Consider the following 121,896-nt stretch of genomic DNA (forward strand, 5'->3'; position numbering starts at 1 on the left):
GATAAATCTGGACAATAACTCTCCTCTGACCCAATGCCTTCCCTTAGCTTTGAGATGAGACTTTGTCTTTCGTGGTGGTTTGAAGGACATCCAAGATACAGACAAGATTTTTAGCCATGCCTTACTCTTCCAGGTAAAACTATCCTTTTCCATAAGCATAAGTATATATTCTAATAAGTATTTTGTTAGAGACTTAAGTATATATTTAGTGCAGATATATTAAAACTTCCCTTTCAATCCTGTTTCTAACAGCAATCATTTCTCACCTACATCCAATCTCCCTTGGATTTTAAAAAGTTGGCTCATGGCATAACATTTGAAAATAATCCTCATCAATGGTAGCTCTCAGTCACCAGTTTGCAGTGAGTAACTTTAGCAGTACGTTAGAGGTGACATCTCTTGCTTATGCAGGGCAAATCCATGCTCACCTCAGTATCTCCATACAGTGGGTGTCTCTGGAAAGCATTTCTCTGGAAATCAGGAGGAAAACAATGGGACACTAAAGCCAGCAGCACTGTGGTTAAACTAAGTAGCATTATCTTCACAGACTCTTAAAAAAAAAGACTGTGGTCTGAAAAGAACTGAGTAGAACAGTTGCTTTTGCCGACATTTCTTTGTTTCTATGGCTATTAGGGACGAAATTGAAGAAGGAGGTAGAATCAGCATCTAAATCAGCTTTGCATGGTCGTTCAAGAGCCACCAACTCTGCTGAGAAATTGGCGATGATTTTTTGTTTTTTTTTTCTTTCCCTTTTGTCTACATCTAATGTGTTTCTATTTAATTGCTCTGACAAAATTTGCCTAGTGGAGATCAGATATAGGATTTAGAAGAGAGAATAATTGTTAATGCCTGAAACAATTAGATTATGTAAATGAGAAGAGTGCTTAAATACTTAGGTAGCAGACTTGGCAGAAAACACACCACCACAAACCTTTGCAAGCTCAGTGCTACACTTTAAGTTAATCCTACATGGTATAATAGCCATGAATCTGTGTTGCTTTTTCATGTGGAAGGGAACCAAGAACAGCTTCTGTAAAATGATACCCAAAGTATCTCAGTACACAAGTTTTATCAGCCCTGCAAAATCACAGAAATATGCTATACACTTGTGTGCCCTCTGTACTGAAGTTTTAGTTATCACTTACATGGACAGATGAATGTCTAATTTAACAGAGAGAGAGAAGCAACAAAGAAACCAGATGGATGCTGTTGTACTTGGAGGGTTACAAAAAAGGTAACCCTAAGGAAGGTGCATACTCTGCTTTGTTTAGTGCTTGGATTGTTTTCTGAAAAGAATAGTTTCTCTTCACCTGCAGTTCATAGAAAAAGCCAATGGAGTTTTTTTGTTTGTTTGTTTGTTTTGGTTTTGTTTTCTGATATAGTAGATGTTTGCCCAAAAGCTCACCTCTTCCTTTCCTGAATTTCAAAAGTTTAAATGATGCTGAACTTGGTATTTTGGAATGGGGCAGAGCTTTACTCACAGTACTAAAGGATATGGTTGTATGTGCTCCCACCTCCCTACTTTGCCATAGAGAAAGGGGGGGGAGGTGACAGTTACAACTTGACATGTCTTCAGCTTGCTGGTAGAGCCTGAAAGAGAGATCATGGACCTGATTTGGAACTCTAGACTTCATGGTGACAGGCACTTCCAGCAGGCAAATGAAAACTGGCATCTAGTTCTCCTTGCATGTAGTCCAATGCAACCCATCCTTGTTCCCTCCAGCAATACAGGATCCTTCTCTCCCTGTTGTTTCTCCTTTTCCTTCCCAGCCTTTGGACGATTACAGTTTTAGCTCTGTCTGGAGTTGGCTGTGGCTGTACACACATTACAGATGGTGGTAGAGTTCACATTCATTTCATGATAGATATATTGAATGAGGTCCCAAGCTCCAACATCCTCTCCATCTACTTAAGATACCTGCAGAAACAACTCATCCTTCTCCTCCACCATCCCCTGCAGCTCCAGGCAAAGTTTCTTTGCTATTTGTTTTCCTATTGCACACAGAATGGACTACAGTTTATTTCTGTTTTGACTGAGGCTCCCTTCAGAATCCGAGTCCCATGGCATGAGGTTCAAGAGAAGAAAGATAAAAGTTGAGTAGCATGGAGGACACCACAGCTGCAGAACAGCAGTGCCTCAAGTGTCAGTATGGAGAGTGAGAGCATCACAATCCCTTCTCTCTTTCCTGTCCCTCCCACCTTGACCTGGTGGGGCTGGAGACCCCATCTCTGGGGGTCCAGGAGGAAAGAAAGTCCAGAAACTCCTACCAGGATCCTGGTTCACCTAGGAGACCAGGGAAAGAGATTTATGCACACTCCAAGGAGCAGAGGATCTACCATATCCTAGATAGCCTGAGGGTTCATGTTTTGTTTAATAGCATGTTCATTATAATTTCCCTCAGAACATGCCATAAATGGGGGAGAGAGTCAATAATTGAGAAGCTTTGAGGGTCTAATCATACTCTATTTGAATCTCCATGTATAGTAATAAAGAAACAGACTGTGCGGGCTATCAGCGTTAATGCTGTCACTTCACTTACATTTTTTCCAAGATGCATTTACTAGGGAAAGAAGAGAGGAAGAGGCAAACATTTTATGACAAAATACAGCCAAACAGAGGTGGATATCAAAATTAGATGAACTAGATTTCCTCTTTGGAGGTGTCTCTATAAAGTCAGCAGGGAGCTTGAGGAAGACTAAACCATGCCTCCCCACTTCTGAAAGCAGGAACCCATGATGTAGTTGCATGTCTGCCCAAACAGATCTAAGAAGTGTTGGACATACACTGCTCTTTTCAGAAACTTACTCTCATTCTCCTTCCCACCTCTTTGATTTAGTGTTATATTTCTTGGGACATTGTACATCTTTTGCTGTCTTACCAGATTTATGTTGCTGCATCTCTCTAGGCCTTGTTATAAAACAAATTCTAAATACCTTTTTCAAAATGAAGATTGACCACTTAGCAACTTCACATCATTTTAGTGCTTTGGCTCTTTTTGTAGCTTTTCTCTAGGATGTCATGATCGTTTCAGGCGATACAAGAAAATATACAAATTTTCTGTAACGAGTAAGTGGGACAAATGTCAAGAAGCCAGAAATCCTCAAAAATTGGCATGTTATCATGTGCTTTGGCATAAATAAGCTACTAAAAGGCAGAAGTGTCTGTCACATCCACTTCATGATTTCCTGTCATAATTCCATTTCTTCCTGCCTTCCCACACAAAACCACTCTACACATCCCCAGCCCTCTCCAGCTAAGCAAAAGTTTACTCCAGGGCTGTTTAACTGTGTCAGGCTGGCTTACACTGTTAAAAGTAACACCTTCATGTGCTAGGGGTGTTACAGTCACACAAATTCTGGACCATTAACAAGGAGCTAGCTGGCTTATAAAGCATCCTCTTGCATTGCTTGTGCGTAACTTCTGCAAGAGCACATAAGCTTACCCCAAGGAACTGGCAGGCAAGGCTCTCTGCCTTTTCACGTGACAGGCAGCAATGCTACTGTCCATCCAGCTGGTGGAAATGCATCTCTTCAAAGAACACAGAGCTTTGGTGCCACATTTCTCCAGCAGGCCTGGGTAGGTGAGAAGAACACCACACATGAACCAAGGAAACGGCCAATGGTCCCACCCTTTGTGAGGAATGCAAGCAGCAGCGGAAAGGCTGCACACGTGGGAGCCAGCTGGCCTGAAAGGAAAACAAGTTACACAGCAGGATCTCATCTTCCTGCAGAGGCAGCAAAATAAGAGAGCATTTAAGAACAAATGATCAGGAGAGCAGGAGTTGGCTGGGAGGCAAGATATTTGGAAAAAAGGAAAAGCAACATGGATAGAGGCAGTGACATTTGGAAACAAACCTCTGAGTAAAAAGGAGGTGGGGGGGATGATGTTCAAGAAGGCAAAAAGAAAAAAGTATAGAAGGAGAAAAATATGAAAAAAAAGAAGTGGGAAAATAGAGGAAAAGACATGCACACTTGCCCAATTTTAATATTAGTTTGAACTTTTTGTTCTGAGGAAAGTCAACGAGGACCTGCAGTCATGATCATGCTGTAGAATAGGTTGGTCCAAAGCAAGAGTGCTGGGCTATCATTTATTGCACCATCATGTTTCATAGAATCACAGCATGGCTGAGGTTGGCAGGGACCTCTGGAGCCCATCTGGTCCAATCCCTGCTCAAGCAGGGTCACCCAGAGCAGGGTGCCCAGGACCATGTCCCATGTGTCTTTTGAAGATCCCCAAGGAGGAGACTCCACAACCTCTCTGGGCAGCCTGTGCCAGTGCTCGGTCACCCATACAGCACAGAAGTGCTTCTGCTGTTTAGAGGGACCCTCCTGTGCTCCAGTGTGTGTGCCATTACCTCTGGTCCTGGCACAGGGCACCACCGAAAAGAGCCTGTCTCCAGCCTCTTTGCATCCTCCCTTCAGGTTTTGGTATACTTTTATGAGATCCCCCAGCTCTCTCAGCCTCTCCTCATGTGAGAGCTGCTCCAGTTCCTTCATCATCTTGGTGACCCTTGGCTGGACTCTCTCCAGTACGTCCATGTTTCTCTTGTCTTGAGGAGCCCAGAACCCAGCACTTCAGGTGCAGCCTCACCAGGGCTGAGCTGAGGGGAAGGACTACCTCTCTCAACCTGCTGGCGATACTTTGCCTAATGCTGCCCAGAATACCACTAGCCTTCTTAGCAGCAAGGGCACGCTGCTGGACCACGTTCAACTTAGTGTCTACCAGAACCCCAGGTCCTTGGCTGCAGAACTGCTTTGCAGCTGAGCAGTCTACAGTGTGTCCTGGTGCCTGGGGTTGCATGTCCCCTGATGCAGGACTTCGTAATTCTCCCTGTTGAACCTCATGAGGTTTCTGTCAGTCCCTGTCTCCAGCCTGTTGAGGTCCCTCTAGATGGCAGCACGACCCTCTGGCATATCAACCCCTCCTCCCAGCTTTCTGCCATCAGCAGAGTTGCTGAGAGTACACGCTCTGCCCCATACCACCACCACCCTTCGAGATCATTAATGAAGATGTTTGTACAGGATTGCAACCAGCATTGAACGCTAGGCTACACTGCTAGTTACTGGCTTTCAGGTTTAGCTGCTCTATCAGTTTCCCCCACCCACTGACATAAGCAAACAACCCAACCCTTCACCACAAAGTTAAGTTCAGTGTGCCACCATGTCAAGTTTATTCTTGCACAGAAAAGAGGAACCAAAATATTTGTGGAGGGGATCAGCTCAAAGACAGGAGAAAGGAGGGAAGAGAGAACAGCACAAGATGGGCTGTTCTTCTGCCACTGCCCTACCTCACCTCTTGTAAACGCAAAAATGTTTTTTCTCCCTCCCCACCGCCCAAAGATATTAGCTGTTTTTTTACATTTATGTTTAAGGTTTTGTACAAAGGGCCTCGTAGGTGTTTAAGCCATCTTACCTAGCTTAGTTTCTTAGCCAAAAAGAGATAAAGAGGGAGAGATTTATTATTATTCTTTCAAGTCAAGAGCTTTACTTATGCATCTCCATTAGAAAACTGTTAGAAGTACCCCCTAATTGACTTATTACACATAAGCACACATTATTATAAAAGCAGTTAAGCCCTTGTGAGCAATTCAGTGGTTTGGCACACCTCTCTTCCCTTTACTGGTCCATTTGGAGTAGGAATGATCATGCAGCTTTAAACTGTTTTAGCTAGAAAGTGATAAACTGAGGGATGTTCTTCCAAGAAAAAAAGAAAAAAGAAAAAACTGTTACCTTTGTTTCTTCTACACTGTGCAATAGCAGGAGCCAGCAATTAATACCCATTTCAGCTCATCAAAGGCCTCCCAAGTTTTCAGTATTACCACAATGGCAGTAGAGAGGAACACCACAAATCTTGGTCAGAGCACTGACTTGGCAATGCATCCAGCCCCAACAGCCCCACAACTGCTCAGCAGCCAAAGGACAGTGGGGAATCACTGCCATGGGGAACGCAGGAGATGCTGGAAGGAGATATGTCCAGCTATCAAGCTTTTAAGGCCTCTCCCACTCTCTAGAGCCTTAAGGGCTGCTGAATACAACATTGTTCCCAATTTTTTCTTAAATAAATATGTAACATCAAAAAATTACTCTGTAGATTCTCCCTCATCTATATTTACCCAGGCATAATACCAGCCGCCTACACAATTTTTGTCTTGCTAATGCATGGTAATAATCATAGATCCACCCACAGCCCATCTATTTTGGTAGAGTGCAGAAATAGACATTAAACCTATAAATGTCAGATCATGCCTTCATTTTAGATGTTAGTATTATTTAAATTAGCTCTTGAACGATGTTTCCACAACGTGATAGCTTTTCAAATGATGGTATATTGCACATGAAGTGCACCGGCCCTGCTTTAAGCACCTCCAACCCATTAGGCCCATCTATAATTTGGTGCTTTTAGGAAGGTAAACATATTGTAGAAAAGATGTGGTCTCTTTGTTTATGCCCAGAGGTCCCCAGGGAGACGCTGATGCCATAATTACCTGAGTACGGCTTGAATATTAGGCTTTGGTCAGTAGGTAAACATGACTGGCACGTGTTGTCCAGGCTTACTGGAGAATAGCTGTGGTTGGAAAGTGCATTACCCTGACCGTGTCCTCTGCATTTTGGAGGTGTTGGAGGGAAAAAAAAAAAAAAAAAACCTGTAAAATGGAGTTAGCAAGTAATGTTTTCTCTGAACCTGAGAAAAAAAATAAAAAAAAAAAAAAGAAAGAAAGAAAGAAAAAGAAAACACAGGAGGAAATGCTTCATTTTTATTCCAATCACTGAAAGTCCTGGTCCCCAGTCCTGGTCCCCAGTCCTGGTATGTTTTGGCATCCCAATCAAGCTGCTCCAATTCTTTTCCAGGGACAGAGGTGAGACTGACTGACCTGTAGTTTCCCAGATCCTTCTTCCTGCCCTTCTTGAAGATCCGAATGGCACTGGCTTTCCTCCTGTCTTCAGGCACCTCACCCGTTCTCCAGGACCTTTCCAAGATTATAGAGAAAGGTTCAGCAACCGCATCTGACAGCTCCCTTAGCACACGTGGATCTAGTAGATTCGTAGTAGAACCCCACCACCGTGTCTCCCATACCAGCCCACCCCTTAATTCTTACTCAGCTCTCCACCTGTCCATCACCCTCCCCCAGCTGGAGCTGGCTACACTCTAATTGCTCCCTCACATAAAGGGCAACCCCACCCCCTTGCTTCCCCAGCCTGTCTCTTCTAAAGAGGATATAGCCCTCCATGACTGCGTTCCACTCATGTGAGCTGTCCCACCACATCTCAGTGATCGCAACAAGATCGTGGCCCCATGACTGAACAGAGATCTTGAGCTCATCCTGTTTATTTCCCATGCTCCGTGCACTGGTGTAAAGGCACTTTAGGGAAGCAGCAGGTACGGTTACCCCGGGGGCATGCAAGAAGGTGGTACTGGACGGGGGATTGGGAACGCTACCTTCTCTGAGGAGCCCTCAGACAATCCTGTGGGAGAGCTCTGAAGTTTTTCCTTGTCTTCAACAGTGGCAGCCTTGCTGAAGTCAAGGTAGACCACATCCACAGCCTTTCCCTCATCCACCTTTCATAAACCCATGCAGACTGGGCCTGATCGCCTGCTTGCCCTGTAAGTGCCACGTGATGACTCTCAAGACAATCTGCTCCATGAGCTTCCCTGTCACTGAGGTCAAACTGACAGGCCTATAGTTCCCCGGGTCTGCCCTCCGGCCCTTCTTGTAGATGGGTGTCATGTTTGCTAGCCGCCAGTCAACTGGGACCTCCCCTGATAGCCAGGACTGCTGATAAATGATGGAAAGCGGCTTGGCCAGCTCCTCTGCCAGTTCACTCAGTACCCTTGGGTGGATCCCATCTGGTCCCATCGACTTGCGCACATCCAAGTGCCGTAGCAGGTCGCCGACCATTTCTTCGTGGATAGTGAGGGCCACATCCTGCTCCTCATCCCCTTCCACCAGCTCAGGGTACTGGGTATCCAGAGAACAACCGGTATTGCCGCTAAAGACTGAGGCAAAGAAGGCATTAAGCACCTCCGCCTTTTCCTCATCTCTTGTAACTAAGTTTCCCCCCGCACCCAGTAAAGGCAGGAGATTCTCCTTAGTCCTCCGTTTTGTGTTGAATTATTTGTAAAAAGATTTTTTGTTGTCTTTAACGGCAGTAGCCAGATTGAGCTCCAGATGAGCTTTGGCCTTTCTAATTTTGTCCCTGCACAGCCTCATAACATCCTTATAGTCCTCCTCAGTGGCCCACCCTTTTTTTCAAAGATTATAAACCCTCTTTTTTCTCCTAAGCTCAAGCTGCAACCCTCTGTTGAGCCAGGCCAGTCTTCTTCCACGCCAGCTCATCTTTGGGCATGTGGGGACAGACTGCTCCTGCACCATTAAGATTTCCTTCTTGAAGAGCGCCCAGCCTTCCTGGACTCCTCTGCCCTTCAGAACCGCCTCCCAAGGGACTCTACCAACCAGTGTCCTCAGCAGCTCAAAGTCAGCCTTCTGGAAGTCCAATACAGCAGTTTTATTGGTCCCCTTCCTGGCCTCTCCAAGAATAAAGAACTCCACCATTTCGTGGTGACTCTGCCCAAGACAGCTTCCGACCACCACATCTCCCACCAGTCCTTCTCTGTTTGTGAAGAGAAGGTCTAGCGGGGCGCCACCCCTGGTAGGCTCACTAACCAGTTGCGTCAGGAAGCTATTTTCCACACTCTCCAGAAACCTCCTAGACTGCTTTCTCTGAGCTGTGTTGTACTTCCAGGATATGTCAGGGAAGTTGAAGTCCCCCACGAGAACAAGCACCGACGATTTTGCAACTTCTGTCAGCTGCCTGTAGAATTCCTCATCCGTCTCCTCATCCTGGTTTGGGGGTCTATAACAGACCCCAACCAGGACGCTAGCCTTGTTGGCCTTCCCGCCGATCCTAACCCAAAGGGACTCAACCTTGTCATTCCCAGCCTCAAGTTCCACAACATCGAAAGATTCTCTAATATAGAGAGCCACACCACCACCCCTTCTGTGCTGCCTGTCCCTTCTGAAGAGCTTATAGCCAGTCACTGCAGCACTCCAGTCATGAGAGTGGTCCCACCACATCTCCGTGATGGCAACCAAGTCGTAGCCTGCCTGCTGCACGATGGCTTCCAGCTTCTCCTGTTTGTTACCCATGCTGCATGCATTGGTGTAGATGCACTCCAGCTGGGCCATTGCCTTATCCCCCGGCCTTGCCATTGTTTCCCTGGCACAGCTCCAACAAGCCTTGAGCGAACGAACGGCTGTGCGAACGGCTGTGTGGTGCTCAGCTGCTGGCTGGGGGAAACCACGAGGACAGCAATGTAGTCATGTAACCAAATTAAAACCAAAACTTTCAGCCCAGTCCTTGACCTGAATAGGGAGTGAGGATCCGGATCCTGGCATTTATACGTGATAGTTTATATGCAGCCAAAGTAAATACTGCAGTCGGAGGTCATGGCACTAGATTTTGACAAGTCCGGCATAAAGAAGTGATCTCAGAAAAGCAAATTTAAGCAACATTAATGTCAAGTAAAGTCTTTCTGATTGCTATATTCTTTATCTGTTGTGACTAGACAGATGAAAATTCCAGGACGGCAATTTTGCCTTTTAGGTCATTTTCTTTTTTTCTTTTATTTATTTCTTCTCTTTATGTTGATTTATCTTATTTTAACAGGCTCTGTACTAATTTGCCTTTTGTAGTTAATTAATTAGGTCAACTCTAACCACTGAGCCCCTTGTCAGGTTCTTTCTGTTAGCAATAAGGAGCAATTGAACCTTAAACATTGAAACGAGCTTGTTGAGCCTATTCCACAAGGTCTCATGACTCCACACATGTGAAGTGAAATCTGCCAGGTGGGGATCATTTGACCTTTGCTATATAGGAAGCATGAGGAGCTAAGGGAAGACTTGCCACTCCAGAGGAGTTTGAGGTTCAGGTTACTTAGGGTGCTTTTCTACTGTCCTGGTGAAATGGACTCAGTGTTCCAAGATAGATGGCTTTTTCTTCGTGTTTTCTGCCATCTCTGAGAAATAGTTTTGGAGAATCTATGAGCTAGTAACATCGGCGGTGACTACTCAGAACAGGAAAACCCTGGTGGTGCTACTTCCCTGTGAAGTTGTTTGCCAGTGAGTCAAATTCAGAAGCTGGCAGGTAAGTGCTTTGGGGTTAAAAATTAGAATTGGGTTGGGTTGGGGAGCTGGAGGACTTCTTTCACCCAGTCCTGGTCCCCACGTGTTTTATTACAATAAGTGTGCAAATCGAGCAATATGCTTCATCAGGCAGGAGAATCATTTAATTATCACAATCATTTAATTCTCCTCTTTAATAAGAGCCACATGCGTGCACGCTGTGTATTGCACAGGAGCAGTGCAACCAGCCAACTGTACACACCCGTAAGAGCTGCACATACAAAAGCAACAGTGACATCTTGTGGATAATGCACTGGTACAAATTTAGCAACAGACTTCTTCTGAAGCATTAACTATGGTAGACTGACCACTGAAAAGATCATGGAAAATGTTTTATCACGTTGGAAAACCACCCTTTGCTGAGTGCTGAGACTAGTTTTGGAAACATAACATGAGGTCATCAATGCGTAGGCACCTACAGCGGGGTTTTAGTTAGCATCTGGAACTCTCTGATGGAAACCTCCCACTCAACCCCACTCAGCATCATAGTGCAGTCTAAGCACTTAAAATTGAACTGGAAGGTATCTTTCAAGAGCACACAGATCACAAAGAACAAGCAGGTGACCAGTTCACAGGAGTGGGCTTGCCCTTGTCTGAAGCATGGAGCGCCAAAATGCAGCACAGTGGTGATGTGCAGCCCTCCCAGAGCCCCAGCTCCCTTCCTGGATGTTCAGTAAGCCAGTCTTCATGTGATGTTGGAGCAGCTGCTGGCTCTGGCCAGTCCAAACCTACTCTTCACTTCACGTTGTGCCCCTGATTACCTGCATTCTTCAGGACTTCCATTATTTCAGGTAGCCCACTTGCCCATCCAAGGGAAAAGCACCTACAGGCTCAAACCAACTCTTTCTTCACTGTGCATTAATTCTGTTCTGAAACAAGACTTTCAGCGAGATGGTTATCCTGGGAATTAAGGGAATGCTTATACTATACAGAATGCTTCATTCATGCTCAAAATTGGGTGGTACAAGCAGCTCAAACATTTTAGACAAAGAATGGCTATATGCATCTTAAATATCCGCATCTCCAAATGCTAAGGGTATGCAGGAGATTGAACCAATCATTCAGGCAGGTAACGGCACTGAGTACGCACAGTCAGTGCAACTAGGTCTCTGTTTAAGTTAGACGTAGACCTAATTTCCTGCACTAAGAAGTGGCCTTGCATTGTACAGCATTTTACAAGCACAAGCTCACTTAATACGTCTCCAAGTGAATGTTCCAACAGAACACGATGCAACACATTTCTGTCTTCCCTTAGCATGCACTCCCTGCACTGAGTATGCACTCCACACACTCTAACCAGAAATAAAACATTAGAACCAATGTATTTAAAACATCTAGTTTTCTTTTAACAGAGCGGAGACTTGAATCAAGTCATAATTTGAATACAGAAGTAGTTTGGCTATGCTCAAAGGAAAGCTTTTCTGATCATGAGACTAGGAGCACCAACAAGTCCCAGTGCTCTTATTAAAAAGCAGTTGCTGAGCAAGAGTGCTGAAGAGAACAATAAGGAGCGGAAAACACCCAAAACCCCCCTCCAACACAACGTTTTGGTAATAGAGCATTATCAGCTCCTTCCTTTGGTCCAGGATTAAGGTTAATATTGAAATTAAAAACACCAAGTACCAATCCATCCAGATTCTCCTTCATTGCAAGCCAGTCAGCTCACAAACCATAAATTGCTCAAGGCACATGGTAATCTCTGCTTTAATCCCTAAATTTTCAATGAGCTGATGTATTAAACTTTAGGCATATAGACTCTATCCCTTGCACGCAAGATGTCTGGAGGAAGGATATAGCTAAACATTAAGTATTCCCTTTTTTTTTTGAACATAAAGTTAAATTTTGTTCTAGTCACTACAAAGACTGATGAAGGCAAAGCATATATTGAAGGCATTTAATAGCTAACACTGACCATAGAAGCTGAAATATGGAAATACAGAATCAATTATAATCCTTCAAAGTCCCTGGCAAAAAGCTTAAAATGTTACAGACTGAACTGCCTGTCAATAACTATCTATAACAACTATGTAGATTGAGTGGATATTCACTATTAACAGTGCCCTGGGTTAGTCATCTCAAAGCACAAAAGGCTATTTACACTAATACCTATGTAGTTTTAGGTTTTGATTAAGTGTCCAAATGTAGACCCTCTGGACCATACTAATGATAGCAAATTCTTAGAACAAACTGCTCTAATTGCAAATTGCTTTGCTTTCTTGCAGTAATGATATTAAGCAAAGCAGGGTCGTACTGAACAGGAAATAATCATCCCACTTAAGATTAGCTAGACATATCAGACTGTTCTTTCAAGTCAGACCCTCAGCTGGAATACGCCATTTATTAGAATATTTTTTTCAGTAAGATCTAATAGCTTTTTACAGAACAGTGGGAAAAAAAAAAGGCAACTTAAAAACTTAAAGGTACCTTACCTTACCTTGCAGAGAAGGACTTGGGGATTCTGGTGGACAAAATGCTCAACACAAGCAAGCAGTGTGCTTGTAGCCCTGAAGGCCAACAGCATTCTGGGCTGCATCGATAGAGGAGTGGCCAGCAGTTTGAGGGAGGTGATCGTCACCCTTTGCTCTGCACTTTTGAGGCCTCACTTGGAGTGCTGTGTCCAGGTCTGGGGCCCCCAGCACAAGAAAGATGTGGAGGTGTTAGAGTGAGGTCTAGAAGAGAGCCACAAAGACGATCAAGGGGCTGGAGCATCACTGCTCTGAAGAAAGGCTGAGAGAACTGAGTCTGTTCAGCCTAGAGAAGAGAAAGCTCTGGGGTGACCTCATTGCAGCATTTCAATACTTAAAGGGGGATTATAAAAAGATGGAGAGTGACTTTTTGCTTGGGCAAGTGATGATAGGATGAGAGGGAATACTTTTTAAGCAAAACGGTAGAGTTGGATTAGATGTAAAGAAGAAATTCTTCACTCAGAAGGTGGTGAGGCACCGGAACACGTTGCCCAGAGAAGCTGTGGATGCCCCATCCCTGGAGGTGTCAAAAGCCAGGTTGGATGGGGCCCTGGGCAATGGAATCTAGTGGGTGGCTCATGGCAGGGGGAGTTGGAACTAGATGAGCTTTAAGGTTCCTTCCAACCTGAGCTGTTTTATTTTATTCTATTCTATTTTATTCTATTCCATTCTACATAAATATTCCTCTCTTGGGGTTAGGTGGGGGATAGCTTTCCAGCCAAGATTTCCATCCATAAAAGAAGTGAATACCAGAGTTCCCTATGTTAGTCCTTCTTACCAGACTGACCTATTTCAACTGTACTCCTGGCAGTGTAGTGCTCTTCATTTACAAGCTAGTTTGCTAGCTACAAAGATGGATCTCTTCCCAGACCTTTCAAGAAAGCCCTCTGCCAGCAGAAACCAATTTAAATTAGCTGCTCCTGAAAACAGTGGATACTTTTTCCTCCTAAGTTAGTTCTCAGCACATTGACTGTCAAAATCAAGAGTGCAATTGTGTTTAGCTGAGGCAGAACAATAGCTTTATTGTGAAAACATTTTTCCCCCTAACAGAAAAACAAGATACAAGGAAAAAAAAAAAAAAAAAAAGACCAAACCCAGGAACAATCCTTTTTCCCAAGCACACACTTCTGTTGCTCTGTCTCTGGCATACTGCACCTTACACTTCCCTCTCCACCTTAACACACCTGCAACTAAACCCCACAAAATAGCCTCTAAAATAGAGGGAAAAATGAAAGGATGGAGACAAACACACATCCTATGCACAGTCTTCCAGATCATTTTGTTATTTGTTAGCTATTTATCTTAAGAAGGTCAGCAGCGTATGTGCATGATTGTAGGTTTCAAGCTAAACACCCTAGAGATAACCAGTTACAAGCCACACTTGTGTCCAGAACACAAATGCTACCAAAAATATCCTAATGTCATGAGACACTTACCTCAGAGTATTTTCACTTCTGTAGTTTATTCCTACTTGTTGATATGGTCCCTCCTCCTTCCCAGCTAGACGTACAGTGTACAGTACAGTTCAAAGTACCATTCTCAACATACTTACACACTAAACACACTTCTATAGAAGAAAAATACCTTGTAATTCATTAAGAACAATGAAAAATATTTTTTTGCTAAGAATTTCTATATTCCTTGTGGCCTTCTACAAATCCCATTTTATCACAAATAGAAAATAAGCAAATCCTTTTCATCTTTCACATAAACAGTACTACTACCAATGAGATTGGTATCTGAAGTCTGAAAAAACAGAAGTAGCCTGAGGCCATGGGAAATGCAGCAATGACATTTATTGGAATTTCTCCAGGCATTACATGAAAAATTTGATAAGTCAAACAGAAGATAAAGCACATTCAGTGCATCTTAAAAAAAGATGCATCTGAATAACCTTGATTCTTTGTAATACACACTACTGCAGTTCCTGGGATTGGTTTTGTATATACACATCAGCTAAAACTTACTTTGAACAAAACAGCAAAGAACTGCCTTTTCACTTGGTATTTTCCCACTTGGTACAATACAATACTCTTGAAATATCTAGACAAATTCCATATAATTTTATACACAGTGTTAAGACCTTGCACCCCAACTGTAAAAAGAAAGACCATTAAGTAAATCAATATTTTTAATCAAGTAAAACACCATGGAAGTAAAAAACAACAACAACAACAGAAGAACCCAAGAGACCCCAAACCCCTAAGTTCTGCAGCAGTGTGCAGCAAATCAGCATTGTTGTTCCTCACTTTTATTTATGTTAAAATAAAACGTAATACTCTTTCAGTACTTGCTTTCTAAATTGGACAATCTTATGCATAAAGACACAGCTGGATTTGGCACTTTGCTTAATTGCTTTTCTTTAAAAAATAAAAAGTGTTTCCTGAAATACAGTATAAACGGTAAGAGATAACATGAGCCACAGTAACACTCGATTAACAGTTCAGACATGGACTCCAAAATGCGTGTCTATTACAAATTTGTCTAAGACTTCTCCAAAATTCCACTTCAAAACATTTTCAAATCCAAATGCATCTTTTTATGCTGTTATAAAGATATTTTCTCCCACAAAATGACCAGAGCTTACCTCACCTTCTGCTCAGAACACACAAATTCATGACTTTTTTTTAAAAAAAAAAAAAAAAAAATGACCACAAAGCAGGATTAAAACAGGAATAACCTTAAATATTAAACTGCACCTGTACTTCAGAATCCCCTTTGAAATTTATATACACTGAAAGGTGTACATAATATTTGCAACTTGCTTGGTCCTCTCTCAGTGCACTTGCGCTCTTCTTTCTGCAACCTACCTCAATTTTCTCTTCAAACAAAATTTCATATTAGCTTTCTGGCTCCCATTATGATAAGACAAGGCTTCTTGCAATATTTCTTTGGTTAAATGAGAACCTTTTATATGCCTAAATCTTATGACAGCAACTATCCTGCGGAAAATTAACATCAGAATAAATACCGCTCCACAGCTTTACTTCCTTCCACCCATCATCACTGACCAATGCCAGTACAGGTAGAAACAAGCAAGCCAGGAAGAAGGTATCACTCTTAGCTCTTACTTTTAAAATTTCTGTGTGTGTGTATAGATACCTATTTCTTAAGTCAAAGTTACGGAGGCTTGGTGATGATGTGACACTTTTTTTCAGATCCAACATGCATGTGGAATTACATTGCTGACTGGTACAGCCCAGGCAGTGTATGGCACTAGAGTTCTTCCTGTATGAACCAGGTCATGATACTTATTCTGCGTTACTGGTCTATGCACACATCAGTAGAATTAAAAGAGAGGCACGCATGAGTTCACACAGATTTTCCACAGAAGATGTGAAACATGCTGCTCTTTGGAGGGTAATTACATTCGTTTTTTCTTCTTCAAGTATTATTCAACATATATATATATTTATGTATATATATATGTATTTATATATAAAGACACACTATCTTCATTTCACTACAAGACAAGCACATCCAGAGTGAAATTGTAGTTTACCATTACCTTGGCTCCAACTACTAAAATTTATCTTTTCCTTTAGGTCAACTCTAAATATACATCTACTCATCATAATTACATGTGAGAATCCTTTATTTCCCCCTTGTGATTTATTTACATAATCATTAAAAAATAATAATAGCCTGAATTTGCATACTGAGATTTGAAGGCCCATCTGTAGCTATGAGTGTCCCAGCACTAGTTTTGGATAATAATTGCCTATTGCTAAGTCCTTTGAAAGCAGCGAACTCATTTTTCTTTCCCTTAATATTTGACAAAACGCTGCCTAGAAAACCCTGGTCTATGGCTTATTCCTCATTTTGTTTTATTATTTGGATTGTAGTTTACTTCCTTCAGGAGTAGTTCACATTCAGACAATGCTTCTGTTGGCAAATATTTCATTATCTGTTCAAGAGTCTTTTGATATGTTATCTTCTCTTGTTCCAGGGACTGAATTACAGTCTTCATTTTGCTCTCTCGAGTCAAAATAGTCTCCAGGCTGGATTCCAGACTCTGAATTTTAGCATGAGCAACCTATAAACAATAACATTATCTTTTTAATAAATCAAGACACTCTGAACAACTTTTTTTTTGTGTGTGTGTGTGTGTATGTGTCTTACGGCATATTATTTAGTAACAACACAGCATAGCTACATATATGTCTCTAAAAAACATCTGTGTAGGCAGATGACACGAGGAACACCTACTGTGCATCATACACAGGATCTCCTTAGAGGTGCTAGATTAATATGAAGGATTTCTGAAAGCTTTACAGAGGGAAGGAGTCATGCTGCAGCAAGCAAGCAACATTTGGGAGCAACAATGAACTGAAGTTGCAGGGGAAGAAAGGAAATTAGCAGCTGGAGTAGCACTGGAAAAAAAATGTCTGACAGCAAGTGAGCAATTGTAAACCCATGGAATGCAATTATCAGGATGAAGAGATGAGAGGGGAAGAGAACCTAAAAGTTCGGTTGCTTAGCAGACAGTGTTCCCTACCCTCCAACAAAAGACCTACAGCTTCCTCTGGGAAAAGAATGCTGACTAGATATCAGAAACCTTGGACCTCGTGAGTGGTGAATGCATCTCTGCAAGAAGTGGGGAGAATGCTGATCATTCCTAGATAAAGGCCAAAGCAAAGAACAGCAATGAAGAAGCCATACAAACAAAAAGACAAAGAGCTTAAGGAACAGATGAAGATGCATTATAACACAGTAGTCTAGAAAAAAAAAGGAAAAAAAGGAAAAAAAAAAACAAAAACAGAACAAACAGAAAAAGAGGAATGAAGACTTTTAACATTATTCACTCATAATTATTCTATGCCTTTGGTGTGTCTATATCCATTTTCAGAACAGAGATAAACGCTCATGTAGCGATGAAAAATAGTAATAACAATCTAATTACCAATGGTAATTAAAAAGTGATCTCTGTTTTCAATAATACTAAAAGAACAGTGCACAGCACCCTCAGCCCATAAATAGAAAAATAACAATGACTTAAAATCATAGAATCACAGAAAATGATTGGAAGGGATCCTGAGTTGGAAGGGATCCACAAGAATCATCTGGTCCAACTCCTGGCTCCACACAGGACCACCTAAAAATCAGACCATAAGTCTGAAAGCATTGTCCAAATGCTTCTTGAACCTTCTCAGTGCATAACCTTTCCCTAACCCCCATCCTGACCCTCCCCTGTCCCAGCTCCATGCCATTCCCTCGGGTCCTGTCGCTGTCCCCAGAGAGCAGAGCTCAGCGCCTGCCCCTCTGCTCCCCTCATGAGGGGGCTGCAGGCTGCCATGAGGCCTCCCCTCAGCCTGCTCTGCTCTGGGCTGAGCAAACCTCAGCCACTCCTCACACATCTTGCCCTCTAGACCCTTCACCAGCTTTGTAGCCCTCCTTTGGACTCTCTGATAGTTTTATGCCCTTCTCATATTGTGGTGCCCCGAACTGGGCACAGTGCTCAAGATGAGGCTGCACCAGCACAGAGCAGAGCAGGACACTCACTTCCCTCAACCAGCTAGCAGTGCTGTGCTTGATGCACCCCAGGATACAGTTGGCCTTTTTGGCTGCCAGGGCACACCGTCGGCTCATGTTCAACTTGCTGTTTACCAACCCTCCCCAGATCCCTTTCTGCTGGGCTTCTCTCCAGCCTCTCATTCCCCAGTCTGTACGTATAGTCAGTGTTGCACCTTCCCAGGTGCAGAATTCAGCACTTGCTCTCATTAAACTTCTTATTGTTAGCGATTGCCAACTTGATCTTTACTTTTTTTTTTTTTCCCCTGCTTCTATTTTCAGGTTTCTGAAGCCAAAGGTATTCTCCGAGAACTTCACAATGCTTTTTCAAATAACAATTATATCAGGAATGGCCTGGTGATGCAAGAAGAATAATACATCTTCCAGGAAAATGCAAGACAATACATTTAGGGAAACCTGAAACAAATCTTGGCCAGGCTATTGGAGAAAGGGTAAAGAATGAAGGAGAAAGAGACAGCTTTTTAAAGCATGACTGAATCAAGCAAGATCTCATGAACACTCAGCTGTCTTCAGTGCTTGGAGAGACCACCTTTCAAAACAGAAGTATGACTAGGAGCTTCAGCAGATAGAACAATACTGCCTACAAGGGTCTGGAGAGAGCAACGCTACTGAACTATGGATTATTTCATGGAAATTTTCAGCACGGAAGCAAGGTGATGAAGGGACAGACAACTGATTTTTGAGCAAGATACATACAAATTAGCCAACAGTTTTCAAGGGAAATAAGCATAGAAATGTTTTGAGAAAAAAAAAAATACATCTGAAACAAGGAGGAAGAGTAGAAGGAAGAGTAGAAGGAATGACAAAGCAGTTAAAAATATGCCTAACAGAAGCAAATCACTTTATTTGCGAGAACTGCTTAGCTGTGTAAGGTTTTATAACTAAGAGACTTATCTACCTACGACTTGTGTACTGTTTAGAAAAAAATAATTCCCTATTGGCTGAATCACAGGAATGACCTATCCACAAGTTTGAGGTCTTAAGTCCTACAGGTAAGTGCTATCTTACCTGTAGCTTCTCCAGCAAATCCATGTTTTGCCTTTTCAAATGGCTGTTTGCCCTCTCCAGCTTCTCCAGAGGTTCACCTTCATCACAGGGATTCACATTTTCCTGGAGTTCATCCTGCAGAACATGGTACTCTACTTCATAGGCATGGAGCTGTTTTGAAATATCCATCTCAAACACCTGTCATGAGAGAAAAAAGAATTTTTGACTACAGAGAGAGAACACACTTATTCCATTTGAAAGTTTGCTAAGAGGCAAATCTGTGATTAACTTTTTTTTTTTTATATATGAAAGGAACAGGAAAAATAAATATTTTAAAGCAAGAGTGTTCTGGCATATAGAGTTCTCATTGTAGCTACAATGCATCGTAGACTTTAGAATAAATTATATCACCACTTGAATGGCTGCCAAATACTACCTCTTGCTATCAGATGTATCAGCAACATTGTATTTAATCCAAGAACTTTATAACAGAACCAAGTCTTATCATCTCTTGCATAGAAATATTAAGAAGTTGAAGAAGAAGTTTTTAATTTTTAAACTACCAGCTGTCTGTGATGGGAGCAGGATCTCAAAATGAGCTAAAATAATCCAGAAATCACCAGATCACCTCTCTCAAAATTGTGTCTCTTTACTCCAAGTGCCCATGTAGACTTTTATAAAATACTCTTCATAGTGATGGGTTCTCTGGGCTGTACTTTTTTATTGGGATATAAACACCTAAGCATTGTGAATAAAGACTATGGGACTTAGCATCTCACACTGATGGGGCCATATGATCCTTCATCATTTATATATTCAGTCACAGCCTCTCAGCTTCTGAAAGTTACCAAATAGTTTAGGCTAAGAAGAATGTTTGCAGCAACATCAATTCTATTTCTTATTTTAGAAGTCACAAACTATTCACTATCAAAAGACAAACACAGATCCCCCAACAAAACAGGTTCTGCCTTCTGTTCATCATTCTTCAGGTTATTCAAATGAGATAGAACTTTAAAGTACATATGGTGTTCAAGCTAGTTTTCTCTGAAGTACCAACCCAGCCAACTCTTTATCTGAATATTACATTTTTCTTTCATTATTAGCCAGCACAGAGGTACTGGGAACGACAACACTGAGAAAGACAAACAAATTCCACCTGCAGCCCGTCCAGGTAGGAGCAATAGGATGTAAGCAGTGGGCATGTGAACACAAATCCAGAAGGCATGGCACCAGACAACAGGTAAGCAGGCGACCTTCATCTCAGAGCTATGCTGACCCATGTATAAAACACCCACCTCTGCTCAGGCACTGTAAACAGTTCATTACTCAATCAGATATGGCTCTGCACAAAGCCACTTGCACCATCCTCGTCACAGCATGGATGCTCTGCAACCCACACTGAATGTGGGACAGATATTTAATTTCCAACAGTATCAAAAATATTGAACTACCATCAGAATTACTGAATTGTAAAGATAGACACAGTAGTGCCTGACACGGGTTTAGCATTGTGATCACAGTCAATGCAACGAGGAACTGAAGATTTACGTTATGTCTACAAATGAATTAACTGACAGCACGGGAAATATTCAAGTGTTAACAAAGCCATAGGCATGTGTAAGTATTAACTCAACTCTTGCATATGCAGATGGTTTTCTCGAACTCTTATCTCTGATTTGCCACCTGAATGAGGAAGGCTGCACATGGGTTCACAGTTAAGGTACTAGACTGATATTCATGTTCAATTTGCAGCTTCATTGCAGAGGAAGAGGAGGTGAAGAGATGAAAATCCCAATCACTGACTGTACTTCACAAGGAACTTCAACAGGTGCTTTCCTTACATCATCAACAACAATTTTTTATCTTCTATTCTCACCCTTTGCCATGAAGTTGCAATGACACAGTTGAAATACTCCAGTCCTCCTTTCTCTTACCCAAGAAAGGCAGGGGTCACTCCCGAGGAGCTTTTACTTCTATCACCAAGCACCTGACAGGTGTGACACCTACAAGAATAGAGTTAGGTTGAGAAGGGGAAGTTGTACCAAGGCACTCTGAAAGCAATCCCCTGGAGGACAGAAGCTGCCTGTGCAACAGAACAGTAAAAGTTTGCTTCACCTTGATTACAGACTGCAAAAGCAGGGCTTCACAAACCTCCTAATCCATGGTATTTTAAGTTGAAGGTGTTAGATGAGTCTCTACAGTGGGATCTAGTCCTGTGCAGCCAGGAGATCAAAGAATCAGGAGGAGACATTAGTGTAACGCTGCCTCTTTCTACCATGGCAAATTCTGCTTCCCATCATAAATTATTGGACTGCTCACCCAGTCGCAGGGAGTGACAGCTGGGTTTAGGTTTGGAAGATAGGCTGCTTTTACCACTCTGATGATGATGTGAAATGTATAAGCAAGGTCATGTTTTCCTAATAGCTGGGGCATGCACACACACATGAAGACACTCTAGGTATCCTTTATACATATGCTGAGGTAGCAACTAAAGTCTTGGTAAAACTGTAGTTCAAACACCATTGAAAATAGATCATCACACAGTCACAGAACGGGTTAGATTGGAAGGGACCTCTGGGGGTCATCTGGTCTAAGCCCCTGCACTCAAGCAGAGCCACCCAGAGCAGGTTGTCCAGGACCGGATCCAGGCAGCTTTTGAAGACCTGCAAACAGTGAGACTCCACAGACTCTCTGGGCAACCTGTGCCAGTTCTCCATCACCTGCACAGTTGTGTTTCCTGTTGTTGTTTTTCTACACCAGTTGCTCGAAGACTATTTCTTTGCATTTCATACCAAGAGGAACATACTTCGAAGACTTCTACATATACCTTAGGCATGATCTTTTAAAAGTAAACTAAATGAAAAAAAACAGAGAATAAAAACCAACTGTACCTGGGTAATAATTTTTTCCATTTGAGGCTGAGTCATGTCTGGAATAGTGGTCTTAAGAAAATCAACAATATTCTCAAAACTCTCACATCCCATTATAGATGTCTCTTGACTGCTAAGTAGGCTTAGTGCTACTTTAAAGATGACTTCTGTTCCTTGAAGAAAAATAATGTCTAAAAAAGAAAATAATTAAAATACCTTGAAAATGAGAGCTAAAGCAATTGCATGGATATATATTTGCTGAGATGTGTTTTTTTTTTCTTTTTAAGCATATGTTTGCAAATTTATTCAGTTCAGGAGAAGTACAATCTGTCTTATTTCAGCATGAGACTGAAACATATAAAAGCATCTCCTGTCATCTTACAGATTTAAGAGTGCATTAAAGAATGTACTGCATGCTTTTTGTCTACAGTAGTTGTCTGCAATAAACATTTCATAACTGTCTACTGTAGGCTATGGACTGTTAACTAACTACTAACTGTTTAAACACACCTATGTCTGAAAAACAATTGGGAAGTGGATCGCATCACTACGTACTGATATTTTACTGTTTTCTACATACAGAAGCTCGTCCTTAAAAATGATCATAAAGCTTCCAATATCAACCACAGTTTTTTTTCAAAATCCATCATAGTGATCACAATGGCTATAATTTAAGCCTCAAATCTTTACTTTGAGGTAATTATATTATAATTACATGGATGTAAGAGGAAAGTTCAGGCCCTACAGAAGTCAGTAGAGACAGACAGCTAGACAGAAACTGACAGACAGAAACTAGAAACTTGATCACTGTAACTAAAAACATGGTCTTGGCAGCAGCAGTGGGCTTGTAACAACAGATGAAGCCAGCACATGAGCAGTTCAAATAAGCCTGTGCTGTTAGGCTCTGTCACACCACCAAAAGCAGGGCTATGCTTCTTGACATCCTCAGCTTCTGACACAGCAAGGTCACCCCTGGTCCTAATCTGGTATCACTTGGTAGCACCAGGACTCTAGCGAGGCAATCATCTTTCTCATACATAGTTCCCTAACCTCTCCCTTCTCTATGATGCACATTCAAGCAGCATAAGTACATTCTATAAGCATGTAATTTGTGATTGGTAGACATTAAGCACTGGTTATTGGTATTTGACAATTGTTCGTAAGACACTGAAAATGCAGGAAACTGAAGCGTTGGGAAGAAAACAACACACTGAATTTTCGGTTTTAAAATGAAACATGTCTTGCTCAGCTCATTTACAGTGGAATAAACACTGTCTCTCCACACCCCTAAAAAATAAGTTTTCCAAATTAGAAGCCCACTGAAGTTGAAAAAATAAAAAAAAATATATAAATAAAAGATCAACAAAAAAAAAATGCATGTTTGCCTTTTGATAAAATCAAAAAGAAAACACAAAAACACAAACACACAATACCAAAGTCTTGAGTATCCAGGAATTCAACAATCGTACTAACAAAGACATGCATTGATCACATGAATGTCAGTGAAAAACAGACACAGCAATTGATTGTTCACTCAAAAAGTAGTCAAAAAATGTTTGCTGTAAAAACACCTCTGGAATGGAGAAATTATTAGGTCAAAACCAAATAAACAAACAAGAAAACCTTCACCAAACAACTAAAGAAGTGGAAAAAACACACCTTTCAGTAAAAAAACATGAGACAAAAGATGTGTATTTCTTAAGAAAATACAAAAGATCTTTTTATGAAAAAAAATATATGGAAAAAAGGTCTATTTAAAGAGGAAGCATATAATATGCATCAAGGAACAACAGACATATATTTGAATATAGAAGGTAATACATAATAAAAATAATAAATAAAATAAAATGTTGCATTACTAGTGAGATGATTAAGCTGGCAGTTTTTATTGATGATAAAAGAATACAAAACCGAATACTTGTTTTGCTGATACTGTAAATAGCACAAGGCACAGTCAGTAATTAAGCTTCTATACTAGACATCTGAAGAGTATCATGGAACAGAATGCACACTAAGACACATTTCAACATACACGAATACTTATAACAACCCTTAGGTCTAAATTTACTTGATTTTTTACTAGAAAGCACTTTAAATCAGTTTTTCACAAATGTTTTCTTTAAAACCACATTCTCTCCCACACACACTGTGCTAAATTTCAGTTTCCAAGTTCAACAAGAGAAACTTTTTTTTAGATCAGACTGAACACTTGATGCATAAAATACATTTACAACAAATTTTCAGCCATTCTCACTTCACAAGTCAAATCTTGGCTAATAACAGCAGACAAAATTAATTGTTCAAGTCTGATGTTTCAAAGAATACATTTGGTATTCCTCTTTGAAAAGGAGCTGACATCCCAGCATGAAGAGCATTGCTACTTGCCACCCACAACAGTAATCCCAAACATCATTATTATGTAGAAAACTATTCCCTTTGAGTTCAAAAACATTACGGCTCATGTTGTTTTATTTATTATTGCAATAGAATAATCTTTCTTACCAAATACTCTGGCTACAAATCCTAATGGAAACTGGGATGCAAATAGTGTAAGAAACCATGGTGCAGCATAAAGACTGGGGCTGATTTCATTTTCTTCAAGATGATTATAGAGGTCTCTGTGATAATCATGAAGAAGCCTTGACAGCTGATACATCTGAATCTATAATGCATAGGGAAAAGGAGGAAAGGAAGCGGAGAAAGAAAATTTCAGCTTTAGTCAGTTTTCCAATCAATTCACGCTTCACTCAAGAGAAATTAACTTCAGTACAGATGGCACTGTAAAATGAAGCTTAATTGCTGCCTAGAGCCTCAGGTGATATCTGCCCCCAAATAAACAACCCAGCCCTAATGAATTAAAACCACCACAGTACTCAATAACAACGAACAGTTTGAACTTGATTATTAATTAATGAAGTCTCATTTCAGTTCAGATTCACAAGTTTCTGGCAAGAAGAGCACATGTTGATCTAACTTGATCAACAAAGCAGAGCTTCCAGTCTTGTAGCAAAGAAATTTAAGGCACATTTTCCAAGTAATGTAAAATCATTGACATGTCAAAACTCTTAGCTACAGAGTTTAAACTATTTCTGGATAAATTTACGTATTTCAGCTTTCATCCTTTGAATCTTGGCCATATTTTTGCTGCATTTAAGACTCTTATGCTACAGTCATCACTGTTACAGCTTCTGTACACACTACATTGGATATGATGGGTCAATAGAGATGTACCACATACATATTTCCCAGCACACTTCCTGCACACCAGCAGTCTTGGGAAATTTAAGACTGTTACTAGAAGTGCTGCTATACAATCTCTCAAAGGCTGCAAAGCACAATGGTTAAAAGTTGCTATTCATTGCTAAAAATTACCATTCTGTAGCAAATTATTTCCTTGCAATTTTGATTTTATATTGATTTTATATTCCACAGTAAGTTGCTCATAAAAAGCAGAAAGTGAGAAGCAGGAATATATCGATTACCTGTCAGGCACAATTTTGCTGTCAACAGTGCCTTATCCTTAATATGAATCTATTGCTCAATAAGGAAATTACTTACTGGATCTGGTTGCTTTCCTACTTTTAGTGGCCATGATTTTTCCCTACCACAGACTGACTGCACTTGAAACTACCTGTCAGTCAGCAGTGTCCTCAGACAGATCACTTCTCATTCAAGCCAGATAGCTAAATTTGTGATTGCATTTGAGTCCTTGCTTTAATTATCAAAGATGCTAATTAAGCAGAGTTTGAATAGCGTTGAATACAAAACACATTTATATGGGAAAATAGAAGAATATCAGAGGCAGTAAACCAATTATTGGATGGGGTCATTATGAAATAAGAATCTATTTAACTACTTTTTCCTGACAATTAAAAGGGCAAGTCAAGTAACAAGTTTTAATTATCCTAATGAAATATCCGACATTTTTCTTCTACAGAACAGAATCTAATTCTTCATGAAGATTTCTTGTGTTTTAGTACAGCAAATGCAAAAATAATTTGCAAGTACTCTAATCCTGTTAAAAAAAAAAAAAGGCTTCAGTGAGATCCTCTAAGTCATCTTCAATAGTCTAGTTTGTCTTCAACAGACAAAACTTCTACTTTTGTTTAGAACAGGAGCAAATCTGGGGGGAATAGAGCTCATGTCAATTTAAGGCAAACAGAGCTACGTGTGGTAAACCTCAAACTTAGAAACAAATTCTTCTTAATTGCATCTGATGAAGAAAGTTTCAGACTCATTTAAATCAGAAGGTGAATTCCTAAACATCTGAACACTCTCAAAAGCATCATTTTATTTAAAGTCTATAACTGCAACAGAACATATGAGCTTTAACAGGGTATCTCACATGGGGAAAAAAGGGGAAAGAAAAAAAAAGGTTATGCTGAAAGAGTTCTTGTCACCTTAAGCAGCCTTAAGTATCTGTAGATAGCTATTAAAGACTAATATTGAATAACAAGCCTCATTTCATAACTAAACTAAATGATTAATAATTCACCTGTTTTTCCTCTGTGCTGGGGTTGGCAGTGGGAGAAGACAAGAATGTGAGAAAAGAGGGGCAAAAGATGAGAGATCTTATAAGAGAGGCCTGCAGAGTATGTGGACAGGCCACTGGGTGTCACTATTGGTTTGACTTTGAGTCACAAGGAGAAAAATCTAAGTACGAAGAGAAGAAAAGCAAATTTTTATTTTTAAACTCTGTATGTACTGATGCAAGCAGATAGGTTTTTCCAAATAAGGAAGAGAGAGCAGTGAGGAAGAGAAAAAGAAGAGCAAAACAGCAGAGAAAGCAAAGTTTGCAAACAGGAGATCATGGGGATGTGTGACAGGAAAAGTCTGCAAGTTCTAAACTTCTTTGTTTGCAAATTCAGAGTCAGAAAAGGGTTTAACAGTTACATTTTTTGTGCCTTACAATCTCCAAAACAGTATAAGAAATTTTATAAGCCCCTGGAGATCTTCAGCAACCTCTAATTGCTCACAACTCATTCAAAACTCTGGTTTGCTCTAACAGAGGGACTGACTTACCTGTAGTGACATCATGTCTGGCCTGTATTGTTTACGGAAGCCAAGGTCATACATGAGGAACTTCAGCATTTCAAAGGCCTGCTCCTCACTCATGTGTAGAAGCAGCACTCCAGCTACAAAGCTTATACCTTGACAATAACCCACTTCCTTGTCCAGCAAAGAGTATGCTTTCAGGAGATTAAAGAGCGATAGCTGTCCTGCTCCCAGCTGGGTAGAAAAGTAAGGATGTGTAGGGAATGTTCGTCCTGATGTAAAGAGAGGAATAGTTGATATTCAGTTCCTCTAAAAAGAAACAGATCCATCAGATAAACAGCCCATCTCTCTTCCCGTAGGCTTTTCCCTTTGCTTTCATATGCAGGTTGATTTTAGATCAATCCATATTTTACCACCGACTTCAGATTGTAACCATTGATCTTATTTCATATTCTCTTCTCCTATGACACAAAGTGGCATAGGTAGAATGTGTCCTCCCAATACAGAAAATGGTGTTTCTACAGCAGCATCCATCTCCAGCAACACGTTCCATTAAGTCTGGTGTGTTTCCACTCACACACATGGAACACCTCAGAAAAATCTCCCAGCTACAAATGGACATACCTAGATCCACAAGGATGGCGTGCTGCTGTGCCGTCAGTTGTTTCAGAAGTTCTTTGTAGGAGACATCAGGAGGCTGCTGCTTGTTTGGCAATCTGTGTCTAACTCGATGTTGCACAGCCAAAAATTGCCAAATTTCTCCCCGACGACTTTTTGGTACGCCTGCAGTTCAGTCACAATACAAGAGGCCTGAGCAGGGGTATATTTTTAGTGCTGTAACATGCAAGAATTTTCTTTGTGAAGTCTTGGCTTAACCAGGCTGGAGCATCCCTTACAACAGACAGCTTCAGAAGCTGTCCACTATGTATTCACTCAGCTCAGTCCCACTAACTAAACATTAACTACAATTTCGTAGTAATTAAAACAAGCAATTACATTAGGCAACCAAGATACAGACATCACCTGCTTTGCCACCTCTGAGCCATTAGCCTCCAGCAGGAAGAAATGCACAATTACATGCAGAATAGGATAAGATGCTACTTTTAGGAATATGACTATAAATGTTTCTACATTGCTGACACTGCAAGTTACAGACACAACAGCAGGTATTTTCAGTTTGGCAGTAGGAGGTGAAGGTATGTGCAAAAAGAAGGCAATTTTTTAATGATTTTCTGCTACTGGAAAGATGGTACTAGTGGTGGATTTCCTTTGGTATAAGAAGGCAAGGGGAAAAACAACAAAAAAGAAACTTCATAGTTAAAAGTCACCCTATGTAAATACCTTCTTTCAAAGTGCCGTGAATATCTTCCATGTCACATCGAATTTTGGCTCTGCAGTTAAGTAACTTCTTATCCCAAACATTTATGACGTCTTTCTGGCATGTACCAACTTCATCATAGTCCAATTTGACTTTTCTTGATTGGAGCTCATCTCTGCTTGCTACAGCACAAAACATAAAGGAAGAGAACACAAGAAAACTATAACATCAGGAAACTACACAAAACATCAAATATGCAAAAAGCATTTGAGTTAGATAAACGTATCTGACAATCTGACTAGGGATATAAAAAAAAAAAATCTACAATTCATCAGTTAATAGTTGAGATGGGCCCAGTCCTCTGTCCTAAGATGCTGCAGGTAGCAATTTGACTTCTATTACTGGGCCATGAACATTAGTAATTCATGAAGTACATCAAAACATTTTTAAGGCTTAGGGCAAGAACAAAAACCCACTCAACACATTGAACTTCACCACATCTGCTGCTGCTTTTTAACTGCAAAAACACCATTGATGATTGTTCTCATTTATACTTAACATCAGAATGGTTTTAGTATAGAAAATCTCAAATGTATTAATGTTTATATTAGAGATTTAAGCAAAGAAGCTAGGCAAATGTTCTAAAGTGAAGTCTGTCACACTGGGCCCAATTTTAACATGTCCCTTAAGAGAGTTGTAAGAGCTGCTGGCACTGCTATCTGGCACCATCAGGCTAATTAGAAGTAACTAAAATGAGGTATCCAATGTGAACCATATTCAAAAAGGAACATCTGTGCCTCAGCACAGAACATATATTACTATACACTTAACAGATTTGCTGCATGACTACCTGTGGCAAGACATTTTCTCCAGAGGACTATTTCTGACATAAAATCATGAGATTACTCTGAAATTTCATGGAGGAGTAGCTTCCATTTCCATTACTAAGAAATTAACTGTAGTTATTTTATTATACATGACATGCATGCAATAAAACACACCATTTCTACACACCAATGGTATCAAGAACTGAAGTCTATTTCTGAATCTCTCTTAATTTACAAAGTTATGTTTATTTATAATTGGACTGAACTGTGCATTTCAAAATATAGTCTCTGAAACCTGCAATTTAATTTATCCCCCCAAATTTGCCTTGATTTGTGTGCAGTACTCACTCCTTGCAGAAGACTCCTTCCCCTACAGATGAACCACTGTCCCCAACCATCATTTCTAGGTTAAAGCAAACTCTCACATCATTATACAACCTGCAAAGCAACACAGTCAGTTCCTTCACCTAATCACCTTTGGGTACAGCCAATATTGATGAATCTGTAAACTCATTGCCTAGCCCATTAAAAAGTGGTAGGTGATAAAATGTTTTCAAAAGCCGTATGTTACACAAGTGAGACCCTATCTACTGAAGACTATAGGGGATCTTGAGGAGGCAACTATTCTGCAAGGTGCAATACTCTTCTGTAAAAACAGGAATGCAGTCTCACCAAAAGAGCTTGTAGTCCAGTTATTTTAAATGTTACCTTATTGCTCTATTATTCCATTTGAGAAGTCTCATTCTTACAAGCAGTATGGAAGTCTGTGGCAGGTTCAAGACAGAAGTAATATATCTCTGGGCAACAAGGAATTCCAGAATTAAGTGCACTAGCTATCATTCACTGTACTTTGGCTCTGCAGTTTTAACCCTACAGAAAATTGACAAGGTTGCCTGTTGAATGTAATTGTCCACATTACCAACTGTGTCAACCTCGGTTACTTACAACCAACCTTGTTAATGCACTTCCTAGACCTTGCTAGGTGGCCTGCTGCTTCTTGCAGCACTTACATTTCTAGGTGATCGTCTAGGAAAAGAAACTTTCAGCTGCTCGGAGAAGAAAACAACAATAAACAACAAGTTTGTGCAATTCACAGAACTTACCTTCTGCAAAGCAAAGAGCTAATAGTATTCAAGTCTCCTCGACAGCAAAAGGAACAGGGAAAAAAGGTTCTATTAACATGTTGTAAATAAAAACAACAAAAATTTAACAGAAAACCACTGAAAACCATTCCACAGCAATTCCAGTCTTAAACCAATCATATACAGTGAATAAATTCACAGCTAGGAATCTGGTGGCAAGTAGAAAAACGGCTGTGTTTTGTTACTACATTTTTCATCCCCAAGATGTACATTTAATTGTAGGTTAATTTTTTTTACTATGAGCAATCAGGCAGGCAGAACTGGACTGACTTAATTGTTTTCAGTACCTCCAGCCATGCAGGGATGATATGGAAAAGCAGTTTGTCCCTCTGTAGCTCATACTACCACAGGGAATAACGTGAGATCAGTCACTACAGCAGACATCCAGCTTTCCCACCCCACAGCGTTCAAATGCCCATTTGACAAAATAACAAACAAAGATTTTGGTTTATGTTGAAACAGACACCTCTCTACATGACCCTTGTGAATCTAGGAGCTTCCAGAGAAGTGTGTGCCAACAGGGAAAAAAGCCATAGAGAAAGCACACAGAATAATACGCTACACATGTAAGAAATATATACAAGTAGGTATGCTTGTAGGGACATGGAAAGATTTCTGCCCCGCTGTTTTTCTTTCCCTTCCTTGTCTTCTCAGTAAGGAACACTAGAGAATAAAAAAGAATTAACTGACCTTTATAAGACCATGATGTTTTGTTTGAAGAATCCAACTACCATATAATGAGATTAAGCATCATACAGGAGAAGATGAGGGCAGCAATTGCAGAGAGGACATTTTAAAATTTTAACTCACATTGAAAGCTATTCAGTCTATTACACTCAAGAACTTTTATACTCTAGGATAGATACTACATCCCACTGTTTATTTGTGCAAGTCTTGACCAGTCATAATAAAATATTTTAGCCAGGAGCACTGACCATTGACACATCAGTATGGCCAACTTCAGATCCTACTGTAAGTAGGCTTAATTTTCAGCGTACGGTGCTCGTCTGAAAAAAGAACTTTCTGACAAACCTCACTCAGTTGCTCAAAAATCTTATTTGGGTTCAAATGTTTATGTTACCATCATGATATGGTTAATGAGAGACAGAAAGCCTGATCAGAAAACTACAAAGGACTGAAGTGAGATATAGATGGCAAGGTTTAGCATCCATTCTCCTGATGCCACTTCACATTAGAATTCCTGTACTTAAGTCAGCTAGAACACAGACTGTAGCAATTTTTGTCTACCATGCACTAGAAAGCATGTTGGGGGGGAGGGAGAGGAAAGGGATAATTTTCTTTAACTGAAGACTTAGTGAGTTGGCATTAAATTGACACAGGACTGGACAAACACATTTCATGCTAGTACTGTTAACCCAGAAGATAAAGAAACACAGCAATATTTGAGGCACACAATTCTGGTACAATTTTCAGTGTGAGATAGCAGAATCTGTAGCAATTTTAAAGGCATTTTCTAAATAGCTAACCTTCCAGCTTCTGGTTTTCTTTCTCCATTCGAAGCAACAGAATTTGCTGATGGATGGCTTTTCTCCACAGACTTTGTAGCTCTTCTGAGTTTTTCTTCTCTCCAATTTTATCTGTACCATCCTCATTTTGCAATGCTAAAATAAGAGGGTCCTCCTCCAAGGGTGGAGCAAGAGGAGATAATGGTAACAATTCACTTCCATCATGACCATCTGCAAAGAATCAGAAGGCTATTACAGGAAAATCAGATTGTTTGACATACCATGAAAATTTATGTCAGGGCAGAATGAAAATAGTTGTCTTTCATTTTCACCAGTAAGACACTGATCCCAAAGACAGAAAAAAGGCATTTCAACAGTAGATTTTTTTTTTCTTTTTTTCAAATGCAGTGTTAAGGTTAGCCAGTATTTCAACACCTTCCCCTGCCAGTTACTTTTAAAGTTACAAAGAGACCTTTATCCATAAAGTCTCCTTTACTGTTGAACTTTTTTTTTTTACTGCTGTGATTTACCACAGGCACTGTAATAGAAGCAATTTACTCTATCTGCTAAGCTGCAGTATAGGCTTAGTATCCTGTACGGTCAATAAATACAAAGAGTCTGTCATTAATCCACAACTGTAACTTCTGCCAACAGGACTACATCGCAAATTTCAGGTTTATACATTAAATGACCTAAAACTACGAGAATTATTAGCACACTCAACAGGTGCTATGTGCAGTACAAGGTCAAAGCAGAAAAATCACCACTTTCTGCCAACGCTGCTATTATGTAAGCAGGCTAGAGCAAAAATTTGCTAGCCGTTAAAGAGGATATCTTTGTCAGCAAGAGGCAGTTCTTAGTTCCTTACTACCAGGGCAGACAGGGCAGGCTGCAATCTGTTTCATTTCTGATTACAGAATCCTCTGTTCAAAGCAACAAAGATTAAAATTCAACCAAGTGCAACTTCTTCCTACTCTACCAAAAGCAATGCATCAAACTGACCCCCTTTTTCCTTTCATGTCTTCACATATTGCAGTACAAGCTATTCAGTATCAACTGTTTGTTTATTTAAAAGTCCACACAAACCTGGACGCTGCATTTTTGAAGGAGATTTGTTCATAGGTGAAGCTACCCGCAAGAATATTCTCTGCCGCCAGGATATGCGGCGAGGTGTGAGAGTGGCCCCCACAGCATTTAGAGATTCACTGCTGCAGACGGTTGATGTTCTTTTCTTTCCCTCGCCATCGCTGAAGGAAAAAGGAAGCAGATTGGGTGATCAAAGTAAGTCATCTTTGGAAAAAAAAAAAAAAAGAAAGAAAAAAAAAGTCTTTATTAAAACTGTCTAATGTACAACAAAATCTGCAGAAGCATTTTCTGGAAAGTTTTAGAAGGTAGAGCGCTGTGTGGCAGCTTCACCTTGAATACGGAAGTATCCAACTGTTTTCTTGTAGCACAACTTCCTTGCTGGGTTTACATATTACACACAACCACAGACTTTTTGGGAAGACACCATCAAATATTGGGAGATTTGTCTGCAGCTTCATCTTCATCACTGGTGTAACTGCTGTATCAACAGCAGCTGAAGTCAAACCTTCAGCCTGTGAAGAATTTCCATGTTACAGAACAATGTCCCTACAAACAGTTAGATGAAAGGAAGCCCGGTAAGTTGGGTATTTCTTATGCTTTTAGTGGTATGTCAGTAGCAGATGACCACAGTTTTCCAGCTGCAACCAGTCTCTCCACATTGGGCTTGCACAAAAGGAGAGACCTGCAATGGAGGCAAGTCCATATCTTCTTGAAATTTCAGCTACAACATCCCAAGCAGTACATTTCACATTGAAGACTTTGTGCTGAATGATAAGCTATGTAGATAAGACAGGCCTTTCTAGTGATCAGTGCTATCCCTATGCTAGTGATCTACAACAGCTCCTGGATGTCCATAAGCCTCAGCGAGCAAACTGAGCTCTAAGGTAATAAATATACGCCACTTCCAGATCTTAGAAAAGAAATAATTGTGTCCTCAAGCCCATGTCCCCAGACTTAAGCAAGTGACCCTGCTTTCCCTTTAAAACATCTAGGACTGACAGCTCGTACAGCCAACATAACCATAACCAATAGTCCAAATTATTTGCTACTGCTGATAAAGTTTCTGCAGTACTTCAGTTCTCTACCCTTGATACTATTAGTGGCTGGTCTCAGTTGAGCCCCATGTTGCACCAACCAAAAGAGCAACAGAAAACCTAGTGGCAATCTTCCTGAGCTAAGTTTACAGAGTCTGGGAGGGTGAAGGCAGGAGGAAGGAACCCCAGTTTTTGCTGTCTGAGTAGTGACCACAAAAGCAAGTTTGAATCTAAAGCTGCTGTTTTCAAACGGTATTTCAGTCCAACACTTCCTGGAAATATATTTGTTTGGATATATTAACCAAAACAACTCATGTTATTTATAAATAACTAATGAAACTACTACTCACTATTTCAAGTCCTACAGATTATATGTTAGAACACAAAAACTAAGTCATTCCAGGGCTTAAAAACAGAAGTTATGCAACAAGGGAATGAAAACTTGATTTCTGCTACCATGTACAAAAATCTACACACGGCTAGTGTGCCCCCTAAACACACAGTCTTGGGAATAGCATTTAACTTACAGTAGTAAAATTTACAGGAAACTCTGAATAAGAGGTTGGCTATTTTAGGTTACGGAACTAAGCTCTTTAAGTCATCCAAGTCCCAGAATTTACAGTGGGATGGATTAGTCATTATGTGCTACCTCATGAAGTGTGCAAATCATACCATTCTTAGGCCTTACATTTCTATTGTTACACCATCCCTACCAAAATTCCCCTGGCATTTTGAGCAAGTACCATTAAATCATCTCCTCTTTCAAAGAGCTGTCTGATGAGTGATTACAGGAAATTTTTTGAAAGTCTCATGCACACCCCTTGCCATATCCAACAAAGGGCAAGGAGCACCTGTGAAAACACCAAGATTTAAGAAACAGAAGATAAAAAGAGAGCAAAGTCTCCGTAGTGATATTTTGAAAGTAAGAAAGAAAAAGAAAAGTCATAGCTTAATATAAGCTCTGACAGTATGTAACAGTACAGAATAAAATCAGGATGAAGTCAGAATAAAATGGTAATATCACCTATCCTGTGATGAAGTGGTTCAGAAAGGTGGTGAAAAAACCTTGTGAGTTAACTTGGTTACACATTTCCCATCTTGAAAACAGAAATTGCATAATACTTATCCCTAGATTTTCCTATCTCCCATACTTAAATGTAATTGGCTGGCTTCACTCTTGATCAAATTTGCAAGAAATTAGGTTACTTCAGGTTTTAAGGTAGCTGTGGATTTTAAAACACAGGCAGGTGGGTGCTCTGCTCAGACAGGCCAGCAACAGCTCTGTGAGTACTTTAAATGGGGGTGAAAGGGTGTATTTATCTGCGCATTCGTTACCAGCTCCCTGCAAAATGTAGAGGTTTATTAATGCAAGCAGAAAGACTAAAAGCAAGGGCAGCTCCAGAACAATGACATCAACAACAAAATCTTTAATGGAGATCAGTCATTGCTACCGGAAAGCAGAGCAGAGTTTTCACTGCCTCCCAGCATAGGGAAAGAGAGAGACTTTTACAACCTTCCTGCCAGGGCAGTAATACTGAATCTCAAACATTCACAGGGAAAACTCTTAAGAAAAGGCCATAAAGTCCCTGTTCTGACAACGTACAGGGTTAAACATCTACACAGGACTCATTTCACAGGGCTATCTAGCAGAAATAATCCAATCATTAATTCCAGTTTTTAACGACATTTTCCTCAATCTCAGACTCAAGGAATTGAATAACTGCCGTGTAAACTATGGATCGTAGAACCTAGACACCAGGACGAGGCAGAGGATGGACATTTCTTTGGTTATGTACTGACATACACACCAACAAGAAGGAGGAAAAAAAAAAAAAAACACCATTCAACTACATTCTACAGTTACTATCCTACTGCAACCTACCCACAACTGAGCAAGTTTAAATGCATCACAGTTGAAGTACTACAGTGCCACAAATGAAGAGATGACAGTATATAAAATTTTAATGAACTACAGAAAAGATATTTAAGAACTGAACTGCAAACTAGGACATGATTTGCAAGGGTGGATTTTTTATTTATTTTGAAGTAAATGACAACTAAATTATGGTACAACTTCTACATAGGATATTTCAGCTTGATAAGACAGATATATGAAAGGCCAAGCCAAATAATTCAAGAAAATTCCCAGGAAAAAAAAAAAAAAGTTTTTACTTAAGTAACTTTACTTACATACTGTTACTGTTTAAATCACTTGACGTACCTCTGACATGGAGTTTTGGAAAATGACAACACAGTAGTACTCTATGTTTAAGACAAACGAATCACAGTTCAGTCTGAAAAACAGTAGTTCCCCTTCCATGAGGTTACTTAGCCTCTCTACTGACTGAACACAGAAACCAAAATGCTTAAGTCACCTTGTAAGTTATAAAAAGTAAAAAGCTACAGATTCAACGTAATGCCTCAAACATTTTAGTTTTTACTTTTTATCCTTAAGCAGTCACAGATGATAACCCAAATACTCAGGATTAAGAGTATAGATCATCTATGAGTTGCAGTTATCTGAGATAAAAATGCAGTTTCACCAATGTGTCATCCCATTCACTGTTCTATCAGATAATGCATTGTATAAAGATGAGACAGCTAGGTTGGAAGAAAAAAAAAAAAAAAAAAAGATGAAAACCAAAAATTATTCTTATTGCAAACATGCTTACTGCTTGGTTTCAGTTACCCAAATCTCTTCTCAAAACTGTTCTTTGAAGTGCTCCCACAGACTGGTAAACTCCAGAAAAAATAATTTAAGAAAAAAAGACTCCAATACACACAAACTTGTTATGCAAAACTTACCTGAATTATTTTGCATTTTAGTCCATGCAAGCCAACTATCTCAAGAATAAAATACTGTTGCTACTCTTGCCTAAGTTTTCCCTATTTGCTTTCATTTTAAGTTCTGATTGATTGCCCTAGGAAGCAACTGATTCAACTCAACTTAATTTGTAATTTGGGGGCTAAGATGGTACAAAATCCCCCAGATCAATTACAAAAAGACAAGTAATATTTCAGTTCCCAGACTTCAGATGACAAAAGCCTGTATGACATAAGCCAAAAACACAGAGTATTCCTCCGAGAAGGAAAAAAAACTAGTTCCAATCAATTTACGCCTCTCTATTGATTCTCACTCCGATCATTTATCTTAACTCTGAATAATTACTTTCTGCTATTTTGCTTAAAGAATATTTTGAAGTATTTTACTTTCTGCATGAGAAAAGAAGCTATTTTAAAACGGCAATCTGTTCAAATTTAAGTGTCAATAAGTCAACTTAAATTACCATTGTATAACAAATCAAAGAACAGAGAAAGTGAGTGCAAGTCAAACCTATGCTGGAAGGTTGTCCCATTCTTAAAAAATGGTGCTTTTATTTTTCTATTTAAAAAACAAGCAAACAAAAATATTCTTCCAGTGGCCTGTCTTTCAAGTAACAAAAGCCAGAAGGACGACAAAAGCCACAAATTACAGAAATTGAAGTTTAAAAGCAGCTCACAAATTCATATTTGTTTACCTCCATGTTGGCAAGTTTTTTTGTTTTTTTTTTTTTTTTAAAGATACTTGAGCTTATGTTCAATATTAAATATTGTGCATTTGTCAAAATTCAAAAAAAAAAATTTGTGCACCATTTCCATTCTAGATTTCTCTCTAGACAAATGAATTGACACTGCAGAAAAGACATTCTGAAGGCACCTATTAATATTGTGTTAGTGCCCGACTTTACTATACTGTTCATTCCTTACAGCAGAAAACATCTCTCTTGTACATAAAGCATTATAGCAGTGATTATTAGAATTAAAAACAAAAATCTCACCATGCTCACAAACACTATGAAAAAGACATGTCTTTTCCCACAGTGAAATTCTCCAAAGAATAGCATTTTTTCTCCTGTCTTTGGGTGTCTCTCATTAGAGCCATTTAAACAATAACCATTTAAATCTTAGCCAACTGGGGCTTGTTCTTTAATGAAGGTCAAGAGACATTTGGGTTGTGATTCATCCTTTCTAAATGAAGAAGTTCCCAGTGACTGGCACAAGTGACTATATTAGTGCTCAAAAATAAAGGTAGATATAAAGGCAGGGTAATTATTCTGTAAATGTCAGAATAATACAAGACAATCATGTTAGGATGAGAGCAATTGTGCCATAGAAATGTTTATTTCTCTCAATTGATTAGCTAAGATGGAGATCTCTACAGTCAGGTGAGAGCCACTGTTCCCTGTATCTCTAATACCCTACTACCAGTTTCCGAATTTGTAACCATATGCTTAATGCGATGCTAATGTGCATCTTTGTGCTCTAATGTGAGCAGCCAATACATAGAGACAAAAATATAATAAGCAGAGATGCTTTTTAACACCCTACTCCCCAGCTTACCCTGACTGATGCTATTTGTATAAACCCATCTGACTGCTACAAATCAAACATCTTTTTAAAATGAAGTCTGACTGAAACCGGCTCTGCTCCTGCACATTGAAGTTCACCAGAACACCAAGAAAAGCTGCCTGCTGTAGTATGTGTTACCTCAAAGCTATGCAATACGGGAAATCAGATTGTCAAGAATTTTTCTCCAGTGCAACATGGATAGGATACACTTCATGAACATATAGTCACTGTGATTATTCTTTCAGAGGAAAATGCACAGAAGTTTTAATTAGGACTCCTAACACCTTACCGTCCTTCATGTTTTAGGGCTGCCACACTTCACTCTATTACAACTTACAGTCACACAAGAACAGTAGGAACACCTCATGTTGAGCCTGATAGTCTGTCAGGATAGCAGGCGGCCCTCTCAGCAAAACAGAGCCAAAGGAGAAAAATAACACCATGAAAGACTTGAACTTCCTCTCATGCACAGACCTGCTGGAATGACAAGGTACTTTCATCAACACATTTGCAAGCTAAATCGGGGAAAATTTAAAGAGATGAACAAACATGAGTTGGAAAGTATGTTGTTTTCCATCAGCCAATTAAAATGGCAATTGGATTACCTGATTCACACCATATGGGGATTATTTGTTCAGCATGGTTTTTTGGATATATTTTTCACATACACTTCACTAAAACGAACCCAACTAGTTGCCAGGGCTTTGCCCTTGGCTACTGCAATTTCCTTATCACAACAGTTTAGAGGCCCAGTTGCTCCCAGCAAGATCCATAACAAACGAGATGTCATTTTCAGTTTTTACACAAATTCAAGATTAAATGATATCAAAACCTGTATACTACAAAACTTAAGCAGAATTTCCTAAGGAAATTACTAATTTGAAGATCTCCCCATCTTGCAGTTCAAAATACTGTTATTATAAAATCTAATACCTTCATTTGCATGCATAGCCAAAACCAAGAGTAGTACCTCAGACACTTAATCTTGGAACTACCTGGCATTAAGTAGTCTTAGTCAGTACCTACATTCCCCAAATTCAGAGCACTATGTTTAATGGACCAGATGTCCACGAGTTGGTTCAGCTTGAACCAAGACTGCTAACTAAAGGGATCTCAGAAACAAAGCTGGACTATAACACAAAAAAAGAGGTTAAGGTAGTCTGTAAGAGGTTATTTTTCCACCCTTACCTCTGCACATCCCAGTGTGCAACCATCAGTTTCTTTTATTTCTAATATAATAACTTTTATTTCTAATATAATAACTCACTTGCTGCTTAGTCTAGTATTACTTCAGTCTAGTAAGGTATGGAAAATCTAGGCATCTGATTCACTTACATAGTGACTATTACTGGACACAAGGTTTAGAACAAGTGATATTAAAGGCCTACATTTAATGGATGAGACTACAATTTCTCCTCTCAAATTTCAAAAACATACACTGCTTACTGCTTATTCATTAGTGCTTGGGTAGGGTCACTTAGAAAGTTATTGCATCTTCAAAGCTGTGAAACATTTCTAAGATTGGTCTTGAAATTCCTCTCAAAAATACAAAATGATTGATTTATATTACCCCTATATTAGAAAGGGAATCTTTTATAATAATTTACCATATACTTTTAAAAAGCTGTGGAATCAGGGGCATGACGGAAATAGGCAAGGGTCCTGACACTATGGCGACATGGTGACCTTCCTGTAAGGATGTCTCACCTTATTGCACTTGCAAGCCAGTTTATTCTGTTGGAAAGACTTTAACTGTAGAATCTTCTCACTATGTGTTTCATGGTCATTTCCACATAACAGTTTTTGTCTGCATGCTGTACATTAGTAAGAGATTAGAGGCTGGGAAGAGACACTTTAAATGTCAGTAAAATCAAGGCAGGATATGGTGTGCTTTTAGGGACAACACATACTTTGTATTTAGTTACTCTAACCTATATATTATTAGAGACGACTAATCCAAACTGTACTTTAAAGCCACCTTTAAATCAACTGTGTCTCACATTACTTTGTGTATTTACTTCATTTCTTATGGTCTATCCTTAAATGGACGTGACGTTAAAAGTGAGCAAGTTTAATGAAACTGCATTCCACAAGGTAAAAAACCTTGTCACCCCTAATTTAGTTCCACACACATCTGAGAACTGAAATCCCCATGTAGTAGAGTCCTGACACAACTGAAAACAAGATTTCATTATCATCTGTTTGTGTTACAAATGCAATCTATTGTCACTTTTCTTCAGAGATGAAAAATAGCAGAAACCTCAGAACAGTTAAGTGTACAAGGCCAGACTGAAGCTGTCATTGACAGAAGAGAAACAAAGGCTTGCAACTGATAAAAATAAAATAAAATAAATAATAATTAAGAATTCCAAAACAAGGTCCATCACGAATAAGGAGGAGCCATACTTCAGACAAATAACCCATAAGCAATTTCCTCAAGCACTCTCCAGAAGGAGAGCTTATTCTTATATTAAAATGCATAACTTCCATCCAGGTACTCAGTCTTTAATGTTGATGTCAGAAAAGCCCTTCTTGCATCTTGGCTTCTTCCTCACTCATCTGTAATTGGAAGTCACTTGGCAATTCCCTCTAAACATCTCATAGCTAGTATCACTCAGCTAACTTGGCATTTCCCCTTCCCCATGTACAGACATGCCACATTAGTACTGTAGTCTTCTCACTTTGCTCTTTTCTCGTTTTCATATGCCAACAATCACAGCAACACATGCTGGTTTGCATTCAGCACAGAAAGCATCACAGTGGCATAACACTCCTGAAAAACACTGCATTTCAAGCAACAAACCGATGCAGCAAATATGAAACACTGCAACAGAAATAGGACGCAGTTACTAGATGTCAGCAGACAAGCCTCTATTTTTAACAGGCTTTTTTGGCCAAAAGCCTGTTTGCTGATTTGCATCAAGTATTTAGAAAGTCTGTTAGAAATGCAGGAGCTCAAGGCAGGATGGGAGAGATCCCATGTGTGGCATTGCACTGGGAAACGTGTTGTTAAGTTGGTGGCACTGAAGAACTAGTGAGGAGACAATGCTCTCACCTCTTGGAGAGGTCATTTTCAGAGTGCTGGAGTAACCTTCCTGAGCCCTGGTAAAGGGTTTTCAAGAAAGAAGGGGCAGAGACAGAGGAGGGGAGACCAGGTGATGTAGATTCAGTCTCACTGAAAAAGCGTCGAACCCCAACAATTGGGCTGTGCAGGCAATAAGAGAACATAGATGGGTCAGCACAGAATCAGATACAACAAAATATCCCACTTAAGTATACTGGCCAAGTACCTCATTTTGGCTTACAGTAACTCAATTTTCCAGAAGACAGAGTATACCAAATGCACTACTGGGCAGTTTCCCTGATAAACATTGATTTTATTGTTATGGTTGATTTCTTTTAAGAAATATTTTGATGACATTTAAGAACAGACAGATGATCGTAATTTTCGGCCTTATTTATTCTCAAAGTAAATTCAGAAAGTGTTTCTGAACTGTTCAAAAAATTTCCTTAGAAACTTGCTTCCAATAATACGAACCACCTTGTTGCTTTTTTCCCCTTGTTTCTTGCTTTTAGAAATAACTGGATTGCTAGAACACACTATACAAAGTAGAGATTATTTAAATGCACTATTATGGAATTAATTTTTGACTTTTTGTTGTTGTTGTTGTATATTTTAATCAAGGAAGACAGTCCTACTATATCTTTAAACATTACTTAGAGAAAATCTGTGCTGGGGGGACATTAAAGCCAATGCAGTTTCTTCTACTTAACATTTTTGATAATCCCCAATAGGAAAGGGGAGACTGCAAATCTCAGCCAAGAATGAAGTTGTTACAAAGCTGTTTTGACTGAAAATCTGCTGATGATGTGAATTAATCAGTGACTTCTTTAAAGTTATTACAAAGAAGTGAAGTCAGCAAGTCCTTCGGTTTGAACTGCCAGGGTTTCCTGTTTGCATACAACATGGAAAGTGGAAAAAAAATAACCAAAGTTTATCTCAGTAAAAAAAAAAAAAAAAAAAAAAGTTATCTCTTCAGAAACAGAATGTAACAAAGTTATTTCAAAGCTGGTTTCTTACCCTTCACCCCCCATTCCATTCTCTTAAAAAAGAATAAAATTCTTTATCTTTCTCTAGAAGCCAGCATGGCATTCATACTCATGTAGACACCAAGCATGTGATAAATTATTTAAAGCCATTTTTAGAAAGAGTCATCAAAAAGCTTAAGTTGCAGCCATGAACTGCACCAGATGATTAGTTTGGAAAAAGTGCTTCTCCAGCATAGAAAACTCATCCTGAGTCTTGTAAAGGTTTTGGAGTTTGCCTGGTGACTTACTACAGACAGGCAGGATGCAGACAAAGATAAGCACATCCAAGCAGGTTCACAGTGGACTGTGGGGACCCCTCCTGACCAAGCGAAGGAACTATGCCGTGCTCCTGAAGTAGCAGTATCCCACACGACATTTAGTTGGAGAGCCTCCAAATGGGAAGGGGAAAGAAGTTACAGAGGGAAGCTCCTGAGAAAAGCAAACAGTGAAATCACATGCCTCACAGTTCACAGTAGGTGTTTAATCCTTAAGTCGTTTTGTGAGACTCTTCAGTAGTTTTAATTCTGGACATACTCTCCAGGAGCTTGGCAAACACAGCAGCTGACACTGGAAACTGACAGTGCTTTTTTTCATCCCAATGCAAACCCTCAGGCTACTGTCTCTGCAGTTAGAAGTGGTGGGGATCTCTTCTCCGAAAGGCCTGACAGCCTCCAAAAGGCACAGCCATAAAGGCTCATCTCAAAGCTGGCCACTAAAGAACCAACCAATTTGGCATCCAGCCTGCTGATCAATTCGATGGATTGTTGCTTCCCCCCGACCACTAATCTGGGGATTAGCAAGTTACTGCAAAGCACCAAACTACTTGGAGGCGGAGAAGACAGGCTGAAAAAAATAATAAACGCAGAGCAGTGCAGAAACAGAATACACTTACATCATAAGTTCGTGTACTGAAATGTCAGGTGGGAAGAGGCCCATGGCACGTCAAGCTCTGACTCACCTCGGCGGCTCGACGCAGCTCTGCCGCAGGAGCGGGGACCGGGCGCTCTGGGACCTCCCGTTCTGGAAGGTTATCCTCCGCCGGGCGCTAGAGGGAGGGTGGCTGAAGGTGTGAGCGCGCCTCCTGAACTGGGGGGAGTCCGAGTCCTCTTCGGGAAACGGCTGCCAGACCGAGGACACGGGTGACGCCGGAGGAGTGGCCGGTGGAGAATCGCTCGGCGAAGCGTCCTGGAAGGAAGTCCTGGAGGAATGAGGCCTGCAAAAGCTCGCCTAACCCCGCCAGCCCTGCGCCGCATCGGGGCACCGAAGCCTCTCCTCCCTCCTGGTCACGGCCCATTGTATGCTAATTATCACCCAAAACAGACATCCTCTGATAACTTACGCTACAACAGCAGCATCCTTCTTGAGGAAAAAAAAAAAAAAAAAAAAAAAAAAAAAAAACGGAAAGAGAAAAGGGGAATAAAAATTTCTGTACAATACAAAAAAGATACTAATTACTCTGGCATCCTCTTACAAAGATCAGCATTCCTGTTACCAGACTTCTGGCTCTTTCGGGAGAACACAGGGACTGAAAAGACTAGGGAAACCGCTTTTAGCTAGTTTCCTCGACATATCACGAGCATGCTTCCTGTACCGTCAAAGTGATATCCTGGAAAAGAGGCTGTTATTACACAGCCAGTTTGTGAGTAACTGTGGCAGGAAAACCATAACAGAATCTCCATCTCCTGGGAAAAACAGCAACCAATCCTCGCATGAGGTAAGAGGAAAAACATTGAAAACAGGAAATAAAATGAAAGTGAACAGGATTCCGCCCCCTTGCCACTGTAAAGCATGCCCAACAGCTGGTTTTAGGTCAGTATTTTAACTTCCCTAAAGCAACTATTACTTACAGAAAGGATTCTTCACCTTCAGAGCATTTCCTTTTATTGAGATAGGACCATTTTCACTTGCTTCAGCAAAACAAGGTAGAAGCTGACCAGAAATTCTTTGCTTTTTGTAAAAGCAAAGGAAATGTAAAAGAAAACAAAACAAGGAAAAAAAAAAAAAAAAGCCAACGGACTGGCAATCAAACAATGGATTGAAGCTGAAGCTCCAAGTCAACATATATTCCAGCTTCCCTACAACCTCCGCCTCTCAGTGGAAACTCTTATTTGAATTTTGTAAGTTGATGTGCTTTGTGCTACTTCCTTCAAACTGAAAAGAGGCATATTTATGCTTCATTACCACCCATGCATGAACGCGTGCCAATTTTAACTAAGCTCCTTACGTACTTTGTCAGAAGCAAGGCTGTTGCAGCGCTCAAAGCTGTCCACACTTCCCAGGCGGCCTCTCATTCTGTTGGCTCCCTACATGAAAAAGAAGTGAATAATTTAATCCAGGCTTTTTCTCCTTTTTCCAAAGTTTAAACAAAGATGACAACAGCTGTGCAGGTGAACACAGGACAGTTCAGGCATGCAATACGTTTGACAGAAGACCACACATAATAGGGCAAGCACTGGATTTTGCAAGCAGTAATATCTTTAGCTGGCAGAAACATATCTTCTCCCCCCACTCCCAGGAGTTTTAACCCTACAGCTCTTGTCTTAAGCAACCGAGTATTTCTTCATCCATTTGAGACAAAATAGCTGAGTTGGCTTAAACAGTCAAGATAGAAAATCTCCAGACTTCCATACTGTGCCTGCACTGCAGCTATCAGATACACTTGATACGATATAATTGCAGAGACCTCACTACACATCCAGAGATTTCAGACAAATTAAGTCCACTGGGGCAAAAGCAAAGAAAGTGCTAAAACTGAGACAAGTGCTATTTTGCTGCAACTCCAACCAACTAAGGTTGGATCCAGGCAAACCTTTTCAATGATAATGCTGAGGCAAAACTGTTAGTGTCAGCAGATCTTTGCCAAACCTGTTCAGAGTCATCTAGTTTCACAGAAAGACGTGATAGATTAGCAATGCTTTTTACTACCTTCGGCCTCTGTCTTTAACTCCCACAAAACATGGGTGACATATACTGCTGGGCATTAGCAACTGCTGAAGTAATTGTTTTCACTACTTTAACAAGGAGAAAACAATATGGGTATTAGGAAAACTATAGATAGACCAAGGGCTCTTCTTGGTATGCTTTCAACTAGAGGGCAGAGTTTTATCAACATCAGCAACATTTATGTAGTTTACTTTTTCCTGGTGAGGTTTATTTTCATTTTCAAGACTTGCAGTGCCCCTTAAGTACATTATCCCATTTAAGCTCATTACCAATGAATACTCTGCCTGAAGAATCTCTTCGCTGACCCTCTCACAATAAAACAAGCAAAGGATAACCCGGAAGTTTCTTGGTAGCTTTAAAAACACATGCTTTTGGCAACGTAAGAAAGGCTTTTTGATTCAGAAAAACACAAAGGTTAGTGCAACATGGGCTAGTAGAAATGTGTTCAGGAGGTCAAACAGAGGTAATATTTATTTTTTCTGAGGTATCTCCTTAGAAAACCACAGCCTGTTTCCAGTTCAAACCTGACAAAAATAAGACCATTCCAGCAAAAACAAACAAGTGAAAAAGTGACATTCCTGTGTGAGTAAGAAGCCAGAGCACAAAACCCAGCATGTTTCCCTATGGTCAGCAGTGAGCAGCTACTTGTTCAAGTAGCTTAAAATGTCACTTGATGCTATTTATCTAGCTAGAAAGCCATCCATTTAAAGTGCTCCTAGATACCTTGTTACTACATACTTAAACTGCTAAGATTGATGCTGCTTAAGTCTCCCCCCACATTTGCTGACTTTGATTTAAATCTTTTTTTTTTTTTTTTTTTTTTTACCTGCAGTAAGATGCTGTATGCCAATTTTATTGAAAAATAAATTTCCTAGACTCTTTGTTACTAATTATACTTTAAAAATAAAGAGCAATAAAGAGCCTGGGTCATGCACAATTAGCATTCCCTTATCTTAATACCATGCAATTTGCAGCAGACTTAAGGGGAGGGAACACTACACCAATGGGTATTTGGTGCCTAAATATCTTTAGAAATTAACCATGATCTATTAGGCTTTTATAGTAGTCTGTTGAAGAGTAAGAATTATCAAAACGGTCATTGTACAACACATGCATGCACATATCGCACACAGTGTATATACAGTAACACTGTATAGAAACAATCATATATACCTGATCTAACCAAGTTGTAAATTACTTTTCTAGTTCTTGTATTGTGTAACCCTTAAATGAATCTGCGGTGATGATCCCTGTGTGTGCATTATGATTCACTGCAATATACTGCTATTCCTGATCTCTAGCAAAAGATGAGACAATCTTTCTCGCTGCAGCAAGTTTGCTTCATAAACAGGCAACTTAAAACAGCCCTAGTGCAGATTTGGGTGTCCTCTTAAACTAGATCACAGACTAAATAGAACCTTGTACTGTAACATGTAGCATGGCTCAGAGATCCTACGAGTGAGAAAGGAACAAACTATATCAAAAACAATAGATAAGTTGTCTCCCCTTAGAGAGATTTCAACTTCAGCGGTGAATTACTTCTAGATGATTTTTCTTTCACATGATCACAGAACTGCGTCCATATACAGCAGGGCTGCTTTACTGGGATGCTCCCAGTGATGTTCACCTTTTCCACAATGACTGCAGGGTTAGTGCCCCACCATCAGAGCTAGATCACTTTCCAGTCACATGTCCTTTAGACATGGAAAGGAAATGAGACTCAGTAGAAGCATGACTTTAGCTGTCACCATTCGATGATATTTCAGACTGCTGAAAATATCCATATCTTCTGACCAACGTCTCTCATTTTCTCTCTCTCCATACTCAAATCAAGTTCCCAGTGTGCAAAATTTGCCACAAAAGATAAGCCCTGTTTGACCAGGTGAGCTTTAGCCCTAGGTGAAATTCACCCTTAACCTTAAGTACAAGCTGTTCTAAGGATTGTCCCTGGCAAATGGTGTTTTGCCTCTTTTACAGAGAACATCTGTGGCATCTCAAGATTGCAGGTTACTTTATGACATGCCCATACAAGCTGCAGGAAAAGTGTCTTAAGCCTTGATTTCACATGGTATTTTTAAAATTACTAGCAGAAGAAGCTTAACTTCACTGCTCGAACTATACTTGGACATAGTCATTTAATATCACAGCTCATTGCACCTTCTCTGTAACACCATACAGGATCCCAGGCACCCAGCCTTCTTCAGTTACTCCTTTATACGCTTCTTTTCTGCTTTTAGGATTCTCCCTCCTAAGCAAGGGACAGTAAGCAAAATTTACAATTTAGATTTCTTTGTTAAAAGGCTAATTAATATGAGAAATTCCCAACAATTATCCACACTACATCTAGTTAGCAGCACTGATATGAGGAATAACTCTTTTCTTTTTTTTTTTTTTTTTAAATAAAGTCAGTGGTTTTTTTTAATTTTTTTTTTTTTTTTTCCTGCAGAAGGACTACTTTGCTACTACTGTCCAAAAATTGTTAATGACCAACATGAGCTTTTAGATATAAGAGGCAATGTTAATTCTCGGAATAACAAAAATCTCTGGTTTCTATAAAGACATTTATTCGCTTTCAAAAATAGGTAATATATCCCTTTATGGGATCATAAAAACCATCTTGAGTAGGTTGTTTTTTTTTTTTCTGAAACAAAACATCTGATAATGCTCAGCTAATTCACTTGCCACATACAATGAATGCTCATTTTTCAGAAAGTCACTTTTTTCCTCTGTGTGTGACCTTACCATATGCTTTCTAGCATTGTTAAGACACCATAAGCCCAGCTGTAACCCTCAGATTTCAAAACAGTTATCTAGCTTCATAAAGTATTTAGACTGAGGGAAAAAAAATCTGACAGGATTTTACTGTCAAGGATATCAGGGAGAACTGCTGACAATGAATTGTTAATCTTACCCTTGAGAAGATATTTTCCAGAGAGCTAGTCAAGGATTTCTTGGCCTTGTTTTTCAGAACGTCAAGTTTAAACCTGCCACCACTGGTGGTGTTTTCTGGAATTGCACTGTTAGAAGTAATCTGTTGAAAAGAACAAGGACACTGTTCAGCTTTGGCAATTCTTTTTGCAATTGCAGACCTCCAAAGACTAGAGCTGCACCAAGTTACATAATAAACAATGCATCCTTGGCCTTTATTAAAAAAAAAAAAAAAAAAAAAGTAGTAGTTAAAGGAACATTTAATCGCTAAAGACTATCATGAAAAGGCATATCAATTTAACAACATTGTTATCCATTTCCTTTGCTAGATAAGCTTGTAGTTTAAACTGAAGCCATTGCCCTCTTCGTTCTTATTTTATTCTCCCTAGGAATGAGTGTTTGAGAGTAGGGATCAGGGAGGAAGGAAAAGGAAAGAAAAAGTGGTATCCTCACACTGTAAAGAAACTGAGATCTAAAAATAATTGCTTATCTTTTTCCTCTCCCTTTCTGCCTCCAAACTTAAAAAAAAAAAAATAAAAATGCCACAGTAAATCAAATCAAATCACTTCTATTTCATAGTTCTCTCTCAATTACAATACCCAGCTTCAGCTGTCCCTGATGAACTCTAGCAGTGTCCCTGCTGGTATTCAGGGTTGCATTTGAATAGGATGTAAAAGAGGGAGAGAAATAATACAAAATTCAGCTTTACCGACGGTGCTTCACCAATGTGAACGTGTGTTTTCTGCTTAGTTTCACAGAGTTGGCGTAGATGTAGGATCACAAGTTCATTTTCTTCCTGGTCATTTTCAGGCTTCATTTTCTGTCAAGAACAGCAAAGAAAACAAAAAAGTTGTCTTTCAAGTCATGATTTGCTTATTTTCATTTCCATATGTATGTATTCTTTGAAGTTAATATATTTACACTCCAGATGCCAGAGTACACAATTAATGTGTTGTATTACACCATCATTTGTGTGCTTTCATACTCCTAAGTAAAACAGACCAAAAATTTCCATATGGAGAATGTTACAGGATGTAGAGGGAAGGGGGTCTTACGACTACATGTTTTGTTTTCAAAGGTTGTCTGTCACTGTCTAAGCTTATAAATGGAATAAAGAACCCACATAAATCAAACAGGTATTCCCTTCTAGAGGCTACTAGAAAACAGCGTAGCCTTTAGAAGCCTAAATTATTGTGTAGTTTATCCACTTGAGTACATCTGTATACACCATTTTGCCTCAGAATTTAAGTCAAATGAGATCTTCTGAAAATGCTCACCATCTGCCTGACACCTTCATGTCTCCCCTACACTCAACTCATTTCCACATCACTTTCAGGCAGGAAGAAAATGTTTACAGATGAACTAAGATTAGGGAAAAAAAATTAAAAATCTCATGTGTATGTACACAGAAAGTTTCAGTAGATTTGGAAACCAAAACTTTACTGAAAGCAGTGTACCGTACATTAGATTAGGTTGGATCATGCTATTTCAGTATGGTGTTTGGTGGAACAGTAGTAAATTCTAGATCAACGGCATAACAAAACAAAACCAAAAAATGTTTAGTTCATTTTGTCATGGTCTTCTTCAAAATTGAAACAACAGCTTCCAGCTTATTACCTGAACACGTTCAAAAATGTCTGCTTGCTCATTATCAGTTAGTGATGACAGATGTCTCTGGATTACTAGCTTGGCTCTTGGTGGATAAAGCCCTGAGAAGAGAAAATAAAAGTAAAGCTTCTAGACTCCCAAACGATCTCTCAAAACACTTCAAAAAAAATTAATAACTATAAACTTGCATTTAAGTTCAAAAAAGTTTGATGTATGATATTAGGATATCTGTGGTGTACTTGATACAAGATACTTCAGGTTTTGCTAAACCATATGTTTTCTTATTTCGTTAGCAGTAAAAATAGAACTAACAGCAGCTAAGCAGCTGGCTCCTGAGTATAAGGTTGCAGTCTCTACCCCACTGACATCTGCCATCCTAGTACCAAGAGATCACTATGACAGAAGCCTGACATCTGTATGGGATGGGAGGAAGAGAGAAACAAATCAGGGATCTAACTTGAAAGTTACTCATTGCACAAGATACTAAACAGCTTTCAGAGGCTTTTAATTGAAAGGTTATATGAATTTCTAGACAAGGAAAGAAGCGGTGCAGGTCATACCACCAGAGAAGAGAAGACATCACATTAAAAGCAAGAGCAGAATAAAAGCAATACATTAAAATAATAATAATAATTTCTTATTTTTGATAAAATCTACATTTGCTTACAGACCTTATTCTAGGAATCAAAAAAAAAAAATAGGAGAAAAAAAAAAAAAAAAAAACAGCAAATCAGATGAAAATATATGTTTCTCCACCCAAGGTAGATATCATTCATACATAATTGCAATCAGAGCAGATAAAGATTTTCAAAAGCCATGAAGTCCTGGGTTTCATTATGATAAATTTGTAGATTCTAAACCAAGAAGAAAAATAAAATGAAAAGGACACTAAAATCTTTCAGTCAGTAACTAACATAATACAAATTTCTTAAACTTTGTATTCAACTTTTTATCCTAAAAAAATATATATATATTTTGATACCAGATAGTTGACCCTGTCTTGCAAGTGCCCATATTCAAGATACTGATGCTGCCTTATACAGCAGCTCCTGTAGTTTTCCATTTACAGAAGACTTTTCCAGTTAATGCCTTTGAATGCCTTTTTCTGAACTCAGAAAATGTATCAGTTACAAGCTTGAAAGAATGCCTCTCTGCTAGAATTTTATAGGCGCTTTTTTTTCATCCACCAGAGGGAGATAAGTAGCAATATTGACTTTTGATGAATGGGAGAGCTGGTAATTACCATCATCATTGCAACCAGACCAGAAGATACAAGATCATCATAACATACTTGCCCTTTTTTTTTTTTTTTTTTTTTGCATACAACATTTTACCAGGAGACATATCAGGCTACAAAAAATAGGATCCTGCAATTAATATTTTTAGAATTCTATCTTGTATTTTGCAGAGGTTCTAGCATATCTCACTTCTACAGAAACCAAAAAGGGTTGTGGATTCACATTTGAAAAGTCAGGTCATTTGCCTTGACTTTATTAGATATTAATCGTCTATCTTAATTTATGTCCTATAATAGAAAGGAAACCAGGCTTTGAAGTATATAAGAGAATGAAAACAAAAAAGTTTTTGTTTTAAGTTAAAAAAAAAGGCAAAAAAAATCAACACAGAGGAAGGAAGGAACACATGAGAAAGAAAGACCATTTCTTGATCAACACTGTCTTTTTATGACCCATTTTGAAAGAATGCATCTTCAGGATAACAAAAGGAAGAGCTGTTGGTTTTTTTGGCTCTCAAAGTTTAAGAGAAGTATGACAATGAAAGAGTATGTATATATAATACAGGCTGTACTACACTTAGTTGCAATAGCATTATTACAGTCACCTTCATTTAATTGTACAGAGTGGAAAGTGATGGTAAGACCTGCTTATTGGGATACTTTTCCCTCTGTTCTTACATCACATAAGTTGAAAGCGCACAACTGATATAATTAAATTGAACATGATAATGATGATAGTATGACGCTATTATGATAGCATGATAATTCTAGAATAAACAAAATTTTAAAAAATAAAATAAAAAATAAACTCAGCTGTTACCTTCAATTCTTTCACAAAGTTTGTGCAATGAATGCATTGGGCAGGCCTCACACAGTTTAACCTGTGTCTTGGCATTTTGAAGAGCTGCAGCAGTGCTAAAGGCTTGTTTCAGGGTAAGCATTACCTCATCAACCTAAAGGAGAAGGAGCAAAAAGACAGCATATAAACAAAAACCCACGCTATATACATCAAATAAGGCTTACAAATCACATCAGAAACAGGTGCTTTGCAATCAAAAAAAATGTTTGCTGTTTTCTAAAGAGATCAAGGTTGCATCCCCAGCCTATTCTCTGAAGGTAAATGAGGTGTTAACAGCTTTCAGCTGTTTTCTGAAAGAGGACTTAGCAATGTAAAGAACTTCAAAAGGTAAATGGACATATAAGAATGGAAGACAGACACCTGTATTTAGAAGGGACTCCACATCTAGCTCCCATTGCATCTGGGATATGTTCAAAATCTGCATGCATAGGCACCTAAAGAATAAAGGTGCCTAGAAACTCATCTGTCAGTATACTTGAAAGGAGCTTCAGAGCTGTACAATAAATTTCCATTAATAGTAAAAATGATAATAAAACCACAGTTTGGGAAAGCACTTTATCATGTACTCGTTGTGCAAGGATCTCAGACTACATTGCCAAGATTCTACTGTTCAACTGCACCACCTCTTTGGCATGAAAAAAAGGTTCTCTGAGAAGCTGCATTTCCATAGTCTGTACTGAAATATGAGTTGTGTGGATGCTCACCATCTTAAAGTTCACTTAGAAAGTGTGATTTTGTAAATCATACTGCAGCAACTCAAGGTTACTGACTAAATAAAAAAAAAAAAAAATCATTTATTTTCTTTAGCTTCAAGTTTCTCCTGTATACTGCACTTACTCCTTCTCAAATATTTTAGCCCAAAACCCCACAGACCTCTCCTGCTGGCAGCCAGAAGCTTCCCAGAGGAGTTCACCTTTTTCCAGGTTTAAAAAACTACTAGACTGGCCACCAGCTTTACTGCAACCAATAACTCATCTATAACTATTGCTAACTTACCTTGTGTCTGCCTTGATCTTTTCTCTTCCACTACCATAAATACAGTAGTGCTATGTTCCCACACATAGAAAGGTCAAAAGTTGACAGGATTTCTCCTCACCCATTCAAATATACTACAAAGCACTTGGAGTTTCCGTGTTTGTATTTTAGGGCAACACAATCCTTATTAAAAGCTGTTTACCCATGTCTTTGCATTAGCATGGAAAGAAGGAGGCAAGAGTGAAGACAACCTTTGAAAAGAAATGTATTCTACTTTAGGATCATGTCCCTGATCTTACCTTACACACTGTAGAAAAAGGTTGAAGAAAGCTGAAATACGTGAGACAAAAATCATGCAGTTTAACATTAAAAATATACCAGCTTTTCTGAACGCCTGTCAGTTGCACAAACAAAATAAAAATAAAGGCACCTGAACATGGAAACTTGCATTAATTGTGGCCTGATTTTTGATAAGAGTTTTAAGCACTACAAGTAGTTCCTGAATGTTCTCTTCTAAGCAATACGGAAGGCCGTTGAAATATGAATGTCCATCTTGCAATGTTGGTGTAATTCTTAAATGTAAGGTAGCAAAGATATCTTGAATGGAAGATACACAGGACAGTGCTAAGCACATAGATTCTGACCACACTGAAATCATGAGAAGTGTAGCACAGACTGCAGTTAGGTTTAGAGCCAATACACACAAGACTACTAACATAGTATGGCAGTGTAGAATCCAGACAGCTCTTGTTTTTTACAGCTCTGCACTGCTGCTAGTGTCAAAGAATTTGTTCATTTTGTATTGCAATGTGGACATACCCACATACAGCAGTAGCTGACTATGTAAAAGTATTCATAGATATGTGGTTTCTTTATACACCACATTTTAAGCATCTTTGAATTATTCATGGCCAGATTTATCAATAAGTTAGGTGTAACATTTCATGTTAGTACAAAGAGTCATCTGATCCCATAACGAACTCTTATCCTGATAAAAGCACAGCCTCAGCTACCATAGTACACCTAGGGACATTATTTGTTAGAAGCTTTACTGACATAAATCTATCAACTCTCAAGTTGGCTACTGGATTTAGAAATCACATTTGCAGCTAGGTAGAAAGATGATTTATAAGTTTAGTTGAAAGAGTTAACAGATGTTAGCACAGCAATAAGTAGCAAATATGTTTCAGAACAGAAACCAACTTCTTTTTAAGTGTCAGAGTTCAAAATAAACATGCAGTAGCCAAAATAATTTCCTGTATGTCTCACATTATTAAGCTATCTCTACCAGTTAAATCACTGTCACTGTAATCCTCAACTCATTGATACATACTTCATCAAATGCCCATTGGACTTTTTAGTTGTATACATCCACATGTAACATGTGTGAACTTAGGTTTTCTGCTTCTTTGACCAGATGCTGTTGTTTTCCTCTCCTGAGGAACAAGAGAGACCACAGCGAAAATACAGAAGCCACATGCAGGATCAGGCCAGTAGTAGAAACCCTACCCTGAAAAGTCTTTTTGGGTTTTAACATCATCTTTGTTAACAATACATGTAATTGTATATTTAATGGGCAACCAAGTATCTCAACAAGCAGAAATGCTAGAGTTAAAATAAAATACAAAGTCCAAATATGCTTACAGCCTGCGTGTGAACTCATCCATCTGGACTTTTTTCCATTTCTTACTAATAAACACATCAGCAGAGTACCAGGATAAGGCTATACATGAACAGAATGTGTGTGGGTTTTTTCTTATTTTCAAAGTCATAGTTGAGATCTCACACCTTAGAACATGTCACCACTGAGGCTCAGCTGATATAGCAGAGCAGAGACTCCCATGGCTTAGGAAATGCTTTAGACGTGCTTTGTTGGAAAAGTTAGGATAGCTAACTTTAATACTCACCAAAGACTCACTTGCACACTGGAACACGTAGCAAACATACTGGCTTAACCCAGGTTCAACAGATTCCCGGCAAATGAAGCCAAAGTGATCAACATGTTTTATACCCTTAAAAAAAAAAAAAAAAAAAAGTTAAAATATGAGTTTAAAAGAGCTTAAAAACATCAGTAATGAACTACTTTACAAACACATTTGGTTTCCAAAGTGAAGCAAAAAATAGTCTATAAAAAGTAGACTCCAACACTTGCCAACACAAAAATTTGAGAAACTATGAATACATCCTCCTAATGATCTATTACACAACTACAACAATTAATTTTTCATTAATTGTTGGTTTTGGTTTTTTTTTTTTCGCATTAAGAAGGTACATAGAGCTCTCTATATGAACTAAACAAAACTCATACAGCAATAAATCTGGATCTGAATGTCCTCTATTAGGAAAATGGAATTTTCAGGGCAGCCAACGAAACAGTCCTAGGCTGTATCTGGAATTGCCTCTGCAGTGAAAGCTGGACAGCTTTTCACTTTTTTTTGTGAGCCCACACTAAAACATGGGACTGGAGGAGCATCAAAGTAGTGACAGATCTTCTCTTTCCTGTAATGTAAACCTGGACTACACCAAAAGGAGCATAGAATGAGCGGTGGGATGTAGAATTCCAACTGGATTCATAAATTCTTTGTTTTGAGACTGTTACATACCAGAAGTTTCAAGAATTACTACTCATTACTACCGATGTTTTATTTCAAGATCTAACTGCTAGTCTAACTGCTTGAGAAGGAATGTTGCCTTGCTAAAAACAGCACTGAGAAGATCAAAGAGAGCTGCTTCCTAAGAAGCACTATATTCCCAGTCTCGATTCATGGAACATGACTCACTATTGTTAAAGCTCTTGCCAATGTTTTTATCATCTAAGTATGGTAATAGCAGATTCTCTCCAAAAGAAAGCCTAATTCCTCAAGTTCAAATACAACAGAAAGGAGAACTCAGCTGCTTGGATCTATCTCCAAAGAAAACACCTATATAGCAAAAGAGGGGAGGAGGCAAAACAACTTGCCTGTGTGTACAGAAAACACTCTAGACAAAATTGGTAACATACTACGTGACAGTCTGAACATATTGTCACTAATCCCAGTAGATTTTAAAACTGAAAACAAAATTCCAGAGGTTACATTTGTGTTGCTTAGGCAAAACTTAAGTGCAGAGACCACCTATGATGGCACAAATGCCATTACTTTACTGTAGTCCACATCAATTCCAGTTTAACTGAACCCATTTTCCTCTAACATGCAAAGCCTTCAAAGGCATAAAATGAAAAAGAACAGATGTATATGCATATGTTCATCTCTGTCAGGGTGAACTGTTGCCTTGTTTTGCAAGAAAACTGTATTCACTTAAGGCGGATGGAAGAGATGCTGGTTCTCTCATTGCTGACAGTGCCTGAACATATTTCCTGCTGTCAGATTTGTCAGGCTGCACAGGAGAACAAGTGGTGGGGAGAAGGACTTGACACTTGCACCACTGAAGCTGTAAGTACCATTAACAGTAACTCCACCACTTTTTCTTTAAGAGGGGGGGATGGCCTGGCTCGTCATGCCAAAAGAACACGCACCTTTCTCATTTTTCTCATTTCTCTCAAGGTCAGCAAGGCTGAAACAAGGAAATTTCTAAAGCTGTCTGATAGCTGAGCTCCCCAGCACACACAGGGGTTTATCATCCATTCTGCTGCTTTGACAATTATGCAAAAATGTGGATAATGAATTAAATGCAGCCAATCGACCATACTTAAGTTATAGAATAAAATAAATTTATTAGGCTAGACTAAAAGAATCCAGAATGCAAGCTAAAGAGAACATCTCTTTTTCATCATTCTTAAAGCTCAGAAGAACAAACATTGCTAAGCTGCAGTCTCACAATATGCAGTAAATCACTTCCCCATAAATCCACAACAGAGAAGCCCTGTGGCTAGCACTGTATTCTTAAAAGAAAGACTGATGAGCAACCAAATCCTTAGCCTTGAACAAATTAAATGTTTCATTTCTATTGAACATAGAAAGAAAAAGAAAAAAAGCCTTCTCTAAAGTATCTCTTGCATTAAATGAGAAACCCACAGTATTGTCAGTGCCTGTTTGAGTTATTCAAGCATGCAAAATAACAAAAGCTTTGCTCCAAATGAAAGTGAAATCTTCCACCTCCAAAACCCAACAGGCAGCATTACCTGACACTACTGACTGCATACAGTTCTTTTACTGAAGGAAAAGCTAGGTGTCAAACATCTACAATGGTCTTGCTGGTCTCCATCACACTTTAAAGTTAGCTGAAAAATGTTTTCTGCACTTAGGACGTTTGTTTGCCTGTTACAAGCATGTAAAATTCAAGTGTCACTTTAACTGAGTTCAGTGCACCCATAAAGGGGGGCAGGTGGAAGGAAGACTTAACCATCTGCAAGTTTTGCTTTCCATACCACTGCTGTGAGAATCTTTCTGATCTGCATTTATTATAAAGTTATTAGTAAGCAATTGTTTGATCATTGTTCCATTCTGTATTTGCACATGCCTTTCTTCACTCTCAGCAGCAACATGAGCTGTAGTTAGACTCTACATAAGGGCCTGGACCTATAGTTGGTAGTTTAAGGCTCCACTTGATTCAGAAGTACTGACCAGTTCTTAATTTGAATTAGCATTTGTAGCAGAGTTATGCAAGAGCAGATTTGTTATTAGCATTAAAATGAAAGCACTTGGGGGTGAAAGGCAAAAAAAAAAAAAAAAAAAAAAAAAAAAAAAAAAAAAAAGACCTCAAAACAGAGAGTACCAGAAGTAACAGCTGATGAACTACAAGACAGAAAGAAAAATCCCTCAGTCCTGATGTTTCACTTTTTATGAGACACATATATACTGGAGAAAACTAGGTTCAGCTATTACAATATATTCCAGAAGAAACGATGTTTTTCTGGAAAAACTGATGTTTTTCTGGAGGACTGATCTGATGCTCTCCTCCCTTCACTCCAGAGGTTTTCAGATCAGCAATTCAGAGACAGCACTCCCAGGGCATCCTAAATGGAGATCAAGCTACTTCCAAATTAAATCCAATGCTCTCACAAAGCAGAACAGTTTATACTTTGCTTTCTGACCAACGATCAAAGTTACCACTACTGCATCTTACATTGATTATTCTGTGCTCATCTTTTCTGTATTTAAGCTCTTTGGGAATGACATTGCATAATTTTTGTGCAATATCTACTTGAAACTGATACCAGATGAGTGCAATCCTGATTTGAATAACAGCTCTCACTATTATAATTTTTTGTCATCACCACTTCTAGTCTGCTGCAGCTGCTTATGAAGCAATCATAATTTAATATCCAATTTCTTCTGCTGTACTCCCCAAAGAAGTCAGTAATATTTTGCTGTCAAACATGATGCAGGGTTTGTATCACAAACCTGCACAATCTCCCCAAATCCCCCCTATTTTTAAATTAAGGAGCAAATGGGGTAAATCAGCAATCTATTTTCATTTATTGTGATTTATACAAAGAGGATAAACTATTTAAAAGTAGCCTTTGAGACTGAATAAAGGAGATCAGGACAAAATGCTAAAAAAGAAAAACCTCCACATTTCTTTTTTTTTTTCTGCTTTCTATATGTTAGCAAGGCAACCAAGCAGAAGAACAAATCAATTCATTTTCTTCTGATAATCTATACGCTGCTTCTTATTAATGCTTACCTGAGAACATGAGGAGATATCTTTAAAATTCTTTTCAAGCACAACAGATTTGGTGTCTGGACTGATGAGGTTAACTTCAAACCTTCCAACCTTGGAAAAAAAAAAAAAAAAAAAAAAAGGAGAAAAATAAGAAAGTCTAGTTTATGACTGTCTTGGAGGCACAGGGCACAGTGTCAGCAGCAACAAAAATGTCAAAATCTAGCCCTTTCTTGTTCACATAAAGTACCTTCAGCATACCAGCTTACTCAGCAGGAATAAGGGTGCCATAATTTAGCCTCGATTGAGCAAGAGTATTTCAGCAAGAACAATACACTCAATTCAATAGGAAAAAGATTTGGAAAGAGGCTTTGGGGTTCTTTTTTTTTTTTCCCCCTTTATCATTTTGAGTTATTTTTGTCAAAAGATCACATTCTTGGCAGATAATATCAAAACCTTTAGCAAACAGTGTGGCTAAATTATAAGGTCCAATACAGAAATCAGCAGAACTACACAATTTGTGGGTAGTTTTGATTCAACACAAACCCACCACCATAACAGCTATTCCATAGATCAACTGAGAAACTATGCTGATCTTAAGGTGATACTTTAAGTTTCTGTAACAATTCTGACTGAGAAAGTGGAGGTTCTGCTACAAACCCTTCAGCTTTCCCAAACTGCTTTGCAAGCATATGGAACTTACTCCACAGAGCTTCAGGAGTTTTATAGCTAAATCCTTTTCATTACCAGGGATAGCTACGGCTTTCCAAAGGGCAATGCATTCTCACTTCAGTTAGCATTTCCCCAAGAGAATGAAAGGCAAGAATGATCTTTAATGCAAATCGAATGACAAAACTCAAGCATTTAGCTCCCTGTTATTTTAAGTTCCAAAGATCTTTCCTTTTATGGGTCACCTCCTCTATGTGTCCTTTTGTTTTCTCAGTACAAGCTCTGAAGATGTCAAATACAAATCAGGCAAGAGAAGAAAGGACTCTGAGGTCTAAAGCAAGAAACCTTCAGTGCAAGCAGAGACATTTGACTACTCATCTGGGAAAGACAGATGAGAACAGTTTGACATCAGAACAAATTATAAAGGAGCTGGCTCAAACATAAGGCTGTGAACTTCGGGGCTTCTTTTTAATCATACAGAAAAGATGATTTGTTCATGAGGAAATTTTCATGGATTATCTTTTTGAATAAAATACTTTTTTCAGCTAAGTCCTAGATCTCACCAGCACAGATGAACCAGAATCACATATGAAAGTCAGCTCTGCCCCTTGAAACTCTGTTCTTGTTGTCCATGAGCAATTCCTTTTTCTTAAAATTTACCTGTGCTCATGAGTCATGTTGGTTTCCTTAAAGTGTTGTTCCTAATTGTGTTCCAATCATTTATGAACATATCCATAAATATTTCTGACAAATCATTAAACTATACTGAATCCATGCTAAAATGAGATGTAAAATAATCCATGTAAGATAAGTCTTGGAAAACTTGTCTCAGCTTCAAACTGCACAGGTGAAGGTGTTGTACAAAAACAACATGAAATCACTCATCCTAGGACACACCTGAAACAACATTGTCCTGTTCTTCTCAGAATCAGAGGGCTGAACATGACTGGGTGCACTTGCATGTCTTCTGCGTGGCTGTATTTTCAGGTTTGCATCATGAACCCTTCTTTGCATAACTGCAGTGACACTGCTGCACCGGGAACGAAACTCCTGCTGCTCATCAAAGCCAGAGTCCTCTAAAATTCGCTCTGGAAAGGAGCTACGTGCGCTGGCCAGGTTGGTCAAGTTGGTCTGGCTGCCAATTGTAAACATTGCAGCATGTCCTGTGGTGTTATTTGGGCTCTCCAGCTCCTCAAATGGGCTATCTAGTGGAGAAGCTGGCACGTTTCCTTCACACAGGGGTAAGTCCAAACTCGACTCATTATTCCGCTGTTCATTTAATAGTTTCAGGCGCTGACGCTCATGAAGGCTGAATTTCTCAATACAATCATCAATTAATGATGAGGGAGCCTTCTTGTGAGCCACTGTCACCTTTCCACAGTACAAGACCTCAAATTTTTGAGAGTTATAGAAGGCATCTTCACTGTCTTTACTTGGTTTGGCATCTTCTTTCAGTGCTGCTTTGGAGACTTGTCTTATGCTGCTGATGACATCAGGAACCTAAGGGGTAGATTAAAATATCCCTTTAGCAGACACAAATGAGATAATAGACAGTGGTATCCCCCCCAAAAAAAAATTGTTACTGTAAATATTCTCACAGGTTATTTCTTCAGTACAGTGCACTAGCTTCTTGGTTGACAATATAAACATAGTACAGAAATTGCCTCTGCAAAATTTAAAATGAAGTGGGAACAAAGCAAAAAAGTTTCAGTAAAAATACTATAAATTGTTTTAGAATGTAAGGTTTTAAATTACCAGAGCAATGAGCTTAGAGTCTACTGACAAATGTCTACATATTTTTTTCTCCTTTTACTTATACTGCGTTCTCTTTTGCAGCCCTCTTCCCACATCAGTGTCTCTTGCTGATGTGTTTTGCAGAGGGCCATCACTGTTTCTGTACTTTCATTTTGCAGAGCCAGACATTCTGTTCCTAGGACAGCTGTGGAAACCACGTTTTGTTGATGGAGAGAGACTGGTAATGCCCATCAGTTTCAACTGCCAATTTTGTAATACAGACAACAAGCATACGGAAATGTTACAGAAGTACCACGTACAACTGAGAGAGCCCTGAAGGCCAAACTGCACATCACTGTAGCGGAAACTCTCCATTTCAGACTTGTATCACCCAGTCTTTTAAGGCCACGAGGCTCCTCCTCCATTTTATCCGAATCACTTTGAAGGATGTCTGCCTTCCGTATCAGCATATTTAATATGCAAGCTCCTTTTACATTGTGCCTTCACTGAAGAAAGCCTACACTCATCCAACGCTACTGACAGGTGACAGAGTGATTCTAGTTCCTCTTTCAACAGTACCCACCCCTGCTTAACCCAGGTCTCACCTCTGCAGACAAAATAATGAATGGTATCATGGCACACACATTTGGAAGGCTGCTAGTTACAATGAGATCAAGGGATGATATCTACCCTAGTTTCACCACAAAAGTCAGTTCTCAATGCTTGCCTAATCCAACAATCAATAAATAGTGTATGTTGTACACCACACAGCCTTCCCTCACTTGTATAATATTTGAAAATGTCTTTTAAGATTTTGGAAAAAAAGAAAAAGATAAAAAAAAAAAAAAAAAGAAGATAACTCTGAAGTCACACCTTAGTAAATAAACCATGTTTCCTACAGTATCTCTTTCTTCCAGTCACGATACCATCTGGAACTTGCTAATAAGGCAGTGATCTTATAAGCCAATACTTTTGCAAGTCATAGTAGAAAATTACCTCGTCTTAACCCCCATATCCCATTACACACTTCTCCTCAACTCAAACCTGCTTCCGCTTCATTTGCTTCAAAATAAAGTGAAATTACTCCATGTTCTACTGACCATTTGGCTTTTGTCCCTATAGACATCATCATCTCAGTTTTCAACAAGGTGAAAAGTTAGGCTTGATATGGTGCTGGCAGTAGACTGTACTTAATCTTTTTACTCATTCTCACTAATGACTGCTTTACCGTTGCCCACTGTCCAGCATTGCCATTTACCATTGTCCAGCTCAGCTGGACATGGACAAATCTCATGCTGATTCATCTTCTGAGATACATCTTTTTCACTGAATATTTTTATTCTCATTCTTTCAATGGTTTGTGCTTAAAGACGCTATAGAGTTTAAATCCCTTCACTCTTGATTTTAGCAAAGTTCACAAGCTAGCTGAATTTTAATTAAATTTCCCTTTTTAAAATCCAGAATGTGATACAGTACAATTCACTTATACTTTATTCAAAGTATAGTGACAAACAATAATTCTATTCAAAAGCAAATCTTCCCTGCAGTCAACTGGATTAAGCAATGCCAGCTCTTTATTCAGCTATTTGGATTATTAAAAAGCATGACATGACTACCACTCCAATAACTAAGTTTTGTCACTTGCTTGTAAATTCCACAATAGAGACTGGAGAAGAAATTCTGAAGTCTTACAAACAATACCTGAGAGCCTCCTTATGTATCCTATCCCAACCTCTTCTGCCAACAAATGTCCAAAAAGGCTGGGGACAAGAGACTTCCAGATATACCGCAGTAGGATTCCCTATCCCCTCCATCCCTGGAAATCTCCCGCACAGATACAAACATGGAGTTTTATGTAGTTATAATCCTATTAAAAACAAAACACTACCATCCTGCTGTGTACTGCTTGGTTTTATTTCTGTCTTTTCTATATAATGTATACTGTTCAATCACAGAATCACAGAACAGCTGAGGTTGGAAGGGACCTCTGAAGATCATCTAGACCAACCCCCCTGCCAAGCAGGGTCACCCCAGAGCACATTGCGCAGGATGGCATCCAGGCGGGTTTTGAGTATCTCCAGAGAAGGAGACCTCACAATCTCTCTAGGCAACCTGTTGCAGTGCTCTGTCATCCTCACAGTAAAGAAGTGCCCCCTCATATTCAGCCAGAACTTCCTGTGCTTCAGTTTGTGCCCTTTGCCTCTCGTCCTGTCACTGGACACATCTGGCTCCATCCTCCCGATACCCTCCCCTCAGATGTTTATATACATTTATGAAGTCTCCCCACAGTCTTCTCTTTTCCAGGCTAAACAAGCCCAGCTCTCTCAGCCTGTTCTGGTACACCACATGCTCCAGTTCTCTCATCATCTTCGTAGGCCTCCTCTGGACTCGCTCCAGTAGCTCCACGTCCCTCTTGTACTGGGGAGCCCAGAACTGGACACAATACTCCAGGTTTGGCCTCACCAGGGCTGAGTAGTGGCGCAGGATCACCTCTCTTGATCTGCTGGCAGCACTCCTACAAATGATTAGTATTTGAGCCATAATTACTGTTTCATGATACCTGCTCCCTCTATTGCTTTTGCTTCTACCTACCACATGAACAGCTACAGTATTTTCATTTCAACATAGAGGGATCCTAGCATTAGTGCAGAGGTTTCAGGTCATACTGTATTTATACACATGGATTTTACTGTCTTCAAAGTAAAAGAATAACAGTATCCCAATGCTGATGAGCGAGCTTACATGGTTAGATCTGACCTTCTTCCATTCCAGGACCATGTTACCTGTCAAGAACTAAGCGTCACTGCCATTTGCTGACACTTGCACCTTATCAGATTAAAATCTTTTCATTTAATGTTTTGACCTGGGAAAACACCATAACTGCAGTCAAGTGGAATCTAAACAAGAGTTTGCATGTGTTTTCCTGAAATGCAAAATACAGGGAAAGTTACAAAATTATCAGGGGTAGCAACCACCCCAACATGGCTTTTTAAATATTTATTCAGTATAGGGTTGTGTTTTGTTTTGTTTTGCTTTTTTCTTGACATTTTGCTCCTCTGCATATCAAGAAGCCTCAGTCATAAGAGTTTCACCATCAAAGTTGTGTAACTTTTTTGGATGTAGATATTAGCTTATTAGCTATTAATGTTGAAATTGCAGGGCAAAGTTAACAAGAGAGTAAGCAGAATGGACATTAAAAATAGTGAATTAACAGGATGAAACCACTTAAAATTTTTAGAAATCAGTTTAGTAACATCTGGAAGATAGATCATTAAAATGTTCAAAACTTATTAACGTGTTTCAAGTTTCTAGTAATTCCCTGCAGCAGACCCAAGAAATTAGGCATGCAAAGGAGAGAAGTGGGATTCTTATTCCTTAAGCCCATGGGGTCATTGCAGATCTTCCTGGATATAAACTACCAGCAACTATAGCAGACCAAAAAGTTTAAACAAATTATCACATATTTTTTTTTGGCATGTACTGATATACAAAAAAAAAGTTTAAAATACTTAAATAACTGACAGATTTTACATTAAACAATGACAGATTTTTTGTCATTAAACCTTGAGGAAAGTTGCTTCAAGCTGGGAGACTGGTGTAGAAGGGGATAGGCAGTGTATTTGCAGGGTGAAAGGCATACTTCCAGCCCCAACAAACCCAGCGGAGCTAGTCCTGGAAAAGAGTTGACAAGTCCCACAGTCTCAGGGCCTATCACCCTTTTCCAAACATTGCTAGGTAGAGAAGGAGAAGATGACTACATCCCTGAGGGAGTTGCAGAGGGCTGCTCAGGCTGAAAGGTAGGAGCTAATGGCTTGCTGGGACAGTGGTTCTCAAGGCAGGAGGAGGAACCAAAAGCAACATGCCTGTATTTATCATTCAGGAAATTTCCCTAGACTGATGAGGAGTAGCAGACTATTACATGAAGTAGAAGGAGGCAATAAAAGAAAAAAAAAAAAAAAAAAGTACAGTAAGAAGACAATGAAAGCTTGTTAGAGACAGACGTATTCCCTTCTATACAAATTAACATTACAAGCATCTTAAACTGACATTCTAAATGTTAACTGTACAATGCATGGTATTTATTGACCACAGAATGTAAGAAGTTCATTAGCTTTTCACTTTGAAAGGTTAACAGAAGAAGAGAAGGAGCTCCTGAAACAGAAGATACAAGGTCCCTAGAAAGAGCAAGAAACCCAGGAGCACACACATCACCAGGCAATTAAAAAAGAGAAAATTTGCCAGAAAACAAACAGAAATTCTGACAAGCTTCATAAAGAGCTAAGTAGATATGGCGTATTATCTTGATGAAGGAACGAGACAAAACATTTACTCACATATGTTTTAACAGCACACAGACAGAGCTTTCTCTGCTGCAGCAGTGACCTCATGCTTGAATAGCTGAAGGCATACTAAACTCTATCAGGTATTAATAAACTGATACCAGGCATTAATAAACTGATACCAGGCAAAATGGACATGTGAGCATCAGACGAGCTTTCCTCCCTTCCAGGATATTGAAAGACGCACACATCTATCAGGAGACAGCAGTACCATTTGAACTTTAATACTCTTGAAAATGTGCTCGTAGTTATTAATTTTAAGTCTCAGTAATTTAGTGGAATTATTGAGATTATATCTGAGGCACTGAGATGTTTTCCAAGGCTAACAGTTGAGAGTGACTCTTCAGCAATGTTTAGAGCCAACAGAACACAGAAGAGCAGAGGTCCTTCTTCAGGACCTGTACCAGAAGCCCCACAAAAGCTCTCAGTGTGAACAGCACAGCCCCCAAAACTTGGTTCAGCAAAAACAAAGACTAAGGTGAGAGGCAAGTAAGAAGATCACCATAATGACATTAATGAGGCAACATTTCACTCTAGGGAAACACGATAGATCTGATAAGTCTAATTAAGGAAAAAGCCACTTGGGAATCCAAATTAAATCAGTTATCAGGCATATTTGAGTAGCCTTAAATTGTATGAATCATTCTTTACCTAGTTAGATCTGATTCAATATGTGGTGATTCAATAACGGATGGCAGCTGTGCTCAAATCAGAACTGATGTCACTAGTTGAGTTCTGCATCATCTACAGTAAGATTCAGCTCTGAACATAAGAATTAAAGAGGGATAGGAGTTAAGCTCTCTCTAACTCTGTTTACTAGGCTGTAGAGTTTTGGTAAACTGAAACTAGTAACTGCATCAATTTTAGCCAAATGGTCCTTGAATCTATTCCATTTATATCTTGCACCTACAACATTGGTTATAGACGTTAGAGCTACTGCAGTGCATCAGCTATTTGGCCAGCTAGATTGGAATAGTACTGCAATACTCACCCCTGGAAAAAAATATATATATTAATATATGTCCTATATTAATATTATCCTCCTACAATTCCACCTCTGCAGTTCGTGAGCTCCACCCTATCCTGTCCCTTGTGACTAGGCCTACAAGTGGGTTGTGGAAGGAGAACAAATACCTTCCTCAAGCATAAACAGTACACTGTTCAAGGTGCATATGAGTACAGTACAGCCAAAAAAACATTCCACTATACATCAAGAAGCATAACTACGTTCAACACAGAAATGTTTGTGTTGGAAACATCAGTTAAATTGATAGAACTGATGCGAGCATTTTCGTCTGACTTTATAAAACCAAAGTCAGTAAAAGAGGACCACAGGCAAAACATTTAACACCACATTGAAACTTTCTTATCAAGTCTTCTCATGTCATGCAACTAGATTTTTGCTAAAATGAACTCCAACTTTATCAATGCTCCTTTAAAAAGAACAAGAAACTTAATTATTAGGTGTTTGTCATCCATACCTTGAAGTTGTAAAATAGAGTCTATCAAGCCTACTAAATCATGCATGCTGCAGCATTTAGCAGCTTTCTTCTGTGCTTTTTCTTTGTCACAACTCTAGGCAGAGTATCTCCATGGTGATACTGCACACTGTCTTGAATAGCAGTGACAGAAATTAAAGCATTAAAAAATATACTTCCTTTGAATTTACAACAGCCTTCACCGAACAAAGGTGGAGCTCCCTGTTTTTGCTGGAGGACTAACATACAAACACACCCAGCAATAGCTGCCCAGCAGTACTTTCAATTTAAAGTGAAACTTAAAACTTTAACACTGTGAATATTGCAAAGAAAAACAAAATTCACTTGCTGGATATTTTCATATCCACAGCTAGAGAGAACTTCATTATGCTGCAACTCTTTTTAGTTTGTTTCTAATTTCTACATGGCAAATTTCTGCCTGGAGTTTATCAACAAAGCAGAGCCCCTCTTCTTAGTGCAAGGCTGAAAACCATCAGCATGGCTGTGAAGGCCTAATCTAACAAACATGCCTAATAGCTCCAGCTCCTTAATGACAGCAGTTCTAGTAAGATGATTATTTTCAAAGCAGCGAAGCAGCTCGGCACCAACAGCCCAGCTCGCCCTCGTGCCAGACCGTTTCTGACACACCGCAAGAAAGGAGAAGAGTGAACACCCCGCGTGCACTGAGCCATCGGTACCTTCTGGCGCGGGTTCCAGCTGAGAAGCAGAGGCATGTTCAAGCAAAACCACCACTGAAGCGTGGAGCAGCAAGCACGAGCACTCGAGAACAGATTCCTGTGAGAAGTGGGAGCAGAAAGATCCGCTGGTGGTGAATTCAAGGCATTTCCTCAGGCTCTGTTCATGGGAAGGCAGCAGCACAGGCAGGGCTCGGAGCAGAGCCGTTGTGTTTCCAAAGCCAGGCATTTCCTGACTTGGGGCGGGAAGCTCGGGTTTGCATAGCTACAGCCCCACTAACGCTCTGTCTCTGTGTATTTGAAAACAAATAGAAATGAGACAGAGGAGTAAAGAGAGACAAGACCCTATCTACAAATCCATACTCTGTGTTTTGCTTTTCATTGGAAGCTCAACATCTACTGATCAGAAGCCAGTGCTGTGAGAGAAAAAAAATAGTTTTCGTACAGCAGCCATACAGACATCACTCCCCTTCCAGCCAGCATTAAGTTGTACATCCACAAGATAGAACTGAGCCACTGCAGTGAAACACAGAGACAAAATAAGCCACATATATCCTGCTACATATCAAACATTCAACACTAAGGCAAAGTTCGTATCTTCTGTAAAAGCACATCCAAATACCAGGCAGGTTTCATATATCCATAACTTTTCTCAACCAGAAAGAGGAGTGGGAGAGGGAAAAAAACCTCTTAACTGCTAATTTCACTGATGTAAGTGTTTAGCTCCATCCAGTTAGTACAAGCACTGATCATCCAGACCTTCTATACATCTAAATCTATAGCAGCCTGCTGCATCACACACTGATGGCAACACGCCAGAAGCATTCACTATTAAAAATGCATCTCTCTCATAAAAAGAGAAAAGACCAACTCAGAGAGGTTCAATTTACGCAGTCACACAATCGATTTGTTGACTTTGTTTATGCGAGAGATATTTAAAAACTGTAACAGAAGAATTTGTCTCCATCAGCTGACTCTGTGCTGAGGGAATACCAACTATCTTCAGTTTTACTGAAACAAGGATTCACAGCCAAGAGAAATACTATCATAAATGAAAAGAATAACAGATGAATTGCTTAGCATGTCTCTAACCCACCTGCACTTAGCGTACTTCTAAAAATACAGTTTATAAAACACTAAGTCAAGTTCTCAGCAGGCAGTAATAAGCATCTGCCATCAGCTCTGATTCACTCTGCTGCAAGTCTGTGCTAACATGAAACAAGCCCAGTAGCAAGGAAGCTAGAACAGGAAGAACTGGCAAAGAAAGACCCAGTGGAGGCCACTTTTGGAGCTTCTAGCTGACAGTCACCCCTGGCAGCCTCTGCTTTCATGTGTCTGCTCTTCTCTACAGGTTCACAAGTGTAGCCGAGACCTACAGCAAGGCGTGGGGAATAAACCAAGAAAACCTTTATGGATTGCACATAATAAAGTTCTGTTTTCAAGAAACACAGTCCGTCCCCTACTTCCCTGGCCTATACTTTTTTCCCAGATGACTGCTAAGGACCAAAATAGGTTTGCTTCTAAAGAACTACTAAGATCAATGCGCTTATTTTACTCCGATATTCAACCTCATGCCATATTTTGGGGACACTGTATATTTCTGCTGAAGGCAGAGCCGAATACCACCACTATACCAGCCTAAATGCAAAGAGATTTTTAGATAGGCATGATAAAAAAATACATATATATATTTTTTTAAATCTTACTTGAGGTCAACCCAGGAATTACTTGCACTATTTAGTCTCGGGGCAGTCGCTGGGCAGAAAAGTCTACAGCAGTTGCAAGTCTTACGCTTCGAGAACCCACCACGTTACCCAAGTTGCTTCTGGAAACTTGTGGATCACCTAACACATTCTGTGTGCTACACGCACACAGGATGCTCTTTGCCAAGTATCCAAATTTAAATAGGCAGGATACCGATAGAAGGGGGATCTAGTTGCTTAACAGGAAAGAATGTGTAAGAGGTACAAGATTGTCTGGATGCCTGTGCAGACAACAGATGCCTTTTTTTATACTTGCATGCTAGCACTCCACCACGGTATATCAAAGACCTTAAGAGATGGCAGTGACAGCACAGTGCAAGGCTCTTGCATTCAGTATTTTGCTCCTACACTTAGGCCAGTCAAACTTATGCGTTTCCACCTTTCAGATACAGCTCACACACACCGTGCTGGAATAACTTCACAGCCTGAAGAAGTGTCAGGACAGAAAAGCACAGCTGTGACGAGGATCTACATATTCAGAGAACATAAGGAATAGTAAGTCTCAATTCACCTGGCAGTTATATACTTTTTGAGCATATGCAAGTATTCTCGGGTTTGTTTCCAAGTTCAGGAGGTAGTTCCCAGTAAAAGATTTAGCAAACTACAGCTTGCTTGCAACATTAATTCAACCTAAAACTTTCCAACAGTTTTATCCCAAGTTTTTCAAAAGTGTGAAAGCAGAAATTAAGATATGAATAGCAGATTTACTCCTGAAACTGCATTTTGAACTTAATTTGGCACTTCATTTTCTAGAAAGAGATTTATTAAAGATGATGATGTGTTTTGTGGTTGGGTTTTTTTTGTTTTGTTTTTGTATTTTAAGATCTCCATTGTTTCTACTGCAAAGCCTATTTTTAAAAGAGCTTGTCAGAGAAGATAAGATGGTCACATGGACCTCCCAAACAATTAATGCATTCTTTGCATTCATTTCCTTACAAAATAAAAATAAATAAAAATAAAAAGCTACAGTTGGACAGCTCACTGAAGCATTTTGCCCATTTAAGGCCACTCTTCAAAGGCAGATCAGAAGCTAGGGAATTTCATTTTAGCAGATTTAAGGTGCAAGTGCTAAGACAACTATGTATTCCATGTCTAAGGAGGCAGCAGAACTTTTTAGTTCAGTAATTTTAGACAGAAACTGTCAAGAATTTTATTTAAAGAGATGAACTAATATATTGATTATGAAGCTAACAAGAGATCAAAGTTTACAGACTCCTTTCTGCATGGCATACTACAATGACTCCTAGAGTGAGTATCAGCCCACATTTGGTTAAATACCACCTGCATCTGACTTCCAGGGATTCAACATGACCTTTGTAACTTATTTTCTGATAGATGCCACCTTCAGTTACTGAAAGAAAAGATGGCGAGTGTTTAGTCCGACTCTGGGAAAAATTAGTAGAGCTGACAGGTGTCTAAATATCTAGTCCAGGACATAGGTACTGCAATAATAGGAACTAATCCCCTTACTGATTTTAAAAATTCCTAAATGACACAAAACCGATGAATTAGTTTTTTTTTCTCCACTTGATGTTTTCCCAGCTAGTCTTGATTGCAGTCCTAGGAGGTAACAGTAAGAAATTACTGTTTGATTCAAGGCTCCTTTGCTAGAAAGATCATTCACTAAGAAACTGTAAAAGACAGATGCACACTGTTCATCAGCCAGTGTGCACCTGGTAAAAAAAAAAAAAAAAAAAATGGACTGGAACCTAACAGCCTTTCAACAGTTTCTCTACTCTTGCCAAGTAAAGTTCATTAGTTTCTAGTAGTTTAGAAATACCCACCTGTGCAAGTCCCAGCTTGACTGGTAATCTCACTGTTTACAAGAGCAACTACATTATCTTGCCTCAGTATCAACCGCCTAAGCAACCAGTAGAACAATTAACTAGATAAGAGCCAGCGAAGGTCCCTAGCTTAAACACAGCAAAGGGGGCTTCAGAAGCCCTACCGGCCCGAAGGCCAAATACCCAATTGCTTGGAGACCAGGAGCCTGGCAGAGCAGGAAGCTTTCACCCAGCCTGGCTTCCTCCAGCACCACTGTCTTGGATCGCTGCTTTGCCTGGGGGAGGCAGAGAGCATCAGGCCTGAAGGCACAGCTAACGCCACAAAACGCCAAGTGTTGCTCTCGCTGGGAGTCACAAGTGTAATCTTGTCCATCTCCAGCTCTTACAATGCTACGATTTCATCAGCTGCTTATATTAGCTGTGAAAAGAGTTCAACACAGTTAGATAAGGCGTTCAAAATTAAATCCATCCAGACAGTCGAATGGGTAAGTAGCTCAGATTCAATAGCTGCAAGCGCTTGTTTTATATTTTCCACGTGGAGGAATTCCAAAATAGCTATGGAGTTACCATTAATAATAATAATAAAAAAAGCCCAGTTCACCAGGCTCAGGGGTAATAGAAGATGTTTTCCCAGAAAGCTCCGAGACAAGTCGATGAAGTGAAGAGACAGTAAGGCAAGACTCTCGCTCCAGCAGTGATACACATGCTGAATAATCTAAGGCGATAAAGACCCAGGAGACCATTTGCATATATTCCCAAAAAGCTTGTGAGAAAGTGTTTTGCTTTGGTTTATAAACCAGGTTCAGTAAAACTATCAGGAAAGAGACAGCATAAAGGCAGTCCCTGCATAAGGAAGAAAACACAACAGGTGATCAATACAGAGAATAAAGACGGATGGAAAGGAGCTGCGGCAGGGCAGGGGGCTCTGCCTGTAGGCAAGCATTTGCATATACCTCAGGTAAAGTAGCATTTGTAGTGCTTCACTAATTGCTGCTGATAGTTAAAGCACACCAAAGCCCATGCTGCTTTACCTCCTATGACAGCATCTTCGTCTTCCTAGTATTACTAGCACATCCTACTTGGGTACCTATATGTTACAGTGTATTCCCTGCATGTGCAGAAGGGCAGCAGAGCCCCAGTGTCTAGGGCCTGGAAAAAGCATACTTAGATATAACATGGCAATTTCTGTACCGTGGCTGTTTCTAGCCTAAAATCTAAACACCCATTTCTGGACTGCCATGGGGAGGAACGAGAAGGGAAGAGTGCCGTTGCCACTGACCCAACAGCATTCTCAGGACATTTAATAAGTTATTTTAAAGGATTTTATGAAACCCATTCACTTCAGAATACCACTGGAGTTTCTTTAATCATTTCAGTTAGGATATTACTGCACATGCTCAGCTGTAATCAAAGAAATAACAGACTTCAACTAACTTCAAGTTTAAGAAGTAAGTATGTGAGTTCTTTCCTAAGAAGACACTTTTCTCTGGATGGATGCATTTAAAACCACTTTTATCCAGTTTCATCGTTCAGCAGCTGAAACTAATTATTTTTTTTCTTAAGATGGTCTAGATTATGAAATACTTCTTTCTGCAACTGAAAGTCATTTTGCTGATGAGAGTTAGCAGTGAACACAAGACTATTAACAGGAATAGGAATAGCTTATTGCTCCCCTAAGGAATGAACTTCATTCCTCCCCCTTCCCCTCATCTCCCCTCCCTCCCCCATGGGAGCTCCCCCTATCTGGGAATTATCTACATTGGAATTTGTTCTTGGTCACGTCTGGATGTCCTGTTCTCACTGAAGCCAAGGCTGAAACTTGTTTTGCAAAGCCAGTGAGGAGACATGGCAGTTGTCTCAGTAAGAGTGAGAGCATCTCATAACATATCTGTTATGTGCTACCCACCATCATACCTAGGAAGACAAGCTGCATCTTACTCATCAAGCTTCAGTCTCTTGTGTAGTGGGATCTGCATGCATGCCTTCCCAGCATTCCAGCTGGGACACCTGTAAGGGCTTCCAAAACAATTCCATACATTTATATACAGTAGACACGGATGCACTTCAGAGAAGAACAAGAGAAATCTCCACTACAAAGCTTATCCCAAATTCAAAAAAAAAGTTGGCAACACTAGTTAGATTTATTATTCCCTAGGGAGTTTTGAAATCACATTTGGCATAATCACAGGTGCTGTACTGTTCATGAATTCTCAGGGAGCCGAAGTTAGCCTAGTATACAAGTTGACATATTTCTGCGGTTTTGCTCTCAGAAAAATTAACATCTTGCATAAGCTAGGTAACTTCAAAAAGGAGTTTTACAATGAAGCAGGAGTAAGAGATTCACAGCTTATCAAGAGGGTTTTATTAGAATGAAAAAGTTCAGAAATATACATGGACAGTCAGCCAGCAAAACTATGAAAAAAAAGTAAATTTGTTTCAGAAGCACAGGTAAATTCACATACCAAGATGGAGCTTAGTTCACAGGGATTTGCAGATGTTATATAAACAGAAGTAACTAAAGCTGAATATACTAACATCTTTGTATCTTCAGATGAACAGAAATCAAGCTGACCCAAGTAGGATTTTTTTCTCTGTAAATGAGGAGTCTACTACAAAAGGGTTATTGTGTGTATTAATGTAATGAGGAAAAAAGAAAAAAAAAAAAAAAGGAAATAAAAACAACAGAAAAACATAAGAACAGATATTTGCTTCCAAATCCAGTACTTGGTATGTAAATCATTTCAAAGTGGTACGTGAGAACAGCCTTCTGCAGAGTTGCAACCTGCCAAGCTGAAGCTTCTCTACACAGACGGTTCAACCTAATTCCTTGTAAAGAGATTTTTTTATAGCCTATTTCCCTTCATAGCAACACCGGGAATGACTAGCTCAGACTCGGATGCTCAACTTTATATCATACTAAAACTACTGCAGCCCTTGCCTGCATCCCTATGGGATGATGTAAAAGGAGCTTCTATACCCCTACTACCTTAGACAGCCAACCTGTATTTCACTCTGCGCAGAGCAGAAAGTTCATTTTTCTTTGTTTAATCTATAATCTTAAACATGCTTTCTTTCCCCAAGCAGTGAATACTGCTTAATACTGTATAAAAGGACCTATTTTACGCCAAGAGACTAACGCTTATCACAATCCTTGTTCGGCCTTTGTGACTGCTTCAAAGATGTACTGCATATAAACAGCTATTCAAAATCACTCACCAGTGTGTAATATGTGAGAAAATATCACTTCCCCTTGGAAGAGATGCTTCATAATGATTGTTAGGCTAATTTGTTTAGATGATGCCTGCACTGAGGCTGACCATAGTGGATAGGGGTTCCAGAAGAACACAGCATTGCTGCAAGGAAATTGGGAGGCTCAGTAGCATTTTTATATATATGGTAAAAAACACTAACACATAGCAGATTTAAAATTTGTGCCCTTTTTTGTACTAAGACAAGAGGAAGGTACTTCGAGCACCCATTAGAAATTAATCCATGTTAAGGACATACTGAAGTAAGAGCTTACAAAAAAGCATTACCTACCAATTCAGCTAATTACAGGCATGCAGAACAAGGCCTGTTAAAAGTTGCTGGATTGACAGGACTGAAGTTTTTAGGTATGACTGCAGACCAAAGAATTATAGTCTTTCAAGTAAAAAAAAAAAAAAATATCTCAAAAGTATTAAGGCTGAGTGCTAGTCACTTCCAGAAATCATTAGCTGGTTTAAGTGGATAAATAGGAAAGTAGGAGGCTAATTTTAAGGCAGAACTTCAAGGAGACACATTAGGTAATAACAGACATATGTCATGTAATAATATCCTGGTGTAATACTGAGTATTCTTAAGTGTTATGAAGGTGCAATACAGGATGTAAGAGATACAAGGCTTATTTCCAATGGCAAATATCTGATTACCGTAAGAGTTGCATACTGATAAAGAAGAATAGGCAGCACTAGCATTTTGTTTGTTTGTTTTCTTGTACCTAATCAATATAGGTAGGAAATGAAGATCAAATTAAGGTGATGCAGCTGTAATAAACGTTGACTGTAACAAGTATTTTACCAGAAACAAAGGGTCATCCTGCAGGCAACTTTTTTTCCCCCAAGAGCCCTGTGTTGTAAACATATAGCTACACCAATTGTCTGCTGTGGATTCCCAAGCAGTTAAAAATTGCTTATGACATGCAAGCTTCACTAATAGCCTCACCTTGATAAAACCTAAGGGATGCACACTTGCCATAAAGAAATGAGGATTCCCCCCAGCCTTTAAGTTACATCTTGTTTCATAATCTGGAAATTTACAGTAAAGGAGCTGTCACTCCAAGAAAAAGATATCTGTATAATTTTACCCATTTATGAAATATTCTACTGTTTAATCCAGCAAGCAAAAAGCCATATGGATATTTGGGAGAATACATATGTACTACACAAGGATTTTAAAAATATTTTTGTTTGTTTGTTTTCTTTACAGCCTTATTTTCTCTATGCACCAGCTTCATAACATAGAAGATTCTTTATATGGGAAAAAAAAAAAAAAAAAGCTTTGGACAACAGAGGAAAATACTTGATGGAGGAAGTAATCACCCACTGCTTTTTAATTACATTCCTTGAGATTTGTTTTTTCAAGGTTTTGATTTACCATGCTTTCCAGGGGGAATAAAAAGGACCTGCACCTATAGGAGCTGTCAAATCCCGAGACCTGATATTCTCATAAGAACAAAGTAAATGGTAGTTAAACTTTTACAAATCATTTGCTATGTTAAAATGTACAAGAATACAGCACTTTGGATTCTGCGGTTCTCAAAGGAACATAACTGGAAACTGAAATCATGATTCATGCAGCTAACAGCTCAGTAGTACTGGCATAAGCATTAAAAAAAAAAAAAAATGTAATTACTGACATAGTACTGGCCCTCTCAAAACAAGTGGAGTCTTTGAAATAGACCTGCTATTTCAAAGCTTGAAATTAGTGTTGGGGAGGAGGTGAAAGAGCCAGCAACACCAGCTGCTGAAAGCACAAACGCACACCCTCGCTGTCACCCTTGGAATTTCCAGGCACCTATCAAAACCTCAGTGGACAAAAACTGTGTGTGTGTCTTACACTGTGATTCCAGGGAGCACAATCAGAAAGCTTCCAACTGTCAGAACAATGATATGGGTAGTGACAAGAGAACAAATGAAACTCCTGACAGGTGGGAACCTGCCTCAACTGTTGGTCCTAAACATGCAGCCAACAAGGAGGAGATTCACCTGGAAGCTGAAATGCTGAAGAGCTCCCCCAGTAATTTCTCAAGATATCACACCAAAAATGTTTGTCATTATAGCTGCATACAAATTAGACTACAGACATTACTGGTTTTTTTTTTTTTTTTTTTTTTTTTTTTTTTTTCAGGGTTTACTTAGATGCTCATGCCCATAATAAGTATGAAAATAATTCCACTTGGTCATTTACAAAAAATCAAAGTTTTGCCAATGCAACTCTACCCAGCACATTCATGGGTTTCATGAGCAGGATTTCTCTGAGCACAGGTGAAAAACCATGGCCTGTGAAACTATCCAGCAGCTACTGTTAATCAACTGGCAAAAACGGAGTTTCAGAGCTATAAAGTCCATAGGTAATTTAAAGTATTTAGAGTCTACTAGACTGAAGAGGGGAGGGAGCTGCTCTAATACAAGATGTCCCTTCATCACTTTAAGAACAAAGCTTTATTTATATTATTTGACTGCTTATCTGAACACCACCCTACGTTATCTAGCAAAACACACACTGTTCTTTTGTGATAAAACACCCCGCACTGAGTTAACCTTGCATTTCCACCAGACCTTGAACACATTTACTGAAGCCCATTACAGGCACCACAGGTAGCACAGAAACAGCAGATTTCAGGTTTACGTCCTCAGCCTGGATTTAATCAGCCACTTAACAAAGCCTCTGCTTGCCCACAGATCTGAGAAGAGCAATCACTGAGAAGCTAAATGCTTTTAGATGGATGCTGCTTGCATAGTATATTAATACAAAGTTAATTAAATTATGTATTATGTTTAAATACTGTATTTACTTTGATAGCCAAGGGAGGATAGTCAAGATGACATGGGAGGACAAAACAAATGTGATGATAACAGGGACAGCTCTAAATGAAATGATAGATCCAATGCTTGATTGAAGTTTGCTTTTCCCCTTTCCTGAATAAGAATTGCAGTCTGAATGCAAAGCCTTTGTGTTTTCCCCTGGAGAGATTTTTTCTCAACTTTCCCACTTTCCACCACTGCAACCCAGTGCCAGCAGAAATTAGAGCCATATAAGAGGACGTGCAAAGTTGGTAGGCAGCACTGAAAGAAACCCTTCATTCTGCATACAGGGAAAAGGAGAAGTCTAAAAATGATAGAAAAAAGAAAAAGAGCTCAAGTTTACCTTTTCAAGTAGACACTTTTTGTTGTTCTTCCCTTTCCAGAAAGCCACACTGCAATTTAGGAGACTATATGCCCCTCTCAGCTAATTAAAAACTGGATTTTGGATGGAGCATCCCATGGCAAGGTGACTGCAGGGCTCCTCCATGAGGAGAGGCCTGGGCTGCCCCATGCCAGACACAGCCTATATGAGAAATGGCAAAAAAACACTGGATAAGACATGACTGAGGAAAAAAGGGGCAAGAAGCAGCCCTGCGAACATCCAGGTGAAAGAAAAAGGAGGGGATGAGCTGCTCCAGATGACAATAGAGATTCCCCTTTCGGGCTCAGGAGAGGGAGGGCATAGCGAGGCAGGCTTTTGACAGGAGCCCAAGGCCCCAAGCCTTTTCCAAAGGACTGCAGCCATGGTGAGGCCCCACAGTGGAGCAGGGGCAAAGCACGAGGAGGAAGGAGAAGCAGAGATGAACCGTTATGGACTGCCAACCACAACCCGTGTTCCCCATCCCCCTGCAGTGCTGGGAGCAGAAGGGAAGGCCAGGAACGAAGAAGTGAGATGGATTCTTTTTTTCTTCTCTTTCTCAACATCCAAATTGATTTCAGTTGGACAAAAAATGAATTTTCTCCAAGTCTGTTTTGCCCATGATGGTAAGTGATCTGCCTGTCTTTAGCTCAACCTATGCATTTTTCCATCCTATTTTCTCCCCATTTCCATTTGGGGGGGTAGGTTACTGGTGTCCAGCTGCTGTGCTGGGCAAGGTTAACCCACCACAGACACTTACCATTTCATTACTATCAATATACTGCTAAATATTCTTATTTCTTCTTCAAGCACAGCCTACTTTTTGGATTTAATCACAGTGTTACACAGCACAGCATGGATGACCAACACAGTAACAATCCCTGAACTGTACAGACACTGCAGGTCCTACTGCGTGCCTTTGCTGCTAGCGACCCGCTGACAGACATATCACCAATGGGGGAGACTTCAAACTTGAAGCAGAAAATTATCTTGTGGCAAACACCAAATGCTGTCACTACACCTGCAACTTAATCCTAGAGCTGTTCTCATGCCTCAGGGAGCACACCAGTTACAGGAGACTTTTGCACCCTAATCTTTGTGGTTTTACATCTGTAGCCACATTCAGCTGAGACACAGCCAGGAACTGGAGAGCAGGACTTTATTTTAATACGAGGTCAGCAAGGAAGGGAGCAAGAGACACCCACTGCACGCAAAGGTGCAGTAAATAAACCTTGTGGCACGCACAGTGGGCTTCAGAGCACTTGGCAAGGGAACAGAAGCGTGGCCAAGAGGCTACAATCCCCAGCCTTGTTTGTTCCTGTTGTTCTGCTCTCTTCTGAGAGCTCACCAAGGACCTTCTGCAAGTGCTTTTAGTTTTAAAAGCAGAAACTGAAAAAGTAATCCTCATTATATTAAGAATGGCAAAAAGTGAACTTGTTCACTACATCATTCATTCTATTCCTGTGCAAGTTCATTTATTTGGCTGACCTGCCAAATAAGTTCACCACTGAAAGGTTACGGTTACAATACTGAACTTGTTAGTCTATCTGCTCGGAGGAAAAAGAACTTACTTTTCTGAGGCATTCAAGAAGGAGATGAAAAGTGGAAACCTCTCTTCTTTCCAGCAGTAATTACTATCCCACCCTGTTCCACCAGTGTTTCTCCATTATTGTAAAGATGCAGACTCTATCTAACCTGTCTCCTTTCAGGTCCATGTCCAGAAGAGTCCAGCTACACTGCATTCTAGAATCATTTCTAATAAGCAGGTCTCTGTGAAAGAGCAGGGGGTCTTCCTCTCAAATTCAACTGCAGGATCAGAGTTTTAAATGCCTGCATAGGCTCATCTGCTCTGATGTATGTTGTAAGACCTCTATATTGTGATTGTAAAGCCTATGCAATAGAAAAAGAAAGAAAATATTTTTCTTACATGAGAATTATTATAACTTCTGTTAAAACATTTTCTGCATCTTTTTGTTGTTGTTGTTAACCAGAAGCAGCCTAGGTATAATGTCAAAACATTTTGGGAGTGTGTGGGTGGTTTTTTTGTTGTTTCTAAGTAAGTCACCTTTTCTCACCTAATCCCTGACAGCTGAAGGAGCTTGTTTGTTCTTTAGAAGAATGAGGGGGTTCTGTGTGCTTCAGTCCTACCTGTTTGACTAGGAAGCTAAAGAGGAAATGCTCTTCATTTACTTGCTAGCAGTGAAGGGGAGGAGCAATGAAACTCGTTTGCTCAAATGCTGCCCTTCCACTGATTTATCATTTAAGAAAAGAAAAAAGAAAAAAAAAAAAAAAAACACCACTCTGCTATGATGTTACATAAAAATGGAGTGCAACGATTTTGAAGGTCTTTATACTTTAACTTTAAAAGCTTCTCTACTTTCATCTGACTTTTTTTGCCTTTAAATAAAGCCTAAGCTTTTCTTGCAGGCTATAGTGAACAAATTAAGTCTACATATTTTTTCTCCTTTGTTCCTCCTCTTTGCTCCCAAAACTTAAACCAAAGAACAATGTCCATCTGTCCCAAGAGAAGACAGAAGATAAAGCTTTCCCCCTCTATTTCACCTGTCATTCATATATGTAACTGCTTGCTAACATTTCCTTAAGCAGCCAAATTCAAGACAGCCTAAAATTGTTCAAACAAGGTGGGTCAGCAGCATCCACTTAGTATCTTTCCTAGTCTTTCTGAAGGCACTCATACAGACACCATTTTCCTATGCATTCAAGGAGTCAGATATAGTTTAGAAGATGCACCCCGCGCACTTCAGCAATGTAGAAAGGCCTCCATCAAACATTTTTTTTTTCCTCCTTGAAATATAGGACTGAGTCTTTATGTACTAAGCAACTGAAAATATTACAACCATGCAACTTCTACATGAACTTGGAGAACTAAGAGGAAAGCTAAGTGCTTTGCACTGAATTCTGCCTGGAAACACTTCAAAGCAACAACAAAGCACTTTCAAGGATTTGGTAAGAACTGTGTAAAAGTGATATAAAAGCTCCAATTTTAAAAGCTCCAAATCACACACAATTCATATTCGAGTGTATTTTTAAGCATCAAGTTCTGTTTCTTCGTACTTCAGAAAGTGATATTCCAGATATTCCATTCCCTGGTAAAGTCGAGTCATATTGCATAGCAGATAAGTAGCATGAAGAGTGCAATCTAATTTATGTTTCATTGTTTTGTTTTGCTTCTAAATGAAATTACATCATCAGTTCCATCTCGCCTTCTCCATACTCATAAGTATCCAGAGCCCAAGTCTCCCACTAAATTTGACTTCTCGTTGCCCTAAGATCAATCTTATGTTTGCCATGAGGTGGGGCTTTTTAGGTTTTTTGTTTGCTTGCTTTTTTTTGAGGGGAAGGGAGAGAAGGGAGGAAGAGAAAGTGAGTAAGTGGCTGGGTAATGCAGAGACACCCACACAGAGAATTGTCAAGCATGTACTGAAGGCATCTGCTCTGCTCAGCTGGCCAATGCACATAGAAGTGTGCTCTAATCAAACATCAGCTGCAGCTGGCATAACACAGTTTCTTGTCCAGCAAGTAGCTGAGGACATAGGATAATATGAAAAACTACAGGACTAAAGAATAAAGAAAAAACTGAATCACTTTACATGAAATAAATTCTTATTGTGGATTTTATTTGCATGTTTTCCCTTCACTCTTGTTTCTGCTTTCATCTCACCAGATGATTTCACATTTGTTTTCTAGGAAATACTGAAGGCCTAACAGAATCTTCTGAGGTATCCAGCAGATTACAATACAATTTTCTTATCTCTTAAAAGCAGAAGGAAGTGGATCAAAACGACGTAGTCCCTAACTTACAAAATGGCATGAGTATTTGTTTTGCAGCAATCTAGACTTTTTTCTTACTACGCAATGTTTTACAATTTCACACCAGCACTAACACAGTGTTAGTCATTTCAGGCATGGTGAAGATCTCTTTGCTTCACAAGTGCAAGACCTCCTTTCCTACTCCTTCTTAGCCCCAAACACATTGAAGTATTTCATTGGTTACATTCATAGTTCTCTATACTATTAACCCAAATGACTCAAAATGCTGATAAACCACATAGACACTACACTATTGATCATCACCAATGCCATATCAATTTGCTGCATTTAATATTGACCTGTTCATACTTACACTTAGCAATATGTCATTCAACACTGTCTGCTGCTTAAGAATTTGACTGCATTTTCCTGCCTTCGATACTGCCTCTGAAGCCAAAATAGAGACTTAGCATCTGGAGCTTGCCCCTCCAGTAAAGGCTTACACTGAAGAGCAACAAGATAGAGCCACATCCTCAGCAGGACAATGGTGAGTCCAACACAACTCCAAAGCTTGTCTCATGGTGCTTGTTCATGGCTTCTACAAGACTTCACATTTTACAGATACACAAGAACTGTCCCTTATTTCCTTCCAGTGTTACACAACCCTTATGCACTCAAACCATTCTCAATTTTGGGTATAGGCAGCAAGTATTTTGCTATTTTGTAAGACAAAGCAAAAGCTAATTAATATATAGCCAAGTTTTACAAAAAAAAAAAAAAAAAAAAAAAAAAAAAAAAAAGAGAGAGAGAATCTGTTTTTCTGTCATATTCATTTTCAATAAAAAGATGGACTCCAAACAGCACATAAGACACTGATGTAGTACCATGTTCAGCTAATCAGAGGTCTTCAAATCCAAGGCAGCCATGTAATACTTTAAAACTGTCTTTGGTCTCATATTTTAATGATAGTAAGCTAAAGAACTCATGAAGTTGTTCTGAAACCGTTGATCAAAACACAAATTATCATGCTTTAGACAAGACTATTTATTACGAGTTATATTAAGTTACATATGAGACTGGATTAATAATTTAGGGGAAAGTAAATAAAAGATGGTGAGGAATATTATTATCATACCTTATTCATGTGTAGTAATCTGATGAAGATGAAGCTTGAGTCTTTAGCTGAATCCCACCCTGTCATGCTGTCTCTTGCCCCTTAGTATCTTCCCATTTTTCTCCCAAAATAAGTTTTTCTGACTGAAGAATATGAATGCACACTACAGGCAGTGGAAACAGAGTTAGATAACAAAACACCTTTCAACCAAGCCTTGATGTAGACATTTTGTCAGGCACGAGCACCCCAGACTCCATAGATTTAATTTACTAGGCTGCCACTGAAGTATAATGGCAACTTGAACATCTCAGTTAAGCACAGGTTTGCATGCCTTTGGGTGAATAAATTCAGGACAGTGAAACAGCAATAATCCACTAACACTGAGCTCAATTTTTTATCACCTCTGCATAAACGAGCCCTAAGGTAGGGCCCCAAACCAGGCAAGAGTCCCTTTGAAGATAAAGACACTCAGCTTATCTTCTTCTGTTGTCTGGCATTTTTCAGTTTATTAATAAAATAAATAAATAAAATTCCTATCTGGTTTCCACTGAAGTCATTGGGAAGACTCGTTTTCAAATGAGCACCATACCAGAACCAAACTTACTGAATCTAATCTGTTATCTTGAGTAATACTGAACAGGTGAAAGCTTTTTTTTTTTTTTTTTGCCTTCATCCTGGTTATTTACTTACAACTCCTAGTTATTTTCCTAGTTATTTCCTATTACCTTTGCATCTCTGCTTCATATAAATTAGGAATTAATTCCTATTTGTAAAAACCTCATTCCTTTTAAAGCAAATTCTTCATACACCACCATCTACCCACCCCCTAGTTACACCATTTAACAAGTGAGTTAAGGCAACAGAGGCATTTCCTAATATCCACCTATTTAATTGTGAGAATTTATGTACTTTAATTTTGGTTTGTAGCCAGACTTTAGCCTTCTTCTCCAGGACAGATTTATATATAAATATATATATATGCAAACTTTTTAACATATATACATATTTATATATGTATATATGTTAGAAAGCCTTCAAATCTTCCCTTTACCTTGCACTATTATCCAGAAGGTTCTTAACCCTGTAGCGTGGCTAAATGATCAACTGTCATTTGAGCTGCTAACGAACCAGCGGTACTATTTGTTATCAGCCAAATGATAAACATCAGAGAAGGCAGGGCTTTTCCTGCTACATTCTGCACACCTGACGGCGGCATTTCAAAGGTTTCCAACCACAGTCCCTGGTAATAAGCACACTCTAACAGGAAGAAGGCCACACATCTATAGTATAGCAGCTACAACAACCTTCTGCCCTACTGCCGTCCCCTGATGTACTCATTAAGAGAGAGTTCCCTTCTTAATGAGTAGGCCTGAGAAAAAGGAAGCAATCTGAGAGGGAGCAGTCTCCCTGCTACCAGCTCTGGATCCCTTTCAATTAGAATTTATGTTTAGCAAGATAAACCCAAGGGAGGCTTGAGCTAAGTTGCATCTAGCAAGCCTGGGATCTTCAGGGAATCCCACCACAAAGCTCTAGCGAGGTGCTACAGGATCACCTCACGCACATTTACGGAACGATTTAGCACACTTGGACGGGTCTGTGAAAAAACTCTCCCAGCTCCTCCCTTATATCTGGGAGTTTACAGCTTCCAAGAAATCCTTGCACAAGTTTTAGACATTAATCAATGCATGCTTGAAGACCCTTGCTTACAGAAAGCAACTAAATATATTTCAAAATCTCAGACTGAGATATATATTTCCTCTTGTGCAAATGGTGGTTCTGCTAGCTCCAAGTGGTTAACTTTGGGCAATAACACTGATTATGAAAAAAAATAAATAAAGAAAGAAAACAAATAAAGAAAAAAAAAAGACATTTAAGGAGTTTGCTAAAGTTTTGTTCTAACAGATATCTTTATTGGACCAGCTTCACCAAAACCGTGCTGTGCATTGACAGTGGTCTAGAAAAGCATATGAACTTTCAGAAAATAATACAGGTTTCTACACAAGTAATCAACTTGCAAGTTTGGACAAAGGCAGAGGCAAAGCGCACAAGACCTGAAAAGTGATAATACTATCAAATACTCAAGAGTTTAGCAAAAGACAAACCCTTGTCAAATAAACGTAGGTCTCCTCCAACTGATTCTGTTGGTCAATTTCATTTTTTTTTTTTTATTTTTTTTGGCTTTGCTTTTACCTAAACAGAGTTGGGGGGTGGAGGTGTTAAGAAAAATATACGTCTAGGTTCAAATTGTACATGTTGTACATGAGACTTAGTTTATATCCATTTGTTGGAAGGATCATCTTTGGCAATTTGACTTCTGACAGCAGAAAAATTTATGGAGGTGATCCAAACGAGGTCAGAGAGGGCCATCTGCAAGTGATGACAATGAAGTAACCTGTAGAAGGGAACCCATTTGCTGGAAGTTGCATGGCACTGTGAAGGCAACACCTGAACATCTTCCAGTGCCATCACTTGGCAAACAAGGTATTGCTTAAAGTCCCACGAAACACAGCTACAGTATACCAGTTGATTCTTTGCCCCCAAGTACCATTGCTGACGTATTTTATTAAATGTAACCTCTGTACTTAACTTCAACAGGATTTTTGCCACCTTTTTTTCCTGTCCCACACCTACGTAACTGAAAGATGTTATCAATTCAACTACTACAGCTATGAAGACAGCTCAGTTGAAAAGGAGATGTAGTTGTATATCAATGAAAAACCTTACTTTTAAATAGGGAAAATGATTTTGGAGTTAAATCTCTATAAGATTTAAACCTTTCACATGTCAGGATTTCAATAAATATTATGGCAGTAGTCAAATGACACTTTTAGGAAGTTCTGCAAAAATTAATAAGAGATTTTGTTCTCAGTGACAGAAGGAAGAACAGTAGCTAGTATTTTTCTCGTTCTTTGGGGAAAGCTGTACAAGCAGCAGTAAGAGCAGTTCTCTAATAAGAGCCAACTGATGCTCAGCAGGCCGAAGTTGTTTTTTATGATTTCTACTTAAAATGACCAGTGGAACAGGCTGAGAATGCACCCAATCAATCATATCTCCTACAACAGAAAATTCCTTTACTTAAAAGCCAACTATTATACCATTAACTATTCCAAAAGATGCTGAGACTTGCTCCCAACCAACAGCTCTGCTACAACAACATTGCTGATACTGATACAGCAACAGCTATGACACTACCTGGCAGCACATAACCACCTACCTGGACTTTGTTCTTGAACATGATAATGAGTAAGGGAAAAATATCTTGCGGCACTATAAATTATTATTGCTACATCAGTGATTTGGTCTGGGAGTCTCTCCAATACCATCAGCATAAGAAGAAGAGGTCTTGTGCACCAGGTAGACATGATGATAAAGGTATTTAACAGTGTCTTCAATTACAAAAATACAAACTAGCTGAATGCACCCCAAATGAAAAGGGGTTTTCAGAGACAAGACAAGTTTATTCTTGCAGATGTAGCATCTGTTCTCATTGATAAGATTCAGGCTAACAATTTACCTAAATATTAGCATTTGGAACAATAAAGTCGGAGCAATATGTCACCATTCACTGGATCCTTTTAAAATCCTTTGGTATGAACCACAGATGCACCTAAGTACCTGAAAGGAAGCAGGCAACCATTTAAAGGCAAGTAGTTTATGGAATAAGTGATGAAGGAAATGTTTGAGCCTCTCAAGAGACCCCATTAAAAAGTTTTATGAGAAGGTATGTTGGATGAGAAGTTTTGTTGTATATAAATTCCTAACAGAGAACTCCCTGTCTAACCCTGCCTCTGAATCAAATATATTACCAAAGAGGCTCATAATCTTAATGGAAGGGAGGCTTAAAATTTTTTTGAGTGCCTCAGTGATCAAACAGAAATCAGAGCATACATCTTCAGAGCACAGTTATCAAGCAACTGACATCTTCGCAGCTGATGACCAGCCAGGTTAGCTCACCAAATTAAAGTCCCAGTGTTCTTACACATGCTGTTTCTGCACAGCATATCCCATGGCTGGTTGCACTGATGTGCTTTCATCCTAGCTGAGGGTGGGAGGGAGACGCTGTATGGCTGCTATATTACTACTTTGAGAAAAGAACAGATATTGCAAAGTTACTGTAGAGCTGCCAGCACTTGAACACTTCTCCCTGTATCTTTCCTGCAAAGCAGACAGGTTTGAACAAGAGCTGGAATGCGTCTTGTGCTCTGACCTGTGCCTGTCTCAGGGCTGGTCTGAAGGTTTTCCACACCACTGGTGAGGTCTAATGAAAGAGAGCATGGGCTTAACAGAGATGTGCTGAAACATGGCATTGAATTAGTTTACAAGGTCTTATGATCCTAGGTACCCAACCATGCACGTTCAACAACAGGGCTGCCATCCAGCAGAACTCTTCCAGAGAATACTGTTATGTAAAGAGTAGGAAATAAGGGAAGTGCACTCTCCTGTCTTTAAGAAGATCTGGAAGTCTCATCCATCTTTCACTTTCATATATCATCAAAATGACAACAGCAATGTACCTAAGAAAGTTTTACCTCCTTCAGTGTAACAAACTAGGTTGCTCTAACTAAAAACAGACTAGACATTGTCCTGTTCTTTCCTTAAATCTATTAGCTTCTCAACTGATTTTTGTCTTTTAAAGTCAAAAGGATCTCCACCTGAAGTTTTAATTAAAACTATTTGCCTTAGGAAGTTTTGCTGTTTGTAAAACATGGTTTGTAGTTTAACAACCTGGGGAGGACTACAAGAGGGAAGAAAGTATTCTGTGCTTTAGTTCCCCTTGCTAGGAAGAAACAGAAGGGATATATCCTGTATCTTCCTTTTCCTTCAAACCTACACATGCGCCAAATCAGAAGCTACCATCACCAAACCCTAGAAAAGCCTGATCTGACTACAGGAAAGAAATATATCACGCAATTTTTACTGCCGGTCATTCAATAGGGGAATTCAAATTCATAGTGTTGGGATTTATCAGTCAGATGTTCCCTACATGTAACTCCCTTTGGGGTGGGGAAAGGAAAAACACATCTTTTAAAGATTACATTTTACATGTGCAGTGTAACTCAATACCACACACAAAGTGAACAGAATGATGCACACCAGCCTGAAACCACTGTTTCACCAACAAAAATTCCCTTCCAGGTCCAGAACACTGCCAACATTTTGGGGTTTTGTTACACAACTGCAAGAACCATTTCAGCTCCTGCTGTTTGCAAATTTTCTCTGCTAACAATTGTTAAAGACTGTTTTTCCTACTGTGTTATGGAACAATGGGAATGATAAATGTACCCAAGAGCAATATTTGAGTCCAAGATTATTGATATCAAGTGCTGGTGTTTGGCATGAGATAAACTAAGCTCTGCTACATGATGGACCCCTCTGCCAAAACCCTAACCTCATTTTCCATAGGGGAAAAAAACCAAAACCAAACCTCTGTACAAGTAAAAATATTGTTAGGAAAGTTATCCAGTTTAAAAGGTACAGCTAGTCCCACTATTTCTTAGGCATTGACAGTAAAATCTACGCAGCAAAGCCCAGGCATGTTTGATCTGCTGTTCAGAATGGAGCACCATAAAGACCTTGGCTTTGCACATAACGTGTCTCTTCCAGGACAGAGCTGTAACACCAACAGTCACTAGTGCGCCTTGGCCCACTTTCTTTTTAATCAAGGATGTTTGTTTATTCAGCCATTCCAAACTGGGTGAAAGTAGGGTTTTGCTTTGGTAAACTTCTATCACTGTCAGCTCTCCCCTGGGAATCATTGTTCATGACGGCATAATTTGCTTATCTTAGTATTTCAGTATTTTCTCCTATTTGTACCGAACATCCTTTATATCAAAAGGTACACATACCACTGTTATTTGAAACACTTCAAAGCTTTGCCATTTAAAAGCAGCTGCTAAGCAGATACCCAGCTGCAGCTTACCCCCATAAGCAGCAGCTTCAGGCACCTCTTTCATACAGTGCTGGACGTGTCTCATGAGCTCTGCACTCCCAGACTCAGGTGTGTGAGACAGACAGGATGCACCTTAGAGCAGTGGCATGAGGATGTTGCAGCAGGAGAGGATGCAGGATTGGAGCTGTGTTTTAGGAGGATGCTCAGTGGTAAGGTGAGAGACAAGGACAGCAGGAATGAATTACCATCGTTCTACATAAGTGACATATATACACCTGCTGCATTAATGATAAAGGCAAATTCCCAAGGAGTGATATTTAGTAATACTACATACAAGTAGCTTCTCAAAAGCTGATGCAAAGCATGAGGTGCACAAGTGCAGAATGTGTTTCAGCTAAGGTAACCAAAGGTTTATCATTTTTGATAAATGAAGTAGCATAATCAGAGGTTGAAACCATTCTGTAAAACTTAAGTGTTACAAGAACCAAATTACATCTAAAGCATTTACTTGTATGTGACTCCATGCAAATCCAGTGCTTTGGTAAGCTTTAGCAATAAAAAGGGGAACATGCGGAAGTTTGGCACAATATGCACATTGCTTAAGGCACTCTGAACAACACAAAGGAACAGACAAAATTGTTTGAAATGGAAGCATTTGAAAAAAAAAATTATCTCCTGCCTTACTAGGCGTACAATCCTTGTGAGTCAATTGAAAGACACCATGAGTTGATACAGGATTATAAAAAAGGAGGAAATTGGACTTTTTCTTCGTAAAGTCTTATAATATAGCTTCAAGTCTGTAGAAGTGACATAGAAGTGACACGAGAAGATTACCCTTTAAACACATTGCTGCCGAGACACAAGAGACTATTTTCCAGACTAGTTCAACCCTTCCTGCATTAATAATACTTCTCTCTCCCTTAGCAACTCTAGCATTGTTCTAATGCACATAGTACAAGTACCTTACAGCAAATTGTGCTGCAGAACCTCTTAAACCGTATGCCTGTGAATGGAATTAAGAGGAAATTCTTATTTCTTTAAGTGGAAATTGCTGGAAGAATGTAAATTGTTCATCAGCAAGGTCAATGGAACAGACAGAGCTTAGGTTAAGAACCTACTGCTTAGAAATGTGGTGGCTGTAATAGTGGTGTATCCAATTGCACAGAGCAGAAGCACGTGTCAAGTGTGTCTCTGTCTGTGTAGACGTTGTGTGGAGTGGCATGAGCCAGTTTTGCTGTTCAGAGAGATCAAGTCGAGAAATAAGCAACAGGGAAAGTCATGTCGTTTGTAAGTGTAGCAAAGAAAAGGAGGCAAAGATGTCTATCTTGTAAGTGATATACTACATATTTTATTGAATTATTCTCCTCAGCCTCCAATACAACTCCATTTTCCCTATCCACATCTGCAGCTCATAACCAATTGTAGCTTACATCAATATTTGCATAACAGACTCATAAGCCTCAGCTTGAATTCAATATTTGACCTTGTTACTCCTGTAGCACGCTGAGCCTCACTTCACTACATGCTTTGATAAACCAGAGAAGTCATAGTACCAAGACACCACAGCAGAAAATCCCTTAAAAACATCATAAATACCAGCTGCGTACCAAAATTATTAGAGAGCAATTTAGTTGAAAAAACTCTGGAGATCTCATGAATAATTTGCATTTGCTGTAATTTCATGATTTGTGATGCACACATTCCCTCTTGCAGGCTATGAAAACCATGCATCAGGGAACCAACATTGAACAGGAGAGCATCAGCAAAGGCAGCAACCAAATCCCACAGTTGTACGTAAGGATATTTTGTGACTCTATAGTTTGAAACTTCTTTTTAGTCTGGCAAAGAAGTGATTTCATTAGTAATATTAAACTGCAGTGTGAAATTTCACACATTCTGCCAGAAAAAGATTACCATGTTTTTAATCATGACACTTTTAAATCAGCAGGCAATTTGACAGCCCTATTGTGGAAACATTTCCTGATACTATTAGTAAAATAATTCTGGCTCTGAAATTCAGACTCTAGGTTTTTCTCATTAATTAAATACAAAGGCAGTGAAACCCAAGATTCATATAAGCATTCAATCATTAATCAAAAGAAGTGTTGGCAAACTCCTTATCTGAGACAAAAAATCACCCAAGTAATTTACAGCACAGAACTTTTGTCATACTCCTGCATAATACAAGAAATAGGTACAACTTAAAGAAAGTGTTTGTACCCATTTATACAAGTAAAATGAATTACCTGTTTCTGAAGATGTGTTTTGCTAAGCAAACATGGATTCACAAATATTCCATTTTGCATTAATAAGAACATTTTCTTTACGTCCTACTTCATGCACAAAACAAAAAGAAATGAGTCATAGAAATGAATGCTGAAACACCCACATTCATCACAGACCAAGATGGTCCAGCATTACCTATTCAGTCGCTGGAGAAGCTCCTTTATCAAGGAACTACTTCTTCATCAGCAAGATTATTTCATTTACACTGTTGTGTAGACTCAGTTGCTGTTAGATGTGACCAGCTCTATTAGTTCCCAACAGTTGACTCCACGTGAAGTTCTCTGCAAGCACTCTGAAGCTTTGCTGTACTGTGATTAATTCAAACACGTGCTCCTCACACTACCTGTCAAGTGGCTACAATTGCCTTTAAGTTCCTCTACAGAAGTTCATTCAGTAACTTGACCTAAGCTTCGGAAACAGAGACAACCTTTAGAGGAAAACTCTTTTACAGAAGACTTTTGACACTGTGCTGCTACTCTCCAAAACACACAAGGAGGATGTGGCAGGCCATCATACAGCTGCAATAACTCCACCTGAATTCTAACACTTATTTTTTTAAATCAGACATGACTGGGAAAACACTATGAATACTATGAGTTTAATAATAAAGTGTTTTCAGTCTTCCCTCTCCAAATGCAATAATAAATTTCTACCAATTCTACCTCTTGAGAAGATAACTTCTTTTTTCACAGTTCATTCTAAGCAAAAACTGCCCAAGTCAAGACAACCAGAGTGATCTAGGTAAACTAGCCCCTCTAAAACAGTGTTAATGCCTTGGAAGACACTGTTCACTATCTTTTGGTCACTAATCTCCTGTACCTGTAGTAGATACCAGCTGACTGAAAGCACCCTCTGGACACGCATTTCTTGACTGTGAGCATCACCATCTCTTTCCTGAATGGGTACTTGATGAATTTAACATGGCAAAACACGTTTTTGACAAATATGAAAGACACTGAAGGGAGGGCTGTGCATCACTGTGGATAATTACCTGGCCAAGTGTTTTGCTGATACTTTTAGAATCATTGAATATCCTGAGTTGGAAGGGACCCACAAAGATCATCAACTCCAACTCCTGGCTCCACAGAAGGCCACTCAAAAAAATCTAAACATATGTCTGAGAGCATCATCCAAACGCTTATTGAACTCTGGCAGGTTCAGTGCTGTGACCACTGCCCTGGGGAGTCTGTCCCAGTGCCCGACCACCCTCTGGGTGAAGAACTACCCCCCTGCCTGACCCTCAGGTCCTGTCGCTGTCCCCAGAGAGCAGAGCTCAGCGCCTGCCCCTCTGTTCCCCTGGTGAGGGAGCTGCAGGCCGCCATGAGGCTTCCCCTCAGCCTGCTCTGCTCGGGGCTGAGCAAACCCAGGGACCTCATACGTCTTCCCCTCCAGGACTTTCACCATCTTTGTGGCCCTCCTTTGGGCACTCTCTAATAGCTTTATGTCCTTTCTCATATTGTGGCACCTAAAACTGTACAGAGTACTTGAGGTGAAGCCACCAAAATAAATTTGTTTGAAAATACTCTTTGATACCTTTCAATCTGCCACTTTCTTCTAATTCCAGTCCAAAGCCTCATCCCTGCTCACCCATCTTGTGCATACAGACTCACACCCAGGTGTCCTGTTGGCTCTCAGTCTTACCCAGTTGTTCTCCTCAAACACGAGGCATTAAGCAAAGGATAATCTGCTGCATGGCCCCTTTTACAATAAGGGACAACAGTAAGATTGGATCAGATTTGACCCTTTTTCCCCTAGTATCACAGCACTAACCTTCAACTGTACCACTTCACCCTCTATCACCCCTTATCCTCCCTTTATGTTTGAAGGGCTCTGAACCACATGAAGCACCTACCTACCCTTGGAGGCCCTGTACCTGCTCTACAAGAAACCCAGACCAAAGCCCAAGATGCGGGGCAGCATGGACACTGCCTATATCCTCCAGATGGAGCTTGCCAGGCAGGCTCAGAGGGCTCTGATCTGTTTGGCGCTGGAGTCAAGAACCACTTCCCAGAGCAGGTGGCTTTAGCAGGATGTATGACAAATCAAAGAAGCTCTTCAAGGACAGCATCGTGTCTTTATTTATGCTTGCACAGCACCCACTGCAATGCAGCATTGAGTCTAGCTGTTCAGCTGTGCAAGAGAGACCTCAACTGTTAATGCTATCAGCTTCCCTGTAATTAGATTAAACCTGTCACTCAAGGCTGTACTTCACACAAAACACTACCACATCCAGCAAGGCACATGCTGTTCACAATGTCATTATCCTCTAAGAATGTTAAAACCAGTGATAGATTCACATGCTTTTCAGCATCAATACATTTAATGCTTACTTCTTAGGCAGTTTTGTTCTCCAGGAACAGCAGGACCCCACAGTAACACACAGAGTTCAATGGGAGTTCATCGCATATCTAAGCTCTGCTCCTATCTGAACTCGGAAACACTGCTTTGAAGAACTAATGCATCCCATACCACTGATGGAGATATTACTTCATGAAGGTAGCACTTTATGAAATACAGGGCACAGTGATAGGATTTTTCAGGTTAATCTCCTATGCATACCTCAATTTGAAATCCCAGCAATAATGACTGAGAGTACCAGCTCTTTGGATGCAGGAAGGTAACAGACTGATCAATATAATTCAGAGCACTAAGCTTATGTCTCTGCACTACAGTGGAGCTTTTTCTTGGCTTCAGCTTTTGTCCTCCCTCAGATTAGGAGAATATCAAAACTAAAGGACCCCATTTCTATTGCCCAGCCTGCTGACTGGGTTGGTGGTCAGAAATAACTTTTAACAACTCTGTTACATTTACAGAGCATTACAACATCAACAGTTATTGCACTATTAGGCCTTTTGGACAAGGTTCAAGTTTTTGTGGATCTCTGAATTGAGAGAAGGATTTCTATTCTGTATTTTCACTTTATAATCACAGGGAATCTTAAAATATGAGTTTAGACTCCTCCTTAACCCAGATATATTTGGGATATGCAACCCCCTGCACAGAGCGATCTTCCTTGTCTTTATCTTCTCCATCTTCATAAACCTCTGCAGTACTAGCTCCATAGCACTGGTGTCTCAGTTCTGCCAGATACATCAACGCTCCGCTCCGGACCAAGCACCTAGTAATCTCCGTGTTTAGGTAACTTGTAAATATGAATGTATAAAGAGACCTGCATGCTGTGACTTCTGCTCTTTTTTTTTTTTTTCCCCTCACCTCACCAAAGCTTTTATGGAATACAAAATGCACCCAAGAATAAAGCATGTCTCACCAACATAGCTATTCTAGTCAAAGTTTTCTACTGAATGATATTTTTTTCCGCATTGCTTTCCAAAGAAACTATTCCAGAATACATTGCAAGTACAACCCACACAGCAAGCTGTTCTGAAGAACCAGTTCTGCCATCGTATCCTAAACAGTTTTACTATGTAGGCAATACCATGGAAGTCTGGCAACAAGCATGAATTGAAAAACAAAGACAAATAGAGAAAAATGAGAAATAATAATCTTACGAGTAGAGTAGAATTTGCGTAGGAAAACAGGTCTGCTGCTCTAATGCAGCAGACCATCTGCTACAGACAATCTCCATGACTTTAGGAAAGGGATTTTATTTGTTTATTTATTGTAGCTTCAGTCCCTTGCTGCAACAGTAATGATTTAGATAGAAAACCATAAGCATAAAATACTAATATTTATAATTTGTTTTTCACAATAGCTTTTGTATTAACAATAAATAAATAAAATAGCTACCTATACATAAAGGAAAAAATCTGATTTCATAAAGCAAAAGACTACACAAATAGCACCAAGAGATGCATTGCACTGTAGCGTTATCAACAGTAAATAACTTGGAGGGCAGGAGAAAGAAATAAGGCATTGTACAAGTCAGCTCTGGAGGCATTCTAATAAACTATATGAAATCTTAAAGTAGGATATTTACATAAATAAAACAGCTACTAAAATCAAGCAATTTCTTTGGTTTCCTTCATTGTCTTTCACCACTTTATACAACATATACTAAACTATAACATGAAAGAAAATTAAACACAAAAAAACAACCCTTATGTCTACAAAAGCTGTTCATTTGTATCTACTAATATACTGAAAGGCACTACAAATTTCCATTTGAATAACACATAAGCAGTAAATAGCTGAATTCCCTTTCCTAGAAGTACAGTCATATTAACTTAGTCTAACACATACTCTAATTTTCCTCAGAAATGCTGGCAACTGGTGGAGGTGGAGCCAAGATGGAGACGGGGCCATATGTAATATGATCAGTTTCAAATTTGTCTTTTCTGCATCTAGGCAAGAGAAGTAGCATTTGATTGCTTCACTATATCAAGAAGTACCCAACTGCAAATGATTTCGCATTCTAGGTTCTTGCCCTGCATTTATTTCTACATCTCCTTCTATATATTGTTCTACTGAGGCCTTGAAACCTCAAGCCTAAAAAATAAAATAACAATTCCCTTTGCAATCATGATATTCCTTGTTTTGAACAATCTTAAAAGCTATCTCAAATACACTCTGCACTGCTAATGATAAAGTATAAACATTCAGCTTACAGATATTTACTTTGCAAGGACTTAACTGCTTTTCAGCCATAGAAGCAAGCATGTGTAGGATCTGTATATAAAATACATTTCTTGCCACTGATCCATGTTCATGTTAGTAGGTGTCTGTACAGCCAGGCTGTATATCTCAAGTCTCAGCTGATTTTCCTTAAAACGCATACTTTCTTGGTAATAAGAAAACACCCCAGTAATCCAAATAATGCTTGGGTAAAAATTGCAGTTACCTTTTGGGTACTTCAATGACTTTGTGATGACTTTTAATGTCTTTTTAATACAACTCTCTCCCCACCCTCACCCCACCCCCCCAGTTAGTAGTTCTGCTAACTCAACCTAAAATTCAATAAATCAAGATGTTTTTTGGGGGGAGAAGGAGTGCTTTTTTTATTAACAAATAAAATCTAGAAATATACCTCTGCCTTCAGCTGCATTGTGTTTTCCTATAATTAATTGCAAGTTGTGCCTGGAGTTTCATCAGAACAACAAAGGGCAGAACCTGCAGGCTGAATGCCGGCAGCCTTGCTGCACTGAGGCAGAACAGCCCTAGCACTGCTTGCGCTGCACTGACACCTGAATTAGAAACATGGGAACATGCCTCGTTAATGGCAAAACACACAAGGAACACTGCACACGAGGAACAAGTCAGCTGATGAAGGTGCTAATTTTCTCAGTCATTGCCTCCTGAAGCAAAACCTATGGCAAAGTTTCCATTATGGCCAGCTAATTGCTAATCAGCTGCTTTGAATATTCATCGGTTATGAGTTGAAGCCCTAAGTTAATTTAAAGTACACCAATTATTTTCATTTTGTGCTGCTATCCAAGATCTGCCTAATAGGATCTTTAACTTATGGTGAGAAAAGACACTGGGGGAAGTAGAACAAAAAAGAGAGTACCTGTGCCTAGCCCCTTGCAGTGCTCTGCTGCTGCACCTGCATCAAATGGCTGGGATACCAGAAAGCCACACCAGCAAAAGCAGGAAGACTGCAGATATGCTAAAATGATATACTGTTCAGAAAAAATAAGCTGGGATGGAAGATGCTTAAGCATTTAGATTTTTTTTTTTTTTAAACTATGTATTTTATATATCCTACATATATATATGAATGTGAACTAATGCAGTAAAATAAACCACTCTATAAGCCGCTCTAAAAGCTTTACGCCAGCATTGCTTGTAAATAGGTGTCTGGATTTCTCTTATTCTGCTGCTTTTTTTTGTGGCATCACAGTGAATACATCGACGGATATACAAACTCAAAACATGAACAGCTCAGGAGCTATTCTCCCCTCTTGAGCTGTTCCAGAGCTTGCTGGCATTTGCTGCTGCCATTCCTCCAGCCATCCTGCAGCCATCCTGCAGCACTGGCTTTTTCTCCCTTCAATTCTGTCTCTCCCTGAGAAACACTCAAATTTATTTTAAAAGAAAAACAATATAATGGACATCATACAATCTTACATTTTTCTCTCCTTCTCAAAGAAACATTTTCTTGTGTTTTGGGGGTTGTTTTGCATGGCAACTAGCAAAATGTGCACTTCTGTAATGTGCCATAACTTAGTTATGGCTAAGGAATTGCATTACAAAACTAGTTAACTAATCTGTGAATTCTTCTCAGTACTTACTAATCTAATAGGATAAAAGCTTTTCAGATCTTGGAGACTAAGAACACAGTTGCAGGCATAAAAAGGGGAGAAGCTTTCAATTAGACTTAATTTACAACTCATAACACATAATAATCTCCAAATCCAGATTTTCACCAAACGTGCAAACCTGCTAGAGTTTTTTCTAACCACACGGCCATAAAACTTACTGTTGAAATGAATCCTGCCTAACTGTCAGCTATGGCATAATTTATCTGATATACTATTTTTTTCCATGAAAGCACAGCACTATGTTATTGCTTAAAAGCATCATATGTCATCTTGTAACTGTATTCCAACTGGAACTTAAATTGCAATATAATTAAATATAGACACAGACAAAGTATAAATAACTTCAACTCAATGACTATAGCAGAAGCGTCTTCACAGTTTATCTCTATTTCATATGACCTCAGTTTTAAAAATTTCAAGCCACCTTCCAATGTATTTAGTTGATGTGTTGTCTTTAGCAAGTTTGTGAATGTTTCTGACAGGCCTTGAACAAATTAAAGTTAAGCAACTGAGAGCAGCAGTCCAACAAATCTATATAAAAACTTTGGAGGAAGTCTTAAATAACTGACACTCTTTCCCTTCAATCAAAACATGATAGCTTAAATTACACACAAACTGAAAGACCACAACCAACAGCCTGCACACTGTTAGAAATACTAGGAACACAGAAGGGCAACCTTGCAGGCCGCCTTGCACTGGAAGAGAAGGGAGTCCAGTAATGCTAATTAAACCTTTTCTTCCCTTCCTAAGGTGAAGACACCACATCTCCAAAGGCATTTCTCTTGCAAAATCCTGACCAATACTTCCAAGTCCTCCAATGGAGAAGCAACGTATCGGTTATGCTAACAAGATATTTAAATTAAGGCAGAAATAGCATGTAATGTAATATATGCTTACTGTGGTTTTCTCATCTTGGACAGGGAAAATGCTCCAAGGATTGCTGTTACCAAGTACCTCCTACTCCCATTTGTTTCTGCAAACTAATTTTTCATTGTGCTACTATCATCTAAATGGTGAAAGAAAAGGTGGCCTTGGAAGAACCTGTATCATTTGTCCAGGAGGATGAAAAAATCACCAATATAATCAAAACTTCACAATTTAAATGGCTGTTGTGTGCAAGAAAAAGCAAATCTTACAATTCTGGACTAACATGAAAAGCCCTCTAACATACGTGAATGAGCAAGGTTACTTTCAATGAGTTCAAAGGAACTTTAAGAGTACAACTGACAAGCTTTGATTCCCCTTCTAAGAGTTAGCAGCTTATTTTGACTGTGAAAGAACCTGCAACCTGTAATAGCTAAGCATGAGCAAAGATACTGAGAGCTTGAGCAAATTTGAGAAGTTAGCATATGTGCCACTTCTGAATTGTCACATACTACAACTGGCCAAAGAAAGGTTCAGCAAACTTAAGCTCTCATGCACCATGTTTGCCATTACCATATTTAATCTTTTCATTTTGGCTACAAAGTTAGTGGATTCTCAGTCCTTTGGCACGTATAAAAATACTGAAAAGTATTTGGAAATCTTATGATCAGACATTCAAAGCTGTATTTAGAGAAAACCCTTCAGAACACATTGCTCACTCTTTTATTTACCTCCTCACTGCTTTTTATTGGTTTACATTCTATTATCATATTTCATGTCAAATATAAACTTTGATTTGTAACCCTAATTCATGTAAACTGAAAAATGTGAATTAATGTTCCAAAGTGAAAAACAATTTTATTTCTCAGCCTACACACGTTATAGATGTCAAAGAAAGCTCATTACCTTCAATGTTTCCTTAGATTTCAGTGGTGTTATTTCATTTTGTTTTGTTTTTCCTTAAAAATTGGATGCCTGAATTCACCTACATGAATATAGTAAAACTTTTTGTCTTACTGTATTTTTCCTGTTCAATCTTTTTAATTTTTATTTAGATATTCTTGAAATTTTCAGAGTCTGAGAAACAATATCATCCCTTTTTGAGACATTACTGGTAGAACAAGCTATATACATAATCTCATAGTGTTTTGCTTTTTATCCTAGACCACACATACTACAGTTACTACTTCACAGTGAGTAACCTACATATGTACTGAAACTCATTATTTCTATATGTTAGCTTAAAATAATCTAAAATGAAGTGTGCGACCTGCAGTGAAAAACAGGAGTGCACATTTCAGACCTTAAGGCATCAACTTCCAAATGAAAAGCATCACTAATGGTGGGTTTGCTTCTTTTTTTGTTTGTTTGTTTGTTTGTTTTTGAAGTAGCTCTGGGGCAAATTTATGCTTTCTCTAATAAGCATTTGCAAGTTCAATTAGCTTAAAATTTTTTAAGATTAAATAGTATGTTCATCAGCCTGAATGACTACCTGTCCTTACCTCTGAAAGCGCAGAAAAGTAAATGCACACATTTACTTTTTTATTTAATATCAAAGATGAAAAGTCAAAGAAAAAAAAAAAAAAACAGTCCCTGTAAACAACACAATTCTTAAAAAATATTGTATTCCTCTCTAACTACTCTACAGGCCACTGCCTACCTAAATAACAAGTTTTAGAGCTAATTGGGGAACTCTTCAAAATACAGATGTTTACTGGAGAACAGATTTTATCTTAGCACCACACAGTGTTTATTCCTGATTAACTTTCTACACAGCCATTAATTGTTAATACACTAGAAACAGTTCTTGTATAACACACTATTTGTCCATGGTGCCTGGAGGTTACGTTTCACATAAGTGTTTTGGTGTTCCTACCAAAGACTTGAGGTGCCATGCTGCCAACCTTGAAACAATGTGTATTTATAATATGTGCAACATTTTTTTTTTAAATCGGTTGTAACATATGAGTGAAGGAAATGCATGTCAGGAATGCTCGTGCTCTGACTCATTACTCTGAAGACAGGACTGGGGACTGGTGTTTGGGGGACCAGCGTCACAGATTTGGGACATGACTTGGATCCTTCCACACTGGGAATCTGGGAGTGGCTGCCTGCCAAACAGCTGCTTCCAAAACCAGGCAGAAAGTCGATGAAAAACCTTCTGGTAGGAAAGCAAGTCCAATTTCTGAGGAAAAGGGATTTATTTTGGTATGCCTCATTTCCAAAGACAGATTCCCTTTTCTGTAATATACAACAAATGGCTAAGATATGGCAATAATAAACCTACAATGTGGGTTCATTCCATGACCTTATGCCATGGACAGAAGAAAACAGATTCATGAGCTGAAAAACATTCCTGGCTTTCCTGTAATACAAATACCAACTAAGAACCCAGTTTATTTTCTGACACCAAAAAGCAACAACTATGTATTTTTCCTCATATAGACATATCTCTGTCATCCATATTTTATTTGAAAAACAGAATAAACTAATTTGTGCAGTTTATTTGTGCAAGACAGAGCCATTTTGCTCAGCTTACACTAAAACTATACAAAACTTGCACTGAGCAACAAAAATAGACTGATGTTCTTCTGGATATGTAAGGCAACCATGGAAATTTCCTTCCTGTTGTGGCTTGAGTAAAACACTATGCTAGTAACTGTTGAACACTCAACTGTTCCTATCACATAGTCTATTCCAAAGGTTTCTAAACCTCTTTGTGTCATTAACCGTCTTTAAAGAAAATCACTCTGGAGGAATCTTAATGAATGAAATGTCTCCTCTCTTCATATACCACAGTTTTGGTGCATATATGAACATAGAAAAATTCAGAAATGAGACTCATTAAATTTTTGAAAATTTAATGTCAGTGGAAAAATCTTTGTGAAAGGGTGAGGATATGGTGCTTTGCAGCTTTGCAGTGTAGGATGTCATTTAGATGCAAAGAAAAAAAAAAGGCATTAACAACAGATGTCAAGTAAATGAGCTGGTTCTGCTTAATTTTAAAATAAAGTATATGGGCCATTATACTGAACTTCATTTATGTGTCCATAATGTCCCAAATTCAGCCTCTATAAACTGATTGTTTCAAATTCAGAAATGTCCATTAGTGATTAAAAAATTGTTGCAATTTTTCTATTATAATCTGAGAATGAAGGGAGACTAAGCAGTCACTACCAGTAAATACAGCAGGTAACTGAAGAATGTGCCCAGATTATATCTGTATTTACATGTAATATAAGCGTTAAAATCTAGGTGTGAAGAAATCATAGGAATCTGTCTCAAAATAGTCAATATCTGTCTCAAAAGGATATTGGGGAATTTTACATTTAGTTTCAGATAAATGGAGATCTTCTATAAAAGCTTCTATTAATTTCTCTGACAGAGAACCTTATTTGCCCTTAATATATGTTAACAGCCTAGAAAGTAGCTACTATATATTTAGACCAGTTACTAAGTGGTAGGCTATTAAAAGGTGTCCTCTATAATTAAATTCAGTAAATGAGTAATCATTTCCCTTTTAAAATTATATTTGATAAACATGCATTTATTAGGAACAATAGTTTCAAAAATTAGACCAGTTACTTTCAATGAGGAATGGACCAGTATAACAGTATCTTAAATTCAAACATAGCCAAGAGAAGTTTTTACAGACTATAACAGAAAGGGTAATACAATCTTTAGTGAAGAAGCATGTCTGAAGTCATTTAAGCTGTGAAATTAATTTTAATACTATTGGAAGACTTATTTCTTGAAAATAAAAAATACTTTTACTGGACTGAATAGGGAATTCATTAACTCTAGTACCTCCTAGCACCTCTAACATAGCAGATCTGCTGTTTTGAAATATTGTGGAAGTAGACTAGATTTTCATCCTTTCCATAAAATCAAGGGAATTTATATAATGCTCTTGGATTGAGATGCTTGTGGCTAAACCATGCTATTACCTCCTAGTTTTACCCTGACCTGAAAAGCAGCTTCTGAGAAATCTCGTTTCAGTAGCAGGCTCAGCGATGGACAACACATATATGGGCTTTGCCAGTTCACCAGACTGCATACAATATATAACTCCATCATTCTGCCTTTACTGTCTACTCTTAAGGCAAAAGGGATGGCCTCAGCTCTGGTGATGTTCACTTCTTTGTAGCCTTCATACTGCCACACCAGGAAGATGCTCTTTCATGAACTGAAATGAACTAAAACAGTAGCTCTAAATAGATGAATATCTGTAGCACTAGAAATCTCAACATTTGAGAAGCCAGGCACTAATACCCACATAACAAAACTAGTCATCCTCCAAATCTGTGGTCATTAAAGTGCAATGCCCTGGTAAGTTCAAAGGAACTCCACTATTTTTAAGAACAATTTCTGTTTTCCACTTGCTAGTCTCAAAACACATTTGTGGATTTCAGTATTAAGCTGTCTTTTAAGTGAAAAAAGTGGGAAATTTGTCTCCAGACAAACTCACACTTCAGGAGTAACCCTGCCATATCTAACAAGGGTCAATAAAGCATGAGCATAGACCTCTTTACCACATTTCAAAAGATACACCTAATATTGGCTTGAACTGCTGCTCTGCTTTTCTCGTATGAGAAACCTGGGCTCTGACAAGAGGTAAATTAGTTATCTTCTGATCTGTTCAACTCTTTCCATAGATCCACCTGAGGTTTAGCATCCAGATTTTAGAATGAGCTGGAACTCTAACCCTAGCTATTTAGCTTGTGTCCATAGGACGGACAGTCTTTTCTGAAAGAGCAGAGCTTTCAATCGATTTTACTGGTCAGCAGAATTTCAAATATTGGTTTATCATTCTATATTATGGACTTGTAAGTACCACCCAGGGAAATATGGGGCTTTTTGCTAATGAGTATTTTGGTATTAGAGATGGAAATATTTGTCTAATGTTCAAAGTAATAATGGGAAACAGTGGGTCTTTAATTTCTCCTACTCCCTTTCACAATGCTCTCTCTTCTGCTATAACCTCAATCACAAAATGGAAACATTCACTATGTTAATCTGAATATGTTTTCAACATACATAATCGCTCATTTCCACATACTCATGCCTGAGACTAAATAAATTCATAACACATATCCCGCCCCCCCCCCTCATATTTTTGGTAAAATTCTTATCACTTCTGAGGTGAAAATATCTTCAGAAAAAGAAAAAGAGACAGTATCCTCACCCAGGTAATCTGCAGGAAGAACTAAATGACATGTTCAGCAAATTAAAATAATAAATTCTCTAAACAGGTTAGCCAATAGCTCATGCTGCAAGGCTCTGGTTTTAGATCACCATTTTGTCCAGCTTTCTGGGCTGGTATCTTCAGAATAGTTCAGTCACTGAACTAAGAAAGAAATATACTTGTCTTTGGGTTTTGGCTCCTGTTCAAAATGCACTGCAAGCAACTCCTCCAAAGCATTTGGATACTCAAACTCTTTAGTTTGGTCTCCGCAAGGTATTGGCTAACAGAGGTTTGATAATAAATACATATATAAGTGGTCAGAATCCGTGGATGCTCAGCAGATCCTTTAAGTACTTTTATTCAATCTTTAGGAAACTGGCTCTATAAGAATGCCTCTGATTTGAGTGCTACAGGGACAGAATTTGAACAAAACAGGCAGAAACCAGGGTAAAAAGAGGCTATGGTTTATAAGAGGAAAGAAAGAATTGTGAGAGAGGGACAGAGGGACAAGGGAGACTGAAATTAATTACATTGCAATACTGAAAGTCCGCAAATTTGGGAGTAGGAAGGGAAAGGGGACTGAGAAAAGAAAAGGAATTGCAGAGGGAGCTGAGAAATAACAGACACTTCACAGAGGAATAAGGTAAAAACAAGCACAAAAGATTGATGAAGATCCATGACAGACCAAGGACTGCCAATAAGAAAACACTGACAAAAACACAGAGATCAGAAAAAGATCTAAGAAGTTTGAGTCATACTGAGTGCAAACAAGCAGAGCTGCAGCAGCCTGCAAACTGGGAAGGAGGTACGATGGCAAAGCAACAGGATTAGGCAAAGATGAGCTGGAAGCAGAACACTTTACATGAGAACAAAGAGAATTTAGTGATTCTCATCCCAGCATCTGAAATGTTTTTTTTCCTCAGCAAATGTATGGGAAAAATTAAAGACATGTTCTCCCCACCCCCATTAAAACTGAGGGATGAAAGTTGTCTATTGCCATCCGTTATCTAACTAGCTCAGAAGGTTATAGGGAGGTTATTTACAAATTTTGTAAGTATCAGCTTTTTCTTTCATGAAGATCTGGTGGTTCGGTTGTTTTTTGTTTTGTTTGTGTTTTTTTTTCTTTTTTGCTTGTTTTTCCTCTCTAAATTGCTTTCTCTAAAAGGTTAGTTGTGCATACAAAAACATATGTATAACTACCCAGCTTACAAAGTCAACATCAAGACAGAGCACTGATTGTGCAACTGCTCTGGACTTTGTGTGTACATACTGCAATGGTGATCGGTAGCTTAAGTGATGCTTTTCTCTCCACAAAACCCCTGGCTCATTCCCGTCAACAGTGGGCAAGATCTGAGAATGAACCAGAACCACAGTGGAGGATGAGCTTCCTCCATGAATAAGCAAGCTAGTTGCACATGGTCTGAGGAACAGAAAGTAGAAATAGAGGATGAATTTGTAGTTACAGAAGATAAACTGTAGTGAAGGAGACTATCACTCTTCTTCTACTGTTGTTGTCTTCTGTGGTGCTAGGCAAAGTGCTTAAACCAATGAGTCCAACACTTTGAGTGCTTCTCAGGTTCTGAGTGACGAATATAAGGTGCTGAGTCTGATTAGCTGGAAGGCTGTGGGATTACTGCTGGGACAGAACTTTGTCTGGATATATAAGCCATTTTGATAAGGAGGTTCCTAAACACATGAAATCAAGCTTTCATATATTTTCCATTTTTATTCAGTTTAAAAAAAATCCCTTATTGGATTTTTCCATTCCAATTGGATTTTTCCAATAAGGAAATCCCTTATTGGGATTTTTTTTTCTTAAATTGAGACACCTTCTCCCTTTTCTCACAAACGTAACAATTTAAAAACACTTTTGTTAAACATTCAGATGCTATGGTAATAAGTAGCTCACAAAATTCTTTGAAGCAGTTAATACGTACATCAATGCATAATACATTTTTAGCATTTGGTAAAAATATTAAAGAAAAAAATGTGATCTGGTTGTTTCTACAGATTTATTTATTTATTTGTACCTTCTGCCATCCTCAGGGACTCATGCAATAAAAAAGGGACTTTGTGAAAGAGACCCTCACCATCAATGTCTATGGGATACCTCTGGTAAAAAAACTTTTTCAACACATTATGGGAATGTCACATAAGACTGCAATCTATCAAAAAATATTTGGAAGAAAGATCTGGTAGCAAGCCCTCAAGTACCTGAGTGTGGTAAAGCAAGTAACAGAAGTAACAGTTTCTTTATAGAATATTTTTGTATTTATTTGAACTTGATACTTCACAGTAAAGTAAACTATGTCTGCTGGAAGAGGATAGGTGATTTTCGAGATACATTCTTATTTAAGCACATTTCAAAGCAGCTAACAAATACATTTTTTTCAAAAAAAAAAAAAAGTCTCTATAAAAATTAAAATGTACAATAATCTTTTATATATCTGATAGCCTTCATGGAGAAATGAGTCCTATCTATGTTGAACTTCAGATTAACCCTGAGTCAAATTTCAGGCTTACAGCCAGTTTCTGGAAAATTTATGCACATGAGCAAACTCCTTGAACTCTGAATTAGACTTTTATAAGAACACCTGAAGGGTTGTACCTTTAGAAATAAGATTTGAAAGAATCATCACTTCTAAGTATAAGCGTATTCAGTATTACCAAAATAGCAGAGTTCTGCACAATAGCTGGTACGTTTAGAGTCAGCCCAGCTGCAACACAGGGTAATTGCGTCCTGAGTCAAACCAGGAACTGCAGCTCAGAACAAGGCAGCATGACTGCAAGGTCATAGGGAAGGTTGTTTCTAAACTGGGAAATAACCCTAAGTAAAATACTTTATTAGAAATTACAGATATGATCCCTGCTGCATGTTCTCAGCAAGGGATCTAGATCTTGAATCTTATAGGAAATGAAATATTTGCATGATACGTAGAGAGCTGAATATTTTAAGATCTGTCCCACAAACAGGACGTTTATATTCGTTGAAACAGGACTCATTTTGTTCAAAGCAGCCATAAGTATTGCATTTGCAGATTTCTTTATGCAAAACTACAGAACCAGCTAGAAAAATCCAGTGCACTAAGTTATGCTTGATAGAAGCCAAATTGTTTTACAAGGTCTAGATGTTCCCATGTGTTTGTTTTTGCAAGGTGTGGAAGTTTGTGTTTTATACTGTTGTGCTGGGGTGCACAGGGAAAGGTGCAATTCTTTACATAAAAAGTCAAATATTCAGAATCCAAAGAGGAAGTGGAAGTCATTTATAGTGAAGAAAACATAATGATAGTAGAAGCTGCAGAGAAATTTTACAGAGACAAAATCATCCTTCACAAAAAAAGCTAGAGAAATGCGCAGGCATTAGATCTCCCCAAAGGTTCTAGAGAGACATTTTTGCCAATCTGGGCTATTAACCACTACTGGTGACTCAGTCTATTCCTTCAAATATCTAATCTTTTTTATAGTCCTAATAACCATTCTGCACATAAAGGCCGAAAAAAAAATAAATTACACACAATCATTACTTTCCTCTAAATTTAGTAATCTCTAAAAGATCATATCTACTCTACTTAGATAAATTTATTTCCAACCTACAAAAGCTGCAATGCCACAGAGAAATATTTTTATGAATTGAATATCCATACTTGAGGCATTCAAGTACATTTACATGCAATGGCACCCTTAGAAAACGTGTGCTTTCTGGATGTAGGTAATATTTTCTCTTTCCACAGCTGACAACATTTCTTCATTCATACTACCTGGATTGGAGTAGGAGGTATGCACTGATGTATACTGTCATATACTCAACTACTACAGACGGAGATTGTCTGGCTCAACAGAAACAACTGGATGAAATGTGTGATGAAGACATACTGTAGCACCCTGAGCTCACCGGTCAGAAGACATGGGCAAAGGTTTGGCTCTCTGGGGTACTTTAATTTGTCAGGGTCCAGAAGTAATTTACTTGAATAAATTACTCCTGTACTACTACTTCCTCATGTCACTATACCTGTGCAGATTTCAGCAAAGCAAAACAACAAATGAATAACTATGACAGTAAAACCTCTCAATCAGCTACTGTCTGAGATAGATTAAGAAAAGATGGGCCAAGAGGAAAAATAGCACCACAGGGATAAGAGACAGAAGGTTACATGGCTACTGGGAGGTATGACTCCTAAGAGGTCATAGATAGCTTTTATTTTGTCTGTAAAGTTGCAATGCTACATTTGTGAGCAAACTGGCAACTAGCCCTGATTGTTTTTTTTAGAAACAGCATGATTTAAGAACTGGAAGAAATACATTTGCCAGAGTCACTGGTTCATTACACAGGAGTCTGATCACCAAGCAGGTCACTACCACCTTCCCTTTCCTCCAAGCTGACTCATCCAGCAGACCATAAGCATCTCCATGGAAGCACTGCGATTCCCTAATGGAGAAAAGGAATTGCTCCTTCTCACCCCAAAATTTCAAACTATGCTGCCAAAGCATCTCAGAAATGGAATAGAAATGATACTCTGAAATTCCATGAAATACTGTTTCAACTCCTGATGAATTTGCCAGTTTCTTAAAGACCAAAGAAAAAACAGAGGACTCATTAAAAACTCTTTGTGTTGCCACAACGTGCTGGGGCAAAGGCTTGGGAGATATTCTTCATGCTCAGTTTTGAGCCTGTTTGCTTGGTAAAAAACATTTGGGAGCTGAGGGACAAAGGCATTATTAATCAAAGTACAAGTCCTCTTCATCTTCAAATAAAATTTCAAACAATTTTCAAACATATCACATGAAATAATATGGAAATGATTGATAGTTAGCAGAGCTACAAAGATAGTTATCATTAGGCATCAGGCCTGCTTTAAAAAAAATAATCAACAACTAATCTGTCAAAAAAATCTTTCAGCAGAGATAATGTTCAAAGACCACAAATTAAACATAAATTTTTGAAAGAATTAATTTTACTCAGTTGCAGGGAAAGGATACACTGTGGTTCATATTAAACACATTCAAACCTTACTTGATGTATAAAATATCAGGATAGTGACCTACAATGACAGCCTTGTACTACATTAAGATTCACAGAAGTAATTTTTAGGACACTTTCAAGGACAGATATTAATTTTACAAGTTGATATATGAACCATAACTGTATTAACAGTAAGAAAGAAAAAAAAATGTCCTCTTCTACCACTACTTGTGGATTCATACAGAAGAATAAATTAGAAATCCGTGATTATCTCAATGTCATGAATATTTGCACATTTTAAAAGCTCAGCCATTAGAAAATGCTGCTGAACCAATTAAATGTTCCAGAGATTAGAGCACACTTATCTTGAGTTTACTTTCTCACAGCAGTTCCTACCGGGCTCAAGTTTGCTTTGCTCTCACCCAGGCAATCTACCAGCTGCAGCGGCAGCCATGCAGTAACAGGCATCCGCCAGCAGCAATTTGTCTCAGTACCAGCAATAAATGACTCAGCTGCTCGTGTCATGCTCCAGGAGTCACCCTGCTAACATTATAGCCTTTTAGCATACAGCACAGCATCTTTTTTCCTCCACCGCAGGTTGCTGTTTTATTTATTTTTTATTATTCCCCATATCCTCTTGCTAAAATGTGATCCAACTGACCTGATCACAAAGGAAGCTAACTTTCACTTCTTATCAACCACGTGGTGTTGACTTAAAAACAAGTGTGTGCCAGGTAGTGTCTTTTCAGAAAGGGTGTGAAGGTGAAAATAATAAATCTCAAATATAAAGCCAGTAAAAACATTAGAATAGCCCTGTTAAAATTGAAAGTACCCTCATGCACGCTTATTTTTCCAAATGTTTTCTGTTCAAATTTTTGTGCGATAAACAGCTGTTGTTCAAAAATACATTAAAAAAATAGGTTAATGCCAAGAGAAAAAAAAATAACCAAGACTTGCACACAAATGTATAAGAGCCAGACTTTTTTACATTTTTTTTGTAAAGCTGGGCTTTTTCTTTCTTTAAAATTTTAATTTGAAGCCAGCAGGGTTGTGGGAAAAAGGGGTTCCCCCCCTACCATGGCCAGAATCATGACTTCACAGCTAACAGTATTGCATGCAGTAGTGAAAACTCCTGCATCAAACAGCTAAAATGGTGGATTGGGACCACTTCAAGGAGCTGAGAAAAGTGGAAGAGCAAGAGACATGACATGAGAAAATAATAAACAGTAGCCTTGTATGCCCATATGGTAACAAGATTGAAAAAGACTGCAAATTTGAGAACTAATGCATCTGTTGACAACAAATAAGGGATCTTGCAGTGATCTGTGTCCCCTACTGTTCTAGCTCTGCAGCTCTGATTTCTGTAGCAGGTTCCCCTTATCTTTATGCTGCAGTTCCTAACCCTGACTTCACTGTGGCCATTCACGGGCACCAAGTAGAGAAAACAAGCCTTTAACAGACGTGTTCCTCTTGAGGAATGCTCCTGGTGTGAACAACAAACAAGGCCAGCAAATCCGTGTGCCAACAAAAATTGTTATGTTTCCTTAGGTCTCTGCAGGGCTGCAAATGACAGTAGCACCATGTACTGAATCTGAATTAGAAACATGTCACATCCTTATCCACCTGCTTATTAAATCAAGCTGAAAGATATTTTGACATTTTAATAGGAACAGTACCAGCAGAAACAAGAAACTTCAAGACTATTATTTTTATGACAGAGTAATAGCAAGAGACTGCTGTACTTGATGGTAGGATAATACATGAGACAGTATAAAAGCCTGAAACATGCTCCAGAGCAGTAAAACAGTACGACCTTCCAGCAGCTGGCAGTCCTATTGGAAAACACTGCACAATTCTGGCAGAGTTTGGAAACTGCTCCTTATTGAAGAGCAGGGCTCTCTCTCTAGAGTCTCAAGCTGTTGACCAAACAGTCCTCTGAAACTGACCCTGTGCAATCAAGCCTGACATGTAAGCCCTAGGCAGACACTGCATAGCTCCATGCAGATTTTTGTTGGTACACGGCAGCAGCCCTTGAGGAGAAATGATCCACTGCAATTTATATAGGCTGCTCCTCAAAGCATGGCTGGAGAGCCAACGTGGCAACACAATGTTCAAGGGAATTAATTTACTTCTTTAAATTACGAAGCCTGCATTTATTGCAGCCACTATAGGCTTTTACTGGCCAGCATAGTGTTGAAACAAAGTATTTTCTATGTATTTCATAGTTGTAAAACACTTAAATACTTTACAACTGATAGAAAGAAGAATATCATGCATACGTAATGCTTATACTTTTGGTGAAGAAAGTCAGGTGATCTTGAGTTTAAACCTTACACTTGATGTAGTGCTGCTTGCAATCAGTAATCCAACTCAAAAGCATCACATCAATGCAAGCAAGCTTTAAATCATTACCTGAAAGACTGAAATATGTAGCATAGTAATAAGAATTTTACCAATGTATTTCTACCATATTAGGTGTAAAATACTACATACTTGGCTGTGTAGGCAGGCATGAGCTGGCTATTTGTACAAGGATGGCAACGACCTGTGGGATTCAGCAGAGTATTCTGAGCTTCCCACAGAGTTACAGCAAGAATTTTAAAATCAGCAAAATAAGCATCAAAGCCTGTAGAGCAATGTGAGTTTTTCAGGCGAGGGTATACTAGGCCTATAAAATACAGTGGTACAATTGCAAAATATAACAGCGGGACTAAATATCTAAAAAGCTTCTAATATTATAGCCTGGGTTGGCAAACAATGCATTAGCACTGCCATGTTTCATTCTCTTACTTTCCTCCAACTTCACACTTAGCATAGTAAGAATGTTCCAGTTTATAATGTGATTCTTGAAGGTGCATCTTCAGGTACCTGACAGGCAATAAACAGCAGCCTGTAAATATACATCACAGTTTGCCTCAGGTTGGCACTTCCAGAAGTCAAAAATATCAGCTGAAGCATCCATTCTGTAGCACCACAGAAATCAGGAAATCAGAAATTAGAAATCACAGAATCACAGAATCGTCTAGGTTGGAAGAGACCTCCAAGATCCTCTAATCCAACCTCTGACCTAACACTAACCAGTCCTCCACTAAACCATATCACTAAGTTCTACATCTAACTGTCTTTTACAGACTTCCAGGGATGGTGACTCAAAATCCCCTTCTCAAAATCTGACCTTTTTTATGGCAGACACGTGAGAACTCAAAACAGAAGCATATCAAACAGATTGTCAAATCTGAAAAATTGAGACTCAGATAAGAAATAAAATGGTACTAAGGCTGAGTTTCCATTACAAGTTTAAGAGAAAAATTCAAATAATTAAAAAGTTTAAGAGAAAATTTACAAATCCAAATACTTATTATTGATACAGTCATTAAAAAGAATTGCTGAAGTTTTAACCTGCAATTTGCACTGAATGCAAAAAGTTACCTTTCAAATTCCCATACAGCCACAACAAAAATTAGCAAGCGTATTATATTAAATAGCAAAACTGAAGTGCAAAACAGTGGGTGAATACATAGAAACAAAATACTTGGTTACATAAAGAAACACCAAGTTCATTAATCTAGCCTTCTGGGCTGGTCTCCACATTTCTCACACTCCCAACTGTGATACTGTATAATTTAAGGACAACCTACATTGTGAGCAAAAGGAAAAGAAAATGCAAGAAGAAAAACAACATTCATACAGATGGATTGATATGTTTGTTATATTTATTTATTTATTTTTACAATTCCTTCTGTGGTGCTTTTGCAGAGTAAAGGTCACTGTGGAGGAAATGCATTCATTTTGCAAACTTCACACCACCACAGTGAACTGCAGGTATTATTTTTAGTTCTCCCCTGCACTAAACAGAGAGTGAATCTGAGGCATGGGGAGGCATCGTGCCAGGATGTAAACCCACTCCTTCTGAGCTGGCTTTAATCATGCTGTCTTGCTCCCACTCTGCTCCTGTGTTTAGGTCAGCAAATTTCCTCAACACTAAATTCTGTCAATGCTAAATCTGAACACATATGCATACACATATGTCGCGGACAATCTGGATGTGTTTCATCATGAATAATTCAAATAAAGTAGGATGTGCTGCTCCGACTGAAAGGCCCACTTGATTTTCTATTTTGGCAAGGCTTGCCCAAGAAAGTGCTACTGAAGAGTAGCCAAAATCTTGCCTCTATTTATAATGTGTTTGGTTTACAAAAAAAGCGGATCCTCTTCACAAACTGTTGTGTAGAGCTCAAGCTTGCAGTCCCCACAGAAAATTAAGCAGCTCTCATCAAGTATGATCACAAAGTCAGGCCAGAAGTATTTTCTACAGAAGGCACACTCTTAAAAATATTTCTCTATTCAAAGCAAAGTCTCGTACACAAGCCTAAACAAAACGTTAGAAAAAAAAAGCTGTATTCTCCACAAACAGCTACCAGATCCTATAGGATTTACATACTAGAGCAACACATTAGCATCTTAAATTACCTTTCTTGCTGGATTCAGTTTTTTTGTTGTTTGTTAGTTTTCCTAAGGACAACTACAATGGCTTGTGTGGGAATCTGTGTCTGAAACAGCTGATATTGCCACAAAAGTACCCTGACGGTGGCTGTCATTTGGTATTTATTTCCACTGCCAAGCATGGAAGCAACTTGAATACACACTACTGTCTCCTTCTAATCTGCATAATAGCAAGAGTGAATTTCTATGCCTCAGACTATCAAATCCATAATTTTGCATGCTGTGACAGAGCTGGGGCAGGCAGGAATCACCGAGCTTTTTGTGTCTACTGCAGCCCGCCCATGCACATCAATGTGAAGGTCACACACCAGCTTTCAGTACAAAGCACAGCCAGAATTGGTGAGCTTCTTTGTTTCTACACTTCCAGCTGGGTGCTCCTAAAGAGCGCAACTTGTTCCTCTCTGGCAAACAAGGCTCTGTTAAATACGTGCTACCCTACTTCCATTTTTATTTGGAAGTTCTACCACAATTTGATCTCCAGTTTCAAGCCAAAGCAAGAAACAAACCATGAGAAGGCATATAAAAATGTTTCAAGTTATAGCATGGCATGTCCTAGACTTTCACTGCTCTCTTTCTGAATAGTTACCCTAGTTTAGAAATACTCAAGAACCCACAGACCACTGGCTACTCCCAAAGTTCCTGGGACATTGCTTTTTTTTTAAACAAACAAACAAAAAAAAGCCAAAAAGAACACAACAGGAAACCCACATTGGTGTCACAGAGTACATGAAATATATTTAACATCAGCATCCAAAAAAATTAAATATTTATTGGTCTTGCTAGGAAAAACAAAACTGAACAGTCTGGAAGGCAGTCATTGCTATGCCCCAGAGGATAATATTCCTACTTCCCACAACATGTTTTTAGATGCATCACAGATCTCTAAACAGCACTGTGCAGATCTACACGTTCTTGCCAAGACGTGTAATGAAATAAAACATAACCCTAGCCATTATAACTGAGCAAGCTGCTTGTTAAGGTTTATCAATGTGCAAAAATGAACCGCGTGACCAAAAACCACTTTAATTAAAGTAAGCTACAATGGGAGGGGGAAAACCACAGTGACAGGGATGGTGGAGTAGGGAAAACGCTGCACTTGCATGGGGTTGGTTTTATCTCATCATCTAGTGGCTTCTGCAAGTCTTTTCGTACACCGTTTGAACTCTAAACAAGGATCTTCTGTCATATTTGCATTTTAAATTAATCCTTCAGCAAATGCCACGTGCCCAGTACAGTACAACCCTGCTCACCTTCAGTTGTTCCAGAAAACAAGAAAAACTTCACCACATTACCCTTACAAATTTCCAGAAGAAAGAATGTTTCAAGTTCTAAGTACAAAGAGAGAGAATGATAAAAAAGGGAAATTACAGATTCTGTGAAAAAGCAATTGGATTTGAACAAAGATGAAGATAACTCACTATTACAAGTAACTAATAAAGTCAGGAAATGTGGTTTAGTAGATACAGTTCCTTCAAAGCACTAGCAGAATTTTCTAAATTTAATTAAAGAAAAAAATTTTCTTTTTGCAGTTAATCAACTGAAATATTTTGCCTCTCTTATTCGAACTGAAGAGAACTGTAATGTATCTAGGTAATGGTTATTAATTTGTGACAACTTTCAGAAGGTGAAAAATAAAATTTAAGGCATGTTTTACACGTATTTACTCTATACCATCTACCCTGTCTTAACAGCCTTCATGGCAGAATGGCTTTTAAAGCATGTCTCAGGTTTTTGTTCAGCTGACTTAAGGAACTAAAAACCAAGTAGAAGAACGTGAAGAACCATATTTAAGTTCTTCAGCTGAAAGCATACAACACTGCATTTCAGGAGGGTGAAACAACACCCAGGGGCCCTGCTGCTGACATGGTTCTCCTTTTTCTGCCCAGAGAGAACCTGCTCAGAGAACAGGGGAAGTCTCAGCAGCACCAACCACTCCAGAGGAGAACCAAGTAATTAACTTCTGATTGGGAGCCCTAATTCCCTGCAGCAAGGAGAGGCAGGACCGACTCCTTGGTTTCTTGTAAGGAGGATGGCTTTAGGGAGCCTTCACGTCAAACAGCAGGCCATAAAACGTTATTGCAAGCAGCGTCGCAGATGTTGAGAAGTCGAAAGGAATGAACATAGCTTCAAATGTGTAGATTTTGTGCTGGTAAAAGAAAATTGTGTTCAAAATGCAAAAAAGAGAAAAAAAAAAAGAGAATAATATACTGCAGTTTGGGTTTCAGTGAGCCCCTTGGGGGTGTTTGCATGTGCTTTTTTTTGCTTGGTGCTTTTCTTTGTTTATTTATTTTGTGTGTGGTGATTTTTTTTCAATGTTGTTTTCCCTGTAGTGTCTAAATATACTACTAGATCTAATCCCCTATGATACAAACAAGTTTGCTTCTGACAAATGCTGAGAGGAAGATTGAGTTACCAGACTACTCTCAGATCTGCAGAACAATCACATATGTCTATTTACCCAACTCGCTGATCCACCAGTTGTCACCTAGTTAAAACACCTGGAAAGGTGAATAAAACACTTGGAAAGGGGAAAAATATTCATGAATGAACACACTGATACATAAAGATGATGTGTGTTCTCTGCCGAAAGTGATCACAAAACAGGTAACATACTTTTTGCAACCTTGGTGCAGCCCCCTCCACGTTTCATGATTTCAGCACCCCTCTAACATTTCCAATGTTCTCTATCGTCTTTTTACACTTTGAAGATACCTTCAGAACAGGTGCGTTTGTTTCCGACATCACCATACAGTATCTTGCATTCGTGATGCTACGATTTATTTGTAAATCCATGCTATTCCATATGGTCTTCATGCACCTATTTGTGTCAGAAGAAACAAGGTGATAGATGTGGTATTACAATCTATAAAGAACAGAAAAGCACAGATCCTGTTTAAGAATTGAGTCACTTCACTTTGCTGCCTTAATTGTGCTGTCCAGCTGCCCTCAATCACTGCCTTATTTCTGACCTCTACAAGACTTCCAGTAGGTCTGGCCTTTTTATTCAGTGATCTCCCTGTAGTCTCTAAAGCTGCTTCAGAGCACTGAAGCAGGTGAAGGTAGATGGTACCATAATTCACATATGGGACAAATGACAAAAGTCATTACACTGAAATAAACTCTTCTCTTTTTTCTTGTCTCTGAACTAGAAAGAGTACATGAAACCACAGAGAAAACAACACCAGGTGGCAGAGGACAGCTGGCGCCATGAGAGGACCATGCCAAAACTGCTATAAGTTCTGCATGACCCACAGCCCAGACAGCAACCCCCACAATTCGCCTCTGAAATTCATCACAGCGTTCACCTCGTTACCTCAGAAAAACACAGGATGGTCAAAGAGATCCAGGCAAATTGGGAAAACGGACGGAAAAGATGCAGGGTGATTCTATACCATCCTCTAGGAAATAGGACGTATGGGAAGAAGTCAATCATGTTACTATTCTGCAATGACTGTTTAGAACTCTAACCTTTTTTTAGCATTCACTTTTATAAACACTAACTTTGGTCTGAGATTTTCACCACCCCTAGAAATCAGGCTCTCTCTATTGCCAACATATACATAAGCTAGCCAAACTTTCTGGAAGTTAGTTTTCTATTTAATTATTTTTGAAAGGACCAGCCTCTACATTTGAGAAACAGAACAGAAAAACTTAGAAACATCCTCAGAAAAGCAGGCTTGATTTGGTGTGCCAAGATGCATACAAGCTCCTTTCATTAAATCAAATAGCCTTATTTTCTAGTCACTGTGTTACCTACAGCCATTATCACTGAGGTTATATTATTTCATATATTTGCCATCCTATATTTTATTTTACCCTTTGGAAAATGAAATCCTTAGTAACATCCCTTCTATTCCTGAATAATGGGTTGGGTTTCAGGAATTGCAAAAGGAAAAATGCAAGAATTAAACATATGTATACAGCAGATAAGAGAGCACTCAAAACTATTCCCTCTTTCCTAAACATTAATCAGAGATAAAAGGCTACATAGCAACACTTAGAAACGGCTAACAATTTTATTTTTTTTTTTTTTACTATTCCTTAAATTTGGACTTGGCAGGAAATCATCATGGACAATTTTTTCTTTTCAAAACTGGAATCTAAAGATAGCCGTAAAAGCCTAAAATGAAAACCACACCAAAAAAAAAAAAAAAAAAGTGCTGACTCTGTCATTAAGAAAAACAAAACAAAAATGAAACCTCAAGCTCTCAACATTCAGTTCCATTTCCCAAACCTTAGGTCAGACATTATTTAAATGAAAATCCAAGACTTCATTTGAGTCTCTGTAGCCCATACAGGCTGGAGATAATGAGGCTGCTAGCAGAACAATTCTGCGTTCATTGCAAGCCTTTAGCATTCACTTTGTTTTGAGTCATTGCTTTTCAATTTCTCATTCGATGAGTGAAATTCTGACCCACACAATCTTAGAGAAAATTCTCCTTTGTTCTCTCCAAGACTTATTTTCTTGATAAAACTGGGAAAACAGATCTTTTTCATGGAAAAGAATTACATCTTTCCTCTGCTGTCAAAGCGTGCTCAGGTCTACCTAACAACCAAGCCATGCATCTCTCATTTCCCTCAAAACCCAGAGCCCATCTTTTTCCATCATGTTGGTTTTTCCTATTTAAAACACAGCTTACCCAATGACTCAACCTGTGCAACAGTTCTCATATTAATTGAAACAATGCTGTGCATACGTATGTAATATGCCAAGAATTTGCATGGATTCAGCCCATGCTCCTATGTTACATATAAAACAAAGCACAAAATCTGAATGCGAAGTTCACTATCTGACTTCCTTCTTCAAATGTTTCCAACTTACATTCGCTAATAAGAAGCCTTACAGAGTGTGATCTTATCATAACATAAAAGTTTCCTTCAAATAGCTAAAACTGGAGATTTTGTACTGATGCCTTGTTTTCCAGAACAAGCTGTCCTATGGCCTTGCTTTACTGAAATGTATTATCTAACAGACAATTAATACTCACTTGGGATAGACAAACAATTTTGACTTTTAGCCTTTGCAGTGATTACAGAGCAAGGATTTGAGTTACAAAGAGATTGCCTCCAGCTCTCATCTCTAGCCCTCTACACCTCTCTAGTTCTTACCACAGCTTCATCTGGTCAGCAAAATGCTCCAGTATTGGCCTGAGACAGCCTAGTACCACTAACTTGCAGTTGCAGCTATGTTTGAGATGCACAAAAGCTAAACCATACTGAGGTCTGTGCATTGGAGCAGTTTTCTTCTCAAGGCCAGCTTGGATTAGTTTTGAAGCCATAACAATACTTAGATGACAGCTAATAAGGTTTCTACATACAAAATACATCAAGTAAGTTTTTTGCTTAACTGGAGGAGGTTATGATTATGTAACTATCTTCACTAATAAGAAGCAATTACAGTATAATTAGATTTAAGATTCCAGTTCAGGTTAAAAAAAATAAATCTCATAAGACAGACTTACTCACTTACTAAGAAGAAAGCATACAGTCTAGATAAGCACAAATAAAAATAATTAAAAAAAAAAAAAAAGAGTAAAAACAGATCAGACCATATCCTTTTTGCCAGAAAACAAGTAACTCCAGGCAGTCGTCAAACCATATTGATCTGTTTCAATCAAATTCTGTTTTACAGAATAAATTCAGTATTTCACAGTAAAAAATCATTGAGACTGAGGTTGCAAACACTACTCAAAAGGGCTTTTCTTGGTGGCTGGGAGGACGGTATGCCTGCTATATTTAGAAACTAACTTTTGGTTTACTAAAAGAAAATCTGTTCCTGTGGTTGTGAAGAAAATCTGCCAAATGTAAAATGAGACAATGCTGTCATCTGATGTGTACAGACAGACTCTGTGCATCCTACATAATTCTCAAATGACAGCAGTGCAAAACTAACACATCTCTGGCTGCTATTGAGAAGCTACTAGCCAGCACTAAACCAGACAACTACCCTCATCCAGTTCAGCTGGCTCCTGCCACTTTAAAAAGTTATTAGAAGCAGTCAATACTGCAATAGTTCTGAATGAAAAAAGTCAAAAACTTTCATTCCCACCCTGACTAGACAGAGAGTTCCAGGAGTTTTCTCTCCCTTTTGTAACTGAAGAGACACCCCCCCGAGAAAAGCATCTTTGCATCCACCCCCATACTGACAGCTGAGCTCTAAGTTTGACGCTGTGCCAAGGTACTACTCCAAGACAGCAACCGATCCACTGACTCCTCCTTTTCAGCTTTGCCTACAATTTGCAGGTTTTCAAATAAAATGTTCGGATGTACCACCTCACTCAGATGTTTTTCTTCAGTCATGGCAAATAACACTAAAAGATGTTATCTCCCTGCCTTACGTTGCCAGGGCATATATATTGTGTTGGCTTTTTATTGGTCATGTGCTATAGAAATTTGCAGAAAGTATTGCTTTCTTTTGCAAACAACATCTAACTTTGCTGTAATGGTGAACTCACATGCATCCTAGACACTGTGCAATATTTCCAGTGGACTAAGCAATGGACTTGAAGCCAAATTTTTCCTTCAGCTACTCTGTATCCTGAATTACAGCACTAGCACTAATATCCTGGTAGTTGTATGTTACCATCTGACTTTTGTAATTTTCATCCACCATTGAAAATTATGGCCAGCTGTCTTCTAAGTCAAAAACTACAAGACAGCTCCTGCAGCCTTCCTTCATTCCTGAGTGACCTTGACATGCTGCTGAACTTCATACCACCAACAACGGTAATAACAGCACGGCCACCATGGCTTTGTGGTCAACTTAAGCTGGCCTGAAGTTAGTTCAAGCTCTGAAGAGGTCATCCCACCCTTCCTTTTCTTAGCTACTCCTTCCTACCTTGTGCCTCCAGCCTACCTATGTTGATATATACAGTGTTGCATTGCAAAGCAAACCAGGGAAGTGGTTTGGGACCAACACAGCAGAAGTAGGTGAAAAGCAAGTTTAACTCGAGCCAATTCCCTGATCCCATTTGTCATGCGGCAGCACAAAAAACAGTTGTAGTGACATGAGGACAAAGCCAAGAGGAAGGCACAAGAGGCTGAGGCTTGAAGAGGGCAGGATTGTGTCTCATGGCAGCAGTGCCAACTTACGTTGGCTGGAAGGAACTATGGCCCAACAGCAAAAATGAGGTCGTCTTAAAATAACAGCTGTGAAAAATACTTTCTAAACTAATATGCACCATGAAGCTCACATAACCAAGATGAATCAGATGCATGCACTTAAAGATCCTGAAAGTGTGCAAGAACGGCATCTGTTTTATAACAAACAAGAGTATCAAAAGAAGATTTTCAGAGCTAGCGACTCGCAGCCTGGTCTCATCCGATCAAAACTAGGGTTAAGCATGGATCAAGAGACCGGCACAGACTTAGCTAACCAAGCCTCTCCAGTTGGTAAAGTAACTTAGGAGGGAAAAAAATGTGGAAATTTCTTTCCTTTTTGATACCTGAGAAAAAATAAATTACCCATTAATCAGATAGTCATGAATCATATAGCTGGCTGTGTATCTACTACCTTTGTTGCAGCTCTTTGGAAGCCTGTGCCAAGTAACCCTCCTGTAATGGCCTTTTATTAATGATAAAAAGGTTAAAAAAAAATCTTGCCAGATAAAATTTAGACTATACTGTCAGAATAAGATAGGAATTTATAAAAGGGAATTTGTTCATACTAATAACTTCCTTCCAAGGGAAGACTTTACCTGTAGTATAAATCTAAGTCTATGCACATAAAGACATTCTCCTCCATGAGGAATGAAGGAAAGACATATTGATGTATAATCAGTTTAATCAGAAACAGCATCCCAAATGTAAATGTGAACGTGAGAAATACCAAATGCAAGAGGGATATGCACCCCGTATCTCATAGCATGAGGTTGCCTTACAAAGCCATGGCATCAGACCAGAGCTACCCAAGAAATAACATTCGTCTCAACACCTTCTGCCAACAGCAGGAGCCTTCAGTCCATATGGCCAGACTCATAAAAGGACATCGTGGCTGCACCCTCGCCAGACACCATCCCCTCAGTTTCACGCTCTTGCTGCGTGCTCTCCTGACCCTGAATTCCCTTTTCCTTGGCAGGGCACAACAGTGGCAGCAGCTGCCAACAAGTTAAACGCAGTTACCTCTGTTCGGGATACCTCTCATCCCATCTTTGATGATGGCTCAAGCCGCAGCTAAGTATGTAATCTAAACCCCTCCAACGTAACAATCTCTGGCAGCACATTTGCTCAAATCAAAATTAATAAAGGAAAAACTTTCAGTAAGATGAGTGGTTTTGGTAAATTCCAGTATTTCCAGCTACATGCGTTTTTTCTCTATACGTGCCTCTGAAAAACTGGGAGGAGGTGTCTTGACTTATTCACTCAAGGTATTCTCAACCAAAGGCCCTTTTCTTGCCGCCACCACGTTAAACCAACAACCAAACCCAATTGTCAAACCGCACTCCAAACAGGGAGGAGACAGGAGCCTGCCGCTCCACATTTGACGCGTGAGCCAAAGCCTGTTGAGGAGTCAGAAAAACACGGTCTTGCCGTTCAGTTTTTAGTTGTTTTTCCCCCCATCTGGCACTTTATCAACAATGCCTCCACCCAAACCTAGGGCTGTTTGGAGCACCAGGGAGCGTGCCTGGGCACAGCTGGGCGTCCTGCCCGCTGGTCCCAGGTGACGGCTGCTGCGCGGCGGTTGACGGCACGACCACTGCCACCATCCCCACCACCACCATGACCAATACCACCACGACCACCACTACCATCCCCAAAAACACCACGACCAACATCACCACTACCATCCCCAATGACACCACGACCAAGACCACGACCACCTCCAACCCCAGCCGCCCCCACTCGCCTGGTTGGGGTCGGTGGCTCGGAAGACGTGGCAGGCCATGGGGGAGTCGGGGTTGTCGGGCTGCGCCTTGATCAGGTAGGCGAAGTAGGTGAGGTCGTGGCTGTTGTGGACGAAGCGGGCGATGTGCTGCGCCTTGTGCTCGAAGATGAAGACGGCGGGCGCGGGGCTGCCGGGGCGCCCGGGACCGGGGCTGGGGGGTCCGGCGGGGACGCAGCGCAGCGTGGGGGACCCCAGCAGCAGCAGCACCTCTCGGGCCGGCACTCCGCTGCCCAGGGAGCCGCCGGGCTCCTGCCGCTGCCCGCGGCGCCGGATCTCGGCCATCAGCCAGGGCAGCATGGGCAGCGTGGTGCGGCGGTCCAGGCACGACCAGCCCACGTACCACAGCCTGAAGCGCTTCTCCGCCGCCGGCTGCGGCTCGGCCGAGGGCTGCAGGGGGTGGGAGAGAGGCTGGACCCCCGGGGGGTTCTCCATGGCCGCGGCCGATGGGCTCCGGGTGCGGCCGCCAGGGCCTGAGAGCTCAGCGCGGGGCCAGAGCTAAGCGCGCATCCCGGCACGGCTCGGCACGGCTCAGGTCAGCCCGCGAGGACTGGGGGGATCTCCGCCGTCCTGTCCTTCCCCTCCGCTCCTCCTTCTCCTCCTCCTCCGCCCACCGCCCCGGGGAGGAGCGAGGGAGCTACGCCCCGAGCGGGAGGGGGCGAGGATGAGGAGGTCCGCAAGGGGAGGAAGGTCACCCGGGGGAGGGGGGTGTGTGAAGGAGGTGCGGAGGCTGCCGGGGTTTTTCCTACTTCAATTTCATCTTAGTTCTTTTTTTTTAATCCCATTCTATTCTTGTTTTCATTTTATTT

The 121,896-nt window shown here is 39.3% G+C and overlaps 1 protein-coding gene across 3 annotated transcripts; it reads right to left on the reverse strand.

Annotated features, from left to right (window-relative positions):
• Positions 1-14,424: 14,424 nt before the first annotated feature.
• On the reverse strand, positions 14,425-121,672 carry TBC1D4 (TBC1 domain family member 4). Of its 3 annotated transcripts, none has more exons than XM_082774569.1 (20): positions 121,052-121,672; positions 60,096-60,698; positions 58,554-58,643; positions 54,836-54,940; positions 51,915-52,047; positions 49,870-49,961; positions 48,962-49,072; positions 48,236-48,355; positions 44,610-44,684; positions 43,340-43,566; positions 41,348-41,497; positions 32,870-33,030; positions 31,805-32,014; positions 28,372-28,530; positions 27,655-27,813; positions 27,058-27,302; positions 24,538-24,697; positions 22,057-22,226; positions 19,187-19,363; positions 14,425-16,682 (listed from the first exon to the last, which is right to left on the reverse strand). In XM_082774569.1, exons 1-20 carry the CDS (start codon positions 121,520-121,522, stop codon positions 16,464-16,466), a joined length of 3,837 nt encoding a protein of 1,278 aa, XP_082630695.1. In that variant the 5' UTR covers positions 121,523-121,672; the 3' UTR covers positions 14,425-16,463. The 3 variants fall into 3 exon arrangements, with proteins under 3 accessions (XP_082630695.1, XP_082630697.1, XP_082630696.1); XM_082774571.1 differs by lacking the exon at positions 121,052-121,672 and adding an exon at positions 67,449-67,610; XM_082774570.1 differs by lacking the exon at positions 41,348-41,497 and having other exon boundaries at positions 121,052-121,671.
• Between the last annotated feature and the right edge of the window lie 224 nt (positions 121,673-121,896).

Source organism: Aythya marila, assembly GCF_965140915.1.
Source record: "Aythya marila genome assembly, chromosome: 1".
NCBI lineage: Eukaryota > Metazoa > Chordata > Aves > Anseriformes > Anatidae > Aythya > Aythya marila.

What these genes read in the sequence shown, in the direction of transcription:
- TBC1D4 (XM_082774569.1), bottom strand. Translation starts at nt 121,522, where the DNA reads ATGGAGAACCCCCCGGGGGTCCAGCCTCTCTCCCACCCCCTGCAGCCC. An exon ending in GAAAATGACCTCTCCAAGAG is followed by an intron (nt 33,031 to 41,347) that starts GTGAGAGCATTG and finishes TTTTTCCTTCAG; the next exon opens with CGATGGCGAGGGAAAGAAAA. An exon ending in CGCCATCCTTGTGGATCTAG is followed by an intron (nt 27,303 to 27,654) that starts GTATGTCCATTT and finishes TCTTTACATCAG; the next exon opens with GACGAACATTCCCTACACAT.